This window comes from Pelecanus crispus, chromosome 9 (genome assembly GCF_030463565.1).
Source record: "Pelecanus crispus isolate bPelCri1 chromosome 9, bPelCri1.pri, whole genome shotgun sequence".
NCBI lineage: Eukaryota > Metazoa > Chordata > Aves > Pelecaniformes > Pelecanidae > Pelecanus > Pelecanus crispus.
In genome coordinates this window covers 30,755,764-30,875,385 of record NC_134651.1, presented here as the reverse complement: position 1 = coordinate 30,875,385, position 119,622 = coordinate 30,755,764, and the positions used below count along the sequence as shown (strand labels likewise).

Here is a 119,622-nt window from a genome sequence, read left to right as displayed (position 1 = left end):
TCTGTGGCATGGGAAAGCTGGGGAGAGGCATGCAGGTCTTTTTCCCCCATGTCAAATTAAACATTTGCTCTGCAACAACTGCCATCAAACCGTGAAAGTAAGGATCGTGATGTAGGAGTCAGCCTATTTGAACGAGTGTAGATTTCTGTAATTGAGATTTTTGCCCACTGACTTAATCTGAGTACAGCACAGGTTTGCTAATAAGGTGAAGAACTGTTATCTGTTGCAGAAATCTGTGTTATGAAGGCTCTGAGCTGCTGGCATTGGTTGGAGTAGTTATGGCTTTGCATGAGTCATCATTTTGGGGGATGAAGAAAGTTAATTGTTCCTGTTATCTTGGGGTGCGGTCCAACATTGTAGCAAAGTCAGTGGGATGGCTAGGTACCAGTGAAAGGCAGAATCCTGCCTTACCCTCCACTGCCTGCTCCAGGTGGCTTTTCTTGTGCTGTCAGCAGCGTTCATGCTGCTTGTGGTGACCTGGTTTAGGGAGCTAAATTGGCAGAAAAATTAACTGGAAATTAAAACGGCAGTGTGTAAGGAGGGTGGAGGGCACAGATTTGAGTATCCTATTTCCTAATCATGTTTTGTAATAGTTATTTTTTCTGCTGCTTATTTTTCTTCCCAGCAGGTGGATTTTTGACCAGAGTTTCAAGAACTTTATTATTAGTTTTGATAGTGGGATGAATAGGACTTTGTTTGTGATTGTGCTTAAGTGGGTAGTGTTTTCATATAGGATATCAGTGGAAAACTATGTTTCAGGCTGTAATCCCCTATTTTCTTCCAGGTTTCTTTAGACTCTGCTCCCTGTTGAAAAATGGGAGAGATAGAAGGAACATACCGAGTCCTGCAGACTCCTGGCTCTCGTTTGGGTGTCCAGAAGACCACGGGAGTGAGTACCTTGGAGACGGGACAGAACCTCTCTACTGCAATGGCATCATCGCCTGCCAAAATGCACGAGCGGGACCTACCAATCAAAATAAAGATGTTGGACAACACGGTGGAAGTACTTGACATTGAAGTAAGAGATGTTTAAACCTGATTTCAAGTACACTTAGCCTCTGATAATGTCAAGCTTACAGGATGTGCTACTATACAGAGCTGGGACATTTTGAGGCAATATCTGAATAAAGATTCCTGTAGGGATTTTACTACTTACAAGTAGTTAAATGAGTAGCATATCTTGTGTTTTAAATTTTTTAAAGTATAACATTTTATGTTTTTAACAGACTTAAAATACCAGCACGTACTGTAACAAGAAGCTTTAACTGTTCCTTGCTTTGGGAGAACACCAACTATCTTCTGCCAAACTGTTACTGCTTCCTGAGCTATATGTAGCTTTGTCGATTTGGCAGTTGGGAGAGCATAAGGGCTTAACTCAGAAGTTACTACTTTTTATTAATTATTATAATGGTTTGTATCCTCTTCAAGTAAACTTGCTCCTATTTGAAAGTTTTTGCTTGTTGCCACACTTTGGGAGAGAGGCACTAGAGGGTTTCTGAATGTTTCTGAAAATTTGAATTTAAAAGTATGCTTGCTTAGCAGTTGGGGAAATCTGTGTTAAGAAATACAAACCGCTCAAATTGGGGTGGTTCTGTTTTTAAACAATCAAAAACTTCAGATTCTTGTTTCATTCTCAGCATTAACCTCAGACTTTAATTTTAGCTTGCCTAAAGATCTGTTGTTAGAAAACAGCTCTGTGCTAGTGAAGTTACTCAGCTATCAGATATTCTACATTAGTACCAAATTGACTTTATAATTAGCACTCATAGCATGAGTTTGTTGCATAGACTTAAACAGGTTTTTCCAAATAGAGTGAAAAAGGTGTCTGTGGAGCTCTAAAGAAATAGTGGCTTTTGGGGATGTCTTCTGCAGATTGCTGTCCAGCTATTCAACTCTCAAACATGAAATCTTTTTTGGGGGGTTTTGGTTTTTTTGTTTTTCCTTTTGGTTAAGTTTGAGGCTGTGCCTGTATCCTCCCACCTGAGGACACAGCACACCCATCCATCCATCATTTACTGCATAGAGCACAAAAGTCTCTTCTTTTTTTTTTCATTATGTTAGAATATTTTTTAAAAAAAATTTGCTGACTTTGGTTCTTTTGAAGTGTGGTTTGTTTTTTTTTTTCCCCACAAGTTGGTGTAGCCATCGGTGCTTTTGTGTTTTGACTCTAAAAAAAGAAAAAAAAAAAGTAAACCCCCAACCCTGTAATTTTGAAAATCAGTGCAAGTCCACAATAAGCTGTTAAAATCAAGAAAGAATTTATAACTCCTAGTTCCTGCTTTATTACATTAAGTCAATGACTAGAAGTCTCCTGTATATTAGCATAGATGCTTTTCTTCTTTTCCTCGTCATATTTGTACCAACTCTGCTCTTCTCATGCAAATCATCCACTCCTCAGTAACCTTACCCTCTTCGTCTTACTTTATCACTCTTATCTGTCTCTTTCTGACACAGTCAAAGCCTGCTTTATTGTCTTTGATCTACTGCTGAAGGGAAATCCTTTGACTACTCTCGCCTCTGACAACCTCAGAATCCTTTTTAACCTTCAGGCTTGCTGATGCTTGGGTAAACCTGCAGTCTCGTCCTGGAGCTCTGTGCTAGCTTTTCTGCTGCTCGCTAACTTCTGAGCACCCTCACTTGGTTCCCCTCAGTTCTCATCTGTGCTTGGTATGGTTTACTACTTTCACAATAACCTTCTTTTTTGAAACTGTGTTGACCCATTTCTCCTTTGCCTTCTGGAACAATCTTGACTGTATATCCTTCCAGTTATCTTCATTTCTCTCTGGCAGGTCCAGTTTAGCTTCATCCTTAACCCCTTGTCTTATCCTACAGCACTTTGTTGTTACTCTTTCCACCGAACACAAATTCAGCTGTGGCTCTTTATGATGTCTGAACTCTTGACTGTCTATCAGCTCTAAATAAAATCAGCCTTTTCCTGATGAAACTTGGTTTTGATATTTATGTGTCAGCATCAAGCTTCACATGTAAAAAAACCATAAATTCCTCACTCACACTATTTTTTTTTTTTTTTTTACTGCTGTGAGTCATACTCCAGTCTCACCTGTCTGACCAATTATGTAGTTTCTATTCACCTCCGATTCCTTAATTTCCTTTAGCAGACCATCTCCTGCAGGCGTGGTGTACAATCTCTAGGATGGTACTGTTTAACTGAACAGCTACAACTCATCCCATCCAGGCCCACCTCATTACATACCTTCATTGTTGTGATCACCTTTTCGTTGGCTTTAGCCTCTCCAGTCTTGCTGCATAGGTACCCATTTCACATGTTGCAGTAAGAGTCAACCTACTCAATTGTTGCTAGCAGCAGCTACTGCCTGGCCATTTTTTGCATCACTCCACTGGCTCCCTCTCTTTGTAGCTTCAAACATAGGTTGCTTATCTCTGCTTTCAGTTTCCTTCTGGGCCCTACCTGTAGTCTCCTGCACGAAGGTACTTGGCTCTGTCCCCTAACTGGGCCACAACGCAGTACCTTTGTTGTTGTTGTTGTTTCCCATCAAGATGAGAGGTTTCCCATAATTAGGAACTATCTTAGTTTTCTCTTTTTACCTGGAAAGCGCTCTCTGGTTACAACCTCCACAGAAACACCCAAATTTGGGCAACTAGCATGCTGAGGCCATAGTTAGTTAATATCATACTATTCTTCTTTATGAGGTCAGTCAGAACTGAGCAACAGAAACTTTTGCCTGATGTTGTATGCAGTGAGGAGAAGGGGGTCATCCTTTGTTCATATGTAGAGCATCGAGCACAAGAAGGTCCACAGTCAGCAACTGTAGCATTAGAGTCCTACTAATAGACTGCTTACATCTCCTTTCATTTTTGTCTAAATGAAGTAGCAAATGATAGCAAACAGGGATGAGGTATTAAATTGTAACATTCTGCCTCCTAATTTGTTGGGTGTACTGATGGGATAGCAGTAATTGCTGACTGCTGTTTTTAATGGAAAACTGAAATTTTCATTTGGGGATTGAGGGCAAGAATGAGGAAAAGTCAGCCACATTTGCTGAATAGGTGGTGTGGGCTAGCACAGATTTTTTTTTTTTTTTTTTTTAAAAGCAGAGAGAAATTCATGATTAAGCAGCTGTCCTAGAGGGACTGAGTCTCTGACTGCAGTGCTGTTTGCCCACTCCTCTTCGCTTTTGCAATTTTTTTCACTGGATGAGGAAACAAGAGGGGGTGTTGTCTTCATTACCTGCTTCATGGGGTTTGTGGTTATTGATTCAGGTCAGCAGTAATGTTTCAGTGTAGTGGGACTCTGAGGCCTTTCTTATAGGTGCTGTTGGCATTGCCTTCTAATGGAGATGTAGCTTATGGCAAAAGGCCATTTTTTTTCCCCTCTTCAAGTCGTTTTCCCTACTGTCTTTAAGAACTATGGCAAATAATTTTTTACAGAGAAAAGTGGTGTGTCAGTGGAAGAGACTGACTAGGCACAGTGGTCAGCTTCTGGAGAGTGGCCTTCTCTTGCAGCGTGGTAGAGAAGCTGGCACAGGAGCCCTGTGTACTGCCTCGCTTGTAAAGCTGCCTAAAATGAGCCACATCAGCAATTTTAACCATATGGGATAAACAGAGTAGCCACAATAATGACTTAATCCATGCAGCTTTTCCTTGTTATCCCATTCTTTCTCCAAGATGCATTTAAAACACTTGCTTGTCTCCTGGCAGGTGTTGGTGGATACTCTCGTTCAGTAGCTCTTCCCTGTTGCTTGGGTTTTTTAACTTGCCAGAGGGCAAGAAACTGACAAAGTGGCATAATGGATGGGATGAGAACAAAATGGGAAAGGACAGTCTTTCCTTCATGATATTGTTGTATCTAGAAAGGTGTGTTAGAAGTTCAATATAGCTACAATCTACTGCCTTTTGTCTAAAATCCACTGTCTCTGTCTGCTCTCACCATCTGTACTGTAAAGTTTTCTATGAATTGTGTTAATCAGTAAGAGGGAGCTGTTCTTTAAAGTTTGCTGGGACAGAGCTCCTCTTTGGGGATTCTTTTGAATGTTAGGGGATGGAGAAATGCCTAAATGTTTTCTAGAGTTTAAAAAACTGCAAATTGCATATTTATGTTTTCTCCTTTCCCTCCCAAAACAAAAAAGAGAATGAAATGTATCCATCCAAAGCTAGGCTGGAATATTAATTATTTTCATGAGTTGTAGTTTTTTCCCTTTTTACAGCCAGCTTGTTTAGTCAGTTCAAATCTTGCATGTGCCATATCATGGGGTACATGTCCTCTCCCCTCCAAGCTAAGTCTGTCCAAATGGGTGGTTTTGCAGACTAGTAGATGAATGATTGGAAAATTCAATTTAATTCAGAATCAAGTGTGGGCACACTTCAAAGTAATCAGAGTTTTACAATAGAAGTTTTGCCAGCTTTCCTGATTTTCTTAAGAGATTAAACTTCGAGGCCTTTGATCAGCATAAAAATATGGCAGACTGTCCTGGTTTCGGCTGGGATAGAGTTAATTTTCTTCCTAGCAGCAGGCATAGTGCTGTGTTTTGGATTTAGTAGGAGAAGAATGTTGATAACACGCTGATGTTTTAGTTGTTGCTAAGTACTGCTTATGCTAGTCAAGGACTTTTCAGCTTCCCATGCTCTGCCAGGCGCACAAGAAACTGGGAGGGGGCACAGCCAGAATAGTTGATCCAAACTGACCAAAGGGCTATTCCATACCATATGACGTCATGCTCAGTATATAAACTGTGGGGGGGGGGGTTGGCCAGGGAGCAGCGATCGCTGCTCGGGAACTATCTGGGTATCGGTCGGCGGGTGGTGAGCAATTGCATTGTGCATCACTTGCTTCGTGTATCATTATTATCATTATCATTATTATACTGTTACTATTAGCATTACTATTTTACTTTATTTCAATTATTAAACTGTTCTTATCTCAACCCAGGAGTGTTTCTCACTCTTACTCCTCCGATTCTCTCCCCCATCCCATCGGGGTAGGGGGAGTGAGCGAGCGGCTGCGTGGTGCTTAGTTGCTGGCTGGGGCTAAACCACGACACAGACTCTGAAGTAGAAGGGCCTGGGCTGGATTTAATTTGCCAAAATGACCACTTGGTGAAATTATACTTGTCTGGTGCTGGTTATGGAAGACAATAAAAAGTGCTGCAACAAAGGACAACTTAGGCTATAGGAATTTAGGGTATAAGACGTTGTGATTTGTACTTGCTGAAAGCTTTTGTGTTGATTTGTGGTTCAGTTGGAAGTAGAGTCTATTACAGTGACAGACATATGGGCTGTCTAAGACATGGAGTACAGAATGTGTGCCTGGGTTAGAGGCAAAACAAGGGGTCTTTTTGCATGGCACGGTTGGAAGAAGAGTGGTACTGATGGTAGGTGAGAGTCTGGTGCTGTCTTAAAATCCCAGTAACTGAAATAGCAGGTTTAGTCAACAAGAAAGCAGTCAGACTTGCCACATCTTCCAGCTGCTTTGTCTGATGCAATATCTTTTTTAGGGGGTCTGTAGACAGGCAGACTGTAAAGTCTGCCTTTCTGATGCAATTTTCTCTTTGCACTAGCTTACAAGACATTTAATGGCATTGCTGCCATAATGTGATGTTTAATATTTGGCCTGTATGTTGTTCATTATATAGGAAATGTGTCCTTGCTTTCTTACGTGAATTATGCTCTATGCTATGAGGAAGTGCCCTGGAAAAAGAAGTTTAGATTATTATGCTTCAAGTTTACCAAATTCTGTCTGGGGAGAACTTGGCACCTCTTCAGTTGCATGTACTTCCTCTTCTCCTTCTGCTTGAATGTAAAATAAAATCTGGGAGTGAAAAATACTTGTGTGTTATTTTGTAGTTGAATTTTTCTGTATTTTCACCTACTGGAGAATGAATTCTGTAGAACTGTAATAGCCATCATAAAATTGTAGCACAGTTCTTAGTGCTCAGCAAAACCATGTGGGTCTGCCTGCCTGTTTGACTCAACAGGAAAACTTAAACTACAGTTTTTTTCTTTCATGTTATTCTTTGTTGGGTTGCTTTGAGCACACAAGTCTGTTCATTTTTTGTTGGTTTTTTTTTTTTTTTAAATATAATGAAATAACTTGCTTCTCAATTAAACATAAGTCTTGGTGTTATGCACGTGTTAATAGTATGAATTTGCTTTTTGCTGGTTTAAATCTGCCCTAGATTTCAATTAACTTGTGTTGGGATTTTGATTTTGTCCTGCAGTCATGCTCTGAAGTTAAGTATTGTTTAAGGCTTTCTCTGTGGGTCAGGCTAGTGCAAACATTCTTGTGCCTCGGAGGGTGAAGCGGGGTCTTAGGAAAATAGGATTTTTCTTATTTTCTGTATTTCTACCAGACCTGTTGTTTCCTTGTGCATGACTCAGTTTCTTGAAGGTGGTTGTATCTTTTCTTATTTTCTTACTGAGTACGTGAAAGGCAGGGTGTGTTCCACATCCCTGCGGCACTGTGTGATGGGTCCCTCTCCTTTTGACCATGGTGGGCTGCCTGGGAAGGAAACACTCAACTCCACTGCTATTCATGAGAACAGGCTAGTCAAATAAGATTACACCCCCCCGCCCCCGTATTTTCTTATTAGGTATTGTCCTCTCGCTGCTCATGTCTGTTTTGGAGTTTACTGATGTAGGCGGTGAAATTTACTATTATATTACTAGAAAAATTTAAGTGGCTTATTCTATACTAAGTTGAAAACAGCTACTTGATGATTACTCTGTCTGATAGTGATACTGTCTTTGGTGGCCACCTGTATGACTCTTTCTTGGTTTACTTAAATTTACAAATTGCATTATTAAAAGTTATTAAAATTACTTTCCATCTGTATTTTTAGAGTAGACAGTAGACTAGAATAACTATATTTAGACATTCTGGTTTCTGTGCAGTTTGCAGGCATCCATAATTGAAAAGGTGTTGTGAAAACGGCACCTCTTTGGATGCCCGTTGTTTCTGACCAGTCATTGGAGCCCACAGCCGTGACGCGCTGCAGTTGGGGGCCCTGAAATCAGGAGCTGGGCTGGGACTGCAGGAGGTTTTTGGGGCGGCGGAGGAAGCAATCTGACAGCTTGTACATGCCTCATGACTTCCTGCGGTTTGGAGAGAGTGTTTTCAGCTCATGCACACTGAAAAATGCTGCTTACCAGTAACTTCTTACAGTAGCATTAGTACCCCTAAGAACTTCGTTGGGGCTGAAGCAGAAATTATGCAGCTTAAAATGCTGTTATTGAGCAGTTTTAAGTAAGAAATATGTGTCTTAAAAATAGAGAGCTTGCTGCGGGCACTGTAAAACATGTACACTGAAACGATTTTCCAGAGAGGCTGTCCTTACTGCAAGCCGTGGCGAACCCTGAGCCAGTGTTTCGTCACTGCAGCTTCTCCAGCAGGACGAGGCAGCCTGCCGCCGGCCTCTGGCAGAGCCAGGCTCTGACATGAGCTGCCCTCCTGCCTATCCCTTGCTCTCCCTTCACCTGCTTAGACCTTCCTTCCATAAAGGCTTTTTTCCTTCTGTGCTGTAAAAGTATTAACAGCTTAAATATGTGGGAAATGGGAGGACAGGCTGCTTCTGAATCCTATTAAGCGCAATGATGAAGGAATCGAGATGCTGTGTTAGTCAGCTCAGTGTTTTTCTTCCCTGGCCAGGAAGAAATAGTCAAAATTCCACAAAGAATCGCAGCCAGATGTTTGTCATTGCTCTGGTTTGACTCCCCTAAATATGGCAAATAAGCTGCCTTAGGACTTATTTTTGTCTGACCTCAGAAGAGAAAGTTAGTAATTCACTATTTAAAATTTGAAGTTGTTACAGGGTTTAAAAAGAAAGTAATTGAAGCTTTGCAATTTGTGTACTGTTTGATTCTACTATATATATTTTTTTAAACCTGTTATTTTGTGTTTGGGGGCTTGACTTTTTTGATGCTATGTAGGAATGTGGTATTGGGTGGGGAAAGGCAAAACTGCAGCCAGTTTGTTGACAGACATTTAGCGTATGTGTGGTTTTGGGGGGGGTTGTGGTTTTTTTGGTTTTTTTTTTTTTTTTTTAAAGGGAAGATGTGAACTTAACTTGTATTATAAAAACAATTGACTACTTTACATTTCTCTGGACATTAGGTGTCCCATTATGTGGAAAGAAAATTGAGTTATACTGCAGCAAAGGAGAAACAATCTGAATATTCCTGTATGAAAAGTCTATTATATGCACATATTGTAATTTAAAACACAAAAACCATTTAGTAAAATGGTGATCACGTGTTATCACAGTCCTTGAAAGATGAATGTAATAGATTGAGTTCATAACTCTTTGTCTGGCTGTGATATACTATAGTGAGTATGCTTCACCACGATGTGCATAGATGAAAAACTTGTGTGGGTTCAGAAGAGTGAATTGAGGAACAGTTCAAGAGCCACATTTACTTAGCTTAACATTGAGTTGGTGTAAAGCTGAACTCTTTTTAAGCTCTCTTTAATTTATCATAAGCATACTGAGAACTTTCTGCCTGTAGTTGTTCTGTCTGGATGAGATCTGATAAAGTAAGCCAATGCATAACTTAATGGTCTTGGTGTACGTGCAGTGGTACAATTCTTGTACTTAATTCCTTTCGGGTGCCTTCCGAAGCAACTGATATGCAACCTTGTAAAGAAAAAGCTGTTACCTGTTAGCTTCCTTACTAATTCCAGTAATGTGGTGTCATCACTAATAAAGGAAATACTGTTAGTTTCTCAAACGCTTCTGCAGAATGCAGGTGTTAATTTCTTTTTTCATAAACTGGAGATGAAGGATAGTGAAAATCAGCTGAAATTAGTCTTATGCCATTCTATCAAAATAAGGGTAAGAAATGCTGTATTCCAAAGGGGGGAGAAGGAGAAAAAAAAAAGTAGTTATCTGGAAGCTTCATCTGGGTGTAGGTAACATTCAAACTTGGTTCCACAGATGGATAATTCTGTAGAATATATAGAGCCTGAAAGGGGAAAAAAAGAAAAAAAACCCAAACCGAAAAACCAAGCAACAACCCACAGTCAGCTAAAGACAGGTATAGAAATGCAGTGTGCTAAGAGGTGGTTTGGAGAAATTTTAGGTTAGTGCCTGCTGAAAAAAGGGACTTGATGTTGAGCAAGGATGGCATCACCTGGTAACCGGCTGTGTTCAGAGAAGCAAAGCCTTGTGAACATGCATTTAAATAAACAGGGTTGCAAAAGCATACCTGTGTGTCATCTGTTTCTCCTTGCAGCAAATCACATTTCTGGCAAGGGCAAGATTGCCTGCTTGTGTAAGAAGGAGACCATGTAAATTGAGTATTTTAAAATCTGTGCTGTGGTGATGATATGTAGTGATTTACTTTTTAAGACTGTGATGTTGGATATGGAGGGGGGGAAGACCCATCTTTCTGAAAGAGTAGTCATTCATGAATAAAAATCAAAGTTCTAAAAGAAAAGGAAAAAAAACGGTATTGAGCTGCCAAGTAGTCTATATTGTGAGTTCAGAGGCACTCCTGGAAGTCTTTGAACAGCTTCTGCATGCGCTGCTGCCCTGATCTGAGCTGCGTGGCTGAAACCCACGTGTGAAACACGGAGGGAAAATGAAAATCGGTTTCTCTAAATTGGAGTACGTTGCTATTTAGTAATCTCTTTTCACTTGTGGTAGAACTTATGATGCCTTTTTCACATGTTTGTAGCACTGTCCTTGGGTTTTGCACACATGCATGTATTTTAGAGTGTTCTCATGATGGTGAAAGCAGGTTTGAAAACATCACTTAAGAAGTTGTTTCTTCCCAGCCTCCTGGCAGAGGAACAGGAGATGAAGTATTTTAACTATTAATGCCTCCTCACTGCTCAGGCAAGAGAAGCAATGGGAGCTCAGTTGCAGGCCTGCTTTCCCAGCAGTGAGATCTGGGCTGACATGTTTGACATCTTCCAGCCGCCCCTGGCAGAAGGCTTGGGCACTTGGTGGAGCCTGAGCACAAAACGGGAGTGGTAAAATACCCCTATTAGTTTAAAAAAAGGAAAGAGGACTTTGTAGAGACTCTGTGTTAGACCTGTCCGACATGTACTTCAACTGAAATAATGAAAAATGAGCATCACTGTGCTCCTCAGCCCACTTCTCAGGCAGCTAGCCTGAAGCCAGAGGTGTAGGAAGGATTCATGCTGGAAAGGGGGAAGTTAACAAAGCTTTGGCCTTATCTAATCTGCTGTAGGTATTTATTAATCCATCACCATAGTATCGAAGCTCTGCTCAAAGTACAGTGGGGAGTGACATTAGCACAGCTGGTACAACTTCAGTTTTGCACAAATGAGAGATAGTTTTGGCCTCTCCTGTAAAAATACCTAATTTGTATAAAGAATCTCTCACAATCGTCTTCTTCCTTTAATGTTTTAACCTTTTTCCTTCAGGCAGGCTTCCTCAAGCAGCGTGCCAGTATGGAGTACTGTAATACCTCGTAGGGAAAGCCCAGATCAAATCTGGTTGATGTGAGCATGGATGATAGTTTTGAGGCAAAAGCATAATTAATGGAGAAAGACTAGCAATTTTAGTAATCTTTTTTTACAAACAGAGGGAAGCAAAGTAATGTCTGTTTTTAAAATGACTTAAAAACTTAGGCTTTTATTTATATGCACGCGTATGAAATAATGCTGTGCAAGTGTATAGAGTACCTACAGTCTAAATGTTTGAAGTGGCCAGGCATGCTAGAGGGAATGGGGTGTAGGAAGGTGTGGTGGTTTGCACAAATGTGTAGGGTCTTGTAGCAAAGTTTGGAGGGGGTAAAATTGAGATCATCAGTCTCCTAACTTCTAGTTTCTTAGCTTTATTATACTCTTTTAAAGCTTGTATGAACAAAGGAGGTGCTTAGACATTCTGTTAGAACCTTAATTTCTTGAGGTGGAAAAAGGCTGTTTTTGAGAATAGCTATTAATGACATACTGCCCATTTTGACAGCAGGCCATTTTTATAACTAGGCACTTGTACCTGTCCTTGGTTATTTCAGTCACCGAGTTGTTTAAAGGCTTGCAATAGTGCAGATATTGAATGTAGAATGTTGATGAGGCTGAGCCCTTTCAAGTGTGCTCAATGTTTGAGGAGGGCTCAGTGCAGCATTGCTCTGGCCCTTTGCAGATTATTTGAAATAGTACGTGTTGTAAAAAAAAAAAAGCCCCAGTGTCACCATTAGTGCAGTTTTCTGGCATTTTCACTGTCACAATCTTTGCTGCTGCATGGGATCAGCCACCCCAAAGCAGCTGATTTCCGTGATACAGTAGCTGCTGTCGTCTGAATGTTTAATTATGAGCAAGCATCAACTCTGGTGCCAAATAGTCAAGCAATAGCGTCCTGTGAAACTCTTTCCAATTATGTGGTCCAGAGTTTTAATTTGGGTGACTTACCTGTTCCCCAGGTAGTCTAGAGCAGTGTTTGAAACAGAGTATTGGGGGGGTGCATGTTTGTATTTTTTCTCTCCAGGTCATGAAAGCAACTGACAATTTGTGCTCGATGCTCAATATTTTTTATCTGTCTCTTTTTGTGTGTGCTGTTTGTATATAGCACTTGGGGACCACGTGTTGGTTGAATGCTTAATCATCATGCCGTTTTGTTTTTCTCTGAGCACAATGTGTTTTATTTCAAGTGCTCCAGGTATTTCTGCATGAGAGCACTTTTGGAACTTGGAACCATTTTTTTGTCTCTACATGCTGTCTACCTAAGTATACATTTCCCAATCTCGTTCGCATAATTCCCTCCCTCTTGGGGATCTTCTCCCATGTCAACAAATCATTGTTTTCCTCCTTTCAGGCATTCAGCAAGTCTAGCCACTCTGGAAAAGCATGTTTGTTGAGTAGAGCTGGTTCATTTGGCAGTGAAGTGCTTTAACACTGCTTGAACCTTTAAATGATCAGAGATTTTAAAGCTAACCTTAATTAAATGAGCCAGAGGCTTTACATTTCTAGAATAATTTGTCTGGCTGTGGATTTTGTTTAAAAAAAAAAAAAAACCCACCAAAAAACCCCAAACAAAAGAACCCCACCACCCAAAAAACAAAGCACAACAAAACCAACCACTGAAATCTTAGAACAAAAAAATCTTGTGGGGGAAGTCTTAGAATATTTTTTAAAACAAAAAATTATTCCAGATATGCTGTGTAATAACGTAACTTAAAATAGCTCGGAAATTTGTATTTGGTTTTGCAGCTTCCATATTTGAGTAAATTGGATTTCAATGCCATGTAGAAATACCGTGACAAGCAATATTTAAAAAAAGTAGTACATTTTCAAGGTGAAAATGTATGCTGTCTGAATTTGTGAAGAAGTTATGAAATCGTTTTCAGGGTGGCGGTGTATTCACAAAGTTCATTCTGTGACTGTGAAGTGCCACACGGCTGTGGCTCAGGGCTGATGTGGATGTTCGTGTTGCTCCGACGGCTGTGCTTTCCAGTGTCTGGGGGGTTGCCCAGCTGGCGCAGTGATGGTGCGGGCTGCAGGCGTGGGAAACGAGGTCTGGCAATCGGTTCGGCTTCCTCGGGGTGAGCTGGGAGGTTCCGGGGGTTCTCACAGCGCCTCACAGAAAGGCTCCCACTGCAAATGAGAGACCTCTGGTGTGCTGGCAGCTGGACTGTGCTCCTTCAGGTGGAAAAAAAAAGTTTTTTAAAAAAAAAAAGTTCATACCAGTGACCAGGGTAGAAAATTGAAAGAAGCTTCACAAGCCTTAGTGTGTGCTGGGTTGACTCCTGTAGCTCTTGACTTAATTCTGGAAGAAATTAGGATTGTCTTCTTCAGTAAGCGGCAGGTAGAGACTGCAGTGGTGTGAAGCAGCGAGGAGGACCCTGTACAAGAGAGTCAAATCCCCTTATATCACAAGCTATGCATCTGATGCTCTATAGGTTGTTAAATGAACTGCAAACCCTTTTTGGTGTTGTCTTAGTAAAATAACCTCTAGTTGGGACCTGTCAGTATATAACAGTGGAAAAAATACCCCACATGTATTTAAAATACTGTTTTTTTCACACAGTATTAAAAGAAAAATTGAAATAATTGAAGCTGAAAGTTATTGTTAAATGTTCAGATAATCAAAATAAAATAGTATTTAAGCAGTATTTGGCTGAGCACATGAAACCAGAGTTTGATACATCTGTTGTTACCAGGTACCCATTTTTTGTGGGGAGGCAGGGACTGTTTTCATCTCAGTTACTTGTTCCAATCAAAATTGAAGAAACTAATAAAGTACTGAAAAAGAAGAGTTACTTTTTGACTTTTCCAGTGTGCGGATTAAAAACTAGCTTTGGAGCTGTAAGGTCTTCTTGTTTTAGCCATGAAAACAAAAAGTTAATGAATGGTATTCCTTGCCATCTTGCATTAATTCCTTCTTTCTAATAAATGTGGTTTAAATGTACACCCTGTATTCGTAAATGCATTTTTTGTTTATATGTGGCATTAATTATAGTTATTAATAGGACGTTTTGAAGGTGGTTTTTTATATATCATGCTGCATTTGGACAGAGATCTAACAGATTACAAAAGGGCTGTAGATAAGCAGAGCTATAAACTGACTGAAATGTTTGTATATTTCTGGTTAAGAAAGGAAATAACAAGTCTAGTGTAACCACTATGTTTAGTTGCTGATTGTCATTTTTTTTAATTTGCCAAAAGATGAGAAATCATTTTTTCATTAGGAAGACCACTAAAGTGCACCAAAATTAAAAAAAACAAACCTATGAATGGTGAAGGGGTCTTTATTTAAATCAGTTCAGTTTACTTTTCATGCCTGTGCTTCTCTTTTGCTGCTTGCTGGGGGCTTCTGGGTTGATCACTTGTCAGTGATGATGTCAAATATAAACTTCCTCTCATGCAGATACATTGTTTACTGGAGGATTTGGTCTCCCAACAGTTGCAGATTTTTGTAACACAAAATCCAAGGACAGCTGGTGTTTGCTGAAGTTGGGGGCCAGTGGCTCCTCTGGCTCCAGCTGCAGCTGCACGAGAGTTTCCATTCTATACGTCTACTTCATAACTCTGTTTTTTCCAAACTCTTGGCTTTTGGACTGATTCCCCACCACCACCACCCCCCTCCAGCCTAACTGCTGCCGAAAGTGGATTTCATTTTTGGAAAGTTTGAGCAAGGGCAGTTTGTCCATTTTGGAACATGAGAATACTACTCATTATGAAACTACTGGGGTATTTTTTTTGTATTTTAAGTTAAAATACATGGAAGTAGAAAGTTAAGATGTTCTGGAAGACATGTTTGGGAGTTACTGAGGAAGAATTGGTTTTGATAATACTGAACTATGGTCTACTGAAAATCATAGGCTGTGCATTCCTAGTATGTTTTTCTGTCTTCCTAAGCTAAAACATTACGGCAGAGGAAGGATCTGCCATGTAGGTAGTGACATTTGAGAAAACAGGAAATAACAGTTGGGATGATAAAACAAAAGTAACTGTTGTTCTGACTTTTTTTTTTTAATTTACATTTTACTCCTCTGTCCTAAAAATTGCTGACATTGCATGTGTTTACTTTCCTGACTGAGTAAAAAATACAGATACCTCCTTCACTCAAGCAACTTCAGCTTAAAATGTTTGTTCCTATTAAATTTCTATTCCTGCCTGGCGCTGGCTTAGTGCTGAGCCTGGTCTGAAGGCGTTGCTCTTCCTGAGTGCAGGCAGGGGATTGCCACGCAGGTGTTTTGCCAGTGCAGGGGTCTCCATAGCATCACTACCTTATCAGGATACCCTGCTTGCACAGCTCTGAGGGATCTTTTCAAGCTTGATCTGAATATACAAAAACAATTTGTTCAGTACAGTAGGTTTTTTTTCACTCTTCCAATGATGACTTGTTAAAATAGTCTGTAGTACAGCTAGAGCTGGGTCACTAGGGAGAGCTTCTGTTAGATGCCTATTTAATTTTTTTTTACCCTGTTTTTTTCTTTCTTTCTTTTTTTATGTGGAGTAATTTAGTAATATCAGTAGTTGTCGTCTTGGCAGCATATAAAGAGTAATTGAGATGTTTGGAATGGAAAGTATGCAGTGTTGTGAATTTGTATTGAAAATGGGACCTTTCTGAAATGCATTCATGCAACTTCTTGCCCTGATGTCAAATTACAGTAATTAAGTAATTACTTAAAAGGTTTTGCTTTGTGCTGCTTTTATGCAGATTAAACAATGACATGGAGCTACTCGCTGTATAACTTTCATTTTTGTCAACTTAGAAATGTTAAAGAAGCTTTTTGGAAAGGATAGTTATAAATGTAACAAACAATTTGAGGAACTAAATAGCTCTAATGAGTTTTCCCACAGCATTTGAGACACATTAAAAGGTGTTCTCTCTCAAGCTTTTGTAACACATTTTTATTTACAATAAAATTAATACTGTTCTTTTAAAATGTGGCATTGTGGTTGTTGCTTTATACTTTATACTATTCCTTATTTTACTTTATACTATTCCTTCTTTATACTATTCCTTATTTCATTGTCATCATTTAAAAACCAAAACGCATACCCACAGAGTCTTCTGCAAGCACAGATTTTGGCTAAAAAAATTCAACCGTGTTCTTACAAAGAAAACACCATTTTAGACATCACAAAACTTGTCCAGAAAAAGAGGAGAGCACTCCTTCTCACCATACTGTGTCATCTCCCAGCCAGGCATCTCTGTATCCACTGAAGTGGAAGTTTTTAAACCCTCTTTATAATAAACCTAAAGTGGCCCATTCTTTCTGTTAGTTTCATTTGCACATTTTATTAAATTATTCTAATTCTAATACTAATTTGTTGTAATACCTAATACTTTTAAAAGATACAGTATTCTGAGTTTAAAGAGTCAATTACAGAACTGCATGGCAGCTTTGATGGGAAAGTTGTAGAGTCTTCTGGCACTTCGACTTCAAATAAACAAGACCTCAGTGTCATGAATGCCCGAGGTGTGTTCTGCCGGATAACCCATCTGAGCAGAGTGATGCCAGACCCTGTTGCTGCGTTTGGAGGATTACTTGTATGGTCCAAGGTAGAACGTGCATGTTGGTGGCAATGCTACCTCCTTCTGCAGCCTAGACTAGCTGTCCTGCTAGCTTTTGTGTGTTGCTGGAACAGGTACCAAGAGATGTGAAAGCCCTTTTGGATTCTTTTCTGTGTGATCCGGATGGACTGTGTGCGGGGTTCATAAATGGTACTTTTCTTGGCTGCTACGGTCATACAATAACGGATGCTGAGAGCAAGCTTGTATGCAGACCCAAGCATAGTTGTTTTGGGTGTGCTGTGAAAGTTTCCCGGTTTCTCCCATGTTACTATTGCTGCTTTCTGCCAATGTTTGTTTTGTGGCTTTGTACCTAACTTGACTGTGAAAAGGGCTAGTGAGTGGATTTCTTGAGGGAGGGATTAATTGCAGATGACTTTACACAGAAGGTATGTTGCAAGAGGAGGGTGTTTGGGTTCCCACTGTAGCCATCCTGTTTATTTCTTAATTAACAGAATAAACACTATCACCTTGGGTTTTCTTGAACGCTGTTGTAAGAAAAAAGTTAGGGTTTTTCAGAGATGTTTCTTGGTAGAAGACAAGTTCTAGTTCTGTCGGCAAAGGCCTTGCATGTGCTGCAATGAGCAGCCTCTGCTTAGTCGGCATGATCCCTGGCAGCAGTCAGCCTGGCCCCATGAAGTCCTGCTTGCACAGCTCTTGCTTTCCTGCAGGGCCAGATGGGTCTTCCTAGGTCGGGGGTAAATTCTGGTTGGGTGCAAACCACCCCGCGCCAGCCTTCCTCAGCTGTCTTGGGCTCGCTTAGAGCATCTGCATACATCTGCTTAGAGCATCTGCACCAGTCTTACTGGTATGAAAGTTGTGCGTGGCTGTGTGGTCCCTGGTGATGGTACGAGTGAGAGGGTGTGCACGCGAGCAGGATTTTGGCAGCCCCTGCTTCATTCCAATGCAGCTGGGGGAGAGCCACACCATCCAGCTACTCAAACAAATGGTGATGGTTTACTGTAGGAGCTGCAAATAGTTTGCAGCTGATCTAGTCTGGTCTCATAGCTGACCCTGCTTTGAGCAGGAGGTTGGACGTAGGTGACCTCCAGCGACCGCCTCCAGCTTGAGTTCCTCTGGTTCTGTGAAAGTTGTTTGTATGGAGCTGTTCCTATGTGTTTGCATGTTACAGTGACAAAAATAATGTGAAAAATCTTTGAGATTTTTCTACAGTTTCTAAAGATGCTATAATTTTTTTTCTAATTCGCTGTAAACTCACTCATCTTCATCTCATAAATAAAATACTTTTTTTTTTTTTTACTTCCTTAGTCAAAATACTACGGCCAGACATTATTGGCAGAAGTTTACAAGCATCTCAATTTGATTGAATCGGATTACTTTGGGATTGAATTCCAGAACATCCAGTCATATTGGGTATGTACAGTTAGTTCCTTGACAAATTCAGTATAATAAAAAGTTTGGGTGAATACAGTTGCTTGCAGTGTCAAAAGTTTCAGTCTGCTGGAGTCTTCTGTAGGATTCTTTCTTTGATTCTTGTAAATCTGCTTCACTGACCAGATCGACCACAACTAATAAAGCAGAGAGCAGGAATCAGATTCTACTTCTTGTTAAATCTCAAAAAATGTATAAAGCAGTTAAATAGTTGCTGATATTCCCACTTTCAGGGACATAAATAAAATCCTCCTTCCCTCTGAAAGGGGTAACATCCAACTCAAAGTGTAGTATATGGAGTACTTCTGAAGTCATATTGCAATGTGCAGTTTTGGTAGTGTTCATGTTTATCTTCAGTTAATTCAGTCTTCAGCTAATTTCCCTGAGGCGTCATTATGAACCTCTTTCTAATAAATATAAACCTCAGCAGACATATAGACCTGCAAGCTTTTTAAATCATTGATCTACATAAATGCTGACACTCTGTAAGCCTCCTAGTTGCTTACCCTGTGCTTTGCAAAGAGGACAATGTGGCTTCTGAACTAGAAAATGCTCCCAAAACTGTGTCTTCGTTATTTTTTTTTCCTATTACTTTTTCTAGTTTTTAGAAAACATGAAAATATAGAAAAAATAACACACAGAAAATATGACTGAGAACATAGAGAATGCTAGTAGCGCTAATACATGCTGCTCTTGAGCCGAGGAAATATAGTAAAGCTTGTTTAGTTTCCGTTTCTTCTGCAAAGCATCCAAAGTGTTTCTGCATCTGATAAGGTTCTTAAAATCCTCAGCACACTCTCAGACAGAGAAGTAACTAGTAAGGACCAAACATAATGGTCTTGTTACATTTTTTTGTGTGGAGGCGTAAAAAAAAAAAAAAAAAACAAACCAAATAAAAAAAATTGAGCATCCAGAATACTTTGCATTAGTTTTATGGATACTCCTTTTACTAGAACAACAGTAGTCTTTAGTTTAAAATGTGCTTGTCAAAAGAGAAAAACCTGTGGGAAATTAATATTGAGTAAAAATACTTAAGTAGGTGGATAAGAGAGAATGACAAAGCATGGAAGGGAAAAAAAGTTGGGCCTTGTCATGTTGTCCACACCTTCTGTAATGCTGTAGCCTGGCTCCTGTGTACAGTCGTGTGTTTTGACATGATTTCTGTCTTGGCAGTGGTGGCGTGCTTTTGATGACTTGGCTCTTCCTCTGTCCAGATGAGCTTTAAGCATGGATCTGTGTTTTTTCTATTGATGCATGATAAATGTAAATTCAAATAGATAAATACACTTTTTTTTTAACCAAAGGAATTGCTGCATTACTACAGTGAGGAAGAAATGCATACTCATAAATTACTGCCTTCTTTGAATTTACTTTTGATGTTTTCATATTGTATTCAAATATGAATGTCAGTTTGTAATTTTTTTTTTTCTTTAATTTCAGATTTGGCTGGAACCTATGAAACCTGTTATTAAACAAATACGGAGTAAGTACTTTTAAAAAGGGAAGTTTTCCTTAATTTGCATCTGCTTTATGTGGGTTGCTTTCACAATTGCTACTTGATTTACTGGTTATGCTTCCCTGAAAATTGGTACTTGGTAGGGGTGATAGTGATTCCTGTTTGGGCATGCAAACCTGACGTTTTTAATATGTAGTATGTGGTGGGTGGAATGGAAACTTACTGAAAGAATTATTGTTTCTCTCTGATAAGTATCTAGATAGATTGGGTCAGCTGGTGTTACGTTTAAGTGAAACATGACATTTCCCGTCAGTGTTGTGTTGTCTTACAATGGAAAGAAAAAGGAATATTCTGGCTTATTGCACCCATTGCATGGGAGGAGGTAGCATCTGCAGTCATGAGATCCTGTCTGAGCGCTGATACACCTTTCAGAAGGGCTGCAAAAAGCTGCACTCAGAGCTTGCTGACATGCAGGGAATTTCAGTGAGGTGGGTATTCCCATCTCATTCTCAAAAACTCTCTCCAATGTGCTCAGGAACAGCTTTGCTAAGAGAGCAGAGGTAGGGATCTCCGACCTGGTGGGTGACTGCAGCTTCAGAGTCCTCTTCGCTTCAGTTGTGAAATTTGTTTCTGCTCTTCGGCCAGGAGGAGGTTGCAATAGCGATGCTATCTTTGCTTTATGCTACCTAAAAAGTAATATGAGATGCACTCTAAATGCTAAAAATAATTGAAGAATACAGTATGCTAGTTCTTTTGATGTTGAAAGATTAGATCAAACTTTTTTTTCCCTTAGAACAGGGTTAAGCTGTTTGCTTATTTTCTGTTTCTGATTGTAAAGGCTTTGTGGAAGAACAAGATCTGGAGGGTGTAGTGGATTCCTACTCCTTCCAAAATCTTAATTGAAAAATGTTGAAAATTAGTACCAGGAGGTAGTTTTTAGTTACTCTTCTGCCTAAAACTGATTGCCAGAAAATAAGAAATCGCCAATTCTAGCTAGATTTTTTAACTTTAAGGTCATGGTTTTAACTTTTACCGACACTGTTTTTTAAGCATAAGTGCCAAACCAGCTATAAAAGAAGGCTTCCTTAGGAGGATATATAATACTTTCACTCTCTATTCCGCACCCACCCCACCCCCCAAAAAAAACCAAATTGTTGGAGTGCCATCATTTTATGTACTCCATGTGGTTAGGCTTGTTTTGTTTTTCTAGTGCTCCTGGCTGGAAGGAATTACGTTGTAGTCAAAAGATTTGACGGGCCACAGGTCTATGATGCTGCTTGGTTACTCCTCTATCCTCTTCTATACTGTATAAATTGGGGAATCTTGCCCTTAGACCATACGCTGATGGCTGGGTGTTCCCTGATGGTACATGTATTGTTCTAAAATTGTCTAAAACCATGGGGATGTGCTAAAATTTATGGCTGGTCTGCTGCTTGGTGGTCTGCCACCCACATTATGTTGCCACTGACACCGAAAGATTTCTTTTAAATGTTTTTCAATCTTAATCTGTAGGATACACCAGTCAGTTGTCTGGCACATGTTCAAGTTCTGAAATAAATTTTAAATTTGTAAAGTTTTTTTTTCTTTTTATGCTAGTTGAATCCCTTCCTGGCATCCTGCTGTTTTTAAAATTGAAATGAGGTATGACTGTAGAAAGCCTTGAAAATGTTTATAATTGAAACATTAATTGCATGCATAGTAATTTAAGCTGTTCTTTCCTTGAATCCAGTAGTTGACATATGATTGCACAGGACCATCTTCCTAAGAACTTGTTTGACAGTACTGCTGAATACAAAGCCTTAAGAGGAGAATTAATATAACTGCTTGATAATGTGGACATTTCAGAAGTACGGGGCTAAGTAAGCTGCAATAATGGGAAGATGTTTACATCTGATAATACAGCTACGCAAGGCTATACCACATCTACCCTCCTTTCAGCCTCTACGCTCACCGGCCACGCCAAGGCTGCCTTTCCCCAGTGCCCCTCTGCCTGGGCTCTCCTGGGGGCGGCAGGTAGCAGCTAGATGCGGGCAGGCTAGCCTGGCAGTGATGCATGCAAGAGGCAGTCTGCTCCCTTCTGCGTGCCCCTGCTCTGGGTGTGCCTGCTGGGTGTTTCCCAAGTGTCCTGGTTTTGGCTGGGATAGAGTTAATTTTCTTCCTAGTAGCAGGCATAGTGCTGTGTTTTGGATTTAGTAGGAGAAGGATGTTGATAACACGCTGATGTTTTTAGTTGTTGCTAAGTACTGCTTATGCTAGTCAAGGACTTTTCAGCTTCCCATGCTCTGCCAGGTACACAAGAAACTGGGAGGGGGCACAGCCAGAATAGTTGATCCAAACTGACCAAAGGGCTATTCCATACCATATGGCCTCATGCTCAGTATAGAAACTTGGGGGGTTGGCCGGGGAGTAGCGATCGCTACTTGGGAACTGTCTGGGTATCGGTTGGCAGGTGGTGAGCAATTGCATTGTGCATCACTTGCTTTGTATATTATTATTATTATTATTATTATTATTATTATTATTATTATTATTATTATATTGTTACTATCATCATTATTATTTTACTTTATTTCAATTATTAAACTGTTGTTATCTCAACCCAGGAGTGTTTCTCACTCTTACTCCTCCGATTCTCTCCCCCATCCCATCGGGGTAGAGGGAGTGAGCAAGCGGCTGCGTGGTGCTTAGTTGCTGGCTGGGGCTAAACTACGACACCAAGGGAAAGCAAAATTCTGTAAGAATGAGATTTGATGAGTTTGCTCATGCTGTTAAGCAATGCCTGAACTTGGCATGGATGGATGATAGTTTCCTATATTCTCACCTAAAAAAGTTTCATTGAGGTTCTTTTCTGTTGTTTTTGGGGGTTGGGTTTTTTGTTTGTTTAGTTTGGTTTTTTAGAATTTAATGATTTTGGAGTTAACCTTGGAACTTCTAGTCCAGCAGTAGGGGAATGTTAGGTGTTACCATGGACTTTAAGGTTATACAGCTCAAACCTGTTAGTTTATGTTGATGGTGATTGCTGTGTAACTGTAGGCATGCAGTTCTGAGTCTTTAACATGCTCTCTAAAAACAAAAGATCTGGATTATTAGCATTTACTTCAAATTAGGCTTGGCTAATGACCTATTCTGAGATGTATAGAACTTTTTGTTTTATGATAAGGATTTTATTTTTGATTAATTTCAAATGAATGCAGCCAGTTTTACTACTGAACCACTCCAGAAGGCAAGGAGTTTAGATCCAAACAGGCTTCCTAACAGGCGTGCAGTCTCAGGTTGGCATTTGCGTACCTTCTCTGAGGTGTTGCCAGTGGTTGTTGTGTTCATCGTAAATGCATGGGTAATTTTTGCTGACTTCTTTTTTTCTGTTGTTCTTGGTTTTGCTCAGATTTGGCTTCTTACAATAAATTCTGCATCTTGGTTAAGACTGGCCCAGTGTTTCTTTTCCTAATTAGAATAGGACTTATTCGTAGAGGAAAGGCAAGATTAAAAAAAAAAACCCAAAAAGAGGAGGAGTAGTGCTACAGAAGCAAATATGCAGCATTATGTTTTTAATTTTTAATATTTGTTATCATTTCATGTAAGTGGTGCTTGGAACACTGTCAAAATAGCTCCTAAAGCAATACTTTCCAGTTGATTAGTGTGAGTAATGTGCAGGTCTGTTCTTAACCTTGTGAAGGTCTTCCAAAGGCTTAGAGTATTTTCAGAAATTTGATGTGAAGTTTTATTTTCCTCACTTGGTGTGTCTCAAGAACTATAAAATCCTTAGTATGGTTTTAGTCTCTGCCAAATGTGACCTTTGTGTATCTTTATATGGTGTCATTTCCAGCCTCCTTTCATTTCTAGATACTACACTGTAATTAGAATGAGGATTTTAGGATTTTTAGTTCAGCTTTTGGGTTTTTTTGGTTAAGCTTTGGTAATTCTGGGATCAGAGGCTGGGAGCTGCTCTTCTGACAGCTGTGATAGTCTGAGAGTTAGTTCTCCCAGCTACTTGGCAGAAAGCAAAGTTTGTTATTCTCCCATTAGCAAATGAGAGGGTGAGTGAGCGGAGGAACATTTGGGATGTGGGAATCGGGCATTCCAGACAGAAGAAATCAGCATACTTCAGGGTTGATGCGGTTAAATTGGGCTTTGTCAAGCTTTAAGAGAACTTGATGCTTAAAATAAATTAAAGCAGACTGGCTTGTGCTTACCAACAGGCTCAAACATTTTTTTTTTTTTTTTTTTTTAATTTGGCTAAGCTTGCTTTGAAACAGCAGTGGTACACTGGAGTGGCTGGGACTGGAAGGCACCTCTGGAGGTGACACGTAAGCAGGGCTGGCTTTGAGGTTCAGTCAGGTCATGAAATAGGTGGATATCCTGCCAATAGCACCCAGAGGAGAAGAGTCTAGCAAGAAGAGGGGTTGCAGTTTTTCCCTTCCCAGGTCTTCCTCTGCCTTTTAGAGGAGGTCTGTCTTTCTGCAATTTGACCTGCCTTTCTGCGGCTCCATGTGCTCAAGGTGGGCTGACCTCACTCCTCGTGGGAAGGTGCACACTGGGGACATGTCTCAATCTGTTGCAGTTGAGTGGAGATGCTGTCAGTGGAGCATGGGGCTGCAGTGGATGAGCAGCACTCTTGTCTGGGGGATGCCTGACATTACTAGGAAACTCCCTGACCTCGTGAGGCCCTCCGATTATTACCCATTGCTGGTTGTACAGGTGGGCAGTGATGAGATTACAGGTAGAAGTCCTAAAGCAATGAAGAGGGACTTCAGGGCATTGGGGTGATTAGGCAGGATTGGGAGCGCAGGTAGTGTTTTCCTCAGTCCCGGCAGTGGCAGTTAAGAGTGCTGAAAGGAACAGGAAAACTCACCTGATTAACAGGTGGCTCAGAGGCTGGTGCCATCGGTGGAATTTGGGGTTTTTCGATCATGGGGAGGTTTACACGGCACTGGGCCTGCTGGTGGCTGATGGAGATCAGCTGTCTCCAAAGGGGAAAAGGATCCTCGCTGATGAGTTGGCGGGACTCATTGAGAGGGCTTTAAACTAGGTTTGAAGAGGGAAGGGGATATAAACGGGCCCGCTAGTAAGGAGCCCAAGGGGCAGCATGGCAACGTTGGGGGTGAAATCGATAGACCGGCTCAAGTGCATCTACACCAATGCATGGGCAACAAACAGAAAGAGCTGGAAGCCGTTGTGCAGCAGCATGGTTATGACATAGTCGCCATCATGGAAACGTGGTGGGACGACTCTCATGACTGGAGTGCTGCACTGGAGGGCTATAAGCTCTTCAGAAGGGATAGGCAGGGAAGGAGAGGTGGTGGGGTGGCTCTGTATGTTAGGGAGTGTTTTGACTGTACAGAGTGCTTATGGGTGAGGATGAGGGGGAAGGCCAGCAAGGCGGATGTCCTGTTGGGAGTCTGCTATAGACCACCCAACCAGGATGTAGAGGTAGATGAGGCATTCTATAAGCAGCTGGCAGAAGTCTCGCAATCGCTAGCCCTTGTTCTCGTGGGCGACTTCAACTTGCCGGACATCTGCTGGAAATACAGCACAGCAGAGAGGCAACAGTCTCGGAAGTTCCTAGAGTGTGTGGAGGATAACTTTCTGATGCAGCTGGTAAGCAAGCCTACCAGGGGAGGTGCCTCGCTTGACCTGCTGTTTACTAACAGAGAAGGGCTTGTGGGAGATGTCATGGTCGGAGGCCATCTTGGGCTTAGCGACCATGATATGATACAGTTCTCGATTCTGGGCGATGTAAAGAGGAGGGGCAGCAAAACTGTTACGATGGACTTCTGGAGGGCAGACTTTGGCCTGTTCAGGACGCTGGTTGGGAAAGTCCCTTGGGAGGCAGTCCTGAAAGGCAAAGGGGTCCAGGAGGGCTGGGCCTTCTTCAAGAAGGAAGTCTTAAGGGCGCAGGAGCGGGCTGTGCCTGTGTGCTGTAAGACCAACTGGCAGGGAAAACGACCGGCCTGGCTGAATAGGGAGCTGTTGCGAGGACTCAGGGGAAAAAAGGAGAGTCTACCACCTTTGGAAGAAGGGGCGGGCAACTCAGGAGGAGTACAGGGATCTTGTTAGGTCCTGCAGGGAGGAAATTAGAAAGGCAAAAGCCCAGCAAGAAGTTAATCTGGCCAATGTTGTAAAACATAATAAAAAATGCTTTTACAAGTACATTAGCAATAAAAGGAGAGCCAAGGAGGATCTCCATCCTTTCCTGGATTTCGGGGGGAACATTGTCACCAGGGACAAGGAAAAGGCTGAGGTACTTGACGCCTTCTTTGCCTCTGTGTTTAACAGCCAGACCAGTCATCCCCAGGGTACTCGGGCCCCTGAGCTAGAGGATAGGGATGGGGAGCAGAATGGAGCCCTCATAGTCCAGGAGGAAGCAGTTAATGACCTGCTATGCCACCTGGACGTTCACAAGTCTATGGGGCCAGATGGGATCCACCGGAGAGTCCTGAGGGAGCTGGCAGAGGAGCTCACCAAGCCACTTTCCATCATCTATCAGCAGTCCTGGTTAACAGGGGAGGTCCCTGATGACTGGAGGCTTGCCAATGTGAAGCCCATCTACAAAAAGGGCCGGAAGGAGGACCCGGGGAACTACAGGCCTGTCAGCCTGACCTCGGTGCCGGGGAAGATTATGGAGCGGTTCATCTTGAGTGAACTCAACAGGCAAGTGCAGGTCAACCAGGGGATCAGGCCCAGCCAGCATGGGTTCATGAAAGGCAGGTCCTGCTTGACCAAGCTGATCTCCTTTTATGACCTGGTGACCCGCCTGGTAGATGATGGAAAGGCTGTGGATGTCATTTCCCTGGACTTTAGCAAAGCTTTTGACACCGTCTCGCACAATATTCTCCTTGGGAAGCTGGCAGCTCATGGCTTGGACAGGCGTAGTCTTTGCCGGGTAAAAAACTGGTTGGGTGGCCGAGCCCAGAGAGTAGTTGTAGATGGAGTTAAGTCCAGTTGGCAGCCGGTCATGAGCGGTGCTCCCCAGGGCTCTGTTTTGGGGCCAGCCTTGTTTAATATCTTTATCGATGATCTGGATGAGGGGATTGAGTGCACCCTCAGTAAGTTTGCAGATGACACCAAATTGGGTGGGAGTGTCGATCTCCTGGAGGGTAGGATGGCCCTGCAGAGGGACCTGGACAGGCTGGACCAATGGGCTGAGGCCAACTGTATGAGGTTTAACAAGGCCAAATGCCGGGTCCTGCACTTGGGTCACAACAACCCCATGCCACGTTACAGGCTTGGGGAAGAGTAGCTGCAAAGCTGCCTGGCGGAAAAAGACCTGGGGGTGTTGGTAGACAGTCGGCTGAACATGAGCCAGCAGTTGTGCCCAGGCGGCCAAGAAGGCCAACAGCATCCTGGCTTGTATCAGGAATAGTGTGGCCAGCAGGAGCAGGGAGGTGATTGTCCCCCTGTACTCGGCGCTGGTGAGGCCGCACCTGGAATACTGTGCCCAGTTTTGGGCCCCTCAGTACAAGAAAGACACTGAGGTGCTGGAGTGTGTTCAGAGAAGGGCAACAAAGCTGGTAAAGGGTCTGGAGCACAGGCCTTATGAGGAGCGGCTGAGTGATTGTTTAGCCTGGAGAAGAGGAGGCTGAGGGGAGACCTTATCGCTCTCTACAACTACCTGAAAGGAGGTTGTAGTGAGGTGGGTGTTGGTCTCTCCTCCCAAGTAGTTAGCAATAGAACGAGAGGAAATGGGCTCAAGCTGTGCCAGGGGAGGTTTAGGTCGGAAATGAGGAAAACTTTCTTCACGGAAAGGGTAGTCAAGCATTGGAACAGGCTGCCCAGAGAGGTGGTGGAGTCACCATCCCTGGACGTGTTCAAAAAACGGGTAGATGTGGCACTTTGGGACATGGTTTAGTCTAGTCTACCCTTGATTGGTTTAGTGTGGACTTGGTAGTGTAGGTTAATGGTTGGACTGGATGATCTTAAAGGTCTTTTCCAACCTAAACGATTCTATGATTCTATAAATGTGAGATGGGTGCTCAGTAGGCTTCTGTAACCAAAGGTTGTGTAGTGCTCTGACTGCGTGCAAAATACTCAGCCTTGTCTGCTTTAAGACAGGAAAAACAACAGCAGAACAGTGGTGCCTGGTCGTGGCATGGTAAGCAATTGTGGTACCCTGTAGTATTGCTCCAAAAATACTGGTGAAACAGGATTGTGGGCATCGAGTTAGCCAGTTCAGCAGTCTGAGTCATGACAGTAAAGCTGTTAACGTGGTCCAGTCGTAGTTGGGTTTTCTTGTTGTAAAATGTTACACAGAGCGTTTTGGACTATTTCAAATAGTTACTTAGGATTCTGTTTAGGTTTAAACATTAAATTAGTTTTCTCCCTGTTGTTGAGATTGACAAGAACAGTGTTAAAAATGGGAAGAAATGGGTATTAACAGGCATGCCAGGAGCAGGTTGCAAATGCACTTTTATCTCTGCGGGGAGCCAGCTGGGTGCAGCCAGACTCGTGGATTCAGCTCATCAACACCTCTGGTGGTGGCTGATGTTGGGAGATTCTGTGGGGTGCATCTCCACCCTTGTTCCCTTCTAGGAACCTGTCACTGGGTCATCTGTGATGCCTTCGTATGCAGCTCAGGTAGTTGCTTTGCAGTACATAGCTTTCATGTTGCACAAAACTATTTTTACAGCATTCAGACTGCTGACTTGCCTTGGAAGTGGTATAGATAGTTCCTCTGAAAACTATCCTCTGTATCTCTGTTGAGGTGGACAATCTGTACCTCATAGGCCCTCTATGGTTAGCTGGAAAGCACAAAGCTTGTTAGACTTCATGTGCATTGCATTTCCGTGCATGTTGGAAAACATAATATGAACAAGATTTTTTTTGTGAAATGACTAACTTTTCTTATAGGACCAAAGACTACAATGCTTCGTCTAGCTGTAAAGTTTTTCCCTCCAGACCCGGGTCAGTTGCAGGAGGAATACACTAGGTAAAGTATTTTTTGAAGAATATAATTTGCATTACCTACTGAAACAAAAGGAAGGTAAGAGTAGGAGGACATTGCATGTGTTTCCAAACAAAGCTTACACTGAAGATGTGCGAAAAAGTGCTTTTCATTAGTGTCACAGTTTTAGCAGACACATGTTGGCAGATGAATGTTATCGGAAAAAGTATTTTCAAAACAGAAACCAGTGCAGGTTAAGGCTTGACAAACATCACAGTGTCAAAAGAGACAGGGTGTAGAGGAAATACTCATATTTATAAACAATACCTGTATAAAATAATCTGTACTTATTTTGATAAATGATTTACCATTTAAACTTCTGAAGTCCACACTTTTAAATATTTTACAACTAGCAAACACACTTTGCTGGTTTTGTCTATTTATGGAGCATTTATTGTGGCTTTATGGTCTGTCCTTAGAGCTCTAGGTATTTCATAATGCTATTAATGATATGTACACTTTATTGTGAGTGTATTGAAGAAACCAAGATAGCTCAGCCAGATATGCAGAAAACAGAGCATACTTTATAGAAGTCTTTAATACTTACTTAGAGTACTTTAAAATTTTTTAAAAAAAACCCACATGTGTACCTTTTATTATATTTTTGCTTCAAGTATATGATACATAATACTTTAAAATCAATTCTTAAAAAAAAAATACTGTTCTCATTCAGGGTGTAGTTTGGTAAAGAATATTGATCAGTCTGTCAGTTCAAAGGTTTATAGTAATGAGTTGTTGCCAATTTACTGGAGTCTTTATTGCACCTTCTTTCAGGTAAAAAAGAAAGCACAAAAGACTTACCAGCATTACATTCATAAAAACATATTAAAATTGATTTAGGTTACTAAATCAGTCCTTATCAGCACTTTCAAGGCTGCCACTTTTTTCTTCTATCCTTGTATGTTTTGCAGGCAGCTTATTAGTTACAAAAAAACCTGTTAAACAGAAATCTATTCCCCTCTAGCAAGTGATTTGGGAAATAGTTAAATGAGTATAGTAGTATAAGAAAAGAAAATTTAATTTACTGTCTTTGTAGGCTTCTAACATTTTAGTACTGGAAAATACAACCACTGAGTAAATTAAATGAGTGCTAGCAGAAATGCTCCTTATTTTTCCTAACAAGATATTGGAATCAGTGATGTTCTCCCATCCTTGTTCTAATAGATAAAATCACGTGACGTGTTCATTAAGTTTCTTTCCAGCTAAAAATTACAGCTGCTGTGTTACTTCACAAATCAAACTTGTTAAAAGCATGGTTTTCCTTCTGCTTCCTTGTTCCTGCATGTTCATTTATGCTGATAAATTGCACTGGATTAGTCACAGGTTGTTTGGTTTGATTTGGCTGTCCTTGATAGCAAGGCTTCTGTGTTATCTTGTTTTTGGAGAGGGGAAGAATTAGGAGATGGTGGTTTTATAAAATACCGCTCAATTGTTTTCTTTCACATGTCAAGGTGGTACTTCTAAATTGGGTGCTTGTAACTCTCTCAGGTACCTGTTTGCATTGCAAATCAAGAGAGACTTGGCAGAGGAACGACTGACCTGCAGCGACAATACGGCCGCTCTTCTGGTCTCTCATCTTCTGCAATGTGAGTATCTCAACTGTGGTGACATTGGGTGGTGTTGCCATTGCTAACCGGAGCTAAATAGCATACAGAAGCTTTTGGTAACTAAAAACATTTTCTATCTCACGGTGTTTCCTTCTGTATATGCAGTAAACCCATTGATTTTGAACACTGGGATTATCATCAGGGCTAGCTGTGGTGAGGAACAGCGGTGCTTATGTGCGAGATAACTTTGGCTTCTTGGAGTCTGTACGAAACCAAACCCATTGCGTGTTGTGTTTTCCCTGGCTCTGCAAGCTGGGTCACTAGCACTCCTCATCTTCCAGGCAGCTGCTCCCATCTACCTCCTTGCTTCCTTGGCTTCATTTCTCAATTTCCCTGTGGCTGGGGGGAGATACGTGTATAGAGACTGGGCTGAAATAAAACTAGAAACATGCCAGAACAAGTTCAACAGCAGGGTTGCCAGCAGCTTTCCTCCTTGCTGGGAATGCAAATGGAAATGGAAAGAAATTGGTTTGAAAGCACCCCATGTTGCTGCTCGCTCCATCTGTAAGCACCTAAAGACCTAAAAGCGTGGCCTTTAAGATGAGCAGGTTGAAAAACTTGAGTGGGTTCAGACACCAAATCAGTTCGAGCAGCAGCCAAATGATACAGTGTTTACCAATCTGTAACCTGAGCTGCAGAAATGGGTTTTTCTGCCTGGCTTGAAACAAAAGCTGTTAAATGATACCTCCTCACACATGCACTGTTAAATAGTTATTAGTTATATAAGTCTGCATTGTAATATAATAATACAACTATAGTAATATTAGTTATGGTGATTTTATTGGAAGAGCAAATCTATCTTGTGTGTGTGCCATCAAGTGAGTGACACAATTAAAATTTGCTCATGATTTTCCAGCATAAGTTCTGCATTCCACAGTGCAGTGTGGAGCTGGTGAGCAAATCTCAGCATCTGGCCTTGGTTAGCTTGCTTCTATCCTACTAGAAAATTACAAGTGAGAAAGAATATGATTATTTTTAATATAAATTGCTTTACAAAAGTGCCTTTCATTTTTTTTTTTTTCTTGTTGTTTCGTATGCTGGCTTGATTTTAAACAGGATACTGCTCTGTTCTTTTTAAGAACAGCTGCCTTGGATGAGATTATTAGCTCACTTAGTCCACTCTCCTTTCTCTGACAGTAGTTGGTAGCAGATGCTATGGGGAAGCCCTCAGAAACGGAGCAAGCATATGGTGATACTTCCTTTGCTGCATCCATCCCATAATCTTTGCATGTGGCCTTTCTAAGTCAAAGATTGACTCCGCATCTCTTTGTTTAGTTACCCTTGATGACCTTTGCTTCCATGCATTTGTCTGACTTTTGAATTTGCTTATATTTTTGGCATCCTTCCATGATAATGAGCTTCACAGCTTAGTTTTTGGGAGGTTTGTAGGATAACTTACATCCTTTTGTCTTTTTAAAACTTTTGCATTTTAGTTTAATGTTGTAACTTCATATTTTATTATCAGAAAAAGTAAATAACTTTTTAAAAAATTTATTTATTCAACTTGTAATTTTCATATACATCTGCCATATGTTCTGCCTGCCTTGTGCTTTTCTTTTCCAAGCCAAAAACTTCTGGTCTTTTCATGTCTCATAAGATGGAAGCTGTTCCACACTTTTGATTCATGCTTTTTTCTTCTGTAAATCTCTTCCTAAATCCAAAGCATCATTTCTGAAAGGCACAAATATGTGAAGGGGAGGCCAAAACTCAAAATATAGGTGCTGTGTGAATTTATAGTCACATAATATCGCTTTATTTATTTTTGGACAATTCCTAAAATCTAATTGCCCTCTTCCCAAGTAGGCTTGTCCATAACTATTTCACATGTATTTAGAAAAATTGAATTGAAATACGCTGGTTTGGTATGGGGTATCTGTGAGGAAGAAATGTTTCGACCACCTCATGGGTCTTCTACAAATCTCACATCTTTGACCATAAAGACATCTAAATTTTCCAAATGATGTTCAAATACTGCCATAATCCCCAGGAAGTCTGCTTAGGATAAACGTGAATATTGTGTAAAATGAAACTGGATACAAAGCATAATGCACAAATTTGAAGCACTTAAAGGAAAATACATTCTGGCTCTTGGGGTCTGCGTAATTCCTTACCAAGTATTTTCTGTCATTGTTCCCTTTCCATTGTTTCTTCTTATTCTAACGTTGTTTTGTTTTCTGTAATAGCCGAAATAGGGGATTTCAGTGAATCAGAGGATCGAGAACACCTTAAAACAAACCAGTATTTGCCAAACCAGGAAAGAATTGAAGGAAAGATTCTGGAGTTCCACAGGAAGCATGTGTAAGTGAGGATTAATGTATACCCTAATGTATACTCGTGGGGAGCAGATGGACTTGCTTGGTGGAGGTCGAGCAAGCTGTGCATTAGGATGATGTTAAGATTGTGTAAGTTAAACACCATTTACATCTAACAAGAAAAGTTGGCTGTAGCAATAGTTACATAGTTAGGACAGAGTTGTTGGGCAGTAGTTTTTCTCAAGTGATTTTTTGGTGTACCTTTAATAACATACCAAAGAAAGCTATCATGAGCTTGTAATAATGGTTTTAGGCAAAATCATTCTTCAGAATTTCCAGTTTACAAAGTTTAAGTTCAGCTTGCCGTCAAATGCATAGGTCTTGCTTTTGTCTAAATAATTAGAAATCAGTTGCATCGTACTCATTCTGTACTCATTAAGCATAAAGGAAAAGGAGAAGGATGGAGGGAGTGGGGGAGAAATAACTTTAATCAGAATTCATGCAAAACCTTACCTTACAGCTGGAGTATTTTTGAAATCAGTAAAGTTTGTAGAATCATAGAATTGTTTAGGTTGGAAAAGACCTTTAAGATCATCCAGTCCAACCATTAACTTAACATTACCAAGTCCACCACTAAACCAATTAAGGCTATAGTAGCAATTTCATGTTTCCTGGCTTGGTGGCTGGATTACTTATAATGAAAGTAAAAACTAGGAATCATTAAGATGGGAAAGGACCTCTAAGATCATCATTCCAATCATCAACCCAACACCACCGTGCCCACTAAACCATGTTCCAAAGTGCCTCGTCTACCTGTTTTTTGATCACTTCCAGGGACGGTGACTCCGCCACCTTTCTGGGCAGCCTGTTCCAATGCTTGACTACCCTTTCCGTGAAGAAATTTTTCCTAATATCCAATCTAAACCTCCCCTGACGCAGCTTGAGGCCATTTCCTCTTGTCTTATTGCTAACTACTTGGGAGAAGAGACCAACACCCACCTCGCTACAGCCTCCTTTCAGGTAGTTGTAGAGAGCGATAAAGTCTCCCCTCAGCCTCCTCTTCTCTAGGCTAAACAATCCCAGTTCCCTCAGCCGCTCCTCCTTTGTTTATTAGGGACAAAGAAACTATTTGCCACAAATACAAAATTAATTCCAACACACAGTCAGGAACTGCAGAAATGAATCCTTTATTATTTGAAATGCCCGTTTCTCCAACTGTACGCATTCAGTGTACAGTAAGGTTGTGTGTTTTACGGCCTAATCTGGCTGGTCTTAAAAAGTGAAGATCCACTCGATGTGTGCAGCATAAAATATTTTGATAAGTAAGAAGATTTGGAGCAGACAGTCAACGTGGTGCTCATGAAAGAGAAGTCAACCTACAGGGAGGCACTGTTGTGACCAAAATACTACTCAGGAGATGAGGGTTTGCATTGCGCGATCTGTATTTGCCACAGCTTCATTCTTTTAGGCTTTAATATTAATATCACTGAGAATTTTCAGACTAGTACCCACCGTAATGGTCCTAACCTCGCTTGTGGTGTTCTCAGAGTTGACAGGTTGCATCAAGAGAAGGTGTTTGATAAAATGGTGATAGAGGTTTGATTTTGCTTTCTTTTCAGTAATTTTCAAGACCTTGCGCATTAGGATTTAGCAATTTGAAGTGCTTTTATTCGTTGTGAATATCCACACCACAGTTCATTGTGCATGGTTATACGTTATAATCCAAATAGTATATTAGAAATTTAAATTTTCCTTTTGTTCTGTGTGGGTAAACTCAGGGATTATTGCTGACTGACTTTCTTTTAAGACAGAACGAGGAGGTTTTTCAGGGCAGCATATGTGTTTAAGGCTGACACATCCTGTATTACTAGAAAATCAGTTCCTGAGAATCTCAGTAACTAACTATTTGCTTTTTATGACCACTCATTTTCAGTTGTAGTGAAATTTATCAGTACTGATGGAATTTCAGATTTGTTGATTCTTGATGAAATCGGGTGTTTGTTACTTTTTTTTCTGCTTTTGAACCTTTGAGGTGCATGTGGAAATGATGAAGGAACAAACCAAATGTTGTTTTGAAGTAATTTGAAGTAATTTTGAAGTAAATTAAAATGTGTGCTGGGATTCTTCACCTTGGGAGAAGGTAGCTGGGGGATGGAAACCATTAATTGCACAGAAATATTTCATTATTTTTCTCATGTCAAAAGAAGTGCTGAAACAATTAGGTGGTAACTGCAAAGCAAATTAAAAGAAAAGGAGGAACATCCTTTTCATACAGTTTGTAATGACATTATGAAACTTACTTCTGCAAGATGCTGTGGAGTCTTAAGGCTGCAAACGGCTTCATGAAGGGATTTGATGACATCATGCAGTATAGGCTGATAGCTTTCAAATTTGAGATGAAATGTGGGATTTTTTACTTCTGGGATAAGTACATCCAGACCATGCATAGAACAGCCCTTTGTTAATCATGTGCCTGGATCTGACTGAGTTGCTTCTGCTTGTGGGGAATTTTCTTGGTTTACTTCTCTTGATGGAGAGGTCGTGACTGTCTTCTGAGTGAGTCAGGGACTAGTAATTTTATTAATTAGGTTTGAGCTTTTTTCAAACAAGTTACTTCTAATCATTCTTTACAGTAAGGAAAGTTTGTATTTTTGCCTGTCAGGAAGAAGTCAGCGGAAGGTTAACGGGAAATGATTCCTTGCTTCATAAGCGTACTTTTCATTAGTTTAATGAGAATTGCATCTAATACAGCCATATTGTTAAAACGATTGCAAATCTTCTTTTAAAGCAATGTTATAGAAGTGTACATTCAAACAACGGTAAGATTAGAAGCTGAGGCATGTGGTTAGAAAAGGTTACAACCGAATGTTAGCAGTACCTGAGTGCCTTGGACACATGTTTTAAAACCTTCTGCGCCTTTGGAAAAATTTTTGTTAGAGATGTAATTTTGGAAGCACTGCAATCCTAAAAATACTTACATATCTTGACTTCCTTACACATCTCTTCACTCTTCCCTTACCCAGGGAGTATTGGCCACCCTTTTCCATTTTTAATAGGAGTTGTGAAGGTTCCGTGTTTTCTCAGAGTTCAGACACATTTTTCCTCATTTGTGTTCCAGGGAGCAAGCAGGAGTATGGACCTTGGGCGTTCTTCTCCTTCCTGGTGATGCGTAGTGTGGTTAAATGGACAAAAGGCTTCTCTCGCATCATCCTTGTGCATCATATTTTCACTTTTGCTTTTTTTTTTCATTTTTTATTCCCTTCAGTTGACCTTATTGTTCCCCCACTTACCTTTAGCAGACTGATGTTTTCTTTCACTGATGATTGCTTTTGACAGAGACTTCTCATACAAACAGAGCCTCCAGGAAAAGAAACCCATTTCTGGCGGGATCGTTCATCTCCAGATCGCTACTGCATCATCTTTCTGCCTCAGTTTTCCTTCTTTGCAGCCCTTACTTTGCCTTGAACACACTTACTCATATACCAGTTTACAGGGGGTTCTGTGTCATATCAAGCTGGAAGCATTGATTTGGCTTTCTCAGGCAGGAGTTGCAGCAGGATGCTTTCCGGCATTGTGTGTGAGTTGGGGGAGCAGGAGGATGAGTATGCCTTTGCAGAGGGTGCTCAGTCTCTTTGGATGACACTATGGAGTGTCTCTTCACATTAGAAAGTTGTGGTTTGATTTTTTTTTTTTTTTTTTTTTTAAATTGCTTCACTGTGGAAGTGGTAGAACAACATAAATCTGAATAAAACAGAATCTGTTTATCTAATCCATTCTGTATCAAAAGAAGAGAAAATATATTGAGAAAGATGGCGATTGAAAGCTTATTTTCTATTAAATATCTTTTAATGTTTTTCTTTCACTTTTACAAATACTTCCTTTTACTTTCACAAATACAGAAATACGTTCTTTATATTTAACTTTGCAAATGTAGTAAGAGTAAACAGGATGAGTTATATTTTTGGTATAGCACATTACTTAGTTGCTTCAGCAAGAGCCTGAATTAACTTTACTTATTTTATTTCTATAGTTTATAAAAAAAGAAAGGTTATATTTTGAAGATGGTGTATTGGTGGTGGTGCAGTTAAATCCTGGCACCCCAGACACTCAAAATGCAATGTTTACTGCCTTCCTGCAAGTAGCATGAGTAAAATACTTGCTGCAGGGTGAGTGTAGTCCAGAATTAAACATAACATAATTTACTTGTGTTCAGACCGCTGTGTTTTTTTTGTTTGTGTGTACACACATAAATCAGGGAAGAAATAGAAGATTTCATAGATTTATGTTTACGTTCACTGTTATCCCTCATGTCCTTTCACAACCTGTTAGCCTAGTTGTCCATGATTTAAAATCTTTAAATTGTTTGTAAATTAGAAAAAACGATAACTTTAGGTTGCTACGTAGTCTAAACAATTTGTACACACGCAGTGTTTTGACACTTCATCTTTCAAATTGTATATTAATCACTGGTTTTAGATGCTCTGTAAATCACCTAACATTTAACAGCATTTATTTTGAATAATTTATTTTGAATTTGCCATGTGAATATTGTAACACACAACCAATATTTGTCTAGATGGATGTATGTAAGGAACCTTTACACTAAAACCTATTGCATTGGCAGCAGTTTTTGCTGGAAAATACTTGTAAAAGATAGTCTGTTGTCCATTGACCTGGGGAGGATTAAGTAGATTTATCTGCTTAATGGATGAACAAAATTAGACCAGATTGTTTTCAGGCTGGTCTGTGCAGCTTAGTCTGCAGCAAACATCTGAGGGCAATTACTCTGAAACTGCTTCTCATTTGTAACTGTTTGTGGTGCAGCATGAGCTGCCTGGCATCGCTCCCAGCTTTCCCCACTCAAGGCTGTTCCTTCTTTGGTAGGTACAGGCAGGTTGTGTGCATAAGAACTCTTAAAATTATTATTTATTTTTATTCTGAGATGCGCTGTTCTTTGGATCATATCTAATGAAAGGTAAGATAACTGTCAGTGGTTCTGTGTCAGTTACACTGGACTGTTTATGAAGAATTTTTAGTCCTATATAGCTCAAATTTTCTAATTGCCATTTTGTCCTAATTTTTGTTTCCCTTCCCTCCCAACCCCCCTTCCCAACCTCCAAGCAACCTTAGCATCCTTAGCATCTTCTTTAAAAGACAAAGCACCACTTTCATTCTTAATGTCGCTCTGTTCAGAAGAATTGCAGCAGGAATTAGTGTGGGTGGGAGTTACACACAGTGCTCTTGGCATGTAACTCAGGAAGCTGTGGCCAAAATTAATATCTATGATCTACCTTTTCTGTCTTGCATATGTTTAATAAACAGGAACCATGGTACTTCAGCTATTTAGACATAGTTAAGGAATCTATGGAAGAAATGCTAGTAACACTTAAAGCCAGTATAAAACCACTTATTCCAGCATTACGCATTTCAGTAAGGGGAAGAGAAATCTGTTTTACCAGTTTAAGCTCTTAGACATAACTAGTACATGTGGTGGTAATGCTGGTAGAAATGCAACTACAAGACTCTCTGTGTAGTTTGGCATTTCTTTTTCCATTTGAAATCAGATTTTTGTTCCTCTGTTTGTTCTTTACAATCCCTTTATACATACATGGTCATATAATACTGACATTTGGATAAGGTTGTAATATGGGCTGAACTTGAAGTTAGGAACTTCACTGAATCTCTGCTTTCTCCAGTTGCAAAAAAAAAAAAAAAAATTGGATTTCCTGTGGTTTAGATTATTATTTTTTTCCCCTCCAGAATGAATAAGGCAATAGAAAACTGTTGAAATCCTATCGTCAAATGTATGTGTGTTCAGGCGTACTTTCTCAGTGCATTTTTGTGTATGTTTGTGAGCATTTTACTAAGAATCATAGAAGCATTGTTTCTTCTAACAATTTCCATTTTTAAAGTGTTAGCATACTAAATAAGTTTCATAATTGGACTCTGAATTTTAAAGACAGTTCCTACATGCAGTTAATATGTATTGCTGTCATCCCTGCTTCTGATACATTCAAATGTAATAATCATTCACTTTAATATTCTCAATTTATATTTAAAAGAAATCTATATGGAGCAAAGAAGTTGTTTAATCTAAAACATGACTATAGGTAGGTAGAAGTATTAGGTAGAGGTATTTTTAAGGAGCATGCCTAGAAAGGCAAGTCACGGTAGTAAGGAGAATTTATTTACTACCGATGTTGTGGTTGGCACTACACAGTACGTGAAAATAGATCTTGCTACAAATAGTTTATCATCTGTTTTAGTGAAATTAAATACAGATTTATGGAAGGAAGGCCATTTCTTGGAAAACAGGATTTTTAAAATTTGTCTTTGTGTGTGCAGGAATCTAAGCTGGTTTCAGCACTAGTTGGTGTAGACAGAATAATAATAAATTTTTATCTCCTGTGTCTTCCTTGTACCATTACGTTTATCCTAGTGAACTTGCATGTTGCAGAAACAATTCAATCAATGCATTAGTGTAGGTGGCTTGTGCAGCACTTGCTTGGAAGTAACATAATATTTATTATTTCTGATCATCTTCAGTAGGAGTGAAGGGGTTGCTTCACAGCCTCACTGGTCCTAGTGCCCTGGCAGGTCCTGTGCTGCTTGTGTTTCTGTGCAGTTAGCACGGGAGAAGGGTCTCCTGCCTTAGCTAGTTAGTCATCCTGGACCCTATTTATGTCTAAAATTGGCTGGTAGTGTTGTCTTGCAGTATGTTTTTAGTTCAGAGACTACCTTAGTCAGGTTACAGGCTTGTGTTTGTCATAAGGACTTTTTTTACTTTACAGCATAATTGGAGCAAGAACTCCTTCCTTTCCACAGCAGCATTGGTTTGTTCTTGGAATATCCTAAAACCCCTGTCAGGACCCCTGAACCAATACAGACAGTTTTGACTTGTACGGAAAAGGTCTTTGTCAATACAAGTACCAGTGCTTCACTAGATCATTTGAAGGCTTGTGAAATTATGTATTTTGGGGTCTTGGACCTTGTGTGTCTTGGTGACATGAGAGCTCTGCACTGCCTTCTGTGTCCTGGGCAAGAGGTGTTTCAGGCACTGTACCTATCCGGCTCTGTGGACTTGCTCTCTGCTCTGCTCTGGCTCGGCTGATGAGCCCGGATGCATGATCTGTGCGCACCCCTCCTGTTCCTGAGAGCCAGCTGAAAAATGCACTGTAATCCAGTACACTCCCACTCGTGGAGAAAAATGGGGGGAAAAGAAAAAGAAGATACAGGACTGCTTTGTCATGCAGGAAAACAAAATGTCAGTTGTTTGTCTTCAGCATACTCGTGGAGAAATAAACGAAGGCTGAATCTGTGATGGATGTGTGCCAGAGTCTGTAATAGTCTCTGTATTGCTTGCTTGGACTTTGTGCACACTCAAAAAGGAGGTGCTTCATAGAGTGTATATCTTCCTCCTGTTTTCAAAGCATTTCAAAAGCAGATCGTACTTCAAAAAACATTTTTAAAATCCTCTTCTGGATTCCTTGGCAAGGAGGAAATCATACAGCGAAAGACCAGAGGAGTATATTGCACCCAATAGTACTAGCGTAATAATTCTGAAGTAGTCCCAAAACCCTACCTGAAATGGGTCATGCTGTTGCAATATTTGCTTTGTTTCTATTGTGTTGGCTGTGCGGCTCTTTCATCTCTCACTTTTTATCTGGTTAATATTAATGTGTATACAAGCAAGCAGAAGGGGGAGCACTGTGGATTCAATTCTGATTTGTTCAGCTTCATTGTTTCTAAACTGAAAAAGCTCTCAACTAGTTAACATTTATTTCAGTGTCTGTCTATGGGATGCATTTTAGGTTGCTCATCTGCCGTTGCATATTGCCCCTATTACAAAAGTTTCAGTGTAATACTTAACTTGGAGTGAAACTGCCCAACTAGATGAGATAGAAAATTCTCATTTAGTGCCAGAGTTAAGACTTCAGTGCATTAGGCAGGTTGGCAATCTTGTAGAATCAAATTGTTCTTAAAACTTTTCTTCCTCACTATAGGGGTCAAACTCCTGCTGAATCAGACTTTCAAGTGCTTGAAATTGCTCGGAAACTGGAGATGTATGGCATCAGATTTCACCTTGCATCTGACCGTGAGGGCACCAAAATTAATCTAGCTGTTTCACACATGGGTGTGCTGGTATTCCAGGTAAGGTGGGGAGAGCAGACTGGGTACGTGTGTCTGTTTTTCCATTAGCATGTCTTGGGAGTAAGCCTCTCATTTTAACTTCAGGTGTCTCTGATGATTTTAAAACTTAGCACATGTTTATGGTCAAGACAGTATCATTTAAGCCCCCAAAATATTGTTTGGTGCAGTTTGCCTTTGTTGGTGCAGAGAGAAGAGCATCAAAACCCACAAAACCAACAGTGACACCAAAGTAGAAGGTCTTTTGTTGTCTGTTTGAAAGTTATGTATGTGTTCAGAGAAAATCATCAATTCATTTGGTACAGCCCTGGAACAGGTTCCAGGGTAATCCTGGAATTTTGGTTCAGATTCCGTTGTTTTAATGTTACAGTGTATTTTTGCTGGGATAATATTGCTGTTAGCATATAGAAATGCTGTTTCATTGAAGTGATTGGACCACTTAGAATTGCTACTTTTGTTGTATTAAATAAGTGATGCAGTGATCAGAGTTCTGTTTATGAATGCAATTGTATTATTTTCCTCCCCCCAAAACAGAGGCAGCCGACCTACTGAAGTATTTCCATTTGGGCACTCATTTTTCGTTCATTTTGTGTCTTACCTGTTCTTTTGTTAACTGCGGGGCAGCTTCTCTTCAGAGACGCATCAGCCACTGCAGTCCTGCAGTTCCTCTTGGTCCTCCCCAGTGGGAGGACCCCTGAGGTTTCCATCATTTCAGCTCATTTGGGTCTTTCTCTTGAAGTGCCATTTTTCATCTCCCTTTGCTTATACAGGGCAACAGGAGAATTGCTGTGGTAGTGAGTGCAGATGGGGTCCTTCCCCGAAGCTTTGGGATTCAGTGGTACTGGGAGGGGAGGGCTGATGTAGTGCAGCAGGGTGAAGGCAGAGTCTGGTTTTAGCCAAATAAGAAGGCTTGTGAGTGAGAGAGCTTGGCAGGATGCCTCGCATGTATGGCAAGCGCTCCTCAGTATATTGCACTGCCAAATTAGAAAAATTGGCTTGGAGAAGTGTGTCTAGAGTTCTGTCCAGAGGTAAAGGAAAGCACGTTAAATAAAATGAAACCCTCGTCTTGCTCGTACCATAAAGTATCCTGAATAGTGATGGGGTTGAAACATTCCTTTCCCATGTGGTTTTCTAGGTTTTCATTCAGTTTTCTAGTGTCTGTGCAGAGAGAGACGGACATCGCACGCTTGTAGCTATCATTGTACTGAAAGATAAAATTGTTTAAGAGAATATTGTCACCAGAAATAAAAATCGAACAGAATGGCCTGGGGGGGTGGTGTGTGTGTACATGCAGGTGTCTGTATGCCCGCAACAGAATTTTGTTTGCTGCTCTTACTTCTGAAACTTTTGCCAACTTTTTAACTGTTATCATTTTAATTCAGGGTAATACAAAAATCAATACCTTCAACTGGTCAAAGGTCCGTAAACTAAGCTTCAAGAGGAAAAGATTCCTTATTAAACTCCACCCAGAGGTCTGTGTAAGTCTTACTGTAATAGTAGGCTGGTCAGTGTTGAAAAAAATACATATACTTATTATGAAAAATTCTAGAGTTTGTAATTTTATAAAACAACTTCAGTGGGGTAGGCTTGGCTTCATCATTCAAGTAAAAACCTTTCTTTTCTCACTCCATGTCTGTCATCTTAGATTTTTAGATTTCGTGTATCAGCCTCAGCTTATCCTTGACATAGGCATAACGTGTAAATGTAAGATAGAAAAAAAATTCCAAGTATTTGGTGTATCTTGTCTCAGTACTTTTACTCTGAAAAGGTTATATTTAATAGTTCCCTTGAATATAAATGGAGGTTAACACTCTCATGAATGCTCTTATCCATTATTGTCAAAATGAACTAAGGTAACTTAAGCATTGAAATATTGAGTCTCTGTTGTTTGTAAAAGTGTGTTAGGAAGTGCTTTTGGCTGTAGCTCCTTAAAAGAACACTATAGTACACTGCTGACACAAGCAGTGATTGCTTTATGTGACTATTTCCTCCAGGAAGTTGTTGAATATGTGCTGCTGAAACAAAAAATCTGGTAGAGTCCCTTGATTCAAATGAGAATAACCTGATATACCTCAGGAAAGAATAGATGGCTGAGATTATATTTGTTGGAGCTTAATTTTAAGGACTGTGTGATTACTTTTGCTACAGCCTTATCTTTTCTCTATGTCTGTATAGCAGAAGTGTTATTTTTCATGCTTGGCTGATTTACAGTAGATGCTGTTGATTGCAGATGTCATCGAAGTTATTGTTGCTTCTACACTGGATGATGAGATTATGTTCAACATAGGGTTGTATTACAATGGGGAAAAAAATGTTTGGACATACTATAGTTATGTGTAGCAAGGAAACCTGAAGCAGGACACGCTGTCTGCATGTGTAGTAATGTGCCTTGCAAAGAGACGCTCAGAAATTTCATGTGATAACTGTACTCTGACATACACAGTATTTTCTAGTCTTGTCTAAATCTTGGGAAGTAAGACACGCATCAGAACTTCTAAGGAAAAAGTATTTTAAAATTGCTACTATTTCACTTAAATATTTTAATTTCTTTCAAATTATTAACTTTATGATCCGTATTTCTTAAGGTGGATTATGTTGAGCATGTTTCTAAAGTCAAGTGCATTTTAAAGATTTTTACAGTTTCAAGGTAAACAAGTATTTTTGAAAGCTATTAAATGATTTAAACTGCATTCGAAATCACTTCCATTGCTTTAAGGCATATGAGAAGTGACTTAGCAAAATACTGCATCTCACTGGAGTTCAGCCTTTTTGTTGACACCTATTTGTACTCCCCTTTTCTCTTCCATTGCCATTTTATGTGCTACTTAGCTTTTGTGTTTTGTTCCCAGGGCCCGTATCAAGATACGCTGGAGTTTCTTTTGGGAAGTAGGGATGAGTGTAAAACCTTCTGGAAAATCTGTGTTGAATATCACACATTCTTTAGGCTCTTTGATCAGCCAAAGCCAAAGGCTAAAGCAGTGTTCTTCACCAGAGGGTCATCATTTAGATACAGGTACGGAGAAACATAACAGATTTATTAAAGCTGAATTCTTTACATCTTAGAAAATGAGATCAAAAGGAAAAAGTCTTCTAAAGTCATTTCCTTTATAATTGTCATCCACTGTGTTTCATAACATTTGTACTTTTGTGGGTTCACAGTGGACGAACACAGAAGCAACTAGTGGATTATATTAAGGACAGTGGGATGAAGAAAACACCATATGAAAGGTAAGTACAAATACTTTTGTAAGGTGAAATGTAGTTGTGATGTTCACAGTGCCCCTATTTCCTAAATTTCAGTGTTTCTAAATGATGCTTGGAGGCATGGTCGTTTGCTGACTTCTCAGTTAATGAGGTTACCTCAAATTTAAGGTAGCTGAACTAAATTTTAAAAAAATTATAATTAGGTGATGATGTAAAGAAGCTTAGGAAACTTTCAGTATTGCATTTTAATGTCGTGGACAATGTGTGACTTAGCCATCTAAAAGTTCAGTATGTTTCGAAGATTCACTGAAATTAGTGAGGACTTATCTGTATGTCACTGTAGCTATGCAAGTAGCCAGTGGCAGAGCACATAACTGAACTTGGGATGTGCAACTCTGAAAATGTGACCTTAAATACTCATTCTTTTCTAAACATGTAAATAAATAATGTGCATTTTCATTATAAAATTGTCATTTACTTACTTGACTATGAAACTATCCTGTCTACATCTGGGAAACTCTTCATAGTCTTTAATCTGAAAGATTATAGGAACTTAATAGGAATTTTAAGAAGTTTGCATTAATCTACTATTAATAAATATTTTTATGTCTTAGACTTCAGTTGAGCTCCTTTTCTGTTTGAAAAATTGATTTTCTAGTAAATTATTGACATAGAATGAATCTAACCATGAGTGTGATGCAGGATACCACTTTTTGGGGTGTAACATACAGAATTTTATATGCCATAAATTATATGGTTGACTGAATTGTAAGTTGTTTTTAAAATTGTTACAGATTAACTCATTCTGGTTTTGAAGCCATTCATTTGTAGATACTTGTGCTGATGACAAAGAAGTTAAACTAAGTGTGCTATTTAGTCTAGTCTCCTGCACCAAGTTGCTTTTGAGTTCTCCTTCAGTGGTATGAATGATCTGGATCTTGCTTGATTCCATTTTCTGTATGTTTCTTACTCCTGCATAGTTTAATTTACAACTCTTGTGACTTTTTAAATCTTGAACTAGTTATTAACAAAACATGATGAAATACAGTTTGAGACATTTCTGTTGGATACTAGAATGGAAAGAGCTGAATGGGGAAGGGAGAAGGCTGACTCCTGTTTTGGATACTCACAGGATGCTCTCTGTTCTGCAGGAGACACAGCAAAGTCAGAGTGTCCACTCGTGCTTTGAACACCGACATGCCAAAACAGGTCAGTTCTGCAGCACTCTTAATACTGCAGTCAGGGAAGCTGACAACCAGCTTTCCAAGATGGAAGGAAAGGTTAAGGAAAGGTGATCTGAGTGAACCTGTTTGATCTTTGTCCCTGACAGATGGTTTTTCTTCTTTTTGTGAGTGGTATCAGTTTTGGTAGTTGTAGCCAATGGAGTCTGAAGTGAGTAATATTTTCTTTTTCAGTTCAGCTTAACTGAAAAGAAAATGTCATGATGTCTAGTATGTTATTATTTCAAAGGATTAGTTTGTCTTCAGGTACTATCTAACTGCTTTCTGTGAAAGTCTTAGGTTCATTGTATGGAAGCCTTCTACAATCAGTGGCAAGAAACAAGTGTTTACATGCAAGAGGTTAAGGAGGCATCACATGATTTCGCTGTCATTGTTTTGTGTTACTTTCCCTTGGGGATGCTTTTTCAGCAGAGGCTATAAAATAAATGGATTTAATTTTCCATCCAGTTATCAGAATTCAGGAAAAAAGATCTTGCCTCTTACTGGGAGTGCTGGATCTGTTTCTGTATGCAACGTTTTGTTTGCCGTAAAGTGGGCTCTTTGGAAGCACGTATTCCTTCTGCATCAGGACCTGGATGTTGCGTTTGTTTTTATGTCTTGTAAAAACCTTTTTATGTGTTCTGTTTCTACTTTTTTTCCCTCTTAGAATGTCCTATTCACTGAGGGCGTGAGAACCCCGGGGTCTCCTGCCTCAGCAGCTGCCCCCTTCCACTCAGTTCACTCATCGTCCACTCCTACTCCTGTCCTGCCCATCTTTGCAGAAACCAGCCCTTCTTCTTTGGACCCCCGAGCGCCATCCACAAGGATTCCAGAAAAAAACACTGCAGCACCAGCAGAAGAAGTGGGGAGAAAACTGATGCAGCAGCCTGGATCTCCTATGCTCCAAGGTGTTGGGTTTGGTAGTGTTGCAGGAAACTGTAACCCTGCTTGTCCTGTTGTTGAGAGTGGTTGCGATTTAGATCTAGACATAGAGAAGAGTAGTAACGAGAGCAGGGTTGCTGTTTGTAAAAATGACAATGATGAGGATGACTTTACCGCAGGTGTTCTCATTGCTGAACAAGAGCATCAGCATGGCAGTCGGGGTGCCTCTCTTTTCACATTGACAAATTCACAGTTACAGGTATCAGAGGAATTTATTGATGATGACCCAGCAGAAATTTCCTTTTTTGCTGGGGGCTCTGAGGCGTTTTCGTATGTGTACAGTGGTTTAGAGTTAAAGGGCTCTGATTTTTCTACGTGTGTGTCAGAGTCGCCTGGCTTAACTACAGATGCCCTTCAGCAAAATATGGTCTCTTCTCAGTCAAGCCCTGACAGGTACTCAACTGAAGCAGTAGATATGAATATGGAAGGTGAGTTTGAATTTGAAGAAGGGAGCGATTTCAACGGCAATGAGAGACCATCAGATACCTCGGAGCTGTTTGAGGTGAAGGCCCAAGCAAGCAGAATGCAAAGCCTCCTGAGCCCATCCGAAACAAGTTCACTCATTAACAACCGCTCCGAGAGCAGCTCCCTCAATAATTTACCACTGAATGGTACATCCTCTCTGCACACGTACAGCTCTGCAAACCATTCAGAGGCCAGTTCTATGGTGAACTTTCCCGCCTACTCGGTCCGCTCTGAGTCCAGCTCAGCCTTTCAGTTCACGGACATTATTGACCAGCTGGAACAGCTGAGCTATCCACCTACCACCACGGAAGACTCCAGCAGCACAGACACAGACTCCTGGGACTCCGAAACTGCTGCGCCACTGGATGTAAACCTTTTCTTTAGTAACCCTTTTGCTCAAGCCACCAGTGATAGCTTTGCTTTTGACTTTCAGAATAATTTAAAAAATCTCATGCAAGAAGACTGGACAGAGAAGGCACATGTCAATTGATTGATTCTTGATTATTGTGATGCATCCCTCTCTGCTGTTCAGGCTTAGAAGTCAAAAAGGTGTGATGTCATTCACTTCAAGCAAGAAAACTCTAATCCAGTGGCTGGATTTTAAATCACATAATGTAGTTGATTTTTTTTTTTTTTATGTACCTCTTCAGTTTCCCTCAAAGCATCCTAGCTTTCATGCTGCATTATATCCATCACACTGCATCCAGAATGTGTTATAATAGGCTACGATGTTTGCAAAATACTGCAATTAGGAAAAACCACTGATTTCAGAGAAGTTAAGTATCGTCAGCTGGCTCATGCAGACATCACAAATGACAGCACCCTGAAGGATTTCTTTGGCTATAAACGTACCTGTAAGAGTCTGATATAATATGCCGTTCCTTCAACACCTGAATGCAACAGTCACTTTTGCACATGCTTGTTAAAAGGAGCTGCATCCAGTAAATTAGCTGTTTTCCTGCACTGCAGTGAGAGTCCTCATTTGGGGTTTTTTTTGTTTCCACAATCAAAAAAATCTACAATCTTCAAATCAGCTATGAAGGAAAGTTTTAAAATATCAACCTATGCAACATGTCTATGGTATACATTGAAGAATAAATAATCTACATGGTAGTTTAGAAGAGGGAATGTGTACACAATGAAATGAAAATAGCAGTCACCAAAACTTCTTGTGAAGACAATTGTTGTGTTTTCTGACTTCAAAGTGCCTTCACCAGTCCAGCAACAAACAAGTACCCTTCTGCTTTGCCACAGTTTGGAGATATATACATAGACTATAAAAGCACTTAAGCCCCATTGCATTTTGTCTCACCTTCTTTTTTTTTTTATTTAACCACTGTGTAAAAATTCTTACAAATTTAATTCATAAAAGTGTGCTTTGTCTGAGGAAGACAGGTGGTGGTAAACCTAGTGATAGCTTTAACTTTTTCTTTAAAATATGAACTCCATTCAGAAAAATACTGTAATCTTTCCGAGCAATTGAGATGTTAGGAGGAGCAAATACTGTAGGCAACAATTAGAGCTTCACTGCTTTTACAAATTTCTTTAGTCAGGTGACTTTGACATGAGACTTTGATCTGTAAGTTTGAAAGCATAATTGAAAAGACTGTTACTGAACTGGTCACATCTAATTTAGCAACATTTATTGAGGTGAAACAGTAAAAGTTGCGAAACGTCCTTCCTGTCTGCTAACCTGATGGATTGGGGGGGTGAAATTCTGACCTTCAGCTCATAATAGCATTTTTTAGAGTATTTTGCTTTTTTATGAGCAAGAATGTGAAATACATAACACCTGACCAAAACCTTTTGATGGAAGGCATCATCTCCTTCAGCCATTTGGTTTTGGGGTTCTCTGACCAATTTTAAGTCCTTTGCAGTTTCTAGGAGAGAATGCAGTACTAGTACAATCCAAAATAAGCAGCTTACAGTTACAAGCATAACTTTATGCTTGATATTATTGATATCAATTTTCTTAAATGCGATCTTGATATATCACTGAAAGGCCTTCATTCTTTACTCAAACATTTAAAAAATACTATTATTTCTCAAAATTCTGATAACTAAAACTTCAAGGGAATACATCTCAAGGTATGGTAGAACACGAGGAGGTAAAACCTCCTTTAGTCACCCATTTCTTCTCTAGTTTAGTTTTTACCAAGGTATGATTATTCTTCATAGCACTTAATTTCATGTTGTGGTTACTATGTTTGAGTGGAATCACTGTTGTTCCATGAGAAACCTGTTGCCTTTGCCAGTGGCACAGAAAATCAAAGCACATTTAGAATAAAGTATTATTTTGGACCTACAGGAATGTACAGCAGTTTTGATTGCTCTTTTTTGTTTAGAAGTGCTATACATTTGGTTACCCCCCGCTTCTGTTGAATGTGTGTTCTGGCTCTTCATGTGACTTTATTCATACCTGTGGAGATGATGTCGTGGATTTGTAATGTGACATTTCTAAATAGGTACTTGGAGGAGGTCTTCAGTTTTGGTACCTTTAAGTATGTTTTTAGGCAGTTCATCTGATTTCCTTCCCACAACTAACTACATTATGTAACTTGAAAAACAACAGTAAAAAGACTTCTGTCTGCAAAATCTCTTACAGGTGGTAGAGTCAGGGACAAATACCTAGATAAAGATTTAGAGGAAGTCTGTTAATTTCTTTGATCTTTTAAAAAAAGAAGCAGGATTCAGCTATTTACATATAACCATGTTTGCCTCCATTTCATGTTCTGTGCCTCAATCACAAGCATTCTCTCTAAATGTTTCAGAATTGCTTAATATGGGAATAAATCCAACTAAATTCTCTAAGTTTTCAAAAGATCTCAGGAAAAAGGCTGACTGTGTTTTCAATAAACACGCTTGGCAATCCTGAGAGAAGGCTTGCCAGTACGTCGTCTTGCAACGCAGTTAGTTCAAAAAGGCGTCTTCCATGTTTTTCTCCTTGTATTTTGCAACTATGCAGATCTTTTATTGGCAATTTTAAATCTCAGGGATTTAAAAAAAAAAAAAAGTAATGAGTCTTAATATAATGCCCCTTTTGTTTTCTAAAGGAATGGGAGTGACTAGGATCTCAGTCCTTTAGCTTAGAGCAAGATGTGTGTAGCCACAGGTGAGGATGGGCTGGTGGGGTGGGGAGAGCTTTGACCTGGGTACGGAACTGTTCAAATGAAGGTTTTAGTTACGGGTGTCACCAGGAACACTGACCTTCATGTCCTCTGACTCCTCTGTGTACTTGGATATCAGATGCTTGTGCAAAGACAATGCTGGTCAGCACCTACAAGCCAATATCCCTTGTTGGGATTGCACACAACCTGTTGTACTTGCAGGTTGTGCGAGAGTTCGGTGCTGCTGCCTGTGCCCCTGCCACCTGCTAGTTAGATCTATGCTGTTGCTAGTTGATAGCATATAGCTGTCATGGTTTCTTTCTGGGCTTTTCTGTTTTTCAAAGCTATATGGCTTCTGAGGATGTAGTTGCATGCTTTGCTCTGTCGTTTTATTTGTGGTTTCCCAGATAGGCACAAAGGAGGAGAAAATTTCATTCATAAGTAGAATTTTTATTATTGCAAGAAAGCTGTGAGAAAAGGTTCTTCATCATTTCCTCCAGAGGGATGAGTTCGGATTCACTTTCAAATAGAGATGGAGAGAAAAACAGCCTGCCTTCAAGGGAACAGGACAGCTCAGTGCTTCACAGTAAACTTGAGCACCAATTGTGAGTTATTTTAGTGTATTAGAGCCATGCCAGGCATCCTCTTCTCTCCTCGTTGTCTCCTGAGGTGGCAGGAGAAGATAAGAAAAGGAAGGGCTTTCTGTTCTCTGTCCGTATCATTTTCAGTTGTCTTTGGGTAGTGTAAGGGAATTGGTGAACTTCGGTGCAGTGTGGTTATGTCCCAAGTACCAGCGATTCTGCTAAGCTTTCAGTGTTACTCTTTGCGTTTTGTTTTGTTTACTTTTTACAGTGTTGATACTGCTAAAACTTAGTTCCCGGTACTGATTTCTGGGGTTTTTTTTCCTGAGCACACAAGTTTTCTTTTCAAGAAGGTGAGTAGTATGCTGGCAGGTGTGGAGTTGGTGCCAGCCGCCTAACCAAGAGAGCTGGGAGTCTTGCAGACCCTGAGCAACGAAAGCTGCTGCAGGAATCGCATGGCATGAAAAAAGGGGGAGATTACATAGGAAAAATCAGAAGATCTTTGTCGAGCATCCCATGCATGCTCGCCGTGAGAAGAAAGCATTTGAGGAGCTGTGGTAGGAGCAGATGAAAGCCTAGGTGCAAACCTTCACTTGTCTGTGGCAAGTGAGTGGTCATCCTCTCCTCCCCCCAACACTGTCACTTCTGCAGGTACGTTCTTTCACGTTTGGTTTCTGCCCCCATCTGTGGGAAGTTCAGGGGGACATATATAGGTACTTACATTTCTAGTCAATGTACAGGTTTTAGTGCTGTGTTTTTCCAGTAAAGAGAACCACTGGGGTTTCCAGGCTTGTTCTCCTGCTCCGGACTGTGCATCCACCAGCTGTTGCAGTGGTAGCTCAGCAAAGGGAGCATGCTGGAGCCATCACTCCTGCTCCTTAGTGAAATAAGGCTGTTTTCCATCCTTCCACTTCTGTTTTCCTATTTTAGCAAATACGTGCAGCCGTAGAAAGCATGTCAATATTGGTGGCTTTTCCAAATGAGTTAGGCTGATGGATTTAGCTCTCTTGCAGTACTCAACTTGTGCGTTGCAGTGCAACTAAAAGACACTAAGAAATGTGTGTCTTGAGTGAGTAATTTAATCTGTACCTGTAGTCTTGTAGGTGTATACTTAAAACTGTTCTGTGCTTAAACACATTTATTAAATGTAAAGCACTACATCAGAACATTTTTGATCTTTGTATATGCAGTTAGTGAACTCCTTTAATTTGCACAAAACACGGGTCATAGAATATTCTCTGACCTATCCACCACCTGGTTAAACATTGGTAAACTTTACTAGCCTGTGTTATCTATTGTGTGTAGACTTTGTAATTTTAAAGCACCCATTCATTATTCAAGTAATACATGCTGTATATTTCCCAGGACTTAGCATATTTTATCTTAGGATGGAATAGGGCAATATATTGATCTGCTCTCAAATTTCATTTTAATTTCCAGTGAATTTCAGAGTTGCTGGATACCAAGTATTGATCTTTTTCCTGTGTATATTTGTACTGTGGTCATAGGTGATTTTCTTTAAGGGATTTGGTTTTTTTTGGTTGGTGGCTTGGTTTTGGTTTGGTGTTGGGTTGGTTTGTTTGTTTTGGTGGTGGTACTTTTTGTTTAGTTGCAAGTCCTGATAAGGGTAAGATTTCATGGAGACACTAATAAAAGTCATTATATTTTTATGATTTTTTGGTGCAAACCTGTTGGTAAGTCATTCCCATTATTGTCATTTTGAAAAAAGTTCTAAGCGGTATTGATTGAATGAATGAGTATACAGTACAATTTTGTGGTCCTTTAGCTGCCATTACCTGTAGTTTTTAGGACATCTTATATCACACTTGTCATAAATGCTGTGTGTATATGTACGGGTATACATATACACTCTCTGTATGAATATGGGGAGACTTTACAGTTCCAAACACGTATCATAGAATCCACTTTATTATCTGCTCATGGGCTATTATAGGATTACCCTACTGGGTGAGCTGTAGCTTTGCAGGTTTCAAATTTGGACCATGGTTAATAACCTGGTTTGTGGGGAAGGTGTTGCTATACATTTTCGAAAGCCACAATATGCCGCTGTTGTTCAAATGTGCAAGGCTCAGATGGCAGCCGAGAGCACAGCTTGCAACAGCCCTGCAGATCGGTAAGAAACACAAAATGCCCATTTATCAATACGTACGGGGTACACGTGCCTTGGTTAGAGTGACTCCCCAGTTAAATAGGTGCTACTCTTTTCAGGAAAGGACTATGTTAAGAAAACGGAGGGCTGGAATTTCGTAATTGATCTCTTGATCTTTATCTTTTATATGGTAAATGTTTTATTGAATTACATGTTGGGATTTTTAATATCTTTGTGTCTGTTCAGATTGCCGGTTATGAACCTACAGATTTGTACTAATTCATAATTTTAATTGTTTATGCAATAAAATAAGGAAAACTTTGATATAAATGACAACGTGGGCTTTTTAGCTTTATTTTTCATTACCCTTGTGTTTGAAATAGAATAAATATTTGTTCTCCTAGCCAAGGCATCTTAGAGTTTTATTACCAGATTTCTTCAGGCAGTTTTCCTCCTGTACACCTTTGTTGAAAGTAGAGCACAGCTGGGGCAACTATCGGTGTGTGGTTTTCAAAGTACTGTTTTGTGGAGACCTTTTACTTGGGGTACAAATGAGGCTAAAAGTCCAGGTTTCGTTATAGGAATTACATTTATTGTGGAGGCATTTTCTTTTAAACTGGGTATGTCCCTCTAACTCTCTCCTGTATATTTGTTTTTATTGGAAACCTGTGCTTTATTGTAAACATAGGTTATGGAGGCAATTGCACATTTTCTAGGTTGCAGTTCTCCTTTGGAGTCAGACTAATGTATGGGTAAATCCTCTTTTCCTGAATTATGTAAACATTTGCTTAAAAAGTCAGTAGTACTTGCATAAGTGAACTGAGCAGGTTTCTCTGCTAGTTTGAATTGACAATTTTTTTTCATTATTCTCCATATTACGTTTACTGAGTTATAAAACAATGAAAATATCCACTCCAAAAACTTTGCTTTTCAGCAAGGAGGAATTATTGGGCAGAATTGACTCTGACTTCCTTTCGAACATCAGGAGATATTATATTACTTTATTACAGGGGTTGAATTTGGTTAGCTTTCCTTTGATTGTTTTGTTACAAAGTTAAGCCAATTTTACATAGACTTAAGGAAAATACATACCTGACATAAAGAAGCGATTTAGGTTGACACCTTGACCGTTCATTTCAGTGATGCTGCAAACAGAGGTTTGTGCAAAGTCATAGTTTGAGCACAGACAGGACAAAGCTATCGATACAGCATAAAGAGATTTCTGTTTAACGCTGTGACAGTATAAAAGTTTACAATCTGCAGTCTATAACAACAGATACATATTCTTTCTTGCCTGCAAATAGCGTAGCCTTTACAAGGTGGGGAAGGTGGCAAAATAAGGGCAGTCATTTCAGATCCTGGATGTAACTGTAAAACCAGGACCAATGTTAGGACAGTATCACATGTATGTGTAACTTCACAGGTACATACGGTTTCACTGGGGCATGTGTCAAGTGCTATAAATATGTTCTAATGTTTAATCTGATCTGTACCCATTTGAGGGTAAGAAAGAAAGAAATCTTTGAACTTAAAGACTCTTAGGTAATTTTTTTAGGCTCTAAGAGAATTTTTTTTTTCAAGATTCTCCATCTCCCAACTATCCCTCATTATTTTAAAGGGGAAAAATGTATTAGTTGTGATATTTTGAAATAAGGAAGATTGGGGATATTCCAGGATTTCAGTTGGAGTACCTTAGCTTGCAGAACACTTTCACTCTAGAAATAATAATTTGGTCTGTGCATGTGATGGGTTCAGCAGGGCATTGGGCAGGAGGGGGCTCTGAGTGGGTTCCCATCATCTTCTGGTCAGCCGATGCAGGGCTTTAGCATAAAAAGAATCTCATCTGTTTGAAGTAGTAGTAATAATAGTAATATAATAATAAAGTTACATCTTTAAAGGGAATCAGCCAGTGGAATGCAAGAGGCACTCCCTTCTGATAAGGAGTCAAACTGCTAACATTTGAATCTCACAGAGCTTTTAGTACATGCAATAATGCTCTTTGTTATTGGGATACTATTTTTGTTGTCTGTCTTTGAATTGTTTTAAGCATTCAAGCATAAAGCATACAGAACCAATACTTGTATTTTATTTTTGTCAAGCTTTGCACTCAAATCTGGCTTTATCTGTAGAGATTGAATTTAGATTGAAGAATGGAAGTATCCTCTGAAAAATAACTGAGATGGGATGCCAAAAGCTTATTACCTTATTATCTTACTATTAAGCTTGTTATCTCAGTGTAAACCAAATTAAGTTGGCTTCTGCTTAACCTTTTAGTAAAAGCTAGTCCATATTAACATAATGAGCAAAACCCGTATTCTAATAAACTGGCCTAGTCCCCTAGTGGGAGCTTTTACCATTTAAAATTGTATTAATTTGGGAGGAAAGCCTACAGAGCTGTGAGCTGTGTGCTTCTCTTTCTGAAACAACAGATAGCCAGTGATCTTGGTAATGTAAGGTATGACAGATCCTAGATTTGATATTTCAGATCTGAAAATCAAACTCTCATCTTTTCAGTTAGCATCACCATGGCTGCAGTGATTTTTTTTTTTTTTTTTTTTAGTCCAGATTCTGCCTCAGACCTGGACCACCTCTGTTCTCCTGCTGGAGCAGAACATTACCCGTAGACTAGAAATTTTAAAAAAGAAACTGAATTTTGCTTTTTGCACTTATAAAGGTATACAGTACTGACAAGGGAGTGGCGGGGGGGGAAGGCAAATGCTTTTTCTGAGTGTCAGCTGACATGCTTCTGAAGGCACACAGAAAAATGAGATGTTGGGGTTTAGCATGCCAGTTTTCCAGAACCACTTTTAAAATTAAAGCTGTAATTAAAACTCAGATACACAATTTTAAGTCTTCCCCCCCTGCCCCCTTTCCTTTTGTTGGCAGTTCAAAGGTATGAAATATCCTCTCCCTTAACTATTGTGTAAGTATGCTTCAATTCAGCCTGTTTTATAATCGGGGGAAAAAAAAAAAGTCTTAGTATATATATGGACGTCTTCTAGTAGTTCATTAGAGTAAAGGCATCACATGACTGATTTCAGACAACAGAAATTTAGAGGTTCCTGATAGTTCAAATAATAAAATTTAGTGTTATGGTTAAGAAAGTAATCTAACAGGTTGTTACTCAATTTATTCATTTATTTATTCTTACTCAATTTTTTTGTTTGCAGAAAATAGTTGTAATTTTTCATGTATCGGTTTCTTTTTACTCTTGAAGCTTGATTGGGAAGGTGGTTTCAACTCCCTAGCATGTCGCCTGCTGCTGTCCCTAATGTGAGACCAAAACTGGCTTATGCTACTGTAGTGAATTACAAGCCAGACATAAAACCTGGCTGCTCTGTGCTTTCTTCCTTCCTTTCTCTGGCATTGCTGATTGTCATCAGGTGATAGTTTTCCAAAATTTTCCTTCACTACCCATAACACTGAAGTTTGCAAGGGATAAAGAAGTGTATTCCCTGGGAAATGCCTGACAGGTTAGAGGAGATCTTTGCTGTATTTCTATTAGCAAGGCAAATAAGAATGGATTTTGGATATTGGACACTAAATAGATGTATTGAGGAAAAAAAAAAAAACAAAACTGTTGTATGTTAACTGTAATAAAGCTAGTGAGAGGCATTTGAGTACTTCTGAAGAAAATACAAGGTAAGGTCATGGTTACAGCAGCTGGCTTAAGGTTGTTTTGTAATCCCATCATGAACTTCTTGTGACTGGTTTTGTATAATATTCTAAACATAGAATCATAGAATGCTTTGGGTTGGAAGGGACCTTTAAAGGTCATCTAGCGCAACCCCCCTGCAGTGAGCAGGGACAGCTTTAACCAGATCAGGTTGCTCAGAGCCCCATCCAACCTGACCTTGAATGTTTCTAGGGATGGGGCCTCCACTGCCTCTCTGGGCAACCTGTTCCAGTGCTTCACCAAAAAATTTCTTTCTTATGTCTAGTCTAAATCTATTCTTCTTTAGTTTAAATCCATTATTCCTTGTCTGTCACAACAGGCCTTGCTAAAAAGATTGCCCCTATCCTTCCCATAGGCCCCCTATAAGTACTGAAAGGCTACAATAAGGTCTCCTTGCAGCCTTCTCTTCTCCAGGCTGAACAACCCCAACTCTCTCAGCCTGTCCTCATAGGGGAGGTGCTCCAGCCCTTGGATCATTTTTGTGGCCCTATACTTCTTTTTCAAATTTGAGTACGAACCTTCACATCTGTATACACTGAAGATCCTCTCAGTAAAAAGTAGAGTGGACAAACACTTGTATTAAGTCATAGTTTTATATATTAGATAGAGGCTTTCACATTTTTATACCTGGACAACAGAAGAGGCAGCATAAACAATAATAAAAGAATTTGACAGTATTATACAGTAGCTGTGAAAGATGAGGCTAGCATCCTCACTGAAGTCCATAGCTGTGTTCATGCAAACTACAGTGCTTTTTCAATGTTTTACTGTTAGACTTGACTTTTTTCCCAGTTATATGCATGCTGGTCTTTTTATGAGGCTGTGGTTTTGTTTGCTTAAGGATACATGGTTATAACTAAGAAGCATTAGTATTCTTAAAGATCTTTGAGTATGTGGAATTTTACACCAACCTGTCATGTTTTTGATGTTGTATTGAGTTAAGTACATTTATGCATGATGTGAAAGCAGAAATTTGTCATGTACAGAATGCAGTCGTGTCTGCACATCAGGGTCTGGGTTACATCGTTGAATACCCATGTCATCACACAGAAGCCTTGACTCCTGCTTACAGCGAGGCTTCCCAATTTGGGATGTTTGTGTTATGACTTACATGTAGAGAACAAATTTCCACTTCCTGCAGAATGTTGAAACATGGAAACATCCCTCTCAAAGAATAGTCCCTTTTAATATACCTGGAGGATATGGTTGCCTGCAGGGCAAGGAAGACCTTGGTGCACCAGGGTTTGATGTTGGAGGAAATCATTCACACATTTTTGATCTTCACACCAATATTTCTACCTAATTAGGATTTTTCTATGCTGAACAGCTGTGGAAAGCAGCAACTCTTGTTCCAGCTGTTGCATGGATTCTTCCTTTACCATCCTTTCCCAGGAGCACAGAGAATTTCTGTACATCTTACCTGCTTGACTGCGAGCTCCCCCCTTGCTGCTCCAGTGGAGAAATACTGCTGGATTATGAGAATGAAAATTTCTGTACGTGCTTGTAACATCATCTGTTAGGATATGCCATCATACTGAGTTTATACCAAATGTTTAAGCAAATGTTAGCAAAAAAGCTAACCTGAGCTGCTCTATGACATTTTATAGTCCTTTCTAGAAAAGACAAATTTCGGAAGTCACATTAACCTTAGAAAGTCCCTTTGCAGAATTTGCTATTCAAGTTGACAGCCTGTTACAAGTTGCAGCTGTTAACAGCTCCTTCCTGAATTCTTTATTGCTTCATCCTAGGGAAATAAACAGCAGGCTACAGGGTGTCCGCCTATAGCTGTCAGCATGCAGGGGAAGGGCACTCCTGCCCCCAAAGAAGCAATAGGTGTTTGGTCTGTAGGTTAGCCCCCTCCCAGGCTTGGGGAGAGGGGATGCCCTGTGCTTCTGCATTGTGGGTTCTGCTTTTTGTTTCAGGCTTCTCAAGGAGCTCAACGTGCCTGTCATTTTCAGAAATAACTCTGACTTCGGGCAATGTGGTTTGCGCTGTCACATACAAATGAGCAAGTGTTTGAAATGAATTTAATGGCCAGCTTCTCCTGTTGGAGGAGATAAAAACTAGAACAACTCGATTGACATAGAAAGGCAGTGGAGTTTGTAGCAAGTTTTATCACTTTTGCTCCCCTTGTATCTGAACATTTGGTCTGTCCAGAAGCAATTCAAGTTACAGATTCTGGAACTTGTTGCTACATTGTGTTAGATTCCAAGAATTTAAAGAAGCTTCTCACCCCCCTAAGCTTGTGGCTTATTTGTTTTTAAGCTGTTGTTTCAGCATCCCTGGCATTTAAAAGCAAACTTCCAATAAGGTCCTGTCCCCGTATGGGTGAAACAAGTGCCAGAAGTTGTTGCTTTCCTGTGCTAATATTAAAAGCAGTGGGAATGAAGCAAATGCTCAGGCAGAAATAAAAATCTGTTCTAGAATGGCTATGCTTGACTAGTGTATTAATAGTTAACTCCGCAGCCTTGATGATCTGAATCTCTTCCAGGTGACCGAGTGCAGCACTGTTTAGCTTCCTGCATTTGTCAATGTGAAAATACGCGCTTGGGCTCCCTCGCCATTGTCACGCTGCCGGGTGCCTTGCAGTGGTTTTGCTTCCTGAGCCAGAGAGCAGCAGCCGCTCCTGCCAGTAGTGAATTGAAAAGCTCCTAACTCCTTCTCCTCCGGCATGCGTGCCCTGTGTCTGTATCGAGAGATACTGGATATCCATGGGGGCTGATGGTTTTTTTTTAAAGCCTTTTGGGATGATTTTTAAGTAGTCTGGGAATGGATGAGTTGGTATTTTCGGCTTCGCTGTCAATTTTTCTGTTTGCCTTCTGTCAGGTGATTTATCCCTTGCTCTCTGCTTGTAACACAGAACAAATCATGCTGGTGAGGGTTGCGAGTGTGGCTGAGGGTTTGAGCAGTGTGGTGACAGCAGTAGATACCAAAGTGCTTGGTACCCATTCAGTTGCCTGATCTGATGAAGCTTGTCTGTTTATCATAGGGAAGATCAGGAAAAAAAAAAAGGTGAGGTTAGGTAGGAATTTTATGGGTGTAGTGTGTGAGTAATTGGAGTGTCTGTTGCCTTCGTTTGGTCCCAAAAGGCAGATCTTCTTGAACAGTCGTTTTCACTGTGAACCCCCAAGGGCTGTCTGTGGGTTCTTTCTAAGAAGTCTGCAGAAGAGAGGAGAGCAGCTACTGTTCATAGGCTTAAATTCAATGTAAAGGTGCCTTACATGTCAGAAATCTCTGAAGGCTCCACAAATTAAATATTAATATAAAAAAAGATTGACAATTAATAAGCTAAAGCAAAGCAGTGCATGTTACTCCTGCTTCAGACAGATTTTGCTGTGCAACAGGATTATGTCCATCCAATTAATACTCAGTGCTGCAAAATTGATTTCCTTTGAGATCAGTAGATTATTCTGTTCATACACTTAGAAGAGCCAGGAATGAAATCTCTTGCATGGTCACTTTTTGTATAGCAATATGTTTTCTTCCCTCGGTGCAATTTTGGAAATTCCCCGATTTCTGAATGTATTTTTAGTGAGCTTTATCTTCTGGACTTTTTTTCTGGAGTGGAGAGTAGTGGAATGATTTGTCCTAGCTTTTCCCTGGGGTGAAAAGTAATTTTCATTTTAAAAAGGAAAAATTAAAAGCTGTATTCTTGTTACTGCAGTATAATCCTATCTTGTGAACCCTGCTGCTACTCATCAAAATCTAACAGGATTTGAGCACTTTTTCCTAGACACTAAACAATTTATCCTTTCTCTTAAATTCAGTTGTAAATGTGTCTGTCCTTACTGCACTGCCATGTAAAACAACTGGGTTGCAGAGAACATTCCGTTTGCTTTGAGATATGCGCCTAAGTCTTTGGATATATATGCCTTTTAAAATTTTTTTCTTTTGCCTTTTTTTAATAACATGAGATTGCAATTATGGTTTACAGTAACAATGGGTAATCATCTTAGATGCACTGTCTTTGAAACCATTTTCTCCCCTTTTCCACTCCATCTTCTCATTCTCTTCCTACCCAGGCCTCCCAGTGGACCATGCTCAGCTCTCTTCCCTCATGCTGAAGAGTCCGCTGGGCTTGAACCCAGCGTTTCGGGTGAACTTGAATACAGCCGGACAGGGTTCGTCTCCTCTTCTGAGTCCTGTCCTTAGTGATGCTGGCAGTGCCAGGATAGAAGAGGATGATGAAATGAAACGTAAGGTAAGATAATGATGCAACTGGGAATTTACGTCACAAGAAAAGTTGTGCTTGCTGGTCACTGAATGCTGATTGCATTATATTTTGTGGTAGAACAGATAAGTTTGGCGGTTAACGTTAAAAACTCCAGTGCTGAAGGTTTGGTCAGGTCTGTTTATCTTGCTGTTGTGGCCGGAGTCCCCACTGCCCTCTTGGTGTAGGAGTCTTCTCAACCTCAGCTGCTGGGACCACCTCCCACTGTTTTAGCAGTAACCACTTCCAAGGGCCCCAGCATGGCAGTGAGCTGTGCTCGAAATCTGCCTTTTATACCCGAGAATGGAAGCAAGAGTTCAGACTGGACATTAGGAAAAGGTTCTTTAATGAGAGGGTGGTTGGTCTCTGGAACAGGCTCCCCAGGGAAGTGGTCATGACACCAAGCCTGTCAAAGTTCAAGGAGCATCTGGATGACACTCTTAGTCATATGGTTCAATGTTAGGCCGTCCTGTGAGAAGCAGGGAGTTGGACTCAATGATCCTTATGAGTCCCTTCCAATTTGAGATATTCTAAGAGATGTGGCTTCCTGAGATGAGCTGTTTGGGGGAAATAGTTTATATGTATTTGATATAAAACAGTAGCGGTGCACTTGGTGCCCTTTGGGCTGTAATTATTACAGTAGAATGTAAAAAACCCTTGTTTTTGTGCTGAGACTATTGAAAGGACACTCCAAAGTAGATGAATTATTCAAGGTGATTCTCACCAGGGTAGTACTCTGAAAGGCTGGTGGGGGAGGTGGCTGTTGATTCTGGAAATCGGTTGCCTTTGGCTCATTCAGTAATGAAATGGTATAACCATGGTGTAACATGGTGACGTTCAGCCTGGCCTTGTCTTTGCAGAATGCTGTCATGTTTAACCTGTGTCAACTCAGTGGACTGTGCTGTCTGTGCAAAGTGCTGTGGGTTGTTAATAAAAATGTGTTCTAAAATAATTTCACTTACCAGTGTAGAGAATAGCACAGAGCTACCATTTGTTAATATACAAGCTATGTTCTTCCTAGGTTCCTTGCTTCCCATGCAGTCTCACCATGGTCTCAGTGGTCCATCTCACCATACACTCATCCTTCAAGCCATTCTTTCTAATCATAACAGGACCTTTAGTTAGTGCTCCTGAGGTGTCCCCTCTTGGGCTGTAGAGGACCTGAGCTCAACTTCAGCTGTCTCAGCAGCAGGAATCACAGTGAATCCGCTTACACCCAGTCAGTCATGGGCTGGTTCAGCAGAGCTGGCTGTATCATTGAAGCTGCCCTCTCCATGGCTGACCCTTCTGTTTGATGAGAAGTGGACAATGCTCTGACCTTGCAGAAGCTTGAGGCTTGCTTTCTGAAAAGAGGGGGCAAAAAATGCCTCTGGCTTTTCTGGGTGCAACAAGTCTCAAAGCAGGAACAATTTTGGGTCTTCAAGATTTGCTTATGTCTAGGTACTGATCCGTAGCCTAGGCTGCTTTACTTTCTTTCCACCGGTAAGCACTGGTTGCCTTAACTGGGAACTCCCCAACATGATGTGGGGTTTTCCTTACCCCCATGTAGACCTCAGGATTCACCCTCGCTTTATCAGGTAATCCTAATTATAAAATGTTTTTGTTCTGGAGGTGATTCCACCTTTAGTCCTTGAGACATGAACTTCAGCTTCTCGCTCTGTGCTTCAGCACCACTGAGCAAGGCCTCTCTGCCCCAGTGTATCATCTATATCCATATGCTCTTGCACACTGGAACGCTGCGGAGCCTTTCTGAAAGGTGAAGTAAGTGGTGGTAGTCCACAAATTCTGACCAACGTCTCCCAGGAGCTTCACCAGAGTCTTACGTACTCTGTGCAGCAAGCCTCCTCTTTTCTATACAGCAAAGCCAACGTACTGCTTCATACTGACATCTGGTTATGTGCTTTGGTAAGCAGTGGCTTCGTGTGCTTCCACAGTTTTTCAAAATGACAGAGATGGCTAGATGTCAGTGTGTGGTTCAGATTTTCTTTTTTATCCACACTGCACCATGTTATCAGGCTTTCATAGTGGTTGCTAGCAATAACAAGAATCTGCAACCACAGAATCATTGAGGTTGGAAGGGACCTCTTGAATCTTCTAGTCCAGCCAGCTCCTCTTTCTTAAGCAATGACTCCAAGCATTTCATAGAATCATAGAATCATTTAGATGCACTCTGGAGAAATAAATGAGTGTGTGTGTATACATACTTTGACACATGCATTCTTTGACTATTTTTCAGATATGGATAACAGGTTACCAGACTTTGCCTTTGTAGGGGCATGGTATATAGTATCTGACAAACCGCACTCCACAGAACACTGCGTTTCTTGCAGTAAGACAGAGAAGTCCACCTAAGAGCAGACTTCTGTGACCATTTTTCTGCAAGCTGCTTTGCTCCCCTTGCCTTGCCTTGCCTTGCCTACTTGCAGAGAGAGAGAGAGCAGCCAGGTTTGCTGACTCTTCGGTACTTGAGAAGGATCCAGGACCTTCCATTACAGTGCAAGGAAGGCTTCATTGTCCAAACTCAGTTCCTTGTGGAGTCAGTGGCCACACTGTAATCTATAGTTTTAATCTCAAATTTACACTTCTTTGAGTGTAATCTCAAAGAAGAAACCACCTTGTGTGGCCTTTACTCCTGCTTTTCTGCTCACCCCATCCAATGTTCTGGTTGTCTTACCTCTGTCAGGATCCTCAGGCAAGAAGGTCACAGGCCCATGCTGTTTGCTGTCTTCACCATGTCTTTGGGTACTTCTTGGTGCCAGCAGGTGCGAGCTTACTTACTCTTGTTTCATCTCAGTTGATGATCTGGAGATCTCTGCACCGTATGTCCTGACTCTCAGCTGCTCAAAGAACATACAGAAATCTCACCACAAGCAAAGGTGCCACTCTGGATTTAGTGCTTCCAAAGCTCACTTGTCCTGTGGTTGCTCCTGAATGCTAAGGGACCTTTCTGAGATCTGCCGTGCAGCACGGTGGAGCCAAGTGCTGCAATGTGAGACACAAACAGCTCTTGGCAGGACAGTCCTCCAGGCACTCTTCTCCTGGAGACCCCAGATGACTGAGTCAGATATGCAGTGCTGTTAAGAACCACCCATAGTGTGGACATGGTATGAATACGTGCTTGCAGGAGACAGGAAGGTTTAACCAATAACTGGAAGTTATTGGTTAATAATAAAATATGGGTTAACCCACCTACCCCCTACTTTCAGTCTCCCTATCTCATTTAGACTTTTTGAGGTAGAGTTTATAGCTTTGGCAAATCATTCTCCCATTAGTTTTCAATAGGTTGTTGGTTTTTTTTTTTTTTTAATACTTGCTCTTATTTATCCTTATAGCAGGCATAGTATAGCCTGGAAATAATGAGCAGTGACTGCCTTGTCTGTCCTAAATGCTGAAGCCCAATCCTTTCTGCATCATTTTGCAAAGTCTGATATTTCAGCAGCTTGAGTTCTCTTTCAGGCTGAAACTAATTTATAAAAGTGAGAATCCTGGAAGGGAATTTTGCTGTTGTAATTGGTCTTAAGCTTGGCCAACTTCTGAGACTTCTCCATTTGAAGACAGTGTTTTAATTGAAACAAACCCAGGCAGAAACAAATGTTAAATTGGTTAAATTTAATCAAGTTAAATTTCACTAGCTTTATTGTACAAGAAAAATGTAATCACAATATCATTATTAGTAGAGCTCTGATTTTAAGGGTACTGATGCCACTGTAATTCCACCTGGTTAATCAGGGCATGTGTATGTAAACTCTTCAGCAAACTCTTCAAATCTTGCAGTGTGTGCTTTCCACTCCATGCTGCTGTTGCTGCACTGAAATCTTGAGAAACCTGAGGGGTTTTGTTACTTTTTAAGTCACTGTGGTTTTCTTTCATCTTACTGGTAGATTTCTCCCCATTCCTTTTCTAATGGAGGTTGGTTGTAGCAACCCACTTTAAAAGAGCGTAGAAGCTGGGCTTTTTGGTGTGGGTTTTTTGGTGGGTTCCCCCCAGCTGGAGTTATTTTTAACACTGCTGAAGTCTGGTCTTTCAAGTGAAAAGTTAAGCATTTTTGTGTGCATGGAATTATTATTTATTTGTTTGTTTATTTCCAGACTTGATAATTTTGTGACATTCTGATCTAGGTGCAAGGCAGACAGGAAAGTCTTTTTCTAGTCTCATAGTCCTTTATCTTTGGCCTTTATAAGTTCAAAGTAGAGCTCTTCACTCAACATGAGCTGGTGTTACTGCATCTAGTGAGTGTTTGAAGGTTTCCAGGTGGGATTGTATGTACATAATACAGTGAAACACTAGTTTTTCCAAGTGGGGATATTTGCCTTAATGCTCCTACAACCATAGCAGGCATTTTCTTTGGACTTTGAAAGCACACTGCTGCCTCAGAGAGTTTTTGTGTTTATTTTTTCCAGTCATGAATTGATTTTCTTTCCTCTTGCACTGCCTGACCAGTAATTAAGGTGTTTGGCACAGCCCCTGTTGCATTGTGACAGCCGTACCGCTTTTTGGTGCTTCTGGTACAGGATCTGGGTAGCAGGTGCTGCCAGGACTCAGCACAGGGGATTCGGTTAGGACTGGTGTAAGACCAAAAAAAAAAAAATTAAAGGTGTTAAATTTCAGCAGGGAGCAATTTGGAAAGCAGCAGGAACTTTAGAGAGTAAACAGAAAGCAATGATGCAGTGGGGAGGGAGAAAGGAAGAGAAGATGCTTGAGGAATGAAAAGCATCTTCTGTTCCTCGAGCTAGCATGTAATCAGCTGGAGAATAAAGTGAAAACCTGCAGAAATGCTCAAAGGTGATGAAAATGGTAATCCATGCAGGCAATGAAAAGTGCAAGGTTGTGGGCACAGTGTGTTTTCACATGCCTTCATGCTCTGTAGGTTTTTAAGGACAAAACAATCCACAAAAATATTTTTTGAGGGTGGGGGAAAAAAGCACACAAGTGAGGATCAAAGCACAAGATGTGAACTGGGGACAGGCAGGGTCCTTTACAGAGTTCTCAAGAATATACCAGATGATATACATCAGTTGAGGGTAACTCTTTAAGCAACTGTTTTAATTGGGTATGAGATGGTGGCAGGTCCAGGTGAGCTGGGAGGCTGCCAGGGAGTCCCCAGTGCAAGAGAGGCGATGCTGAGGAGACGGATGAAGCCAGCGGGTGTGCATGTGTGCAGTGAAGCTGTACAGATTGCAGCAGGGTTATCTCTGCCATGGCTATAGAGATGAGGCTCCCTGTGATCTCTGCTTGTTGCAGCCTGTGGTTGATTCCATAAACCATCTTTGCTTTGCCTTGGAAAACTCTCTATTTTTTCCATAGACATTCATCCCTTATGGGCATTGCACAGTATAGTATCCTGTGCAGAGCCCAGGAGGAGGCGTATACAAAGATGTGTTACACAAAAACCATATCTGTTAGCAATAATTCTCGTATCATGTAAGAGACTGCTGAAGTTACAGTTAAGCTAGTGTGTGTTGTTCCATTGGTTTATAAACAGGGTGTTTCAGAACGGGTAAGTGCTGCAGGAGGAAGCTGGTAAGTGGGATAAGAGCTGTGTCACCTTGTCTCCAGGGAGGTCAGAAAAATGATGTCATATCCTTTGGAAAGAGGCTGTTTGAGAAGGATGCCCACTGAGGTTCAGCAGCATTTTGAGGGTTTATGAGGCTACAAGTCTGGTAAATAGCAAAAGAAAACATAAAAAGTACCTGAGGCCAAGATTAGTTAGGACTTTCCCTGACACCATGTACCTGAGGCAGGTACGTTAGTTAAGAGCATGGCTATGGAGGGAATAGAAGTATGTCCTCTGGTACCCCTAGGGAGGCAGCTGATGTGTGGGACTACAGTAATGAGCATAAAATAACCTGAAAAGAGGCTAGACAGTTTCTCAGAATTAATTATTTGGGGATGCACACCTCCAGAGATTCTGTGTGGCTAAGATGGCCTCAATATTACTGAGCAACCAGGAAAACATCTCCATGAGCAATATTGAGATGGAGGATTTAGAAGCACTGAGTAGCTGTGCACCGAAAGGCATCTCAAAGTGTCTCTCAAAAGAAAATTTTTTATTAACTTGGTACATACAAGGAAAAGGGAGAAATAATTTTCAATGCTGTGTAACCCTCAAGAGGGACAAAGGTGGAGAAGGCCAGATTTTCATGTAAATCAAATGGGTTTGCTGTCATTTATTTTCACCAGGCAAAGATTTGGCACAAAACTGTGGCACAGCGTAGTGAGCTAAGGAGACAAAGCAGCATCTTAGCTTGAGATGTGATTAGTTCTTTAATATTACTTATGTGATTTTTAATAATGTATGTTTTCAGGCTAACTCTGATTGTGGTTTGTTGCAGCTACAGAACATCTTTTTTCATCATTTCATTCCTTTGTGCTTCCATGTCCATTCTGTCTTCTCTTTTCTTTAAATAGCAGCCCTGGAGTAGCCATGCAGCCAGCAACCAATGTAGTTTGATTTTTGTGTTTTCTTAAGTAATTAATATGATCTTCAGACAATTTGGGTAGAAGCTGTGAGTGGAAATAGAATAGTTTTGGAAAAGGACAGTGGATCTGCTGTACTTCATTTGATTAGAGAAGTGTTTAAAACCTAGGAAATCTGTTTCCATATTTTTGTAAAGTGCTCCCTTGATTTTGAAATGGAAGTTCATATAAGTGACACTATTTTTTAATAATCTTGAAATATAAATAGTATTTTATAGTAAAGTCAGTATTTGAGAATATGGTACTGAATACAGAGATGCCCTGTTAGTAATCAACTGCTCCATTTACACACAGCAAGGGGAAATGTATGTAAGGTTTGACCTTGTGCTTAGTAATAAATAGAGCATTTATATTTTAATACCTGTTGATTACTTTGTGTTCTTTGTTCTTTCAGCGCTATCCAACTGACAAGGCATACTTCATAGCAAAGGAAATTCTTGCTACAGAACGGACATATTTAAAGGACCTGGAAGTTATTACAGTGGTAAGGATTCTTAACTTTCTTTAATGCTTTTCCTTTTCTTAACAGATTTGTAATTGTTAATTTGGAAAAACTAGGAATTTCTTCCAGGTAACAGAAGAAGGAAGTCCTTTCTCTCTGAAAATTGTGAACAGGGACAGCCTAAAAATGTTTTGCATTCAGCTTCAATGATAGTCATTGCTGTGAGCTCTGCTTATAATCTAGCCATCATCTCTGTGGTATTCCTTGGGAAGCTTTTCTCTTTGTGCCTTCGGATCATGAGAGCAGATTAAAATTGGAAAGGGTATTAAGGATCCATAGGGGTTTGAGGAGTTTTGTCTTTTTTTGTTGCTGCTTTTTCTTTCCCCTCCTTTTCCTCTCCTTTCACCCAGAGCAAACAAGTGAATCCTTGTTTGGAGGACAGCTTGAGTTTCCAACTATTTTCTGTAAGAGCTTTTTGTTCATTTACTCCAGGATTGAACACTGACTGCTGTGTTTCTATAAGTTATTGTTTTAACTTCATCAAAGAGAAGTTTGAGTCCTTTAACACCATATGTCTTCAGTTGAGGTGTTCTCTGCAAGCTCAGTGAGCACCATCTCACTCAAATTCCTCCTACAGGCTTCCCAGCACTTCTCCTAAAAGATGGGGGAACACCTGGCATCTCAGAGGATTTTTGTAATATTCACATCCCTGCCAGAAAACAGGGAACAGAAAGTGATAAAAAGTGCAGTATGTGACATGCAACAAGATGCCTCCAGCTACTGAGTAACTTGCACAGGGCTCCCAAGTTTTCTGAAAGAGCAGGTGTATCTGCATTGAAGTACAAGCAGTGGTGTAACATCAGCTGTGGCAGCCACTCGGTAATTGACTGTAATTTAGAGCCGTTACCAACCATCTCATCACTGCATTAAGAAACATGCTTGTGTCCAGAACCAATAATAAGCCTCATATATGTAATGTTTGGCAAGGAAATAAATTACATCTTTTCATCTGGCCAGATTACATCTTCCCTAAATATTTCTCCTTCCTGCTGTTTCCCTGTGCACACACTTTCCGCTCCCCCATCACTGGCAGGAGCAGAAATTTTTATGCTAGCAATTAATTTCTTAAATAGAAAAATGTATCATAATCTATGATTTTTCTGGCAGTGGTTTCGCAGTGCGGTCATCAAGGAGAACGCTATGCCAGAGGGCCTGATGACATTACTCTTCTCTAACATAGACCCAATTTATGAGTTTCATCGAGGCTTTCTGAAAGAGATTGAGCAACGACTATCGCTCTGGTAAGCATTAATAGTGCAGTGCATGGGCGATGGGTGAAGAGACCTTTTCCTCTGTCCTCCCATCAAAACTGTACTTAATCTATATTTGAACTGGTATTTCTGCTTAAATAGAATTAAGGAAAAAGTATTTTAATAAATTATAGTTTTAAAAAAATGACTAAATACATTTTGCAAAGCCCATTTCTCAAGCACTGCCTTGTACATAATATCCTGTAGCCATATGAATTGTACACCAGACCAAGGTTTTTGTAATCACAAAATCATTTAGGTTGGAAAAGACCCTTAAGATCATTGAGTCCAACCGTTAATGTAACCTGGTGTTGCCTCTCTAGCCTTAGAAAAGAGAAGGAACACAAAGTCAAAAAGATAATGTGTGTGTTGTTCAATTCCAGATAATGAATCTCCAGGTGACAATCTAGGAAACACTTTTTGGTAATCAAGATTAGAGTTCAGTTCTTGCAGCACAACTGATTTCAAAGAGCATGTCTTTAGTCTTTTAACCTTTGCATTACTTTCTCCTGACCTGAGATGTAATATATGAGAATCTAATTACCATTCAAAAGGAAGCCGTTAATGTAAACTAAGTACAAACAAAAATAAATTCATAAATTCAGATGGGATCATGTTACGACATTTATTCAGAAGTCTGAGAGGTTAAACTCCAAAGCAGACTTTCACACAAATTCATTTCTATTCCTTTCTCAATTTTCTAAACATGGCTTTATGTTATTTTATGCAGCTTCCATATTTACTGGACCTAGTTTTCAACCTGAACAGTGAAATGGAAATATGAAGTAGCTAAGAACAGATAAAGGGGGCATTAGTGTTCATACTGCTTCCCTTACTTTTACTAAAACAGTCCTTAAAATACACAGATACCCGGGAAAGCATTTCTTAAAGATTATGTCTTGAAGTACGGGGGAATGTGGAGGGAGAAAATTGAAATTTCTTGATCTCCCATGTACTGCGCCTTCTTATTTCATCTCCTTATATGTGTTTCAGGGAAGGAAAAACCAATGCTCACATGAAAGGAGATTATCAACGCATTGGAGATGTCCTGCTCAGGAATATGCGTGCTCTAAAGGTAGATGAAGGATTAAAATAATAATAGAATCTCAGGATTGTTGAGTCATTTTTTCCTTTTGTCAAGGATGAGAGTTCAAGGTTTAGTATTTCCATTAAACTTGAAATTACTTGCAAACAATTACTGTTGATAAACAAATTTAAAAGAAAACATATTTACAGCAAGGCTTTATACCACTGTCGCTTATTTAACTACCTACGTTTACACTGGTTATTCAGCAGAAGACAAAGAAAAATTGTTTAATTAGCTTCGCTGTCTCTCCTATATTTGCACAACTTGAACTCTCCTTTATGGAGATGCCATTTCATAAGGTTGTTTAATTCCAAAATATAAATATTTTTTAACTACAGAGTAGTTTCTTTTGAAATGAAGTCACCTTTATTTGGAGTAGAGTGCCTTCATAGGACAGTTATGCTTGTGCTGTAGTAATGGAGTAATTATTTCATTAAAACCGGTGGCTTGAATGGGAGTGCAGAAGTGTGTGACTGCTATTCCGACTATCGGCACTCTCTGCATTTAACATTCCCAGCAGGCATAGCCATAGTGCTGCACAGACACCTATTTTGACCCTGACTGGGAGCTGCCTGCCAGTTTCTTCAATAGATAAACCTAGATGGAACAACCCTCTCAGCACACTTTTGCTTGTCCTAACTTGAAAAAAGTCAGTAATTGACAAGAATTGTCTTAGAATGGCAAAGTATTAACAGATGGTGCTACCCGCTGCTATCATCAGAGGCACGGCTGCGGTAAATAGTCAACAGAGGACAACCAAGCAAATACTTTTATTTTTAATACTGGTTTGTTTTTTTAAATGAAGCCATTGAAACATTGTATGTTGTTAATGCTATTTTTGTCAATATTTATGACAATATATGCAGCCTTGGATTATATAATCATAGTCAGAGACAAAAGTAGAGAGGGGAGTGGATGTTTTTTCTTATTCACTGTAAATCTATTAAAGACTGTTTTGCTTTAATCCAAGTAATTTTTTGTATGATTGAACAGGAGTTTACCAGTTATCTGCAGAAGCATGATGAGGTCCTGACAGAACTGGAGAAAGCAACTAAACGCTTAAAGAAGCTGGAAATGGTTTATAAGGATTTTGAGCTGCAGAAGGTTTGCTACCTGCCCCTCAACACATTTCTGCTCAAACCAATCCAGAGACTGATGCACTACAAAGTGATCTTGGGGAGACTTTGCAAGCACTACACGGCAGAGCACCGGGACTTCGCAGATTGCCGGAGTGAGCACTCAGCTGTATACATGCTAGGCAGAAACCATTCCCGTATACATACAGAATTTTGCCCGTACCCTGGGGGAGACAAGCATTACATCTACAAATTCAGTGTAAACACTTTTTCTCCATTCAGGACCTCTCTGACTTTCATGCAGCTCTGCAACATACACAGGAACTTTGATTTAATTTGCTGAAAACACAACTGCTTAGTGAATACTGTAATTTAAATATCATGAAAAAAACCCAGAATATACCAAGTAGAACAGCAGAAAACTGGCAGGAGACAGCTTAATTAAAGAAAATGTTGAGCTTATGTTTTAAAATTAACTTTGTTTTTCTTTAAGGTTTTTGGTACCAGGTTTCACTACTCTCCTATTGTGCTCTGGTGCAGGCCTTCAAAGCTTTCTGCAATAGCTAGAAAATTGCCTTAACTGCTAGTTTGAAAAATGTGAAAGATAACTTAGATGTAGACTGTTCTCTTTGCATAGAATGGATGCTTTTTTTGGCATTCCAGAAAGTGTTTGTCTCATGGTAATCTTGATGTATCTTAATGTTTCAACCAAAGCTGGAAAATAAGTCCTTTTCTTGCCCCCTCTTTTAGCAGGGAAAAAAGTAGGGTTTTGTAGGAACTCTGTCATTTATGAGTAAAAATGTGATAAAAAAAAAATTGCTTTGTAGTGTCAAAAGCTTGCGTAGTAAATTCCTTTGATTATAAAGTAATCTTTGGCAGCAATAGTTGGCTTTAATTTTTTAATTTACTTTTGGCTACATGGTAAATATTTTTTATATGCACAAAATCTGAGATATGCAATTATCTCCAGAACCATAGGAAGTGCTATGAAGTTGCTTGCTAGTCTTCATTTTGCCCCTAGGTAGCTATAAAATAAGCTTTAAGAAGTTGGTGGTTGGACTAGGTGATTGTTGTAGGCCCCTTCCAACTGAACTATTCTGTCCTATTCTAAATCTGACTATAAATTTCAGGTTCAGCTTTCCAGGGATAAAATTGGTGGCCTGCGTTTGTCCACTCTGTTCTAATCCCCTTGGTGCCGTTTTGCTTACAGACGCGCTGAAGGAAGTCACAGAAATGACGTCTCAGCTGCGGCACAGTCTCATCCGCCTGGAGAATTTCCAGAAGCTGACAGAGTTGCAGCACGACCTGATCGGTATAGATAATCTCACGGCACCTGGTAGGGTAAGTACCTTTGTTTAGTTTTTAGAACCTTTATTGGTTTTATTGCCAAGGAAGTGCCTTTCAATCATGTATTTGCCATCACTGCCTCTTTGTTTTATGGAACGACTGTAAAGGCTTTGTATAATTGTCTTCATAGTAGCTCCCATGGGGGTCTTGGTGATGTCCTAGGGAATAGATCAAAAATGCTTCTGCATAGACTCTGGCTACAGTTGGTGTTTCCAGTACAGCAGATACCGGGTATGCTGGGGTATGGCGCTCTGTGTTTGAGTGGGAAGTGGTATGTCACATACTTGATAGGAAATCCACTACCAGGTCTGCTTATGTCTGTCTGATGCAATCGCTGTCTGTGGACTGAGACTGCACAAAGAACATAGTGATGGTGAGAGCCATGTTACTGGGCAAAACTGGTATCAGTGACTCTGGGTTTCTAGGAGTTTTAGTTCCTGCTTGGTTTTTTGTTTGTTTATTTTTGATAGATATACTGAGCATAAGTACAGGAGCATCACATATGCTTGGGATGCTATGGCAATCACTGCGGTGGGATGTAAGTGTAATAGGTGAACTGCTGGTGTCCAGCAGGAACTCTACTCCTTTTCCTTGTCTTGCTTCATTGATTTAAATGCTGACTGCAGCAAGGGGCTGATTCATGTTACAAAATGGAAGGAAAGGTGTCATCTGGTGTTTAACAAATCTGTTAGCAATCATTGCTGGGCACCAATCAACATATGTATACTCTGGGATAAAAAAAAAGAACCATTAAAATTCTCTGTGTTTGGGAAAGATCAAGCTTTCCCTAATTTTCTATTTTCTGCTGCAGGAGTTTATCCGGGAAGGTTGCTTGTACAAGCTCACTAAGAAGGGTTTGCAGCAGCGGATGTTCTTTCTGGTGGGTGTTCCTTCTGGATTTCATAAACACAAAGTCTTCAAGATAAAGTCGTCGTGGAAGTGTGTTTTCATGTGCTTGTGATGAAAATCAGCAATCATAACGGAAAACTCACTCCAAGGGATTTTTAGATGGGGTGTGACTGTGACAATACTGTCTGTTCAGCTTGTTTTCTTAATGGCACATATTTTTAACAGAATTTTTAAAATTAATTGGCTCTGGTAAGTAAATGAAAGTTTTGAGGAAAGTAGGCCAAACTGACTGAGAAATGGTGTTTTTTCATGCGTCTGCAGTGGCCTTTAAACAAGATTTCTAAGATGATGTCAAAAAATACTTGGCCCTACCTGCTCTCTTCAGAATATTGATTGTATTCTTCCTGCCTTTTTCAGTTCTCAGATATGTTACTGTACACAAGCAAAGGGGTTACAGGGACAAATCAGTTCAAAATTCATGGACATCTTCCTCTGCATGGCATGTTGGTAAGTGGTTCCAAGTTGGATTACAGCATTAAGGAAATGACTTTGCCTTAAGGCAGGTTGAGGCAATTCCTTCAGGGTGCGAGGACCAAAGCTGCAAGCTGCTCCCAGGCCAGTGACAGCAGTCTGTGGTGCTGCTGGCCGTGGACTGGGCCTTCATGTGCCCCAGCCTGTGTGTCAAAGACTTGTCTGCAGGTGACAAGCTTATTCCTTCCATCACATTAGCAAAAGAGCTGGAGCGTGCCCTTTGACCATTCATTTTCATGCTGCTGTGAGAGGCTGATCTGGAAACATAGATTTGTCCTGGCATTTTTCCCCTGTGCACCCACCTAGGCATATAATCAGTCCTCCTGCCTCCCCACCCCCTATTCTAATGGGACTGTTCTTTCTGTGTTTGATTTGCAGCTGATAGTGCTCGACCCACCGGTAAGTAATAAGCTGAATCCTGCTCAGAACTCTCCTTTTCTTGCCCTGCTGGATGTGGTGCTGTGCTGCTAGAGATGCGGTAGTAGAGACGCACGATATAGATTATTGTATAGAGCCAAAATAGATTTGAAGTAGGTGGTACTCACAAAAAAGGAGCTGTTTTGCACTTACTGCAACTGGGTTGTAATCGTATTGTGACTCAAATTCCTAGCCAGCCAAGGAGGACGGTTTTAGTGTTGATCAGTTGCTGAGTATTGATGAGAAAAACCTTTTCTTTTTCTGCAGGTGGAGGAGAGTGAGAATGAATGGACTGTCCCACACTGCTTCACCATCTATTCAGCACAAAAAACCATAGTGGTGGCAGCAAGGTAACATTTATTTTCCTCAACTGCCTGTAGGTTTGATAGATACCTGCTCCAGAGAGTTACTGTTCGACTGTGCGGTGCAGAACCAAGGGGGTGTTTCATGCATCCTCTGGAAAGCATGACTTCAAAACAAGCACAGGACACTTCACAACTCCTTTATCAGTGTTGTGTTTTGGGAAGTAGTTTATCTCACAGAACAGTGTGTTATTAAACACACAGCAGCAGCAATAACATTGCCATGGTATTGTTTTCTAGTTTGCTGAGTTGCCAGTATCATCCTGTAAACAACTGCTATAAAGCAGGAGACAAAACAAAATCTAAACATGCAAACATCTTAGAGACTCAAAAAGAATTAAAGCCCAGAACATGCAAATGGATGTAAGGAGGGGAAAGTTCCTGCATGGATCTCATGGAGGAAGCTGGGAATGAAGAGATAAAATTAAAGGCTGGCTTGGAGAGAAAACCGATCTCTTTTCTGTGTAACTTGTCCCTGTGCAGTGAGTTTGCTATCTTGTTTTACTTTATATCTGAAATATACTTAGGATGCCTACTACACCTGTTCTCTCAGGATCAGCTTTAGGAGGTTTTGTTCCTCTGCAGGTCCCCTAAAAGGCAGCTGGAGTTGGGAATGCTAAGAATGCAGGATGGGAGCACTAAAACTCCGCCTTAAATTTATAGGGTTTTTTACTGCTTGATAACCTGTTCTTGAAAAATAACCATTACTGAACATTTATAAATCAGGTATGTAGGTATGCAGACATATTCAGCAAGCAAAACTTTTTTTTTTTTTCAGGTGTTAGGCTGGAATAAATGTCAATTATTTTTAAGATTAACCATTTATCAGCAGCTGCGAATCAAAAAGTGCTTGAAAGGTTCTTAAATTTGGAAAAATATAATTTTTACCTTGTCATAACTTAGAAATAGCTAAAAGGTTGTTGTTTTTCTTATGTTACCTCTCCCTGCCTGTCAAAAAAAATTGCTGCCGGGCTTAGACCAATGTGTGGAATTTTCAGAATAAATTAAAAACTTCAGGAAAAAAGAGATGGTTACCAAAAAAAGTCCCACAGACGCTCCCAAGCAAACACAAGAGCGTGTAACTGTATGTGGCACTTCAAACAACAGTTGTGCACACGGGAAATGTAGCCAGAGGTAAAACAGAAATGCCACAGCCATGTGGCCACGTCTAAAGGAAAACCTTACGCTGTTGCATACCGATGGATATAAATACACATATATGAGCTGTAAAGCTCTTACCCTGTAATCATGGCATGAGCCATGTAATGTGTAATGGAAACTATGTGGGCTGAAAGAGGTCCTCATCTTCCTGCATGCTGTGTTTTACTTGCTTGAAATGTAAGGTAAATCCTATATCCCCTTTAAAAGATGTGCTGTCTTTCAGGTTGCTTTTTATCCTTTGAAAAAATAGTTTCCAGTATGGTCACACCACCCATCTCCAAAATGCTTTTTGGAGTGAAAACATGATTTCGTTTTTGAAATACCTATCAACTATGAAGCTCTCTGTGTGAAGAACAGCAATGGCCCAAGACCACATAATTCCTCTTCTGATAGCTCCAGAGGGGGATATTATGTGGCCCTCTGGCTGTCTATTCATTCTCTTTGCTGTAAAGTCCAAGTTTGTAATGGTTATTTTAGTCTTGTTTCAAGGCTTGAAAGTAGAGGTGAAGGCTGTGTGAGGTCAGCTTCCTGTCTGGAAAGCTCATGCTTTGGAGGAATTTTTATTTATTTACTGCTCCTTGTATTGGGCAGTGACTTGTACCTTCCTTCAGCGAACTAGCACTCTGTCACAGCTCCAGGCTGGGCTGGTCTCCATTTGCACCATTTGTCTTGCAGTACCCACCTGGAGATGGGAAAGTGGATGGAAGACCTAAACATGGCAATCGAAATGGCCAAGAAATCTACTGAGAAATCTGACACGCTTCTGGAAAACTCAGTATGCAATCGCTCCAACAGTAAGTGGTGTTTCCTTCCTTCTTGAAAAGCATTAGTTGTCATGTCCTTTTCATTTTTCCTGTTGTGAATTTGATGACATATATGGAGTATTTTTATGATCCATATGGTAATGGAGAGTTATTGTGCTTTTGTTTTGTTTTAATCAAAAGAAATATGCTTGTCTTCCTAGACTGATGTTCCTTGTAGCTTTAAATGCAGAAGAGAGGCTCCAGCTGCAGAATTTTTAATTTTATAAGGTCCTTATTCATCTCTTACCTAGATGTTTCTCAATTTAACCATGTAGTGTATTTTCTTGTCCAGAAATCTGGTGTCTTTGGAGATCAGCCAATTCTTTTATAGCCCAGCATTCTTGTGCCTGTCTCTGGTGGTGCTATGGATGTGCTGAAACATGTAGTATCCCTTCTTGGAGCACTTCTATCTATTCCTCACTAAGAATCAACTGTAGATGAAGTGTGGGAATTTTTGTTTGTTGTTTTACACACTATTGAGTTAGCTGCCCCAAGTAGAGCTGAGTAATGAAAGCCACAATGATCTGTTCTGAGCGGCCTTTAGGAGCTGTGTAATGAATTCAAGTTGACGTATTTTAAAACTGGACCATTGCAAGGGAGAACAGTTTTTCTCAGGAATCCCTGCTTCTCTTGCTCTTTGTATTGCACGCTTCTCTTAAACCGCTGCTGAATTCTCCTCCCCCAGGATCCTCTGATGAGGTCTCTCTAGAACAGGAGTCCGAAGATGACATACACTCTTCTCGTAGCTCCTTGGACAGGCAGAGCCACCACCGTGCCAACACAACCATGCACGTGTGCTGGTACCGCAACACGAGCGTCTCCATGACTGACCACAGTGTGGCTGTCGAGGTACCCACAGGGCGCAGCTCTCACGTCTCTGTCCGTCCTGGTTCGCTCGGCCACTGCTCGGCCTCCACTCCATCCCCCATTTCACCTTGGTAGCGTCTCTGCGTCTGTGGGAGAGCATGGACTGTTAAAAGGCCACTGCATGCTTGCCCCCTTCTGTGCATGTCTGTGTGTCTGCATACATATATGCTCTGCTCTCCTTGCAGCAGGGCTTTGCTTCAGCAAAGGCATTGAAGGAGGAAATTTTAAAGGAAACCCAGGATATCCTAGGACTGAGTTGTTCCTTTGGGTTTCATCAGCTTTGATGGAGGCTAAGTTACCTATCCATGATATTTTCCTTTAGAGATTGACTCTGCTATACTGAGGTCTGGTTAGCTACTGTACTACACCTAGAATTAAGAAGAATGTCTTAAGCTCAGTGGGAATATGACTTCTCTGACCTTCCCTCGCTGGCAGGGGTGAGCAGCAAGAATTAGGAAGTGCCATTTTACAGCACTGTTGTGTTATGCTGAACAGAGATTTATTACGTGCCCACTGAGCTGCTGTTACTTTGGGTCTTAGCACTTGGCATGGCTTGATGCAGCACTGGTGGTGCATTTTGGTACTGAATCCTGCAGATTTCGAGATAGATGTCTGTTCAGCGCTCCTTATGCAGAGCAGTGCTTACACCAGCACTATGGTTTCACTTTAGGTGGCAGTTTGGCGAGGTCAGTTGGGTAGGACACCTTCCTGCAGGCTGGCATGCTTGGAAGACTTCCAGAAGTGGGAAAGACTCTGAATACCATGAAGAGAAAAACGAGGTCACTAACTAGACAAACAGCAATAGGGCAGGGTGCTGCATCTGTGTATTTGTACCTTCCTACCTTCCCTCTGCTGCTGTTAAGGCACTTCTTGTTTAATGGAAGGAGCTGAAAGTTGGGCACTGAAGTTCCTGGGTTTTTGTGATGTAGAGAGTGTATCAATCAGCTCAATAAAGGAAGCACTATAGATGTTACCTTGGCTTAGGGTCCAGAAGTTGGGCACATTAGCTGGCAAAGAAAGCCTGCCTTTCCCTGCCAATACCCTTGTGAAAGGCACCATCTTGCTATTCTGTACCCAGATAATGAGACCTCCCTGCTACAGATTCTGGGATTAAATGTGTAAGTTCTTGCAGCTCCCTCTCGCTTTGATCTGTTCCGTGTTCTAATACCGTAATTTTTTTTTCACAATCCATTTTCCTTTAACAGATGTCTCTCTTGCATCACTTCTCTTATCCTAATGTTCTGTTTTTCTCTTTCTCTCCCACTTTTCTCTGCTCAGTTTTCTGCTCTCTTGCTGTTTCTCCAGAGCTTCCTCCTTGCTATTTGCTGGGCCAGGCCCAACGGCCCAACACAATCACCCATGTTTGTTGGTACCGGAATCAGAGCCTATCCCTGTCTGATTACCTGTGCATGATCCAGGTAAAAATGCTTCTTGAGTTCCGCACTGGTGGGGAGGAGCCATGGGATGCCAAGGACAATGTACTGCTGTTCGCTTCATAATTGCTCAGTGAGCCCACATGTGCTGGTGTGAGGATACCCCAGCCAGCCAGTGGCGGAGTTGTAATGTTGCCTTGTTGATACTGGATTTCCTCCTGTTTATGCTTCCCAAAATGGTTCTCTATGTAATTCTGCTTTGTATCCTGTCTTTTTCGCAAATTACAAAATCCATTTGCACAGTCATTCCATGCTGTAGATTTCCTTATCCCGCTGCGCAAGCACTGGGTGGCTCTGACTCCAAGGCAGCAATGTTCAGCTTCCCTGCTTGCCATACCAGGCTTGGCTTCACATAGCTGCCACATGTAGCTTGTCCACAACTCTGGCATCCTCTGTTTCCTCCTCTGCTTTGTTTTCCTTCTCGCACAGTGTGTTCTACGTGTTTTTTCTGCATGTAAAAAAGGGTGGCTAAAGGGATGGACGCCCCCATGGCTGTCACCATTCCCCTGACTGTAGGCTGCAGAGGAGAGCGATTGCTGGAGGGACGAGTCAGTGCAGCACCCTCCTGTGCACTGCCTGACACTGTGCTGAGATGCAGCGAGCACTTAAACATAAAGGGGAACTTGCTGTTAGTGGAGAGGAATCACTAATTTATTCAAAAGAAGATAGTTGTGAATTAGTGAACTGAAGATACAAAGTCATTCAGTCACCATGTGAAATATCTGGGAGGCCTTTTACAACATTGGAGAAAGTGCAGGAGTGGTTATGGCAGGCAGCCTCAAGCTTTTTATCTGCGGCAGCTGTTGTAATTTTCTGAAGGACAGTGACCTGTGGTTTCATGGTAGTTTTTGTTCTGTGCTAGAACCAGCTCTCTGGATACTTGTTGAGGAAGTTCAAGAACAGCAATGGCTGGCAGAAACTGTGGGTTGTCTTCACCAACTTCTGCTTGTTCTTCTACAAAACACACCAGGTGAGCAAATGTAGCTGAGGGGACTGCATTTGGGGTGTCTGGGGGGGATCTGAAGGTCCTTGGATTTCTGCTCTGGCTGCAGCTCACTGCTATTTGAAGGAGATAACAAGTGGAAGAGGGAGTAGTTCATAACAAAGCCAGTCTCTGTAAGGCCATGGGCCCTTCTTGCAGAATTTAATCAGGATTTCCAGTTCTGTTAATGGTACTGACCTTCTGTGGGTGAGGGGGAAAATGTCTCCTCATGCAGTGACTAATGGAGGTGAGGGAATCAGTAGCCTGTGGTCAGTCTCTGTCCATTGCTCTCCCTGCTGGGCTTCAGCACAGTTAAACAGGCAGAGGGGATTTTTCTGCCCGTGGTGCCTTCAGCACCTGTTTGGTAATAAGCTGTGCTACAGTACAACCTGTGCCTTTTTATCTCATTAACCCAATAAACTGTGTTTATTTTATTCAGGCTTCTTGCCTTCAGGACACATTTCTTTTGGGATATTTTAACTTTCAGGTCAGAGCTGTGCTTGGAGTTCTAGAGAGAGGGTGTGGAGGGGGGGAAGAGGGGAGCCCAGGAGGCAGTGACAGGCAGGGCAACAGAAGCAAGCTCTATAACTCTATAAACTCTGTAACTCTATAAAAACAGTGAAAGGAGTTGGGGGAATGTTTCGTTATAAGCTATCGGAGGCCTCGCAAAAGCTAAAGACTGCTTTTCCTCCCGTTCTCTCCTAAACAAAAAAACAAATACCTTACCTGTACAGTACAAAAGTGTGAGTGTGCGTTGGGATGAACTGTGTGGCAGGGGATGCCTTGCACTAAGGGCTGGGCTATTGGGCTGTTCCAGGACGATTATCCCTTGGCCAGTCTCCCGCTGCTTGGCTACGCAGTCAGCTCCCCTGTAGAGGCAGATGGCATTCAGAAGGATTATGTCTTCAAGCTGCAGTTCAAGTCCCATGTGTATTTCTTCAGGGCTGAGAGCAAATATACCTTTGAGAGGTAATGTTGTGTTTTCTCTGTCTGTGTTGGTATATAACATGCTGTTAACTCACTCTTTCCTCCTGACAACCTCCTAGTCCAAGTGACCTAGTACATTCTCAGTAATAAAGTTCCCTTCCTTTTCCTACTGATGATGTTTAGAGATCCCTCCTCTGCCAGAACTATCCTCCTTGCAGGGAAGAGCTGGTGGTTAACACCTAGAGCTGTAGGGTCTGCTTTGTCTCAGGAGTTTGGGGCTTCCTTGGAGCTGGGGAGCTGCGCAGGTGGAAGGGCTGTGGGGTGCTCAGCCCCACTACATCTTGGGAGTCAGATTTCTAGGTTAATGAGAGTTCTGGTAAGATTACTTCCCCCCCCGCCCCCGGCCCCGATCTCTGCAAACAGGAGTTGTAACACAAGGCTGAGAGCAACAAGTGCAGTGCTGCTTTTCACTTTACTGCTTTCTCTATAATTACGTTTAGCAGTGCTGTTAGGGGCTTCCACACATGGTCCAAAGTGAATTATGTTTAAAATGCATCATGTACAGAATTTTGCTATTACATTAGCTGTTGAAAACCCTTGCATTGTGTTCTGCTGTGCAGGGTAGTATTGGTTGTTTTGGAGTGTGGTTTTATTGAGAAGGTGTGACTTCCCCCTTCCTTGGGAGAGTATCACACACTTGTGAGCAACATCCATATCAACTACCTGAGACAGCAGAGTTGTGCTCTTTAATCCACTGGTCTCATGCAGTGATTTCAAGGAAAAAATGTCTAATTCACAACGGATGTTTGTCTTGCTTTTTTCACTGTTGCTTTGCTTTCTTCCATATGAGCAAGTCTGTTACATAATTTATTGTAAGAAAAGTAATCCATTGACTAAGGATAATTTTTGTCAGCCTGTCCTCCTTGGTAAACACTTTCTGTACACTTACAAGAGAATACGGTGTGCTCTCATAAGAGCTCTCTGGAGCTTAAAGCACTGTGAAGCTTGAACAGGCAACCATGTTCTGCAGTGTATTTACCACATCTCAAGCTATTCATTTGAAGTTAGTTTCCTAAAAGAATTGTAAAAGAAAGGTAGAAAACAGATGTTTTGTGAGGTTTGGCAAAAGGGGTACAGCTCATAACTGAAGGACAAGATTATGCATCTGTCAGTGAGGGGTTGAGCATTTCTCATGTCCTTTCTTGCCAGGTGGATGGAGGTGATCAAGAGAGCCACCAGCTCTCCAGCCAGGTCGAGCCTGCTGCTTCCAAAGGATGAGAAGGACAGTCACACAGACTGAAGGGGGCAGAGCTGGATCTCTGCTGTAAACATCAACAAAAGAGGCAGGTGGAAACAGGAGTCTCTGGAGTTGATAAAGCAAAGAACCAGGAAGTTCATTTCCACCTGGTATGGAAAGTGGCAGCGAGGGAGTTGCAGACAGGGATCACAACCATTCCCAATGGTATGGAAGAGGGTCAGGTCTGTTCCAGTTGAACCTACTTAGAGAGAACCTGACAACCACAGAGCTCCAGTGTGCACACATTGTGGAAGGTTTATTGTTCCCGGTTGTGCCTGTACAGTAACACTCTTGCCTGCCCTGAAGGCAAATGCCACCTTGTTTTTACATTTTGACTGGATGGTCAGCATATAAGGGAGAAAAATAGCAGCTGTCAGTGGTGCAACTGGCTCACAGCTGCTGGTGCCAGGGCTTGCTGGCTCCCAGAAGTTCCCTTCCCCTGATGCTCAGCATGGCTGGCTATGCAGCTGCTGTCTTGCTGCTGTTAACATCAACCTGCTGGCACAGTCATTTTAGACTACAGGGGATGCACAGATGTATTAGCTTAAACCAGTTCATTCTGAACAGAAACTGCAGCTCTCATAGAACAATTCTGCTCTTTGAAAACTGCCATGTCAGAAATTTTCCAGGGGAAGCAAGGAGGACTGAACCTCTGCTAAGCTGTTGAGGTTTTGGTATATTGTGGGTTCGTACAGTCAGGTGCATCGTTTTTCCTCTGAACTCTGCTATGGTGCATGCTGAGAGGGTCAATCGCTATTCTCGTATCACAGCTCCAGAGTTTCTTTATCCTGTAGTAGGCATTACTTAAGGCATGGGATGGCGAACACACTCTCCACCCTGATGTGGGTGGTGTTTTCAAGGCATTTAAGCAATATAGGAGAACAAGCTTCTCTGAAAGTCACTGTTCCTTGTGCTTGTGTCACACAAAGACTTCTGAAAATCCCTATTCTTACCTTTAAATTTGGGGTGGGATCCATCTTCTGTTTCTCATGAAGGTGTAAAAGTCTCTGGATTCCAGATGGAGCATAAGTGTCTGTGGACTCTATTAAATCTCTGTATTAAATCTGAAATGTTTGCAGTTTGTTCTGTTTTTGTAAAGCTGTCACCTTTGTTTGCCTCCACGGAAGGACTGAAATAAGCGAAGCGCCACAAAATGCCATTGGATTTGGCTTTGATGGGCTCTAGGGACTCCGCTGTTACATTAGATATAAAAGTATTTGTGTACTAGAAGAAGGAACAACGAAGTGGTGTAGTGAAAGAAAAAGGAAAGTGTTGCATGGTGTGAGGATGGAGGAATGTGGAGATCCCTGTGAAAACGGGAAGTACAGAGGCCAGCCTGTGCATTCTCCAAGGCTGTTTCAGGTTATGGTCTAAACCATGCACGGGATGAGGACTGCAGGGAGAGGATTCCAGACGGATTTTCCAGACCACTCACTTGGAATTTGCATCGTAGAGAAGACACATGACTGCAGATCCAGCCTTCACTACCACTGTTGCAATGACCAATGTCCCATGTAAGTTAAATGTACTTAATTTATTAGTGTTGTCTTTTTCTTTTTTTAATTAACTGTTGTAGGTGTATACTTGTGGATTGACTAGATATGTTATAACGCAGCTGAATTATGACTGTTGAAAGTAAATAGCGTCTTGGTATAAAACTATCTCAGCCTCTTATTCCTGAGCCCACCACCCCCTTCCATGGCCACACTTGTGGGAAGATGGACAGCATCTGCACAGAAGCATTGCTTTTCCTCGGACCTGAGAAAAGAGGTTTCACACTGTTGATTAATGGGTCTCTGCATTCAGTGGTTTTCCTGGATAACTGTCTGCTCTTTTGTCATGGTCACATACTGGAGCTGCTTAGCAGAAGTGCTTTCCTCTTTCATGAGAACTCTCCCATGCAATTAGTGCCCTTTGCTGGTCTCCTGTGGGGAAGCTCTGCAGGAGCAAGTTGCAGAGAGGAGGAGCAGGGTCTCTGTCAGCAGCTGGGGGTCTTGGCACTTAACCCTAACCTTTAGTTGCACTCACCTACTGTAACAGGGCTTTCTAGCACCAGGATTCAGAATACTTTTTAGAGTGTTCAAGTTAGTAGTTTTTCCAAGACTGTGGTTCTCAGCTCACCCAGCATCAAGCTGTGCTGCATCCACAGCAGAGACACGGTGAGCACCGAGTCAGAATGATGTGGAGGAGGTGGTGGAGCCACCTTTATGGAGCCTGTGAGTGCCACCAGACTGGGGGAGCAGCTCCAGGGCAGGGCGAGAGGAAGGAACTGGCAAACATCACCTGAAATTCAACAAGGATAAATGCAAAGCCTTGCACGGGTGACAAAGTACCCTCTGCAGTACAGGCTGGGGACTGCACTGCTGTGTCGCAGGCCTGGGGCAGAGGCCCTGGGGTCCCCAAAAGCAAGCTGTGTTTGTTGAAGGGAGTGCACATGTTCTGGCATGTGTGTTATGAAAGCTAGACCTGGCCAACTGCCTGAAGAGAGGAGGATAGAAGAGTAACGTGTTTCTGCAAGCACGGTGCAAGAGAGGGTGCAGTGTTTTCTGCCTGGGATGAAATAGCCTGGTATTTGGCCCTGGTGTTTTCAATTTCTTTAACTAGCTGACAGAGGTAGCTTACTCTCTCAACATGAGCTAGACTTGTCTAAATTACCTCCATAAATCAGCTGCCAATCTCCCTAGCACCGTGCATTAAAGACCAGACTGACATGTACCCAGTGTTACTGGAGATGGAAGGAACGGTACAAGCCAGCCTTGCCCTCAGCAAGCAGCATGGAGGCTTGGCTTTTGTATGCTTCCTTGCAGGCTCCAGCAGAATCTCTCCCCCCACACTTGTTTTTCTGTCCCGTATCATAGGGAACACTGCTTTAGCCTGTAACACAAGGAAACAGCTTCTGACATTTAGAAAACTGGTCAAAGAACGCAGTGGAAGGACACATCCTAAAGGTGTTAGTACATGATTGGCAGGTACTTACATAGCTAATCCACAGACTGTTTGAACATCTATGCTCTATTTATCCTCCTGTCACCTCTGTGTAGCAGAATAGTACTGTTACAACTCCTGTTACAGGAGAGATGTAGTGAGCAAGAGTCCTTCCTTATGATTTTTGGGTAGTTGAGGAGTGGGTGATCCTTTAGTTGCTTACATGCTTAACCTGCAGCTCAGTATTTCCTGTCTTGAAGATGCATGTGCTATCTACAGTGGCTGAAGTGTGGTCCCTGAAACAGGAGCCTCTGGTACTAGCTGACCAGAAACTGAGAAGGACAGCAGACAACAAAAGTCCCTTCTCAGGTGGAAAATACCAAGCTCAAATGTCTGTGCATTTAAAATGCAGGAGCACAGGCTATAAAGGCCAGAATCTTCACTATTCCTGGCAAAACTGCTTACCTCTCACCTTGGCAAGCTTTCAAACCAAGGAGGATTTAAAGTGGCGTATCAGTTCTTCTGTGAAATACCATGTAGTATTTTAACTTTAGTAGAACTTTGCAGGAGTATTTTTTTTTTTTCTTTGCTACAAACACGAGCAGTTTCCTTAACAAGCACTAGGAAAGAACAGAATACAACTGGTCTTTACTCATTAGTTTCTTGCTAGCAGGAGGTACATTAAGGGATAGATGAAGCCATGCTCTTGGGACCTCATCGCTTAATACCCACGGTCTCACTTCATTTGAAAAAGCCATCATTTCTGGTAAACACTACCACTTTTCCCTGCTTCCTGCAGGATTGGCTGGCTGTCCTTCCCTCAGCGTAACAGTCCTCCTTCATTGCTTACAAAACCAGAACAAGTAAGTTTTTGCAGTAGTTCCTACCACATGTTTAATGCAACATACTGGAGCTGTTCTGGTGACTGCTCCCTTTATCTCCTGCAGTTACAAGAGTGACTCCCATTACACCAGATAATTCACCTCCCTCTCATATTGGCTACATCACCACAGCTTTATCTCTGCTGAATGGTCGGCAAACATGGCCGTACATAAGGCATCCAGCTGCACTCATACCGCTCAGGTGCAAGTGGAGTGTGGCTTGCATGCAGTGTAGTTACATACTTCATTGTGAAGGTTTAGAGAGACTGACAGTTGGGGAACGTTAATTGTCAGAGTTTTCATTTTATAAAGCAGACTTTCAGTCACCCACACAAAATACAAGCTGCACCCATCCACAGGGCTCTGCATGCTCACCAGAAGGTGAGCTTGTCGCCAGAGTGCTGCATGAAAACTACCCTTCCCCACTTCAGCTGCAGATGAGAAAGGCTGCACCATCACCACTGTCCTGTCACCAGTCTGTTGAGCAGAGGGGAGTGCAAGCATGTGGCATTTAACAAAATTCCCCAAAAAGCACAGTCAGAAATGCATTTGTCAGTCTCTCTTCTTGGCTCCAAGGAGAAAATAGCTGAGACAGTACTGCAGAACTTGACCAGAGAACCAACTGTAACCTTCACCTTTGTGTTTCTGCTTAGGGAAGGATAGGCATACACAAGGTTTTAAATGTGCTTACAATGGAGTCTCCAAAATGTTTAGCCTGTAACTGAGGTCACACACTCACAGAGTGGTTGTGGTTGGCAGGGACCTCAGGAGGTCATCTGGTCTAACCCCCTCTGCTCAAGCAGAGCCAGTTGCCCAGGACCATGTCTGGACAGCTTTTGATTATCTCCAAGGATGGAGACTCCACAGCCTCTCTGGGCAGCCTGTGCCACTGCTCAGTCACCCTCACAACTGCAAAGGGAAAAAGATGAAGGCAGAGATACCCTGTTGTCAGCTTTTGCAGTCGAACTGCAGCTCAATAAATAGACTCCAGCAAAAACTGCACTGAAGCATTCTTGGGAGCACAGCTACACTTTTGCAAACAGTATGTGCTTCCCTTAATACCAGTGTATGTCAGCAGAAAGGACTAATGTAATGTACCTTTCACAAAAAGTACTTAAATGGGTCTGTCTCACAGGTCACTATTAGATCTACATGAGGCAGGGAAGATGCAGGGAAAGACCAAGAATGCAAAGAAAAGCAGCTTGAACAAATACTTTTTCCCTAATAATACAAGGTTACACCAGCCTCATATGTTTTGTTACTTTATTGAAAGTGGCAGTTCCCTTTCAACATTTTTAGAAACTAAAACCATTGTTGCTTTGAATATTGGATGAAGTTTGTGGGGACTGTTTCCTTTAAAAAGTTTACTCATTACACTGCAGTGCATGTGAGTAATAATACAAGGTACCTTACTGACACGATTTGCTACCATCATCATGAACAGCAACTTTAAAAGCAGCAGGAGCCCGTCAGCCACCTTTCTGCTGGACTGCAGCTTCTAATTTCCACCTCAGTAAGTTTCCTGTCTATATGTTAACTCCTTCTCCTGAGGAAAAAAAAGGTTTGTTCTGTTCTTCATAAATGCAGGCTCCAAGATGGCTCTCACCACAGAGAGACACCACTCTGCAGCAGATCTCCAACAAGATCAAGCAGCAGCACCTCTTCTCCACTGGACAAGTTTGTGGTGTTTGCTGAGCCTGTATTTATCCATCAAAGGAAGAGTAAAGGATAGTCATAAGCTAAAGTGATCACCGCACACCAGGATGAAGGAATGTATGGTCCTTTTGAGCTACTTTTAGCCCAGCACTTAAAATCTGCAGGTCTGAATCAAAGTACCAAAAATCAAGCCTTGTTACTAATGAAGTGGCCTATCTTTTAAAAAAAATGCTGAACAGCTACAGCTTTTGTTCTCAGTGGCTTTGGGGTGAGTCACATCATTCACACACAAACACCCAAACAGAAAGATCTGGATGTCTAAGGTCTTGCTGACTTAATGGGAATATCTTTACAATTAGAGAGCAGATCTCTAAGCAACCAGCTATCAGAAGTTATTTTCCTAAGTCTATTTTTCTAGACCTTTAAAGTATAGATTTAAGATCTCTGCATTTACCTGAATTAAAATCTTGCTTTATAAACTAGTAGTATACAGAAAGCAAAGCTAGTTGGGGATGGCTCCACTGGAATATCTTAAGCAGCCAATGTGGCAGTAGATGCTTTAATTTCTCTGCTAGCAAACACCACCACAGCTTGTCAATTGGAGCAGAGCCCTGGCTTCAGCGAGTTGAGATCCCAGACTGAAAGAAAAGCCAGAAAGGGGAAGTTGAAAAGAAGGGGATGAAGGCCTAGAGCAGCTTTTGCAAACCCCCAGCCACACCACACGGATACCATTGCTGCTAGCCATCCAATTTATATCTTTCTGTAGACAACAGGTTTTGTGCCTCAAGAACTGCTACGCAATGTCGATCTGCCTTTTGAACTGAAGCCCTGTCAGTGCCTTTGGCTGTTGAGTTCCCATGTCCCCTTTTTTTAATCCTTCTGCACTACTTGGGCATGCACAGAGACTAGGACTGCCAAACCTGCGTATCTAGTTGCTTCAGTTCCAGAAAGCACCAAGGAAAGGAACTCCACCAACTCCCAAACCAGCTGTAACCAACTGTAACAGGGCCTTCCAGCCCCTGGAGACCCAGGGCAAGTTCTGTTGTTTGAATTAGATGAACCAAGGCCTAATACAAAATGATGTCCCAGAGCCCAAAAAAGTACAGTCAGCAAACCCATTCTCCTGTGAAATGACAGGCTGGGAAAGAGCAGCAGCGTATTAGCTCAGCTGCTGCTATACTTGAAAACTTTTTTATTACTAGTGTATGAAGGAGTTGAAGCAATCCTCCAGAACATTTGGAGAGCTGCTCTAACTTTCCCAGAGGCTGTAATGCATGGAGAACTTCCAAACAGACCTGCACTCACACATTACTGCTCACAAACACTTCTTTAGGAAGGGCAGGAGACTAAACCCATCAGACTTGCCTTTGAAACATATCTCAATGGAAGAGAATCTCCCTCTTTTCCAGCAGCCAGGCATTTACCAATAAGAAGCTGCGAATCAAACCAAGCCAATATGGATACATCCATAGGGAAACAATTAAAAACTGCATTGATTACATTGTAAAAACAATTAGACCACCCATCTCGGGTTCTGCAAAAGGTCTAAATCGTACTTGCATTGCAAACCCCACCCTGGGTTATGATGGAAACGTGTAATATGAAGGCGCTGAAATGTCCTGGAGTCCGTAACACAATGTTACATCCAACAGCAGATGGTGGTCTGGATTAGAGATGTAGTTCTTATGAAGCTGGAAAAAATCCTTCCCTCCTCAAAACAGCAGCAGGGAATGTAGGTGTCAGCGGACAGAGGTCAGGTGGTTCCGACTGTGTGAAAACCTGCGAGAAAGAATATGGGTGGAACTGGTCACTGCTGTCCATTTCAAGCCTTCACCTGGAAGACAGCCCACACACACTGCACCAGCCAGCGTGTCTGCAGATGAAGAGGTAAGTCTGGGTGTGTTTGTCCCACTCCCATTGTCACTACCAGTTTTCTAGATAAAGAAGTCTTGAAATAAAAAAACAGCAATTTAACAAAAAGCCAAAGCGGCACTTTTTTCATGCCTTTTAAGATTCAATGTTAGCCTGGTGAGAAATTTTGAGAACTAGTGTTTTACAGTAAGAAACAACCAGGGTCTCTGAGGTTTTGCAAACCTCAAAAAACCCCCAGTATCTTGCACTTATGCATCATCCAGTAGTGCCATTTCTAGGCTGACAGAAGTGAATGACACAAACAGCTGCCCTGCAGAGTCACCCAACGCACATCTGTGAGTACCTCCTGCTCAGCTAGAAGCTAAAGTTTCTGCAGGCATCACCAGGACACTTTCTGTGACCTTTGTGGGTCAGCCAGAAGAGACATCAGTGTTCTCTTTCCAGCTTTAAGTGATTATTAGATGAGGGACCTAAACAGACCCATAGTGTATTTGCTTGAAAGCCTGAATGACTTAGTAACAAAAGCCCTCAAAGATGGCCAGTATTTTCGGTCCTTAATATCTGAGGCTCTTTGCTTGACAGCATCTGATGGATACTTGAGCTACAAGACACAAAATACACCAGCTTAAACCCATCAGAAATAAATGCTTAGAAAGCCCAAGTTCAAGGGTGTAAAGACCGTAAACCTTGGGTTGTATTTACATTAGCAACCAGAGCACAGAATGGCTCCTTTGGTTACATGCACAGCAAAATACTTTACTTCCAGCCTTCTGACCAGTGAGAGGCCAAATGTTAAGTTTCTCAGCTAGTGACAAAAAGGCAAGATTTAGGTTAGTCTGCTGTGAAAGGGAGAAAATCCAAATTAATGTTAAATAAAGCCTGATAAATCTATGATCAGGATGTGACATTGTTGCCTGCACTACATGGATGTGACTGAACTACATGCCAGTAGTGGAGGCAAGTTTGATGCAGCACCTGCTGAGCAGCAAATAACTTAATTCTACCAGACTATACTCCTTCACTGGTTTAATAAGTAATTCACTTCAGGAAAAATAGTTTCCTGCTACCTGAAGCTGGGCAAGCAGAGTAACTGGCTGCACGTAGTGCTGTAAAGCACATTCCTTGCAATGAAACAGATACTATTCCAGAAGCAATCCCAATGACATTTTGCATAGTCCTTGCTACCTGGGTAATGGGACAAGCAGGACGTCATATATATATATATGTATATATATATTTATATATGTGCAAGATGAACGTGAATAGCAGCATCTTTCTGTGTTCTGCAACATTCATCTACGCTACAGAAACCTGTTCAGTGTGAGAAAGGACTTCTGAGGCAAGAAAAACTGCTTCCATTACATGAAAAGCAGTTAAAAGAAGTGACTTAGGGACTATTAGGTCAGCTGTCATCAATATTCACTTTTTGGGTGTCTTGACTGCTCAGCACCAACCTTTACCATAGCTATGGAGTAAGACAATGGTTTAGTTCACTGCCAGGTCCACCCCAGCTCACACTCTAGAGGACACTCACCTTTGTACCCGCTCCACCAGGTGTGCTATCAGTTTGTCAGAGATGCCTGGGCAGGACTCCTCAGCCAAGCTAAAGGCATTCTCCAGCTCCTCCATAGCTCCCACATTGCCTCCAGTCTGCTTGTGCTTATCTTTAAGCTGCAACACAGAAACAGTGCATTAGTTCCTTATCTCTGCAGAAAGCACTGGTCAAGCAGTGCAGTACAGACATTAAGTCCCTTTCCCTTTTAGTATGACTCCACAAGTACCCACATTCTTAAAAAAATAAAAAAGGGCTCTTTTTGTAGGTCAGGAAGATGAAAGTCCAATGTCTGGAGTTCAGATTTCCTCCAGGTGCTAATAGCAATTGAAGTCCTTAACAAACAGGCCCTGATACACTCTTAAACAAACTAAATTATATTAGAAATGGATCAACAGCCCTGAAATGGACCCGTAAGTTGTAACAGAACAAAGAACTTCAGCTGTATTTGAACCACTACCATCACCTTTGCTGCTAATGACAGCTTAGCACCCAGACACACACAAAGGCTTGCAGACAGGTAGGGCAGAAAATACCATAACACCAGGAGTTAGTCACCACCACTTTTAATAACCACCAAAAAGTCTGAGTTGCTTCTAGTGACTGGGAGGCTAAGGAAGACTACTGCCACGCTACAGATCCTGAGCCACTTGGCCTCCAACACTCCTCCCCAAGAGCTTTCCCCAGGGGGACAGGGGAATGAAGCCCACATGCCAAGACCTGCACGTGCAGCATCTGACCTAGATGAAAAGCCTCAGTTTGCATTTATCATTGTTAGTGCACTCCGACTAGGCCTCATCAGCCACAAGTCTACTTGCACATGGTTCCAGTTGTTAATTTGAAATAGTTAAACCTCTGTCATTAAGGAAATCCTGATGGGTCACTGATGCTGAGCCTGATGGAGTCTGTCATTGGAAAACCCAGTCACATCCTCTGCAGCATTTCCCAACCTCCTTCACACAAGCAGCTCATGCAGCAGTCCCTTCCCTACTGCGCATCATTATGCAATGAGCTGAACAAAAATCAAAACCTTTTGTTGAACAAGCAATGTCTGCCAGCTAACCACTGTCCAGTTCAGTTAAGCTCCCGTTAGGATAAGCCTCACAGTTCTTTGTCTGCAGTTCTAGGATCAGCCTTTCCTGTTGTTGGAGCTCACCTTTTCTCCATGGTCCAGAAAGCAGGACAATGTGATTGCTAATCCCCAGCTGGAGCCATCCCTGTGCTCCAAGTCCCTGTGGAGTAATTGCTGGAGGTGACTTAGAAATTAAACTTATATTCACATTTTTAGGAAAGGTACAGCATTAATGAAGCTTCCAGGGTGGAGTGTGGCTGGCATGCAACGAATCCATTCCACGGAAGTTCCCTAGGCCTGCAACCTTAGATGTCGGCAACACCAGGGGAACATGGTGTGTTGGCTCTAAAAGGAACTGCCCAGAGGGTGGAGCGGTGTAGAGACACCGCAGCCAGGCTCTGTGTGGCACCCCAGATGGGACTGCTGTGAAGCATTCTCCCCAGCCAGGGCAGCTCCTGTGCCCTTGGATTCCCCAGTACATGCCTTCAAGCCCAGAGACTCGGTCTATCTATGGATGTGGAAAAATGAACCACTTGTCGAAAAGTGGAAAGGGCCTTATCAAGTATTGCTGCTGCTTTTGGTCCCTGTATAGTCCTGACTGTGCCAGAACATGGCAAATGATTTATTGTAGATGTACTTACCAAAGGAATAGAGTGTAGTATAATGGAACACCACAAGAACTTGGGCAAACAATGGATGAATGAAGGACAACAGAAAAGGTATAATATGGGACCGTGGGCCAACAGTCTGTCATGTTTTTGACAAAATGCTGTCCTTTGGTAAACTTTGCTCATTATAATATCATTATACTACCAAAATACACCTCCATCCCAAAAGCTGCCCACCTCTAAGGTGTGACCACTCCTCACTGAGCTTGCACTTTGAATTTTTTCTAGTCTATACCTTTAAAAGTGAAGCAAGAAAATTTTACACCAATCATAGCAAAGGTATGTATGACTAGAGTCACTCAAGCTCCACCTGAAAGGTAAAAAAATAATATAAAACAGCCTAAGAGAGCGAGAATGTTAGGGAAGATACCATTGCGTACCACTCTGACTTCTGGGATCAGTCGACGGGCTGAGCCTCTCTTCCCCCGCATCGGGACGCCTTTGGGTAAGATTCAAATACTTGGTTATACCAAGTGCCTCCCTGGGAAACTTAGAAACTTCTATATAAAGTCACTTTATATCTTTTAATGCATTTGTAGCCAGGCTGTGTTACTCGTACTTTTGGTATTTGCACGTGCTTTGCAGACAGTGAATTTATCACCAGTAATCCAAAGAACCTGTGTGTCTGCTGCTTTAATAAACTACACTATTCATTAATCTAGCCATGACAATTCTCATTGAACATGACCAGATGCTTTAAGTGTGGCCGTGGTAGTTCATGGAACGTGACTAGACGGAAGGTGCCTCGCATTATTTGTGCATCCGTAATCATGATAGTTCAGTACACTGAACACGACCGGACTTATAATGACGAATTGAGCATCTCCCAAAACCTCTTAAACGCAACAGTCCCACACTGGAAACAAACGGTTCCTAGCCAAAAAGAGCTGCTGCCTCTTCAGTGGGGTAATTGCTCACTAACACAAAGTCTCAGCTGTGGGAGCAACTTGCATACACCTCTGCTCATTCAGAAGTGGCAGGAGGCATGGAGGACAAAGTCAACTACACATCAAGGATACAGATTTCTTAGGCCAAAATAGTTGTGATGCTAAAGCCAAGGATTTGGTTTGACATCTACCTGATCAAAGACCACCCTCCTCAGAGCAAAATGAGACACTGAGTCTGTCCTGCAGGTAAGTTGCCAGTTTATCATCAGCCTTTGATGCCAAGCCACTGACCTTTAGCTTGCTCAGCAACCTGTGATGTGAGCAGTCTGTTTTATCCTGTCACTTTCCACTGAAGAGCTTTCTGGAGGTTAGCAGTGGGTTAGAGAGCTGTACTGTGCAAAGCCTTACAGGCTGGCTTTTATTCACTGCTTGGCCCTCCAGGCCCAAATACCTTACCTTTCCTCCCTGCCCCAGAAGGGGCAGACAGGTTTCCAGATTTGCAGTTGCCCACATCTGTGTTAATGATCCACCACGGGTGGGTCATTTTCAATATTAACATCCAATAATACACATGCAGGGAAGGCATATAAAAGATTATGAACAGCATCTCAGTAAGATTTCAATTCACAAAGCCCAGCTTCAGCCCTTTTATGGAAAGAGGCAATCAAAACCTAGCAGGTCTAAGAGGCAATACACAACGGTGAGAAGGAGAAAGTCTGCTGTTGGTAGGAAACTAGAACTGAAGAGAACAACACACGCAACCAGCAGTGAAGCAGATTTCCTACTTGGAGAAAATTTTTCTTCCAACCCCCTGCTACTGCACACAGAAGCCAGGTTATTTCAGGGACTGCCCAGAACCTTCCTTGCACCTGATTTCACTGAGTGGGATCAGCAGAGCCAGCAGGGAAGTCTAATCAAAGGAAAGGAGGATCAGCAAATCTGGGGCAAGGGAGTCAAACTAGCTGAAATGGAAGGCCCAAGAAACCACTTCCTGCCTGGAACTGGTGCAGCAAGGTTGGTAAGGAGAAGCACGAAGATGCAGTCTTTGGTTTGGAGAACTCACAGCTCTGAGCTGCCCTTCCCCAGAAGGCTCCTGAACAGAAACGACTGAGAAGCAGATGTCAGTGATTATGCTGCTGGAACAAACTGCCTGCATCAGAAGCCAACTTTATCTGTTTTTATCTCATAGGTCTAGGCCTACAAGACCCAGACCATCTGCCTCATGCTCTGATCTCTGGAAGTCAAGCCCAGTGGAGTACAGAAGAGGCCAGTTAGCTAAACTCTCAATTTCCAAAGCAGTGCTGTCTCAAGAGTACTGCATGCCTGCTTTTCAGAATGACCTCTGCTTCCTGCCCTGCAGCAAACCCTCCTTCCACATAGGACTGTACCTGAGAAAAGAAATTTAAGTCCAGAGACTATTCCCTGAAAGAGCACAGCTCTCTGCTGGGCCACCCCTGGAACAGCATCAGGACCCAGAAGAGACCAAGTCATGAGGACGAGAGAAAGGGTCTCTGTGATGCAGCATCCCAGGAAAAGAACCCTGACATGTAGTGTCTGTGTCAGCGATTTCTTCCGAAACAGAACCTCCTCTCCTACACTCCTGCTGGAAAGAGCAACTGAAGCCAGTAAGCCCCCTTATGATTATCATCCTCTTCTCCTCCCTTAAACATCACCCAGCTGGAAAGACAATTCATCTCTGCTGATACAGACACTATCCCATCATTAAAGGTAGCTTTTACTTCAACTCCACACCCCCACCCAAAACACAAGGCAGGGAAACAGGGTGGATTTTCCAAACCCATTTTCTCTGTCTACCTTCCACAGGCCATGTGGTAGGTAACTCCTTAGTCTTGGCGTGCTAGCAATAGTGGGCATCTATAAACCGGGAAGATGGCCCAGTAACTGGTAAAGCCAGCTCCTGCTTTAATCCACCCATATTCCCTTCAGTGAGGCTGCTGTGGGCAGCAGCATATATAGCATGAGGGCAGGGAACATGCACAGTGACAGGCAAGCTCAAATACCTGCCTGCCCTAACAGGAGCTGCACTTCAGCTATGGGGACCAGGCACATCAAGGGTCCAGAGTTGCCTCGACATTAGCAAGCCTAAGACACAGATAAGAAACAGGTACTCCTCTACCTTATCCTCACCAGAAGAAAACACAGTACTGCTATGCTTCCAGGAATACAAGTGTATTGGAGAGGACACTCCAGGGACATACTCACTTTCCTAATATACTGTATAGACCTGAACAGAGGCACGAATGTTTCATATAACACGAATGTTTCATATAGTTTCATACTAACCCTAGTAGGTACCTCACCCCACCTCCCTTCTCCAAATCCTTCCCATCCATGCAAGGTACCTCTTTGTCTACAACCACCACAGACACCAAGAAGGTTCTACTCACCTCCCCAAAAACTGGGTGAACAAGTGTGGAGAGACACTGTGACCGCGGTTGCCTCTTGATGGGCTCAGTAGGCTGGAAAGCAACATGAGAAGTTACAAGCACAGGAAAAGGCTCCCTGGGCACGCAAACTACTAAACCACAGCACCTTGATGGCAGCAGCCCCCTCACCAGGTCTCAGGAAAGCCACAGATTGCAGTACCCTGATGATGTGGAAGAGGCAACTCTGGGGCACTAGCCCTTGATACCAGACTAAAGTAAATTTTAGAACACGAGTAACTGGTAGCTTCCCCAAGACCCTCAGAAGCTTGTATTAGTTCAGTCCACTTCTGAAGGAACAGATGGCAAACAGACCTTCTGGGAACCATGAAGAGCCATTCCTTTGTGCAGCTTGCTCAAGGAGTTGGGGCGAATAGTTGGTGGGAATGTCCAGATTGGACCCTGGTCTCCATCCTCTGTGTCTCCATCACTGCAAATGAAAAGGAGGTCAAGATAAAGCCTCAGCTCCATACACCGAGTGTTTTACCCATGCATTCCCATAGTCACAAGCTCTCCCCGACCTGATTGTCATATCACCACAGGGCTCCAGGCATTTCCCTATCCCAGAACAAATCCTAAAGAGAAACTGCTTCAGTCTCTACAGCCCATATACAGCACCACAGAGATCTGAGCCAAGTGCTACATCATGTTTCCAAATCACCACAACCACCTTTCTGCTCTAGCCAGCTTGAAGACAGTTTAAAGTAGTCGTTAAATTTAGGAGAATTTCAAGACAAGACAAGCTCACAATTTGAGGGGCCAGGCTTAGATGTTACAAGCCAACCTCTCGAGTCATTGGTCACTGGAGTCACTGCCACTACAGGTGAAGAGAAGCTCTGCAACACCAGCCTGGCAACAAAGTGCCCTTTCCTCACCCAAGGGTCATAGCCTCATTATCCTCCACATCAGTAGCAAAGCTCTCTGCCCACGAATACACAAACACACATACACAGCTGTTGCCACAGTTACCAAAGCCTGTAGCTCTTTGAAAGGCGATGAATTTAACTGAACAGGCATAAAATACAGACGAGAGCTTTATTTTATTAGTTATGCACATGCTAGATGTTTCTTGTTAGTACTTCTGATTCCTTACACTGAGCAAAGAGGCTCCACAGGTTAAGGTAACAGCCTGTTTCTTCAGGCAGCAGTCACCTGCTCTCACAAACAGATGCTCACAGGTGTCCCTGAGCTACCATAAGATTTCCAACCCAGGTTGGGAAAAGCTCCTTGCAGTAGGCTACCCCAGGGCATGCAGGGTATAGCAGGGGCATCCTTTGCCGCAGAACATGTACGTACATATCAGAATCGCCAGAACTGGAATCTTCTCCATGGCCCTCTGACTTCCAGCGCTTGAATCGATCTATCAGCTCCATTAGGAATGACGTTTTCTTGGTGTAGCGTGTGATGAACTTGTGCTTTAGCAACTCTTTAGCTGTCGGCCTCTGGAGCAAATAAGGAAAGCATGCTATATCTAACTGTCTCTGTACACTAAACATGCAAGTGCACTGACTTCAATTCTTGCCAGGCTTGCCCATCCATTCTGTAAGCTCAGTACTTCCTTCTCTCCAGAAGCCTTGCATCAAACAGTCTTCCTGCTAAATAAATCTTTGACCTCTGCACTACTTTACCCAAATTCACAGGTGGACAGAAGTACTCACAAATCTAGGATCCTTATTGAGGCAGGCTTCCACAAACTCCTTGAAGGGCTTGCTGTGGTGACCCTCAAGTGTTGGAGGGTTATTTTTGGGGATCAGGAAGAGAACCCTCATAGGATGCAAGTCAGAATTTGGAGGCTCTCCCTTTGCTAATTCAATGGCTGTAATTCCAAGGGACCAGATGTCTGCCTGAAAGAACAGCAAGAACAGTGACAGCACAGAACAGCAAGAAGCAATTCTGCAACATGGAAGTATGCAACTTTAGCACAGCCAAAGGGCTGATCACATAAAATCAGACAGGGTGTTTCATGTCTAATAGACAAACTTCTCCAACAGACCCTGAACCGTAACAGAAAAGTATCATTCTTGCAACAAACAGCACTTCCAATCCCTGTATTAACCCTAGCAGCATCTCATATATAGTAGCACCAAGTAGCAATCCTTCTGCTCCCAGCTCACCTTGAAGTCATAAGCAGACTGTTTGATAACCTCTGGTGCCATCCAGAATGGAGTCCCAACAAAGGTATTTCTCTTGATTTGTGTGTCTGTCAACTGTCCAGCCACTCCAAAGTCAGCCAGTTTCACATCTCCTTGTTCCGAAAGTAGCACGTTGGCAGCTGTTCACACAAATAAGCATTAAGTCCACTAGTTTCTGAATCATCTCCAGCCCATGCAGAACTGAATATTGAGAACAAATGGACCTCCTGTGGCATCCTCCTTTGCCCCAGTGAAAACCCTCAGCTCGGATTTCCAGCCTCAGACTCATTCTTGTGCTCTGACCTCTGCTGGGTAACATGGAACAAGTTCATACACTTGGCTGGATCAGAAGGGGAGTATTTCTAGGGTAGTAGCAAGGAGTAGATCTGAAGGGCCACATAATCAACTAGATGTGATTCCTGGCCACACAAAGAAGAGAGGGCAACATGGCCCAAGATACCTCAAATGGTCTTGATTTTTTTTCAGAGCAGCATTCAGCACAGGTGAAATAGCAGATCCAGTCCTGGTCTTGTACCACTTCCCACTCACTCAGCTTAAGACAGTGGCATTGCTCAAGTTTTGGGATGGTTTTTTTTTGTAGGACTTTTCATTCCGAGAGACACCCTACCTACAAACCTTCAGCATTGTTGGAGGCCAACAGTCCTGCATGGCCTGCAGCGCTAGCCACGTGTAGTCTCACATACACAACGGAATCTTTTCTACATACATCGCCGCATGAGGTTTCTCTGCTCTGCTTGTTCACATTCCCTCCTGCAGTGGGTCAGAGCAGTTAGCATCCAATGCTGGCCACATCTCCACAGCAACTGTCCTTCCACCCTCCTGCTGTCCTTTGATGCTCTGTGCTTGGTGTAAGACTGCTCTTTGGGAGGCAGATGTCAGGTCTCCCTACCCTGCATATAGCCAATGACTATAAAAATCAGTAACAGGATAAGCTGACACAAGCTGCCCTGATTTTCTAGGGCTGTGAACTCTGCGTGAGGACAGCTCACCTTCACAATAAGTTATAACCATGATAACGAGCATACACAGGCCTTGGGGTCCAGCAGTAAAGCAAACATCCAGACATAACTGGGAGTCAGCTAAAATTTGAGCATGCCTTTCACTGACTCCTTTGCTTTAGCCCCCTGCCTGTCCAAACTACTGTTGTGGTTTAACCCCAGCTGGCAACTAAGCACCACACAGCTGCTTGCTCACTCTCCCACCCCAGCTGGGATGGGAGGGAGAATCGGAAGGGTAAAAGTAAGAAAACTCATGGGCTGAGATAAGAACAGTTTAATAATTGAAATAAATAATAATAATAATAGTAATAGTGAAAAGGAAAACAACAAGAAGAGGAACAAGACCCAGGAAAAACAAGTGATGCAATTGCTCAACACCCACCGACCGACACCCAGCCTGTCCCGGAGCAGCGATCACTGCCCCCTGGCCAACTCCTCCCAGTTTATATACTGAGCATGACATCATATGGTATGGAATAGCCCTTTGGTCAGTTTAGATCAACTATCTTGGCTGTGGCCCCTCCCAGTTTCTTGGGCACCTGGCAGAGCATGGGAAACTGAAAAGTCCTTGACTAGCATAAGCAGTACTTAGCAACAACTAAAACATCAGTGTTATCAGCATTATTCTCACACTAAATCCAAAACACAGCACTATGCCAGCTACTAGGAAGAAAATTAACTCTATCCCAGCTGAAACCAGGACAACTACAAATGCCAGAGAAGACCTACAGATCCTTACTGTTACTCTAAACCCTGAAGACACAAAAAACATGAGTTGCAATAAAATGACAAGCATCAGATTCAGAAACAAGCAACCCAACAGGAAAAGCAGCACTAAGAAACAGTCTTTGAAACCTCTCAGATTATTGCTGTGTAATACTTCTCAATCTTACGTTAATAACATCCCTTACAAGAAAGAGAGCTGAGTTATCCACTCTTACCTTTGATGTCCCTGTGGATCTTCCTCTCGGAGTGTAGATAATCCAAACCCTTTAGGATTTCTCTCAGGATAGTAGCTATGTAAGTCTCCTCCAGGGGTCCCGGCTTCAGCTGATAAAGGGCAGAAGGATGACTTAAAGGAGAGTGACTGATGTCCTGGATTTTCCAGCCTCTCAGTTTGTTACTTGGAAACCTTGGCCAAGCAGGTCATATTCAGCAGGAAGCACCTACTGCATGCCTGGTGTGCATTCTGCAAGCAGAATGCTGGACTTTGCACCTGACAACATTAGACAGAAAATCTTTGGGGCGTTTTCTAATAGTCTATTAAAGGCTTTCCAGACAAACAGCAGGATGCTCATCTCCCACTTTGGCCTGAAAATACATTGGTGAACAGAACATCTTAACAGTTTCTCTTGTTCAAGTCTCTCTGCTAGCATGCAAGAACCGAATTTCAGCCACTGCAACAGCCCAGAGACAACTTCTACCCTCTGGCTGTGGAGTATTGTATCAAAGCTCTTCTCCTTTCCATCACTTCTAGTCTAAACAAGTCCTGCATTCTCAGTGCAATAACTGAGGTTCTGATACTAAGATGACTTCTGATGATGAGAGCCCTGCCACACACCCTTCCTCCAAGTCAGTGCAAGGATCAGCAGTTTTCACTACATGACCTTAGGTTACTGCTCTGGAAAAACAGGCTTTATTGTCCTACGGAGAAAAGCAAAACCCTGTGACGGAATACAGCACAACAGAACTTTGCCCATGTGTTCTGCATTTGTATTCCCTTAAAATCTGGGGTAACTTGTTAAATGTAATTTTTATTATCAAACACCTGGGAATCCTGATCTTAGACCAGGTCCCTGCTGAGCTTGATGCCATGCAAGTACCAAACAATACCACGAACTCTTTGCAGGCACAGAACTTTGCTTAGGTGAAATATGGATTCGCACTGCTCAAAACCAACTGGCTGCTGTCATATTTCAGTTCACTGGCTCTTCCCATTGTAAAGCAGCAGAGCATGCTGGAGAACAGTGCTTTGACAGCTGAGCTCCGTGCAAACGTTTCCTCTGTCCTAGGATATGCATAACCAGCATGTCTGTCCTGCACTGCCTACCCTTCAGGTACAGGGCTGTCAAAAAGACGGTAAGAGGCAAGTGAGTGTCTGGCTTATGGGCATTTCACAAACCAAGGCTCCAGCCAACGTTTTTCATGGTCCAGAGCTTACCATGTACTTACCAAATCCAGTGCTGAACCGCCTCCTAGGTACTCCATGATTATCCACAGCTTAGTGCCCTGCAAGCAAGAGCACAAATCGAGAGCAAAGACAGTAATAAAAGCAGGCAGAAAAGTGAAACACTCCAGAAGCAGCAAGACACACGAGTAGTCCTGTACACAGTCCAAGAGATGCAGCACACCGCAACTCTCAAGAGGCTCAAGGAGGGAGCTCCCAGCTCCCTCTTTCCTGCTGACACAGCATTATAGCGTGGACCCGCCCCCAGTACATTTCTTTCTCTCCATCTGCAGTTTTGTCTGAGCAAGCTTAGTGCCCCTACAGGCACCAGACTACACAGCCCACAAGATAAGCATATTCTTAGGTTGGAGCCATTAAACATCACTCCAACAGATCTAGCACATCTTCTTGACAATGATGGGGAGCTTTGCAGCCTTTGATCTCATTAACAGGACTGCCCGCTTGAAGGGTATGATCAGCAAGACACTCTCTTACTCCTCAAGAGGAGAGATTTCCAGACTCAGGTTCACAGGGTCCTGGTAGGAAATAAGCAGCAGATCCATGAAACCACAGCTTGCTTGGTGTTTTCAGTAGAAGCCTGAAAAAATGCATTATGGCCTTTGAAAAATATGTAAGGAATAATCAGGATCCAAAGAGCTCAAGAACTGTTTGCTACAGACCCAGTGTTATATACACCTCCAGCAGCTGGTATGCAGAGACCACTGCTGGTCATCACTACTAGTAGCTTCCCCATTGGGGAAGCTGTTCCTAAACCTGTTCTCAACGGAAGCGGTATCAGCACTCCTGTGAAGACTCAGGTCCTGTTGTTTTCATCGTTTCTCATGAAATGATGATCACAAGGTCACAAAGTACAGTTTCAAACTCCTCTTCTTTCCAGAGGCATAAAGCCCTCAGTGGTACTACCTTAAAATTGTGGCATTTTGGAAAAGTATTCTACAAACTTCCTTTCAAGAATGGTCTAACAGGGGAGAGGTCAGCCTCTTCAGCGAATAATTTTCTCTCCAGTGAAGTGCCCTGCTCTTGGGACCACACTGTACCGGGCACCTCATTTCCACATGTTCTGCAAGTTAAAGCCCAGCCTCCTATTAAGACCACATAAATGCAGTGAGCAGACCCACTGCTGTTCCTGCTGCCACACTGACACTCACAGATTGGGCACCTTTCAGTGCTGTATGCTACCATCACCTGCAGCACCCACAGAGAAGCCCACCTCGTTCCCAAACTGCTGGCAAGAGAATTGCCATGGCTTTGTCCTACCTTCAAGTAGGAGCCATAGTACCGGGTGATATAGGGACTATCACACTGGCTGAGCACTGTAATCTCCTGCTGAATGTCCTCAATTTCATCCTCAGCCTCCTCCAGATCAATGATCTTGATAGCAACCACTTCCTTGGTGCGGTTGTCGATCCCTTTATACACTTCACCAAACGATCCTTTGCCGATCCGCTCCAGCTTGGTGAACAGCTCCTCAGGATCCACCCTGGAGTGCTAAACCAGAAAGCAGAGATGGGAAAAGTCTGTGAAGTCCCAAAGCAGCCTGCAGAGCGCCATGCATACCCAGACAGCTCATCTCCCTATCTATGCATCTACTGTGTGGTTTAACTTGCCCGAAACTCACATATCCTAAAAGGTCTCCACATGCTGAGAAACTTAACACAGAACATACCCAAGAAGAGAACTAAAGGAGCCTTTTACATAGGCTTTCCACCCCTGCAGTGGGAGAGGAAGGAGAGAGATGCCCAGAAGGAGAATGTCAGCAAGTATCTCTACGGAAAGTGTCAGCTCCTTTGGGACAGGACTGCTCAACTACAAACTGGTGCCAAAGCAGCTCCATAAGCAAGCACTTGTTCACACTTGAATAAAAAGGCAGGCAAGGTGTACCAGAACCAGCCTTCTTTTGAAGATCCAGATAAGAAAATGGGCACAAGCAAGAGGCCATAGGAAGTTCACAAGGATGTTTCCCTAGTCTGCTTTCCTGCATTCAAAGATTGGAATGATTTGAAAGATTTTCACCCTTCCCTACTTGTTTGGAGGGTGAAATACTCCGGTAATATAAATACCAGTTCACATTAGCTGTCTTCTCTGCTGCAGCCTGATTTCCAGGCAGCACCCAGCCCAGCTCTCTTCAGACGTTTGCAGAGGGAGCCTCACATCTTTTGGAAAGTCAGCAGCAAGGAGGCCAGACACCTGCCTATCCCAGAGGAGACAGGAGAGCTGCAGACCTGCTTTTCTGGAACAGCCTCTCCTCTGGCTGGCACTCCCAGATGCAAAAGCAAATAGCATTTCCCTCATTAGATAAGCACATCAACTGGGAAGCTACTAACATGATCATCATTGGAGAAATACTGACTCTTTAATAGCAGCTTCAAAGTTAACTCTTCATTAAGATGAGTATGGACAAGAAAGGAAAGAAATCAGAATCATTTTCTGATGCTATTTCATTCTGTCCAGCTGCAGACCAGGAGGTCCTGCTCTGCTTCACACTACTAAAACGCTCTTTGTGATTAGCTTTTCTGCCTTCTAAAAAAAAAATAAGTCTAGTTTTAAAAAAAAAAAATAATCTGGAAAATATGGCCTGAACTACAGGAAGTGGCCAAGCCATTACAGTGAGTTTTCCACACCCGGAACTTCTCAGTCTCACTTCCAATGCATCACCCAGAGGGACCACTCCCTTGCAAGGGGCTTGAGCTGGCAGAGATTTTATCTGAGAACAGGGCAGCTGCATTTTTCCATCTAACACCAGGTTCTAGCAGCAGGCCATCACTGAGCAGCCTTAGGTGCTGCTTAATGATTAAGCTAGCCAATCATTACAGGTTGTTTGCCTTCTGTGTCCAGTGCATCACTATATGGAGTAAGCCAGGCCCAAAGTGAGCTTTACAGTCAGCTCACTCAACAGGATTTCCATGTGCATTCCAGTCCAAGATACAGAAGGATAATGAAATATCCTTGTGCATCCATGGCAACACCCAAACAGGCTGTACTTTGAACAAATGAACTGGAAACAGACTGGAAGGGATATGCAGAGAAGAAAGGAACTGGAGATACATAACAGGGACTGGAGAGAGGGAGGCGGGGGGAAAGGAAGAGGATTTAAGCTTGAGAAATGCCAGGAGAAAACACAAGAATGATGACTGCAGCACAAGGAGAACAGTTTGGCTAGTCCAGGCTCACAAGAGGCCAGAAGCCGTTTCCACGTCTTGACCAACTTACAGGAAGGGGCAGCAAGGTGGCCCAGACGTTACCCTCCACAGTCACCTACTGCACCGTAAAAATGCCACTCACCACATCAGCCACTCCACACATCAGGGAAAGGGAGAGAAAGAGTATCATCATCTAGAAGCATCTGGCCAGCTGGTAAATGAAACACTATCCATGTGAACCCTGCAGGGAAGCAACCCTGCAGGAAAACCTTCCTCCCCTCCCATGTAGGTAATTTTTCCATGAGAAAAGAAATGGCAAAGTTTAAGTTACTGCTCCCCTCCTCAGCCTGGCAAGGCACATCAAAGAATCAGGACTGATTCTTCAAGACCAGGATATTAAACATAAGAGCACCGGCTACTGCAGGCAGCTTTTGGGACAACCATCATTTTATGTATCAGGCTCTGTAATCATAGACAGCTTCATAAACAAGCTTCTGTACTTCGATGTCAGTTTATCCTGTTTTCTGCGGAACAAAGCAGTTCAGACCTCTCAGGTGACAGGGCAAGAGTATGACTCTACGGAGGGCCTGAAGACGTGCATCCCTTGACAGAGTTCCCAAAATCACACAAGTCATATCCAGCAACAGCCAGAACGTAGTGAACAAGTATGAGGCAAAGTGGTAGTCTCATTCTAGTCATGGTTATAGTCTCCTGGATGCCTGCTGCAGACCAGAGTCTGTTAACAAATTTCTTCACTTTCTGTAAACACAGAGGAGGAAACAGGCCCATCCCCAATTCAAGAAGGCCAATGCCTACCCAGTGGAACACCTTGAGAACTACCATTGTGGACACCACAGAAGACACTGCCAGGTGACATTTTTATGGAAACAATTCCAAATTCCAATGACAAACTAACACAAATAAAATTATGCTACCCTGCAGGACATGTGCTCAGAAAGCTCTGGTCCAGTAAAAAAGTTCCTGTTGGAGCTGCCACATGGTAACTCACAGCTGATGAGCAAACATTCAGACTGATGGGCATACAAAGCCTCACCGAACAGCAGAACAAATGCAGTTATGCCAGGAACGGAGAGCTATGCAAGTGCACCGCTCCATCAGAAAAGCAGCACACTGCCACACTCATGGGGGCTCAAGCAGGGGGGAACAGGGGAGGAGAAGAATGCATTCTGTGTAGCCTGACTCTCCCCTACCCCAATAAATTTGCATCTGCAGAGCACTGCAATAAAAGGTGTAACAAGCAGGATCTTTCCCTTTTCTAAATATGAACTGATCTCAGTGCCAGTCTTGTCAGAGAACCACCCTGGCTGCAAATCCATGTTCTGGAGCTGCACAGCTACAAACACACCTGAAAGACTTCATTAGTAGAATGTAACAGAATCCAGATGAAATGCTTTATACCTGCATAAATAAGCACAGATAACCCAAAGAAGCTTGTTAGCACCTGTTAACTTTGCAACTGCTCATCAGCTTGGGATCTTTCCATTTTCTTCCACATTCACAGAACCCACCAGGACTGCACAATGGAGCTCCAGGCCAGAGTGTGAAGAGCTAGCTGACCAGCTGCTGCTCCTTGTTCCACTACAATACATAAAGCTTTTAAGGGATGGTCACCTCAGCATACCTTTTTGCTTGACTGACTGTCAATTACACAACAGTTCTGGAGCAAAGCGCCTCATGCAGTCAGACACTAGAGATGGGTCAGTCAGGCATGAACAGGCTTTGGGGGGGAAAGCACACAAAGCACTCTCTTGGTTGTACATGCAGAAAGGGGAGGAAATAAGTATGAGAGGGATGAGGACAATCTACTCGTAATGTGCTCCACTTCTGCCCTCCAGGATCTAACCACACAGCACAGAAAAGAAGGATACTCTGTCATGACAGGTGTGGGGGTGTTTGCCATCACGACTGATGATGCCATGTTTTAAAACAGAGCGACTTACTGCAGACATCAGGAATTAAGAATTGCAGTGTATTTTGAGACAAGCCTGGCAGTAACACCAGCTGCTTCATGGGGAAAGAATGGGTTTGGCAGCTCTGCCACCTCCACCACCTCCAGCTGCAGAGACATGATATCCACAGCCTTTGAGAGGAGACTAGAGAAGAAGGGTAAATATCTAGCCTCGTTTCAAAGCTACTACCTGGAAAGATAAGCTGCATATTGGGAACAGAAGAAAATACCCTTTGAACTAGCTCAAGGTGTTCTCTCTGGGCTGTGTCCGTCTGGATCTCACTCTCAAAAGCATCATATTCAGCATCGCGAGCAAGAGTCACACCTGCATCTGCTGCATAAAACACTGAGAGGTGCTTAAACCCTTTTGGAAGTGAGAGTTCCTTGGTCTGGGGCGGGGCAGGTCAGGATCAGAATCACTGTTCTATATGGGAGAAGTCTGTAACAGAAAAAGATTGTCAAGGCCACAATACTTTAAGAGCTGAAGCTGACTGGGAGTGGCAGCCTCAAAAGGTTTATATGAACTACAGCAGCTTTTAGTGTTACTTCTGACTGGAGCACTTTCCAACCAGCCAAACAAACAAACATCATTTTCCTCTGCCAAACACAGTGGAAGGAGGAAGTTGATTTTAATAAACCTCAGCTACTGACCTTCTTTCCTTCATTACCTTCTCTCCTCCCCAACTTCCCATCCAGCATTGCATGCTACACACTAACCTCTGGGCCACCAACAGAGATATCTGCAACAGGCACTATGTTCTCTTCGGGGAAATCAGCTTTGTATCTGGAAACATTTGAAAGCTTCCCTGTCTATATGAAATTTGTGCACAGCTCTTTCAACTGATAAACCTGAGACAGTTTTGAACTTCTGCAGTACAGACAAGAGGGAAGTTTGTGTTCTAACTTTGAAACACATTAATTTGTCTGAGACTCCCCACTTGCTTCACAGATAGTAAGTATTCTTTTGCTTCAAGGGAGCAAAGCATTACTTAGCCAGAGAACTTGAACGGCTTCTTCAAGGTCACATAAGGAACAACAAAACTAGAAACAGAGCTCAGATCAGAGCTTTAAACACAGTAACGCAAATATATCATCTAGCAGATAGAGCTCCCAACAAAGACTGGAGGCCCACTGTGCTGTATGTACACAGCAAAGGGCAGCCAAGAAAAGAGAGCGCCAACTAGCTGAGGCAGGGAAATCGAGGCACAGAGGTAAAGCATCCTGGGCATTTGCCGAAGGTAACCCTGCACATCAGCAACAGAACTGGGAATCAAAGACAAGTCAAGCATCTGACATCCCAATCCAAGTCTTAGTCTCTCAATTTTCACAGTACCTCCCACCACTTCCTAAACTCTGGTGAATAGAACTTCAGGCCAACTCCTCCTGCCCTTACAGCAAACCTCAGCTACATAGATTACGAGGTCCCATCAAGGATTCCTGAAGAGACCTGAGGAAGGACAACACAGACTGCTTTCATATTCCAGGACCAGACAGAGAGTCATGGGATGATAGAATCTGAGAATGCTTTACATTTGCGTAATAAATTCAGAGATGAGACCACGGGAACTCTGATAAGCTTCATTAGTAAACGTTGTATACAAAAAAGCTTCAGAGCAACCTCCTCTGTAGCTACAGAACTCAGTTCTCAGTCCTAACCAGACAGTATCCTTTCCTATTCCTTTCATTTCTCTCCCTGTACTATGACTCACTCAGGCACTATATTTGGATTTATTCTATACACACTTTAGGGAAATAGTTTATGTGAAAGACAGCATGCAAACTTAGACACATTGCAAATCAATTTTAAATCAGAAAAGGCTTGGAGAAAGTATCATCTCAAAACACTAAAGCTTTTAGTATTATAATTCTACACCTAGGAGCAGAACAAAAAAATGCCAAAAATTCTCACAAAACACAGTTTAACAAGACCTACATTCAGTATTGACATCTGCCAATAATCAAACACACCCCACAACCACATTCAGAAGAAAGAAGATTCAAGCCAATACTATTAGTGTGGTTTAGCTTTTAGTCCCAAGTCGTGACATCATCCTTCCACATTCCTCTTATGAAAATGTCATCACAACAACAGGATTTAATCACATGCACTGAGGCTGGTATCCCTCTCAGAAGAGTTAAACGTTCAGTATCAAATATCACTACCTCTTATGCATTAAGGTTACAAGCACTGTTCTTCTCAGGCTACTGCTAGGAACACTTCAGTAAGGTATGTCTGGCACAGCCTGCTCACATAGCTTTTCTGTTCCCATTGCTAGACTTCCCCTCCCAAAAATACTCAGAGAGCCAATGATTCCTGTCTCCCTAAGAAGAGCAAAGTTAACCTCAGAGAAAGGCAGAGACATTCCCTTTCTATATGGCTGACAACCTAACACTGTCAGCCCAACACCACCACAGAATAAGACACAAATCAATTGACTAACAGGAGTAAGTCAAGATGTGTGCAAGAGAGATAAAGAGTGGCAAAATGTGATTTTCTGGGGGTGTTATGTTTGCTCTCAATATAAGAGTTTAAAACAAAATTTTAATCGCCACTTACCTGGCTGGCAAATTCTCTCAAGTGAGCCATGCCTACAGGATGTTCAGACATCTGCTTTTGCAAAAGCAGGGAGGGTTGGGATGTTGTAGCACAGAAGGAAAGCAATGCTTTCTCATCCACTGGTCAACTGTGACAAGCAAGAACACAACAGCTCTAACTCGAGGTTCTCAGAGCCTGGCTCATTCCCCAAGAGCTACCTTCATCTTTTTTCTCCTCGATTTGCAGTTCTCCTTGAACCTACCAGCCCATTCTAAGCATGCCAGCCCCTCCTTGCAAACCCCATTTCTCAATTCTTTCCAGACATGCCCTCCAGACGTATCAAGGAACCTCACTTTAATGATGTACACTGACAAAGCCTCAGGCACCATTTTCACCACCACCACCACCATGCTCCCCGGTATTACAGTTGCCCCACAGCACTATCCCCTCATCACCAATCCTAGCATCTTCCCCAGCACAGCCCACAGCGTTATCCTCAGACACCCCTTTCCTCCTACTGCTCCCCAGTAATCCTTTCACTGAGGGTACCCCTGCACTCCCCTTCTCCCCAGTACACTCATTTGCAAGGCTCAGCTCCCCAATGCACCTCTTCCTCCCCAGGGAACCCCAACCCTACACCATCCCTGGGCACTCCCCCCCCAGTGCTCCCCAGTTCTGTCCCCAGACCCTGTGCTTCTCAGCAACCCTCTCCACAGGGGTCCCATCCACACCCCAGCAACAGAAGAGCCCCAACACAGCACGACCCCTCAGTCCAGCCCAGTCCCCTGAGGGCACCCCCGGCCCAGCCCAGCCCTCTCCAGGGCCCCCTACCCCAGTGCTCCCCACACGGCACCCTCAGCTCCCCACAGCTCCCCTCAGTGTTCCCCTGTCATGGTTGCCACACGTCCCACCGCCGTCGCTCAGGGCCCCTCCCCCCAGTCCCCTCAGGGACAGCCCACTTTCCCCAGAGCCCCCAGCCCCATCATGGCCTCCTCAGAGCGGCCCACGCCAGCCCCCTCCGTAGGCCCCCTCGCCCCGCACGGCCCCCTCACAGCCCCTCTATTGCGCATCCCCGCCCCGCACGCCCCCCAGGGAACCTCCCGGCCCCGGGCGCCGACGCACCCCGCCGGGCAGCCCGCCGCACCTACGGCCAACGGTCCCCCCGCAAAGGGCGGCGCGGTGCCATGCCGGGCCCTGGCACACGGAGCCGCCGCTGCCGCTCCGGGCTACCCTGGGACACCGAGCTCGGCGGCGGCGGGGCGGGTGGGGGCGCCGGGAGAGGGGTGGGGAGAGCCAGGCCGGGCCAGGCCGGGCGCAACAACACGGCGCGGCGGGGTAAGCGGGGCGGGGGAGGCCGCGCCGCACTGCCTGCCGGGAGGTGTAGTTCCCGCGCGGTGCCGGCCGGCGGCGGGGCGCCTCCGTGGACTACAGGGCCCGGCAGGCCGCGGGCGGGGGCGTGGCAGGCGAGGAGGGCGGGGCGGCAGCGCGGGGGCTGCTGGGACGCAGAGTCCTCCAGCGCGGGCGACGCTGGCGGCGCGGGGCAGGGCGCGGACTACCCACCCCAGGGGCACCCGCGCCGCGGGCGGGGCTGCAGCGGGCCGGGCCTTCGCGGCGGGGCGGGGGTGGGGGGCCGCGCTGGGCCGCCGGGCGGGGTTTGCCCTCCGGTGGGGGCGGGAGCAGGAGGACCTCCCCGTTGTCCTCACGGCACCGCTTCCCCGCCTCATGGCGCCTACCCCCAGGCTGGTGATGCCTCTCGCCAGCCCTCGCGGGGCCGTGCGCTGGAGCCCGCCGGGTGCTACCCGGCCGTCCCGGGCAGGCCTGTCCTCGGCCTGCCGCGGCGGCAGCTCTTCTCCTGCCCGCTGCCCCCCGTGAGGGCTAGGGGCTGGTGCCCCCCACCCCGCAGTGGGAGCCAGGCCCTCGCCAGGCGGGGGGCCCGGCAGAGCAAACCGGGCGGTGCGTCGTCCCGCTGGCAGAGGAGAGGGGAGGCGCGGCGAGGGGGGACGAGAGCTTTTTAATCGCCCTTTTACCAGGGTTTGCTTTGTGGTGCTGTTAAAGCACGTGCTTTAACATCAGTGACTGATTCACGTTTTCAGAGGAAAAAATAACTCTCTCAACCTCTGTTGCCAGTCAGTCAACTTTAAAACGGGGCTTGAATTTCCCTCCCCAGAGTTAACAAAACAGACACAACTTTTTACTGAGCGCTGGCATGGCTGCTTGCATACAAAGCGTTTTTCATAAGCTGTTTTTTCTGATGGTGAATTTGTGCTGCTTTTGTGAAGAGCTGTAGCAAGAGGAACAACCTTATGACGTGTGTTGCTGCATGGACAGATGGGTCTGCTGCAGCGAGCAGCCCTCGTATCCGTCTGTTTCCCTGCCCCCTGAATCAAACCATCCAGCACTTTGACGTACTTGAGTTGAAAACATCAATTAGATAGAGGACTGGTATCAAATACCCCTGTAATGAGATACAAAGGTCTTACCTGTCGGATCCCTGGATTGCTTGAGTTTTGAGTTTATACCTGCAGGAGCAGTCTTCCAGCCCCACAAAATATGATCATCTTGTCTCATAAACACCCCTATTCCAGCACAACACCTTGACTTAGGAGATCTAGGGACAGAGGAATCAAAGCTTCCTTGTAAAATGAGAAAGGAAGGAGAAAAGACTTCTGTTGCAGCAGGGACCAAGGGGTGAACCGTTCCTTGTTTGCACACGCACAAATCACCCTGTAGGGGGTTAAGTTGTGAGTCCCTGTGTATGTTACTTAGGAATTGTTTCACCACAGTGGGTTGGCTCTCCACCTCCTGTCATGGGGACTCATTAATTTAGCCATGTAGTTTCATTCTTGGCATCAGGCAAGAGGGCAAAAGTGTCACCAAAAAATGTTTACGTTAATGGGCCAAGTCTGAACATACACCAAAAAGTTGTCTCACTAACCTCACCCATAGACCTCAGGATGGTACAGTATAAGGATAACAGTGACATGGAGCTGCTAATGACTGCAAGGAGAAGCAGCAGTTAACTTGTTTTGTCAGCTTAATTTAGGGTAAATCTTTAATGGGTGATCAGCATGTGAGATTAGTATGGCATGCCCATCTTAAATTGCAAAAGCTGGCCAGCTGTTTTAGAGCTGACCCAGAAGCACAGGAGACAGAGGGGATTCAAATGTAGGCTGGTGTTCCTCCTCATTTGGGACCTGTGGGCAGCCTGCCTCATAGCAACAGTGTCCATGGGTGGGCAGGAGAGGTTGTGTGGGAATTGTGGTCTGGTCACCACCTAGAAGAAACCATATACAGGTTAGTAGCTGCTCACTTTGGTTTGGACAAGTCATATGTATAGGGCTGGAGATGATTGCTCTGTTGTAAGGCAGTTATTTCTGTGACTTTCTTGTGTGGGGAGAGCATTATTAATGTGCTCAAAAGAAGGCAGAAACAAATTGCTGACCCTGGGGAAGCAGGCTTCCCTGACTTCTCCATGGCTGTTGATAGCATGTTTGTGTCCATCACCAGGTTCCATTTGATTCCCAGAATATATCAATTGGAGCCAAAGGAGAACACAAGTGTCTTCTTACTCTCCTTGTTCCCCTATTTTTCAGTCAGTCAACAGTTTCCCCTATTTTCCTAGGGGAAACTAGCTCTCTTTTTTTTTTAACATTAGCAATTATGATTACAGAACAATCATACTACAAGTTGTATATCTATAGTTGTTGCTTCAGCACCCAGAAGCTACCTGCACATTGCGCTGAGCTGCACTTCCACAGAAAGAAATCCAGTCCCTGTGTCTAAGAGATCTATGTTTAAAAAAAGCCAGCTAAGCAAGTGCAAGAGAAGAAATATTTCAGCTAGAGGAAAGCGGTAGAGAGTTAATTATATGCTGGAGTGTCCAGGCCTACAAAAGGTCTGTTACTTGCTATTTAGGGTTAAAGCTTTCACCTGGCCCTGGGAAGCAGGGCAGGACCATGCTGTTTCCTGACTGTGGCCATCAGTGTAAGCAGGCAGCTCCTTGGGGTAGTATGGAGGACTACCTTGTTCCTGAAGCAGGTAGGCATGAAAGCAAGTATGGCTGATGGAGCAGGGAGCTCTAGGAGCTGAGCCAGCCTTGCTGCTGTTCCTTTCTTCTATGCCAGTTCTGACACTGCTGGTTAGTCTTTTCCTTCATAGCAGTATTAGTAAGTTCTTACCTGTTCTCACCTTTTGCTTCACAAACTTGTAGGAACTTTCTGCTTTGGGGGTTCCTACTCCTTTTCCTAAGCTGATTAAAATTGGTCAAAAGCTATGAGCAGAAAGAGTCAAATACATACACATGTAAGCATGTGTATTTGCTATCCGTGTGTGCTGTATGGCTGCCCAAGCCTGGATGCTGTGGGGAAATAAGGCTAAAAAACAAAGACATCTGTGTATGTTGTTGGGGGCTCTTCTCACAATAGAGAATAAATAACTTTTTAAGAGTATTATTTTCAAGGGGCTAAGCTGGTTTAGTTAATTTTTTTCTTCTCCCTTTCCTAGTTCTTTATTTTTAAAGCAGAGGGATAAACATCCAGAATAAAGAAAAATTAGGTTAAAAGCTGGTGACAAAAAAATACAGTATTTAAACAAGTCTTCTGTTCAACAGCCCACCCTGACCCCAAACCCCACTTCAATTCTGAAAGCTGCTTAAAAATAAGCTGTGCTGTGGTCCTCATTCCCAAGTCAACTTTTGCCTGACTGAAGCCTGCTCTGTTCCTGTCCACAGAACTGGAGCCTTTGTTGGAGATGCGTGCTTAACATTCTCTCTCTAAAAAAGTAATTATTTCAGAAAACTGTTGTGTATTGCTGACAGTGTGGCATGAACACATGCCATGCTGCTTGAGATAACCCATGTAATTATCTCGTAATCGAGAAATATTGATAAAGGCATTTACAACCTTTGCCCAATAAGCTGATACACTGGGCTATGTTTCTGTGAAGTCCAGAGAAGAGCATGAATAGTTGTTATGAGAAACTTCAACTGTTGTGTTCCTAAATGTTCCACTAAAGTAACACAGCTTTTACTTTTCGCTAGGAAACATTGAGTGAATCATGAGGGGTCCTGTAGCCTGCTCTCTTGCTGTTGATGCCCTTCACCAGATGCTTCTGAGAACAAAGAAACTCTTCAGTGAGATATCTCAAAGTTGCTTCCCCACTTGAAGGTAAAAGAGCTGCAGCTGTATTACCGTATCCCCACCTGTTGCCTACTTACTTGGGTCAGACAGAAAGTTGGGGGGTCTAAAATGTGTGATAAGACATCTTAAGGAGGGTCAGCCTGGAGCTCAGTGAACTCATAAAAGCAAGAATGCCAGTGAGTAGACAGCATCTGCAGGCTTGGCTGGGGCTGTAACTATTTGTGGCCAAAACAAACCATGAAGAAAGGACCTCAGGAGCTATTCCTCTACATCTCACCTGCTCTGGCTTATGAAACTTTTCCAAGAAAATGTCTGTTCATGGTTGGTTCAGATTTTTCTGTATGAATTACTCAAAACACCCAGATTTACATTGTTCAGTACCTCTTGAGAAACTTGTTGCGACACTGCTGTCAGAGAGGCCATGCAGGCATCCCTCGGAGAGCTGAGCAGAGGAGTATGGTATGGCCTGCTGTGAGATGTCCGAGGACGCGAGCAAGCCTGATGCTGTTGTTGGAGACCTGGGGCTGGCTTAGCCTGCAGCACCTCAGAGCTTTCCACCCTGTTCTCCCCCTCCCACGCGTGCAGTGGGTCTGGAGGGCCCTTCCAGCGCCCTCGCCAGTCAGACTGTGCTGTATGAGAGCTTTTATGGTAAGCAGTTTTAGAAGCAAACCTGGGTTGCTCTTTTGTTGGTGCCACCAGGTGGCAACAGTGCATTGCAGCCCCACGCTCCTTGCAGGAAGGCCACAAATAACAGCACCCACTCCTGCCAAATCCCCGTTACTCCATTGCTGCTCTTTCCCTTCCTGTGTGGGTCACGCCATATGTCTCCTGCAGCCCTTCATGCCGGAGCATGAAGTGGTGGCTCAAAGCCAGTAACTCAACACTGTGCACTCAGCTTTAAAGCACGCATCTCTCGCTTGCAAAGAAGAAGGGAGCAGCTGGCTGGGGAGCAGGGAGGTGGTGGCTGGTAGCTAGATCACTACCCTGGAATGCCAGGGTTTCCTGCTGCATGGCCCAGGCCAAGTCTGGTTCAGTTTCTCATGCCTACCCTGGGTACAATAATAGCAATTCAGGCATATTGAGGGTAAACCAGCAGAGTGTGTGTCACGGAGGGTGACAATGACTGTGCATGCAGCTGGAAACAGCTGCTAAGTGACTGGGTTACATGGTGGCTGGATGACATCAGGTCTGGCACCTCAACTTTTTCTGTACTGCTCTGTGGAGTTGTTATGGGACATTACTTGCAGCAGCAACTCAGGCACCTTGAGCCTGGAGAGCCCTGAGAAGTGGTAGTACTTTCCAAGTGTAAACAGAGCTGTGGAGCACAGTGGTTAGTCTTAGAGGGTGCGCTAGGTGTTAAGTGCTCTCCCTGAAGGTAGAGTTACTTAGCAGGATAGATGGGTTAAAACTGTACTGTAAAAAGCGCAACAGAATAACTCTCTCAATGCTGCAGTGCTTGTTCAGAGAGGAGTTATTTCTAGCTCCATTAGTATGCCGAGAGGCTGAAGTGGTTTTCTGTATTGTACTTGGAGATCAGTGATGTGGAAAAGTACTATTGCTGCTTTATGCAGTTAAGCAGCACCACTACAAGAATAGAAGGAAAGTTATCTTTCTGACAAGAAAATCCTTTTGAATTTTTCCTCTTCCCAAGGCACATGCTTTTGCCCAGTGCAAAGTAGAGCTTTCAAGCCCTAGGAAAAAAATGCACTTGTACAGAGGGAAGCAAGAGTTGGACTTCACCAGCAGTTTTCCTCTTTGCTGTGGTTTATAGTTTGTGTCTGGACTTGGCCCCTAAGGTTTTGTGTACAGGATGCTACTCGAGCTCATCCCAAAACAGTCTCTGCTTGAACTTGCAAGCAAGTTTTAAATGGGGGTGTTCTCTTCACTCACCCTTCTTTTTGGTGAAGGTTTTGAATTGCAACAGTATCTTATCTGAATTTAGCAAAGGAAAGTTACTACTTAGCAGAGAGTGCTCTAAATCTAAATTGCTCCTCCCTTTGGTGTGAGGCATAGGGCTGATTTAGTTCTGCTCTACCTGGGTGCGTCACAGCTGCTGATAAGCATACAGTGACAGATTGTTTTGGCAGTAATGTACTGCTCCAGGCCTTAAACCTTGCTCCTTGTAGGAATGCAAGGAGGAATTCAAAGAAGAATCTGTCCCTTTACAAGATAGATCAAACTGAGCTGGTACTGTAGAAATCCACTTGCTTTGATAGCTCTTCCTGAGATCCCTGCTTGTATGGAGACTGGAGGAGACTGTTAAAGTACTCTTGTTCCTGCTTTCAGACTGTATCGCTACTGTGCTGGTTTTGGCTGGGATAGAGTTAATTTTCTTCATAGAAGCTAGTATGAGGCTATGTTTTGGATGTGTGCTGGAACAGTGTTGATAATACAGGGATGTCTTAGTTACTGCTGAGCAGTGCTTACAGGGTGTCAAGGCCTTTTCTGCTTCTCACCCGACCCCACCGAGTAGGCTGGGGGTGCACAAGAAGTTGGGAGGAGGACACGGCTGGGACAGCTGACCCCAACTGACCAAAGGGATATTCCATACCACATAACGTCATGCTTGGCATATAAAGCTGGGGGAAGAAGAAGGAAGAGTGGGACACATTTGGAGTGATGGCATTTGTCTTCCCAAGTAACTGTAACACATGATGGAGCCCTGCTTTCCTGGAGATGGCTGAACACCTGCCTGCCAATGGGAAGGAGTGAATGAATTCCTTGTTCTGCTTTGCTTGCGCACACAGCTTTTGCTTTACCTGTTAAACTGTCTTTATCTCAACCTATGAGTTTTCTCACTTTTATCCTTCCGATTCTCTCCCCGATCCCACTCGGGGGGAGTGAGCAAGCAGCTGTGTGGTGCTTAGTTGCCAGCTGGGGTTAAACCATGACAGTCACAAATCTTGCAATATTGACTGCATGGGTCTTGCTTTCTGCTGATATTGTGGCTCTTAAGGCTGTCTTGAGTGTTCAGCAAAGAAAAGAGCATTTATCTCCCAATTCTGCTGGCAAAGTGGAATAAGCTAGAGTGATGCTTGCAGCTGTAAAGCTCAAAGTGCAGCTGACTCTCCTGTTGGCTCAGCATCCCTTTGCTTCCCACAGTGACTAATCCCTAAATTAAACTAGGGTTATTCCAAGCCAAGAGCATGGAGTACTTCTTCCAAGTCATGTTCCTGTCTAGTGGTAGAAGACTGTTTAAGATGATGAAGCTGAATCCTGGGTTCTTGCAGACCTCTGTGCTATGCTGAGGCAGGAATGGATGTGGCTAATGGCATTCCTGGAGAGACTTTTTCTTTGCTGCTAGTCTCTTCTGACTACCCTGGAAGTTGTATGCAGATGGGTCCCTGTTTAACTGAGCAATAAAGGACAGGTTCTTGCATACAGTTTATCTGTGGGGTGGACCTGGCACTCACTGAACACTTCAAGAGAGAGTCCTGTCTGGAACCACAGAGTATTTATGGAAATTAGTGTAAATGCTCCTTGAAACAGAGAACAAAATGCTCTGCTGGAACTGGTAGCATGACATTATGCTTCAGTTACTTAGCTGCTTTTAAGCGGGAGCCACTAAATGTGGTTGAATCCGTTTGGAGTTATCCACCCAGGAAAATGAGGAGAAAGAGATGGCACTGTCCAAAACTCCTGGAGGAAAGAATATTGGTTCAATTGCCTGCAGATTGGCCAAACACCTGCTTTCTTACCCATGTCCAAACTAGGAACAGGAGTACTCAAGTATAATTCTGATAAAACCACAGCGTGGTCATACTTGTGTTTACAAAGATCTCTGCAATTCAAAACAGCCGCCTAACTCACTCTTCTGAGATGCTTCTGACCCTTTCTGTGTTCAAGCTTTCCTCTGTGAAGCTCCCACCGTGCCTTTCTGAAGCTTTTACTGTCTGAGATTACCTGCTTTGTGAGGGCGGCTCCAATGTGTGGGAGCCATTTGGAGACTCCTTGGAAAGGAAACTCATGGTTTCATTTGCGTGTTGAGAACCACAGTTTTGTCAGTGGAGTAAACCCATTGTAGTGCTGATTCCTGGTCTGAGTTCAGTATGCAAGTTGTTATGGAGAAAAACCCCTTCTTTCTCTCCCCAGGTGACTTGAAAGCTGTTTTTCCCCTTGCTGATGGAAATTTTTTCTTATCTACATGTTTTTCATGCCATTAAACTAAAATATAACACTAAATAAAACTGATTACTAGGATGCATGTACTTTGGAGAAAAGAGCTCCGATTCTGTGCATGCAAGATGTCTTGTGGAAGGGAAAACTAGTAATCCATGTTTTGTTAAGGAAAGACTCCTCTTTGCTCATATTTGTCAAGAAACATTTGTAAACGGGAAGATGCAGAGTTACCTGATTGGCTGCATAGTTGCTTGAATTAAGATTCTGAAAAGCTTTTTCTGTCCTCTTGTAAAAGAAGAAGATGCAAAGCTACCTGCTCTTTTATGCCTCTTTCTGATGAGGGGCTCAGTGCCAGCATCAAACTCCTGTTTATTACGAACACTTCCTTGGCCTCTGCTGTCTGGACCAAAGCTGCCATTAAGAGCTCTGTCATGTGAGTTTCTGCAAGGTTCAGTGATAACTTACGTAAATCACTTAATCAGTCCCCCACTGCAGCGGCCTGATCTCATGGCTGCTTCTAGAACTGAAGTTCTTAAATCACAAAGATTATATTTCTCCTAACAAAATGCTGTCTGTATGTATGTCAGTGCTAGCAAGAAATTTTGTGCTGCTTTGGCTTCTATCCAGAGAAACTAGTCTGTGGTTACCAGGAAATGAGAAATCAGACCTTAAGTGAAAATACACTTTGGGAGTGTGCAAGAGAAATAGGGCATAGACCCTGTGCAGGTCTGTGTGAAGCTGATTTTGCTCTGATAATTCATGATGAGCATCATCTGCTTCTTTTAAAACAAGAAGCTATGTCTGCTAAATGACCCATGCTGTACATCTACCCTACTTTCAACTTCTACTTAGAGGGGCACCTCTGTCCCTTAAACAACAAACATTTGGCAGGAAGCATACAAGACGGCACAGTGGCTGCCTCTCTTCCTCACGGAGGGCTGTGAGAGGAGATGTGCTTAACAGCTCCCAACGTCTTGGCTGCAGTGGAAAACTCACTACCTGGGAGGGTTTCTTGCATTGCTTGCTCCTCTCTGATGCAGCTTCTCTTAAATGTGTGATCTGGTTGTGTATGTGTTACTTCTCACTGCCACACAGAATGATACTAAACAACATGGACTCCCTCCCTTACAACCGCTAACCCTTCACTTAAATTACTGAAGTAACTATGCACTTCGGCTGAAACTGGTCACTTGAATGGTCACACCTCTTCCTCAGAACTGTAGTTTTATGTGTTTCTACTTCATTCTTTGAAAACACTTCCCCTAATTCTGGCTTCACTGATTAACCTCCTCCTTGCTGCTGAGTGACTTCAGATTTAGGCTGGCTAGAGTATTGCTGGTGTTTCTTTTCTGTATGAGCTGTGGGATACTGCACTCTTATTGCCACTTCGTGTGCACCTTTCTCCAGTGAAACTCCTGGAATGTTAAAGGGAACTTTTAGTGCAAGTTTTCACTTAGAGTTTATTCATGTAGGTAAGTAAATATTTCATAGAAACATACAGGTTGGAAAAGACCCTTAAGTTCATCAAGTCCAATTTAAGCCCTTTCTTTGCTGTAAAACAAAAATATTAGAGCTGTGAGCATCTGTTGAAATTCTGAAGGGATGTAAAGCACAGCAGAGTAATATGTGAGTGTCTTGCAAAATACAAGCAACCAGCATTGCTTATGTTGAGGTTGTTCTTCAGGCTTTTTAATGAAAAGTAATTAATCTTGCACAATATGTGGTAGATTCCCTACCCTCCCCCTCCCAGCTCCTCATAATCAAATTACAAACTGAACTAAGAA

The 119,622-nt window shown here is 42.5% G+C and overlaps 2 protein-coding genes across 9 annotated transcripts; one reads left to right on the top strand and one right to left on the bottom strand.

Annotated features, from left to right (window-relative positions):
- Positions 1 to 814: 814 nt before the first annotated feature.
- On the top strand, positions 815 to 81,720 carry FARP2 (FERM, ARH/RhoGEF and pleckstrin domain protein 2). 3 transcript variants are annotated; one of them, XM_075717190.1, is made up of 27 exons: positions 815 to 1,018; positions 18,231 to 18,335; positions 19,794 to 19,836; positions 28,657 to 28,735; positions 30,239 to 30,336; positions 32,541 to 32,655; positions 40,613 to 40,760; positions 42,140 to 42,235; positions 43,607 to 43,770; positions 43,917 to 43,985; positions 45,113 to 45,170; positions 45,849 to 46,089; positions 60,085 to 60,263; positions 67,144 to 67,233; positions 68,359 to 68,492; positions 69,495 to 69,576; positions 70,582 to 70,819; positions 71,875 to 72,005; positions 72,823 to 72,891; positions 73,278 to 73,367; positions 73,770 to 73,790; positions 74,076 to 74,158; positions 76,007 to 76,125; positions 76,820 to 76,983; positions 79,297 to 79,404; positions 80,234 to 80,385; positions 81,553 to 81,720. In XM_075717190.1, the coding sequence occupies exons 1-27, from the start codon at positions 815 to 817 to the stop codon at positions 81,641 to 81,643; spliced, it is 3,171 nt and encodes a 1,056-aa protein (XP_075573305.1). In that variant the 3' UTR covers positions 81,644 to 81,720. The 3 variants fall into 3 exon arrangements, with proteins under 3 accessions (XP_075573305.1, XP_075573306.1, XP_075573304.1); XM_075717191.1 differs by lacking the exon at positions 73,770 to 73,790 and adding an exon at positions 55,273 to 55,279 and having other exon boundaries at positions 45,849 to 46,091; XM_075717189.1 differs by lacking the exon at positions 73,770 to 73,790.
- Positions 81,721 to 86,550: 4,830 nt separating this feature from the next.
- Positions 86,551 to 109,763, bottom strand: STK25 (serine/threonine kinase 25). Of its 6 annotated transcripts, none has more exons than XM_075716278.1 (12): positions 109,726 to 109,763; positions 108,603 to 108,729; positions 102,194 to 102,424; positions 100,921 to 100,977; positions 99,690 to 99,798; positions 97,712 to 97,869; positions 97,256 to 97,441; positions 96,894 to 97,039; positions 95,913 to 96,027; positions 95,562 to 95,633; positions 90,509 to 90,645; positions 86,551 to 88,881 (listed from the first exon to the last, which is right to left on the bottom strand). In XM_075716278.1, exons 2-12 carry the CDS (start codon positions 108,651 to 108,653, stop codon positions 88,842 to 88,844), a joined length of 1,302 nt encoding a protein of 433 aa, XP_075572393.1. In that variant the 5' UTR covers positions 108,654 to 108,729; positions 109,726 to 109,763; the 3' UTR covers positions 86,551 to 88,841. The 6 variants fall into 6 exon arrangements, with proteins under 6 accessions (XP_075572393.1, XP_075572395.1, XP_075572394.1 ...); XM_075716280.1 differs by having other exon boundaries at positions 109,730 to 109,750; XM_075716279.1 differs by having other exon boundaries at positions 109,704 to 109,728.
- Between the last annotated feature and the right edge of the window lie 9,859 nt (positions 109,764 to 119,622).

What these genes read in the sequence shown, in the direction of transcription:
- FARP2 (XM_075717190.1), top strand. Translation starts at nt 815, where the DNA reads ATGGGAGAGATAGAAGGAACATACCGAGTCCTGCAGACTCCTGGCTCT. An exon ending in TTGCAGGAGGAATACACTAG is followed by an intron (nt 28,736 to 30,238) that starts GTAAAGTATTTT and finishes TAACTCTCTCAG; the next exon opens with GTACCTGTTTGCATTGCAAA. An exon ending in ACCACAGTGTGGCTGTCGAG is followed by an intron (nt 76,984 to 79,296) that starts GTACCCACAGGG and finishes GTTCTGTGCTAG; the next exon opens with AACCAGCTCTCTGGATACTT.
- STK25 (XM_075716278.1), bottom strand. Translation starts at nt 108,653, where the DNA reads ATGTCTGAACATCCTGTAGGCATGGCTCACTTGAGAGAATTTGCCAGC. An exon ending in GATCCACAGGGACATCAAAG is followed by an intron (nt 97,870 to 99,689) that starts GTAAGAGTGGAT and finishes TTGTGTGAACAG; the next exon opens with CTGCCAACGTGCTACTTTCG. An exon ending in AGTTCTGGCGATTCTGATAT is followed by an intron (nt 96,028 to 96,893) that starts GTACGTACATGT and finishes TTTCATTTGCAG; the next exon opens with TGATGGAGACACAGAGGATG.